At 37.9% G+C, this 144,179-nt stretch overlaps 6 protein-coding genes and 1 long non-coding RNA gene across 14 annotated transcripts in view; 4 read left to right on the forward strand and 3 right to left on the reverse strand.

Moving 5' to 3' along the window:
• The first annotated feature begins 1,516 nt into the window (after window positions 1-1,516).
• On the forward strand, window positions 1,517-15,876 carry hsd17b7 (hydroxysteroid (17-beta) dehydrogenase 7). 3 transcript variants are annotated; one of them, XM_061896877.1, is made up of 9 exons: window positions 1,517-1,695; window positions 6,975-7,178; window positions 7,250-7,342; window positions 7,401-7,515; window positions 10,368-10,562; window positions 10,790-10,894; window positions 13,110-13,166; window positions 13,245-13,343; window positions 15,104-15,876. In XM_061896877.1, exons 1-9 carry the CDS (start codon window positions 1,661-1,663, stop codon window positions 15,185-15,187), a joined length of 987 nt encoding a protein of 328 aa, XP_061752861.1. In that variant the 5' UTR covers window positions 1,517-1,660; the 3' UTR covers window positions 15,188-15,876. The 3 variants fall into 3 exon arrangements, 2 of the variants coding, with proteins under 2 accessions (XP_061752861.1, XP_061752862.1); XR_009806381.1 differs by lacking the exons at window positions 13,110-13,166; window positions 13,245-13,343; window positions 15,104-15,876 and having other exon boundaries at window positions 10,368-10,666; XM_061896878.1 differs by lacking the exons at window positions 10,368-10,562; window positions 10,790-10,894; window positions 13,110-13,166; window positions 13,245-13,343; window positions 15,104-15,876 and adding an exon at window positions 8,633-10,361.
• A 15,845-nt stretch (window positions 15,877-31,721) lies between these two features.
• LOC133550821 (SERPINE1 mRNA-binding protein 1-like) lies at window positions 31,722-60,320 on the forward strand. Of its 2 annotated transcripts, XR_009806382.1 has the most exons (10): window positions 31,722-32,096; window positions 32,271-32,445; window positions 45,292-45,429; window positions 45,506-45,577; window positions 49,276-49,350; window positions 49,552-49,729; window positions 55,663-55,728; window positions 55,812-55,997; window positions 58,923-59,127; window positions 59,213-60,320. XR_009806382.1 is itself a non-coding variant. In XM_061896879.1 (9 exons), the coding sequence occupies exons 1-9, from the start codon at window positions 31,844-31,846 to the stop codon at window positions 58,980-58,982; spliced, it is 1,203 nt and encodes a 400-aa protein (XP_061752863.1). In that variant the 5' UTR covers window positions 31,722-31,843; the 3' UTR covers window positions 58,983-60,320. The 2 variants fall into 2 exon arrangements, 1 of the variants encoding a protein (XP_061752863.1); XM_061896879.1 differs by having other exon boundaries at window positions 58,923-60,320.
• Window positions 60,321-62,986: 2,666 nt separating this feature from the next.
• On the forward strand, window positions 62,987-77,725 carry LOC133550823 (nucleotide sugar transporter SLC35D2-like). 3 transcript variants are annotated; one of them, XR_009806383.1, is made up of 14 exons: window positions 62,987-63,238; window positions 70,146-70,179; window positions 70,264-70,350; window positions 71,671-71,738; window positions 72,012-72,083; window positions 74,145-74,213; window positions 74,305-74,407; window positions 74,780-74,872; window positions 74,963-75,030; window positions 75,098-75,176; window positions 75,243-75,325; window positions 76,629-76,678; window positions 76,794-76,927; window positions 77,447-77,725. XR_009806383.1 is itself a non-coding variant. In XM_061896885.1 (13 exons), the coding sequence occupies exons 1-13, from the start codon at window positions 63,051-63,053 to the stop codon at window positions 76,802-76,804; spliced, it is 1,005 nt and encodes a 334-aa protein (XP_061752869.1). In that variant the 5' UTR covers window positions 62,987-63,050; the 3' UTR covers window positions 76,805-77,725. The 3 variants fall into 3 exon arrangements, 2 of the variants coding, with proteins under 2 accessions (XP_061752869.1, XP_061752868.1); XM_061896885.1 differs by having other exon boundaries at window positions 76,794-77,725; XM_061896884.1 differs by having other exon boundaries at window positions 62,988-63,238; window positions 76,629-77,725.
• Window positions 76,780-117,814, reverse strand: LOC133550822 (mesoderm induction early response protein 1-like). Of its 3 annotated transcripts, none has more exons than XM_061896882.1 (13): window positions 117,740-117,814; window positions 117,087-117,111; window positions 108,849-108,997; window positions 107,736-107,906; window positions 107,491-107,620; window positions 107,337-107,404; window positions 102,698-102,770; window positions 102,468-102,619; window positions 100,355-100,436; window positions 100,184-100,278; window positions 96,651-96,697; window positions 79,566-79,693; window positions 76,780-77,605 (listed from the first exon to the last, which is right to left on the reverse strand). In XM_061896882.1, the coding sequence occupies exons 1-13, from the start codon at window positions 117,746-117,748 to the stop codon at window positions 77,283-77,285; spliced, it is 1,452 nt and encodes a 483-aa protein (XP_061752866.1). In that variant the 5' UTR covers window positions 117,749-117,814; the 3' UTR covers window positions 76,780-77,282. The 3 variants fall into 3 exon arrangements, with proteins under 3 accessions (XP_061752866.1, XP_061752865.1, XP_061752867.1); XM_061896881.1 differs by having other exon boundaries at window positions 96,651-96,778; XM_061896883.1 differs by lacking the exon at window positions 108,849-108,997 and having other exon boundaries at window positions 96,651-96,778; window positions 117,740-117,785.
• A 1,437-nt stretch (window positions 117,815-119,251) lies between these two features.
• On the reverse strand, window positions 119,252-126,186 carry dynlt5 (dynein light chain Tctex-type family member 5). Its single transcript, XM_061896886.1, has 4 exons — window positions 125,045-126,186; window positions 124,782-124,867; window positions 122,467-122,591; window positions 119,252-122,388 (listed from the first exon to the last, which is right to left on the reverse strand). The coding sequence occupies exons 1-4, from the start codon at window positions 125,155-125,157 to the stop codon at window positions 122,185-122,187; spliced, it is 528 nt and encodes a 175-aa protein (XP_061752870.1). The 5' UTR covers window positions 125,158-126,186; the 3' UTR covers window positions 119,252-122,184.
• Window positions 126,187-134,447: 8,261 nt separating this feature from the next.
• Window positions 134,448-144,179, reverse strand: part of sgip1b (SH3GL interacting endocytic adaptor 1b) — a 67,909-nt gene continuing 58,177 nt past the window's right edge. The window contains 4 exon segments of the mRNA XM_061896887.1: window positions 134,448-134,745; window positions 134,817-134,981; window positions 135,054-135,118; window positions 142,743-142,945. Of these exon segments, the coding sequence (XP_061752871.1) occupies window positions 134,723-134,745; window positions 134,817-134,981; window positions 135,054-135,118; window positions 142,743-142,945 (456 nt within the window). The 3' untranslated portion in view covers window positions 134,448-134,722.
• Window positions 142,757-144,179, forward strand: part of LOC133550826 (uncharacterized) — a 2,896-nt gene continuing 1,473 nt past the window's right edge. Inside the window, exon 1 of the long non-coding RNA XR_009806384.1 lies at window positions 142,757-143,003. This is a non-coding gene — a long non-coding RNA (uncharacterized LOC133550826). The remainder of the gene's footprint in view (window positions 143,004-144,179) is intronic.

Raw genomic sequence — 144,179 nt, forward strand, 5'->3', positions numbered from 1 at the left:
GTTTAAATAACTTACATATTGAGCGTGACAGTTATACTGTCATTATGACTATAACCTCATTTTTGTATTTGCAAATTTTACAAAAGATTAGTTTTCTAAAAAAAAAAAAAAGGGAAAAGATAAATAAATAAAAATAAAGCAAAAATATATTAGTTTTCTAGTAAAACGCACAAAGATACATTTCTCCAGGCATTATTAGACATTTTGCATGTTTTGTTTCGGAGTTATGTTTAAATGACTGTCATATTATACTGTCATTATCAGTAAAACCTCATTTTTGTATTTGCAAACCTTACAAAAGATTAGTTACTTAAAATAAAATAAATAAAAAATAAAACAAACAAAATATTAGTTTTCTAGTAAATCTCACAAAGATAAATCGCCACCTCATCGCAGAGGAACAAAAAAATAAATAATAAAAACCGGTAAATATTAGTTTTCTAGTAAAACTCACAAAGATACATTGTTTTGGGCATTATTAGACATTTTGCATGTTTGGTTTAGGAGTTATGTTTAAATAACTGTCATATTGAGTGTGACAGTTATACTGTCATTATGACTATAACCTCATTTTTGTATTTGCAAACTTTACAAAAGATTAGTTTTCTAAAAAAAAGAAAAAAGGGAAAAGATAAATAAATAAAAATAAAGCAAAAATATATTAGTTTTCTAGTAAAACTCACAAAGATACATTTCTCCAGGCATTATTAGACATTTTGCATGTTTTGTTTCGGAGTTACGTTTAAATAACTGTCATTATCAGTAAAACCTCATTTTTGTATTTGCAAACCTTACAAAAGATTAGTTACTTAAAAATAAAAATAAAATAAATAAAAAATAAAACAAACAAAATATTAGTTTTCTAGTAAAACTCACAAAGATAAATCGCCACCTCATCGCAGAGGAACAAAAAAAAAATAATAATAATAAAAACCGGTAAATATTAGTTTTCTAGTAAAACTCACAAAGATACTTTTCTCCAGGCATTATTAGACATTTTGCATGTTTGGTTTAGGAGTTATGTTTCAATAACTGTCATATTGAGTGTGACAGTTATACTGTCATTATGAATAAAACCTCATTTGTAAACCTTACAAAACACCTGACTAGTAAAACTCTTATAGATACAATATTATGGGCATTTTTAGACATATTGCATGTTTGGTTTTGGAGATATGTCTATATAACTTTCATATATATATATATATATATTTACCCCTCATGAAACAGTTCTGTAGAGATGAAGTAGTCTTGTGATTTTTCCCACATATATATATATATATATATATATATATATATATATATATATATATATACACAAAACAAAGATGGCACCATCTTTCATGCAAATGAATTGGCAAATACAAGTAATAAAAATAAAGTGTTTTATATTACCGTAAGTCATTTTAAATACCGTAATATTCTTATAAAATACCGTATAAACTTTGCGCTGCGCGACCACTCTTGTCTCTCGTCGCTTGCCGTCGTCGAAGCTGATTGGCCAGGCCATCACACCACGTCTCCGCTCGAGCACGTTGATTGGCTGATGGCTTCACACCGGAATCGAACCATGGGGTCGCCTATGTCCACTTTTCACCCGTCCCAGCTCTCATTTCACCGAGTTGTCCTCCGTCAAGGTGGACTAAAGTGACGGCCAGAGATGCAGAAAGTTGTCATTGTAACGGGCGCCAACAGGTATGTGGTGTAGCGTTAGCGTGTTAGCACATGTTAGCGTTACGTCGACGCAACTACTTATCAATGTTCATGTTGAGTCACGGGATGAAACATATTGAATCTTTCATTTAAGTCTGCTAAACATCCCCACGCCGGCTAATAAATATCATGTGGAAATTGAGACCATCATTCTTATGGAAGGAACACCGTTTGTTTAGAGCCGCAGTGCTTTCTGGGTAATGTAGTAAGCAGTAAATACTCATGTCTTTACTGGCTTCCGGTTTACTGCATGTATTGTGTGTCTATATTATCTATATATATTGTGTGTGTGTATGTATTATCTATATATTGTGTTTATATATTATCTATATATTGTGTGTCTATATTATCTATATATATTGTGTGTGTATGTATTATCTATATATTGTGTGTCTATATTATCTATATATATATATTGTGTGTATGTATTATCTATATATTGTGTTTGTATATTATCTATATATATTGTGTGTATGTAATATCTATATATTGTGTGTATGGATTATCTATATATATTGTGTGTATGTAATATCTATATATTGTGTGTATGTATTTATATATTGTGTGTATATAATATCTATATATTGTGTGTATATATTCTCTATATATTGTGTGTCTATATTATCTATATATATTGTGTGTATGTATTGTCTATATATTGTGTGTACTTGTACCTATATATTGTGATTATATATTATCTATATATTGTGTATATATAACATCTATAGATAGTGTGTGTATATATTCTGTATATATTGTGTGTGTATATTATCTATATATATTGTGTGTATGTATTGTCTATATATTGTGTGTACTTGTACCTATATATTGTGAGTATATATTATCTATATATTGTGTGTATATAAAATCTATAGATAGTGTGTGTATATATTCTCTATATATTGTGTGTCTATTATCTATATATATATTGTGTGTATGTATTGTCTATATAGTGTGTGTACTTGTACCTATATATTGTGAGTATATATTATCTATATATTGTGTGTATATATTCTCTATATATTGTGTGTCTATATTATCTATATATATTGTGTGTATGTATTGTCTATATATTGTGTGTACTTGTACCTATATATTGTGAGTATATATTATCTATATATTGTGTGTATATAACATCTATAGATAGTGTGTGTCTATATTCTCTATAAATTGTGTGTATATATTATCTATATATTGTGTGTCTTAATTATCTATATATATTGTGTGTATGTATTATCTATATATTGTGTGTACATAATATCTATATAGTGTGTCTATATTGTCTATATATTGTGTGTATATATTATCTATATATTGTGTGTACATTATCTATATATATTGTGTGTATATATTCTCTATATATTGTGTGTATATTATCTATATATTGTGTGTATGTATTATTTATATATTGTGTTTATATTATCTATATATATTGTGTGTGTATATAATATCTATATATTGTGTGTACTTGTACCTATATATTGTGAGTATATATTATCTATATACTGTGTGTATATATATATACATATTATTTAAATATTGTGTGTACTTGTATCTATATATTGTGTGTAAATATTATCTATATATATTGTGTACATATATTATCTATATATTGTGTATACATTTACTATACATAGTATGTGTATACTTAATGTATGTATTTAGTTAGTGTATATATTATATACATATAGTCTGTACATTTACTATATATGGTATGTGTATATTTAGTATATGTAGTGTATCTATTATGTATATATTTAGGGAGTGTATATATTATCTATATATTTAGTGTATGTATTGTGTATACATTTAGTGTATATATTATCTATATATTTAGTATATATATTATTTATATGTTTAGTGTATGTATTTAGTATATATGTGTATATTTAGTTAGTGTATATTTCATCTATATATTTAGTATAAATATATTGTCTATAGATTTAGTGTATATATTACGTATTTATACATTTAATGTATATGTTGTGTATGTATTAACCATATATTTAGTGTATATATTATGTGTATATTTAGTATAAATGTGTATATCTAGTGTATGTATATGTTTAGTGTATATATTATCTATACATTTAGTGTATAGATTATGTATGTATTAACCATATATTTAGTGTATATATTGTGTATGTATTAAGTATACACGTGTATATTTAGTGTATGTATTAAGTATACACGTGTATATTTAGTGTATGTATTTTGTATGTATTTAGTTAGTGTATATATTATCTATAAATTTTGTGTATATGTGTTGTATACATTTAGTGTATATATTGTGTATGAATTGTGTGTATATTGTATATATTATTGATATATTTAGATTATACATTGTGTATACATTTAGTGTATTTTTTACTTATATATTTAGTGTATATATTGTGTATGTGTTATCTTTATATGTAGTGTATATATTGTGTATACATTTAGTGTGTATAGTATGTGTATATTTAGTGTATGCATGTGTATACTTAGTTTATATATTATCTATACATTTAGTGCATATAGCATGTGTATATTTAGTGCATGCATATATTGAGTTAGTGTATATATTATGCCTTTAGCTGGGATAGGTTCCATCTTGCAGTGACCTTGAAGTGGAGAAGGTGTAGTTTGACCCGGGTGTAGTTCCTCCATGTCAGTGCATTATTGATGACAGCGGCTGGTGTTGGATTTAGGGCTATATAAATAAACATTGATTGATTGATTGTGCTTTTGTGCGGGCAGACAGGCAGGAAGTAGTCCAGGAGAGCAAGAATATTCATTCACAGTACAAGTGATTTCAACATGAATACTAGAAGTCAGTGAACTTTTGGACTTTTATTTTGGTATTTGTAGGAAACCAGTAGTGACATCATGTTTTATATTTAGCAGCAAAAGACGACAAACTCAAGTCTATTTTAAGTTTCCCCAAAGATTTCGCCAATTTCTAATGGACTGAGTGCGTGATGATGTCATGTCATCCCTGGGAAAATACAGTTTTACACACAATGAATTGCTTACAGCCCCAGAGGAAGAAGCGATAGAAAATGGATGGATGGATGGGCGAGACAGGACACATTAATCACTGTTCTGTTGGAATTCTTACAAATGTTGATGCCGTACTTGATATTATTTATTTTAGTTTGACTACTCATGGATTGTTTTGTGTCATGTTTGTGTGTCCTCTCAATTACTCCACTGTCAATGTTGCTGGGCCGGCTTTAGATTTGGAATTGGAATAATTAAAAATAATTAAAAAAAGGAAGGAGGGATTTAAAATAAATAACAAAATATTTTAAATGTATTTTTTACTTTGGACTATTGTATATTATTTTGTTGGATGATGAATAAAAACAAAAACAAAGGTCAGATAAAAAAAATAAATACATCAAAAATAAACATACATATATATTTATTTATTTATTTTATCCATCCATCCATTTTGTTCCGCTTATTCCCTTTTGGGGTCGCGGGGGGCGCTGGCGCCTATCTCAGCTACAATCAGGCGGAAGGCGGGGTACACCCTGGACAAGTCGCCAGCTCATCACAGGGCCAACACAGATAGACAGACAACATTCACACTCACATTCACACACTAGGGACCATTTAGTGTTGCCAATCAACCTATCCCCAGGTGCATGTTTTTGGAGGTGGGAGGGGCCTATCCCCAGGTGCATGTCTTTGGCGGTGGGAGGAAGCCGGAGTACCCGGAAGGAACCCACGCATTCACGGGGAGAACATGCAAACACCACACAGAAAGATCCCCAGCCTGGGATTAAATCCAGGACTGCAGGACCTTTGTATTGTGAGGCAGACGCACTAACCCCTCTTCCACCGTGAAGCCCTATTTATTTATTTATTTTATTTATTTATTTATTTATTGCAGTAAAAAAGGAAGCACAGATTAAAAAAGGCAGTATGAGGCCCTCTGGCCATAGTTTGGGGACCATTGATGTAGATGATCTATATTTGCTGTACAGGGTTCAAATTTAAGCGCGATAAAGTGCCGAGACCAGACCGCCCATTGTGACTTGTTGTAATGCCTTAAAGAATTGACCAGCATGTCATGACCGCCCTTGACTTTTTACTTATCAATGGACATATGTAACGTAATTGTTTCGTCAAATAAATTAATAAAAACTCCCCAAGATTACTTTTTTTTCTTACATTTTCAACTGTTTAATAATTAATGTTAATCGGTACAAACAACATGGGAGTAAGGGGACACTAAGCTTTTTTTTTTTCAGATAAATGTTAATGAATACATATATTTATGTATGTATGTATGTACATATGTATATATATATATATATGTGTGTGTGTGTGTGTGTATACATATATATATGTTTGTATATACTGTATGTATATATATATATATATACATACACACACACATATATATATATACATATATGTATATATGTGTGTGTGTATACATATATATGTGTGTATATAGTATATATATACAAATATATGCACATGTGTATATATATATGTTTATATACATATATATGCATACATATATGTGTGTGTGTATATATATATATATATATATATATATATATATATATATATATATGTGTGTGTATGTACAGTATATGTGTATATATATATATGTACTTATGTGTATATATACATATATATATATAAAAGTATGTATGTATATGTATTTATGTGTATATATGTATGTATGTATATGTGTATATATATGTGTATATACTGTATACATATATATATATGTATGTATGTATATGTGTATATATATATATATATATATATGTGTGTGTATATATATATATATATATATATACATATATATATATATATATATATATATATATATATATATATATATATACACACACACACTGCTTTAAGGCAACACTTGCCTTGCCCTTAAAAAGTAAAACTTGGAGGCCTGCATTTACTTTGGAAAAGAGAAGTGTTGGATACTTCTCTTTTTACCTTTATTAAATATTTTCTTTTAAGTAATATCAACATTTATCAGAGCTGTTTATCTATTTTATGGAAGAATGTATTTAATCATAGCACTGTCGTCCAATGCTATTAAAAATGTATTGTTTTAGAATCGAGGATTGTTTTGAATCAATAATCCATTCTGAATGTGTGGTGCCAAAGATTCAAAGTCCTAGATGTTATGACTCTCAACTTGACTATTAATATGTGCAATAGTAAATAACCCTTTGGTAAGTGTGTATATTTGACATATCTGTGGTCATCCGCCACATTTGCTCTCCTTGCTTCAGTGGCATCGGGCTGGCCCTGTGTGAAAGGCTCCTGACTGAGGACCCCCAGCTCCTCCTGTGCCTGGCATGCAGGAACATGCAGAAGGCCCAGGCTGCCCGCCGCGCCCTGCTCACCTCCCACGCCCACGCCCGCCTGGACCTCCTGCACCTGGACGTGGCCTCTGTGCAGTCCGTGCTGGCGGCGGCCCGGGAGCTTCGGGCCAGGTGGACACTCTGAAGGTCTGTGACACCACGTACTGGATCTCACACATGGTTCTCCCCCCCTCCCCCCGCAGGTACAACAGAGTGGACTTTCTGTACCTGAATGCAGGAATCATGCCCAATCCACAAGTGGACCTCAAGGCTTTTGTCAAGGGTCTGTTCTCCAGGTATGTGACTTGTGGAAAGACCCGCTGTCAGTCCAGCATGTCATAGTCCTCTCTGCAGGAACGTGGTCAACATGTTTGCCACCGCAGAGGGTCTCCTCACCCAGCAAGACCGCCTCAACGCTGACGGTCTGCAGGAGGTCTTTGCTACCAACCTCTTTGGTCACTTTCTCCTGGTAAACACCTCCTTTCTTTCCACTTTGACACACACACACTCGTGTGGTCCCCACACACACTCGTATGTACATACTTTTATGAAAAAAGGGGGCCCCAAAAATGGCTTTACTGTAACAACAAATGTTAGTGTACATGAAACATATGTTTATTATTGTCATTTAGTCCTTCAATAAAATAGACAACTTCTCTTTTAGTAGTAAGTAAACAAACAAAGACTCCTAATAAGTCTGCAGTAACATATTGTTTCATTTTTACACCTATAATTTTGTACACATTCTGAGGGACAAACTGTAAAAAAGTATGATTCATCCACTTGTTCATTTACTGTTAATATCTGCTTATTTTCTCTTTCAACATGTTCTATCTACACTTCTGTTCAAATGTAATAATCACTTATTCTTCTCTTCTGTCATACTTTACATTAGTTTTGGATGTTACCACACATTTAGATATGCATCCGATACCAAGTAGTTAAAGGATCGTACAATAAAATATAATGCCAGATAAACCAATAATAATATGGTTAAGAAATTCCGATGTAAAGGGTAGGTGTCACGCTGTTTTGTCTTTTAACATGTTCTATCTACACTTCTGTTCAAATGTAATAATCACTTATTCTTCTCTTCTTTCATACTTTACATTAGTTTTGGATGTTACCACACATTTAGGTATCCATCCGATACCAAGTAGTTAAAGGATCGTACAATAAAATATAATGCCAGATAAACCAATAATAATATGGTTAAGAAATTCTGATGTAAAGGGTAGGTGTCGCGCTGTTTTGTCTTTTAACATGTTCTATCTACACTTCTGTTCAAATGTAATAATCACTTATTTTTCTGTTCTTTGATACTTGACATTAGTTTTGGATGATACAATAAATGTAGGTATCGATCCGATACCGAGCAGTTACAGGACCATAAAATATAATACGGTTAGGAAATACAGACGTAAAGGTTAGGTGTTGCGCTGTAAGGAGCATGAACGGAAAAGTCCTCATGTGTCCAGGGACGTATTTACTGACTTTATAAACACAATGTGAATTTTTTTTTAAGGAAAAAAGTATGATAATACTAGTATCAACTACATGCACTCTTGTACTTGGTATCATTACAGTGGATGTCCGGTGTAGGTCCACCCTGCCTCCTCCATTTTGAAAACGATGACAGGTGAAGTGTCACTGGTGACGTGACGAGTATGACCCGGCGGAAATTCCAGGCAGGCGCATACTATATACCCGGCGGCAATTCAAGGAAATACAGTATATACATATACACATTAGGGATGTCCCGATCCAGGTTTTTGCACTTCCGATCCGATACCGATACTGGCCGATACTGGCCTATCCGAGCATGTATTAAAGTTTAAAGTTATTTAGCCTACTTAGTTGTCAGATTCATGCTGAAAAGGATTTTAGTACTCTTGATAACAACTAGCCAGCTGATTTAGGTGAGTTTGAATAATACACAATAGTTGGTATTCAAGGATAAACACAAAATATCAAAAATAATACATGACAAACAGAAATGGCATCATTAAACACAAAAAAGTGAACAGTATAAAGTGCAAATAATGCTGTAAACATTATTAAAAAAAAGCAAAACACACAAACAACCTGAGTGGGATAAAATGTCTATAACTCAGCATCAATACTTGCTCTTGAACAAGAGTAAATTAAAAAAAAAATATATATATATATACACAATTGTTTGCCCCAGTCAGGGGGGGGCAAACAATTGAAGTCCAAGCATAATGGGGAGATTCTTTCTCACAAAGACGAGCACTTCAAGATACTCAGGTGTCAGCCTGCTCCTGTCTTCATCTATGATGAGTGCTAAAAAGCCTCTCACTCGCAAGAGTCATTAAAATGTCTTACAACTTCACCACCACGCTTGACTTTATTGTGGCATGTTTTGCACTCCACCTCTTCATCTTTTTCATTTTGTAGGATAAAATAATCCCACACAGCTGACACTTTTACCGTAACTTTTAATTCACACGGCCGTCTGAACGGTTACAACGCAGACCTGTGGATGTTTTGAAGGTGTTCTGGAAAATGCGGAACGGAGTTTAGGGAGCAGCAGAGGAGTGGAAAGAATTATTTAAATCGGTGTGTTGGAAAACATGGACCAGAGTTTTTTTTTTAAACTAGATCTGGATCGGCATTTTCCCATGCCTTGCCGATACGCATTTTTTGGCAAATATCGGCGGCCGATCCGATCCAGATATCGGATCGGGACAATTCTAATACACATATAACATTATTGCGCATTATAGTCCGAAAAAAAATAAAAAGAGATGTCACATGAGGATATGATGGACGTATAAGTCGTTAAAATACTGCGGATGGACGTTAGCCGCTGGCGAGCTGGCCATGTTTTAACGCAGCTCTTCCTGTTTCAGTGTTATAACTCCACCTTTATCTTGACTTTTTACGCCAAAATGCGTCCGTTCTCCCTTTTCTGTCCACACACTGTGTCTGCTTGCAAGTACTCGGTGTGTGTGCACTGCCCAACATGCTCCTCTGCTCCTAAAACCAGCAATGTCACCACGTGAGGCGGTATAGTACCGAAAATTTTTCATTAGTATCACGGTACGATACTAGTATTAGATTATTTACCTGACATGCTTGCACTGTCAGAATGGTCACCTGACTGACCGCCGTGGCGTGTTGACTATCAGCTGTTCTTCTGGGCGTGGCCAAGCAGACACACCTGGTAGGTTGATGAGTCCCAGGTATGTGAAAAGAACACTGCAGATGACACAAATGTGAATAAGAAGACAGAATGAACAGTCCCTTCCAGTCTTTGTCTGGAGCGTTCCGGGACCGACAGCCGTGTTGATGTTGCAGGTGAGAGAGCTGGAGCCTCTGCTGTGTCAGCAGCCTCACACGTCTCGTCTGGTGTGGACCTCCTCCAGCAACGCCCGCCGCAGCGCCTTCAGCGTGGAAGACATCCAGCACAGCACGGGCTCGGAGCCCTACAGCTCCTCCAAGTACGCCTGCGACATGCTGAGTGTGGCCCTCAACACGCACAAGAACAGCCAGGTAGGCCTGTGACATGCTGAGTGTGGCCCTCAACACGCACAAGAACAGCCAGGTAGGCCTGTGACATGCTGAGTGTGGCCCTCAACACGCACAAGAACAGCCAGGTAGGCCTGGCACACCTTCATAGTCCACCTGTAACAACAACACATGAAGAGTGCAGCTGGAAAAGAATGAATTTGGGCTTTTGTTGGGACCCAAAAAAAGAGTTTCCCTCCTATTTTGTCCAGGGGCTGTACTCCTCGGTGATATGTCCAGGACTGGTGATGACCAACCTAACTTACGGGATCCTGCCATCCTTCCTTTGGACTCTCATCATGCCAATCATGTGGCTGGTGAGTGCCATTGTCTCATTTCTGTCCTCATATGTCTTCACATCTTCTACAGCAGGGGGCACCAACGCGGGCATCAGGTCCTCTGTCAGCGATCCTGTTCTGTCACCCTGTAATGTTTGTCTGATCTTGAATGGGATTGTGCTGAAAATTGTAATTTTCCTGAAGGAACTCTCCTGACGGAATAAATAAAGTACTATCTAATCTAATCTAATCTATCTAAGGTCGCCCGTAAGGACCAGATGAGTCGCCCGCTGGCCTGTTCTAAAAATAGCTCAAATAGCAGCACTTACCAGTGAGCTGCCTCTATTTTTTAAATTGTATTTATTTACTAGCAAGCTGGTCTCGCTTTGCTCGACATTTTCAATTCTAAGAGAGACAAAACTCAAATAGAATTTGAGCTGTAATTTGACCCCCTTAAAATGCTTAAAAAATAACCAAACAGGACACACACATAAGGACTGGTGAAAATTGCAATCAAATAAAAATACCAAACCCCAAAACTCAAAATTGCGCTCTAGCGCCCCCTAGGAATAAAACACAGACAAAACTGCTCCTAGGAAGAAAACACAGAAGAAACTGCTTGTAACTTCCGGTAGGAATGTCATAGAGACATGAAACAAAAACCTCTATGTAGGTCTCCCTTAGACCTACATTTCATTAGTTGATATCCTTCAGCAAAAATCAACAGGAAGTTTGCAATCACCCCTTCAAACAAAGGTTTTGTAAAAACCTGTCACCTTTTTTTCAAACATTATCTCCTCTGAGCGCGTTTGTTGTGTCGGCTTCAAACTCGCACAGGAAAGAGATTGAACCCTTCTGATTGAAAGTTGCGCAAATAGTTTTTCTAACTGCTCCGGTTTGGATTTTACGAGCCTTCAAAGAACTGCTGCGCTGCTGCCGTCTCAAGATGGCCGCTTAAAAGCAGGAAGCACCAGCGTGACCACACAATGCAGAGAAGGTAGGTACTGTGCGGGTAAAAATATGTTGACTGGGTGAAAGAAGGAGGCACCAGTTTGACACCAGAATACAGAGAAGGTAGGTAATGTGCAAGTAAAGATATGTTGTCTGGGTGATGGCAGTAAGCACCGGCATGTATGGGTGACAGAAAAAAGCACCAGTGTGACCCCAGGATGCAGGGAAGGTAGGTAATGTGCAGGTAAAGATATGTTGAATGGGTGAAAGAAGGAGGCACCAGTTTGACACCAGGATACAGAGAAGGTAGGTAATGTACAGGTAAAGATATGTTGCCTGGGTGATGACAGGAAAACAAAAGTCGGTCCCGTCCATCGCTGCTTGCAGTTTTAAGTTTTAGTGTGTTTTTTCCCTTAAAATTGTAGTCTGGCAACAAAGTGAGTTCCGGTGTATAATGCATCCAATATTATGTTCTTTGGTCTGGACCCCGGGAAGCAGAAAAATGGAATGCACAGTGAAGGTAAATGCCCTTCTTATCAGGGCAGAATGATCCATGGAAAACAGGTGTGAAAGTGAAGGAGTGAGGAACCTAACAGGATGTCTTGATCCACGTCTTGGATCATGGCATATTCTGGTTTTGGTTCTGTTTGTTATCACATTATGTCTAGTATTTGTCTTCCTCAGTTCTTTGTGGCCCTTCCTGGTTTTGTCCCGTTGTCATAGTTACCCATTTAGTGTCACCTGTTTCTCCTTTGATCGCACGCACCTGCTTTGGTTAGTTATCTCCCTATTTAAGACCGCCTTTGACATTCTTTCTTGGACTCTTGTTCGCTTCATGCTACAGTTGACGTCGCTCTTTCCAGCCTTGTGGTAACTACCTTCGTGTACATTAGCTTACATGCTATTTCAGTTGTTTGTCCCAAGCTCATGCCAGCGCTTTCTGTTTTGTGTGTAGTGCCTTCGAGCAAGTGTTTTTGGTTCTTAGACTGTTTTAGTTAGTATAAATAAATGATTGTTCCTACCTCACGCTGTGTCCATCTTTGCTGCACCCACGAGAGAACAACTCGTCACCACAATGCCACCAAGACGTCACACAGGAAGTAGAACCAAAATAAGAGCACCAGGACAGGAAATGATAGAAAACCCAGGAAAAAAAATGTCACAAGCTGCACACTGACTACTCTAAAATATGTACAATACAGCCAAGTTTTATTTCAATAGCATTGAAAAGGTTGCTGACGTGTGTTGACGATACTTGAAGTTCCTGTGGCATCCTCATGTCCTCGTGTTGTGTGTTGAGCAGATCCGGATCTTCACCCACACCTTCACTCTCACACCCTACAACGGAGCGGGCTCTCTGGTACGTCACCGCCACAAAATACCCGACAGAAGCGTGAATGTTGTGACCCAACAAGAGAATTGTCTGGACCTTCCGCAGCACTGGCTGTTCCTCCAAAGCCCCGAGTCTCTGGACCCTCGGGCAAAGTATCACAGCTTGACGTCGGGACTCGGGACAAACTACACGGAACCGCGGCAGGTAAGTGTCTCTCTCCGTTAGGTACACCTGATGGTGTTTTTAAATGCATTATGGTACCTCTTTTTCTGTAGTATGCAGGCAAAGACCCAATTATACCCACATGTTTGTCCTGTTCATCCAATCAGTCTGTTGCAGCCACCAGAAATAGGAACAAAAACACATTTTAGAGAGAATAGTTGTAGTTTTACATGCAAAAAAGTATGAAATAAATAGAAATGGCAAATGAACATTTACATCACTTAAAGGGGAAGTACACCTTTTTGGAGGGAATATTGCCTATTGTTCACAATCAATATGGGCGACATGGCGACAGGATTTTTTTTTTTAATGCATTTTAGATTGTAAATAAATGCGATCAAAAGTCCCCTCACACTGTAACATTCATAATAACATGTAATATATACATGATGTAAGTATATATGTAGTATCTAGTAACATTCATAATAACATATAATATATACATGATGTAAGTATATATGTCATGTAGTAACATTCATAATAACATGTACTATATACATGATGTAAGTAGATACGTGGTATCTAGTAACATTCATAATAACATGTAATATATACATGATGTAAGTATATATGTAGTAACTAGTAACATTCATAATATGTAATATATACATGATGTAAGTAGATATGTATCTAGTAACATTCATAATAACATGTAATATATACATGATGTAAGTATATATGTCATGTAGTAACATTCATAACAACATGTAATATATACATGATGTAAGTGTATATGTCATGTTGTAACATTCATAATAACATGTAATATATACATGATGTAAGTATATATGTAGTATCTAGTAACATTCATAATAACATGTAATATATACATGATGTAAGTATATATGTCATGTTGTAACATTCATAATAACATGTAATATATACATGATGTAAGTATATATGTAGTATCTCGTAACATTCATAATAACATGTAATATATACATGATGTAAGTATATATGTAGTATCTAGTAACATTCATAATATGTAATATATACATGATGTAAGTAGATATGTAGTATCTAGTAACATTCATAATAACATGTACTATATACATGATGTATGTATATATGTCATGTAGTAACATTCATAATAACATGTAATATATACATGATGTAAGTATATATGTAGTATCTAGTAACATTCATAATAACATGTAATATATACATGATGTAAGTATATATGTCATGTAGTAACATTCATAATAACATGTAATATATACATGATGTAAGTATATATGTAGTATCTAGTAACATTCATAATAACATGTAATATATACATGATGTAAGTATACATGTCATGTAGTAACATTCATTGCTTCATTCATTCCAAGTAGGTATTAGTTATCTCATGCCACAGTTTCATGAGGTTCATGTCTACAGTTCCATGTTCTAAGTTTCTTGCCTCAGCTTCTGCATCCGATAGGCACTTGCCTTCGGGTTGTTTCCCGTTTTTGTACCTTTCTGTACATATATTAATAATAAATACGTTCCTACCTCCTACCTTTTGTCCGGAAAAGTTCGATTGCATCCTGGGAGAAGAATTTTCGCAATCATGACAGACCTTTATTTAAGTGGACTTTTATTTACATTTATTTGCAGCTTAGAATGTATTTGTTTAAGAACCATGCGTGTCCATGTATGTCATAATGATGGTGCAGGTCCTTGATGACTCCATTGGAGCCTGAGTGGTTCTTTGACTCGTCATTCCACCTTTTAACCAGCTGCTTTTTGTCTTCTGTCAGATGGACGTTGACGACAGCACATGCCAACTGCTTTATGAGGAGCTTCTTCAGCTGGAGAAGGAAGTCAGGAGAAGATATTCTTAGACAAGAGTTAATACAAACCCTGTTTCCATATGAGTTGGGAAATTGTGTTAGATGTAAATATAAACAGAATACAATGATTTGCAAATCCTTTTCAACCCATATTCAGTTGAATATGCTACAAAGACAACATATTTGATGTTCAAACTCATAAACTTTTTTTTTTTTTGCAAATAATCATTAACTTAGAATTTCATGGCTGCAACACATGCCAAAGTAGATGGGAAAGGGCATGTTCACCACTGTGTTACATCCATCCATCCATCCATCCATCCATTTCCTACCGCTTATTCCTTTTCGGGGTCGCGGGGGGCGCTGGCGCCTATCTCAGCTACAATCGGGCGGAGGCGGGGTACACCCTGGACAAGTCGCCACCTCATCGCAGGGCCAACACAGATAGACAACATTCACACTCACATTCATACACTAGGGCCAATTTTAGTGTCGCCAATCAACCTATCCCCAGGTGCATGTCTTTGGAAGTGGGAGGAAGCCGGAGTACCCGGAGGGAACCCACGCATTCACGGGGAGAACATGCAAACTCCACACAGAAAGATCCCGAGCCTGGATTTGAACCCAGGACTGCAGGACCTTCGTATTGTGAGGCAGACGCACTAACCCCTCTGCCACCGTGAAGCATCACCTTTTCTTTTAACAACACTCAATAAACGTTTGGGAACTGAGGAAACTAATTGTTAAAGCTTTGAAAGTGGAATTCTTTCCCATTCTTGTTTTATGTAGAGCTTCAGTCCTTCAACAGTCCGGGGTCTCCGCTGTCGTATTTTACGCTTCATAATGCGCCACGACTGCAGGCGGGCCAGGAAAGTACCCGCACTCTTTTTGTTACGAAGCCACGCTGTCGTAACACATCCTGAATGTGGCTTGGCATTGTCTTGCTGAAATAAGCAGGGGCGTCCATGAAAAAGACGGCGCTTTGATGGCAGCATATGTTGTTCCAAAACCTGTATGGACCTTTCAGCATTAGATGAAGTGAAGTGAAGTGAATTATATTTATATAGCGCTTTTCTCTAGTGACTCAAAGCACTTTACATAGTGAAACCCAATATCTAAGTTACATTTAAACCAGTGTGGGTGGCACTGGGAGCAGGTGGGTAAAGTGTCTTGCCCAAGGACACAACGGCAGTGACTAGGATGGCGGAAGCGGGAATCGAACCTGCAACCCTCAAGTTGCTGGCACGGCCGCTCTACCAACCGAGCTATGCCGCCCCCTAAAAAAATAAAGAGAAAGTAGATCCATCGCCCCCTGTTATGTCAGTCTGCTACAACGTGTACAAACCTTCACTAAAATATGGACTTGTGTCAAGGCTCGAACCCATTATTCATATTTACATTGTGTTTTATGGAGAAATTTGCTTCATTATACAAACGTTTTGATTTATAAAACTTAAGTTTGTAAATTGAGGTTTCTACCAACCGAGCTATGCCGCCCCAATGTAAAAGATGCATAAGTTACCCATGCCTTGGGCACTAATACACCCCCATACCATCACACATGCTGGCTTTTCAACTTTGCGTCGATAACAGTCTGGATGGTTCGCTTCCCCTTTGGTCCAGATGACACCATGTGGAATATTTCCAAAAACAATTGGAAATGTGGACTCGTCAAACCACTTTGCATCAGTCCATCTTAGGTGATCTCGGGCCTGGATGTTGTTGATAAATCAATCAATCAATCAATGTTTATTTATATAGCCCCAAATCACAAATGTCTCAAAGGACTGCACAAATCATTACGACTACAACATCCTCGGAAGAACCCACAAAAGGGCAAGGAAAACTCACACCCAGTGGGCAGAGAGAATTCACATCCAGTGGGACGCCAGTGACAATGCTGACTATGAGAAACCTTGGAGAGGACCTCAGATGTGGGCAACCCCCCCCCCTCTAGGGGACCGAAAGCAATGGATGTGGAGCGGGTCTAACATGATACTGTGAAAGTTCAATCCATAGTGGCTCCAACACAGCCGCGAGAGTTCAGTTCAAGCGGATCCAAGACAGCAGCGAGAGTCCCGTCCACAGGAAACCATCTCAAGCGGATCAGCAGCGTAGAGACGTCCCCAACCGATACAGGCGAGCGGTCCATCCTGGGTCCCGACGAGCGGTCCATCCTGGGTCTCGACTCTGAACAGCCAGTACTTCATCCATGGTCATCGGACCGGACCCCCTCCACAAGGGAGGGGGGGACATAGGAGAAAGAAAAGAAGCGGCAGATCAACTGGCTTTTGCTTTGCATAGTAGAGCTTTAACTTGCACTTACAGATGTAGCGACAAACTGTATTTAGTGACAGTGGTTTTCTGAAGTGTTCCTGAGCGCATGTGGTGATATCCTTTCGATATTGATGTCGGTTTTTGATACAGTGGAAGGTCACGGTCATTCAATGTTGGTTTCCGGCCATGCCGCTTACGTGGAGTGATTTCCCCAGATTCTCTGAACCTTTTGATGATATTATGGAGCGTTGATGTTGAAATCACTAAATTTCTTGCAATTGCACTTTGAGAAAGGTTGTTCTTAAACTGTTTGACTATTTGCTCACGCAGTTGTGGACAAAGGGGTGTACCTCGCCCCATTCTTTTCTTGTGAAAGACTGAGCATTTTTTGGGAAGCTGTTTTTATACCTAATCATGGCACCCACCTGTTCCCAATTAGCCTGCACACCTGTGGGATGTTCCAAATAAGTGTTTGATGAGCATTCCTCAACTTTATCAGTATTTATCGCCACCTTTCCCAACTTCTTTGTCACGTGTTGCTGGCATCAAATTCTAAAGTTAATGATTGTTTACACCAAAAAAAATGTTTATGAGTTTGAACATCAAATATGTTGTCTTTGTAGCATATTCAACTGAATATGGCTTGAAAAGGATTCGCAAATTATTGTATTCCGTTTATATTTACATCTAACACCATTTCCCAACTCATATGGAAACGGGGTTTGTAGTCCAAATTAAAAACCATGTATTTACCTTCACGCCAGTTCACTTGCATCTCGGGGAAACAATCCACGCAGAAAGCTGCACCGTAGTCCAAGTTCTGACAATTCTTATTGATCTATTTCTTGGACAGGGACGGTACAAGGAATGGTTCACGTGGACTCCGACTTAAACAAGTTGAAAAACTTATTGGGGTGTTACCATTTAGTGGTCAATTGTACGGAATATGTACTGTACTGTGCTATCTACTAATAAAAGTCTCAGGCAATCAATCAAAGTAAACATTGCTACATAGGTAAGCCATGTCCAAGTACTAGAGACTTCTAGCCCTTGTCCCTGGTTAGGCTTTGAAAGAAAAGTGTCAAACACGTACAAAAAGATTAAGACAAGTACAAAATAAGAACTAATTCAAAAATAATCGACCCCTTTTGTGCGTACTACACCCAGTTCTAGTGCTCACACTTAGGACTGTGTGTGTGTGTGTGCCCATACTTGCCAACCTTGAGACCTCCCAATTCCAGGTCGAGGAGGGTCTAAATTGTAGCGTCCCAGAAGAGTTAGTGCTGCAAGTTCTGTTGTGTTATGGTGCGGATATTCTCCCGAAATGTGTTTCTCACTCTTAGGCTAGGTCTTTGTTATCATTTGTTATCAGTAGAATTATTTAAGTCTAACCTTAAAACTCATTTGTATACTCTAGCCTTTAAATAGACTCCCTTTTTAGACCAGTTGATCTGCCGCTTCTTTTCTTTTTCTCCTATGTCCCACTCTCCCTTGTGGAGGGGGGACATCCGTCCGATCCGGTGGCCATGTCCTGCTTGCCTGTGTATCGGCTGGGGACATCTCTGCGCTGCTGATCCGCCTCCGCTTGGGATGGTTTCCTGCTGGCTCCGCTGTGAACGGGACTCTCGCTGCTGTGTTGGATCCGCTTTGGACTGGACTCTCGCTACAGTGTTGGATCCATTATGGATTGAACTTTCACAGTATCATGTTAGACCCGCTCGACATCCATTGCTTTCCTCCTCTCCAAGGTTCTCATAGTCATCATTGTCACCGACGTCCCACTGGGTGTGAGTTTTCCTTGCCCTTATGTGGGCCTACCGAGGATGTCGTAGTGGTTTGTGCAGCCCTTTGAGACACTAGTGATTTAGGGCTATATAAGTAAACATTGATTGATTGACTGAAATAAATACAAGCCCAGTCTGGAGTGGGAAAAAAACGTCCCCAGCAAAGCATATAGAAATATTACAACATACATCTCCAGATATGTAGCAACAGAGGGGAGGGAGTGGGGGGCCATGGTGGCAGGCCGCAGCTCTCAGGCACTGACCATCCTTCCATCATCCCTATGGGATTTGCGTGGAGGGAGTTGGATTGGGGGTGGAGTATTTGTGTGTAGCGGATATTTTAGCGGATGCATGTGTGTGTGTGTAAGCCTGCAGTGCGGCCGATAAGTCAGTCTAAAGTCAACAACAACAACAACAGGTGTGTGTCCATGAGAAGGGAGTTTGTTGTGTCCTCCGGGAGAGTCTCCAAGCTGGGGAAACAATCCACGTTAGAATGTTTTTTTTTTTATACGAGTGGAACTAAAAATGTGCTTTTCACTCTAAATTGTTTATGACTGGTCCTCATATGTGCTTGTAAAGTCATTCCTTTACCACTTTTGAGCTGTGTTTGGGGGTCATTGTCCTGTTAGAACACCCGACCGCGCCCAAGACCCAACCTCCGGGCTGATTGGTTTTAGCTAGTCCTGAAGAATTTGGAGGTAATCCTCCTTTTTCATTGTCCCATTTAAAGCAGCAGTTCCATTGGCAGCATAAAAGGCCCAGAACATAATACTACCACCACATTACGCCTGTACTGGCTCACCTGCACTGGCTTCCTGTGCACTTAAGATGTGACTTTAAGGTTTTACTACTTACATATAAAATACTACACGGTCTAGCTCCATCCTATCTTGCCGATTGTATTGTACCATATGTCCCGGCAAGAAATCTGCCTTCAAAGGACTCCGGCTTATTAGTGATTCCCAAAGCCCAAAAAAAGTCTGCGGGCTATAGAGCTTTTTCCGTTCGGGCTCCAGTACTCTGGAATGCCCTCCCGGTAACAGTTCGAGATGCCACCACAGTAGAAGCATTTAAGTCTCACCTTAAAACTCATTTGTATACTCCAGCCTTTAAATAGACTCCCTTTTAAGACCAGTTGATCTGCCGCTTCTTTTCTTTTTCTCCCATGTCCCACTCTCCCTTGTGGAGGGGGGACATCCGTCCGATCCGGTGGCCATGTACTGCTTGCCTGTGTATCGGCTGGGGACATCTCTGCGCTGCTGATCCGCCTCCGCTTGGGATGGTTTCCTGCTGGCTCCGCTGTGAACGGGACTCTCGCTGCTGTGTTGGATCCGCTTTGGACTGGACTCTCGCTACAGTGTTGGATCCATTATGGATTGAACTTTCACAGTATTATATTAGACCCGCTCGACATCCATTGCTTTCCTCCTCTCCAAGGTTCTCATAGTCATCATTGTCACCGACGTCCCACTGGGTCATTATTGTCACCGATGTCCCACTGGGTGTGAGTTTTCCTTGCCCTTATGTTGGCCTACCGAGGATGTCGTAGTGGTTTGTGCAGCCCTTTGAGACACTAGTGATTTAGGGCTATATAGGTAAACATTGATTGATTGATTGACCACCATGCTTGACGGTAGGTATGGTACTCCTGGGAGTAAAGGCCTCACCTTTTCTCCTGCAAACACATTGCCGGGTATTGTGGCCAAACAGCTCCGTTTTTTGTTCCATCTGACCACAGAACTTTCCTCCAGAAGGTCTTCCCTTTGTCCGTGTGACGCTGGTCTCTCTGATATCTGATATGGTTACTGTGACGGACTCCTGCCGTCGTCGTGCGGGTTCCACGGACCATCAAGGAAGGACATTGCTGAGCAAGTTTGACTCGTTTATTTTTTCATATAACACAAGCTTTGTCTTGGGGTCGGGATGCTTTTCAGCTCCTTCTCTCCTGCTCGCTTTTAGCCCGCCGCGTCGGCGCTGTCTTCGTCTGCGGCTCGTTCTCTGTTGCTCTTGGTTCCTCGTTGCAGGCTCTCCAACTCCTGCCATGATCCTTCCTCCTTCTCCCTTTTTATACAGCCAGAGGATATAAGATGATTGTGTGTCGGTGTGCAAGCCACACACCTGATATCCGCTCAGCCGCATTCTCCGCCTCCTTACCGCCATCTTGGGCAGGGCTCCAGCGTGCCCCGCCCACCGTCAGCTGCATCTCTCCACAGTTACTCTGAAGACTGTGACACAAGTCAAGTGTCATTCAGGACTTACACCTCAATCATATCTACATGAACTTTCCTAAAGCCACTTTTTCAGTTTTGTGGAGAAAAGTTTAACTGTGACTTTAACTCCAGTGGCAAAGAGTTCCACAGATGTGAGACCTTCGCTGAGAACGCAGGCTGACCCAGAGTGGTCCACAGCTTTTTCAGTCTACACCTCCTACCCACTTCACACCTTTGTTCTTGACCTTGGACACTGCAGGTAATAAAACAGGATTACTAATTTGAAGTTACTAGAATAATTTTCAGAATGCAATCACAAAGTACTGCTTGGGGTTTGTTCAATTAAATCAGGGGTCGGCAACCCAAAATGTTGAAAGAGCCATGTTGGACCAAAAATACAAAAACAAATCCGTCTGGAGCCGCAAAAAATTAAAATCCATATTACATACAGATGGTGTGTCATGAGATATAAATTGAATTAAGAGGACTTAAATGAAACTAAATGAGTTCAAATATAGCTACAAATGAGGCATAATGATGCAATATGTACATACAGCTAGCCTAAATAGCATGTTAGCATCGATTAGCTTGCAGTCATGCAGGGACCAAATATGTCTGATTAGCACTCCACACAAGTCAATAACATCAACAAAACTCACCTTTGTGCATTCATGCACAACATTAAAAGTGTGGTGGACAAAATGAGACAGAAAAAGAAGCACGTCCTAGAAAGTCGGAGAAAGTTATACATGTAAACAAACTATGGTGAGTTCAATGACCGCCAAAACTATTAGGACAAAACAGCGCTCGCCAAATACTGGAACCAGTGAAGCATGTTTAATACAAACAGTGTGCTTTATAGCAATTAGGGAGGTTTGTGTCATGTTTGATCCTCCTGCAGAAACCATATTAAAACAAAAAATAGGTTTTTTCCCCTCATCATTTCCATTTTTCATATATTTTTTGAAAAAAGCTCCAGAGAGCCACTAGGGCGGTGCTAAAGAGCCCTGAATTAAATGAACCTACTTAAAGCTTGCATGCGTTCTGACGGACATGTCATTGTTTGGTTTTGGCTAAAGAAAATAGTCCGGGACGTTTTTTTTTAAAAAGCGTTTTCTTTTCCAAACAAGAGGGGATTAAAATATCAAGCGAGGCCCATTAGTGTCCTCAACCTAAATAGCACGAGGAGGATCTGATTCCACTCTTCAAATGTCCAACTCTCATTTAATCCGGCAGCAGATGCTGCTTTTTCAGAGTCAGCTTACTTCTTGTTTACAAATGTTAAGAGCCTGTAAGTATTTCTTGACCATTGTTGGTTCGCAAACGCCCCCTAGAGCGCTGCCAGAAATATGTCTCTCAGCTGTTGTAATACACTTTTCCACCACTTGTGGCAGTAATGACAACACAAGTCTTAAACGCAAAAATTATGACCAAAGTGGTGAACGTAATTGCGTGTAAATTTATTTTTTGTCAGTTATTTATTAGTCCCTTCTTAGGTATTATCTTCAAATGGTAATACCGTATTTCCTTGAATTGCTGCCGGGGCACTAATTATTTCAAAACCTCACTCTGGCGTTTACCAAAGGCATGCGGTAAATTTAGGCCTGCGCTTATGAATTTGAGTGTGATGTAAGGATAACATCATGAAAAGCACATTTAATAAAAAAAACGTTATTATGGTCTTACCTTTACTTATAAATGAAGTCCATGCGCAGCTCCTTCTGATCAAAAGCATCGATAACTTGTTTATAGAAGTCTTCCTTATCTTTCTTCAGTTTTAAAAGTCTCTCTGTCTCAATGGAGATCTTCCTTTATTACCTCCTGCTTCGATTGAAAGTCCAGTTTAGAAAACTGTTTTATTTTAGATATGTAATCCTCCATGTTAAAAGTGCAAGCGAGAGGAAAAAAATAAAGGATCACTGCTCACTCTTGCTGCTTGTTGTCACTTCTTCTGCAGCCGAGTAGTCGCAAGAAGGATCACTAGCACCCTCTACCACCAGGAGGCGGGAGTCATTTAATGACTCATATTTGACACCCGCAGCTACGGTATATTAATAAAACATAGCTGCTTACTGTTCTTTTTAGCATATTCAATAGCTTTGACCTTAAATCCTACTGAATAGCTCTTAATCTTCTTCCCTTTAATGCGATTTCAAATGATTGAAATCAGCCTCCTCTATTTTGAAAATGATGACAGGTGAAGTGTCACTCGTGACGTGACGAGTTTGACCCGGTGGAAATTCTAGACATATGCCAATTTTTTGGGCGAAACAAGTTTGGCCCGGCGGAAATTCTTGACATGCACTAATGAAAATAATATTTTTAGGCAGGCGCATACAATTCAAGGAAATACGGTGTTTTTTTCTAATAATTGAATATCTATTCATGTAACATATGTGTTACATAATTAGATATTAAATATGACTCAAACCAAGAGTAAGATTACTCATTCAGTGTTAATATTTGAGTGGGCTCCTCTGTAAAAAAAGTTAATAGAGGGCAGATATTAGAGGTATTCTACTATTTAGATCAGGCGTGTCTAACTTGTTTTCTTAAGGGCCACTTTGCAGTTATGGTGGCCCCCCAGAGGGCCGCATGTAACAGTGAATAATATATGAATATAAATGTAAAAGATCTTACATTATTTCCTATGCATTTATTTTGATTTTTTAACGTCCATCCATCCATCAATTTTCTCCCGCTTTTTCCTTTTGGGGTCGCTGGTGCCTATCTCAGCTACAATTGGACGTAAGGCGGAGTACACTCTAGACAAGTCACCACCTCATCGCAGATCTTTTTTTTTAACGTAAGCTGTAAAAAAAAAAAAAATCAAGGAGAACCTGCCAGCTCAGTCACTGGAATTTTATCGTAAAATTTCCAGTGTTATTTACTGCATATTACTGTGAAAGGACCAGTTTTTTTATGGTAAAAATTCATGCAACTTGTTTATTTTACAGCATTATTCACATGTGAATAACATAAATACAGTCTATTATACAGCATTATTCACATGTGTTTGATATAAATAGTCTATTATACAGCATTATTCACATGTGAATAATATAAATACAGTCTATTATACAGCATTATTCACATGTGAATAATATAAATAGTTATTATACAACATTAATCACACGTGAATAATATAAATACAGTCTATTATACAGCATTATTCACATGTGAATAATATAAATACAGTCTATTATACAGCATTATTCACATGTGTTTAATATAAATACAGTCTATTATACAACATTATTCACATGTGAATAATATAAATACAGTCTATTATACAGCATTATTCACATGTGAATAATATAAATACAGTCTATTATACAGCATTATTCACATGTGTTTAATATAAATACAGTCTATTATACAGCATTATTCACATGTGAATAATATAAATACAGTCTATTATACAGCATTATTCACATATGAAAAGCATAAATACAGTCTTTTATACAGCATTATTTACATATGAATACTATAAATACGGTCTATTATATAGCATTATTCACATGTGAATAATATAAATACAGTCTATTTTACAGCATTATTTACACGTGAATAATATAAATACAGTCTATTATACAGCATTATTCACATGTGAATAATATAAATAGTTATTATACAGCATTAATCAAACGTGAATAATATAAATACAGTCTATTATACAGCATTATTCACATGTGAATAATATAAATACAGTCTATTATACAGCATTATTCACATGTGTTTAATATAAATACAGTCTATTATACAGCATTATTCACATGTGAATAATATAAATACAGTCTATTATACAGCATTATTCACATGTGAATAATATAAATAGTTATTATACAACATTAATCACACGTGAATAATATAAATACAGTCTATTATACAGCATTATTCACATGTGAATAATATAAATACAGTCTATTATACAGCATTATTCACATGTGTTTAATATAAATACAGTCTATTATACAACATTATTCACATGTGAATAATATAAATACAGTTTATTATACAGCATTATTCACATGTGAATAATATAAATACAGTTTATTATACAGCATTATTCACATGTGTTTAATATAAATACAGTCTATTATACAGCATTATTCACATGTGAATAATATAAATACAGTCTATTATACAGCATTATTCACATATGAAAAGCATAAATACAGTCTATACAGCATTATTTACATATGAATACTATAAATACGGTCTATTATATAGCATTATTCACATGTGAATAATATAAATACAGTCTATTATACAGCATTATTCACGTGTATAATATAAATACAGTCTATTATACATCATTATTCACATGTGTATAATATAAATACAGTCTATTTTACAGCATTATTTACACGTGAATAATATAAATACAGTCTATTATACAGCATTATTCACATGTGAATAATATAAATAGTTATTCTACAGCATTAATCAAACGTGAATAATATAAATACAGTCTATTATACAGCATTATTCACATGTGAATAATATAAATACAGTCTATTATACAGCATTATTCACATGTGTTTAATATAAATACAGTCTATTATACAGCATTATTCACATGTGAATAATATAAATACAGTCTATTATACAGCATTATTCACATGTGAATAATATAAATAGTTATTATACAACATTAATCACACGTGAATAATATAAATACAGTCTATTATACAGCATTATTCACATGTGAATAATATAAATACAGTCTATTATACAGCATTATTCACATGTGTTTAATATAAATACAGTCTATTATACAACATTATTCACATGTGAATAATATAAATACAGTCTATTATACAGCATTATTCACATGTGAATAATATAAATACAGTTTATTATACAGCATTATTCACATGTGTTTAATATAAATACAGTCTATTATACAGCATTATTCACATGTGAATAATATAAATACAGTCTATTATACAGCATTATTCACATATGAAAAGCATAAATACAGTCTTTTATACAGCATTATTTACATATGAATACTATAAATACGGTCTATTATATAGCATTATTCACATGTGAATAATATAAATACAGTCTATTATACAGCATTATTCACGTGTATAATATAAATACAGTCTATTATACGTCATTATTCACATGTGTATAATATAAATACAGTCTATTTTACAGCATTATTTACACGTGAATAATATAAATACAGTCTATTATACAGCATTATTCACATGTGAATAATATAAATAGTTATTATACAGCATTAATCAAACGTGAATAATATAAATACAGTCTATTATACAGCATTATTCACATGTGAATAATATAAATACAGTCTATTATACAGCATTATTCACATGTGTTTAATATAAATACAGTCTATTATACAGCATTATTCACATGTGAATAATATAAATACAGTCTATTATACAGCATTATTCACATGTGTATAATATAAATACAGTCTATTTTACAGCATTATTTACACGTGAATAATATAAATACAGTCTATTTTACAGCATTATTTACACGTGAATAATACAAATACAGTCTATTATACAGCATTATTCACATGTATATAATATAAATACAGTCTATTATACAGCAATATTCACATGTGTATAATATAAATACAGTCTATTATACAGCATTATTCACATGTGTTTAGTATAAATACAGTCTATTATACAGCAGTATTCACATGTGTATAATATAAATACAGTCTATTTTACAGCATTATTTACACGTGAACAATATAAATACAGTCTATTTTACAGCATTATTCACGTGTATAATATAAATACAGTCTATTATACAGCATTATTCACATGTGTATAATATAAATACAGTCTATTTTACAGCATTATTTACACGTGAATAATATAAATACAGTCTATTATACAGCATTATTCACATGTGAATAATATAAATACAGTCTGTTATACAGAATTATTCACATGTGAATAATATAAATACAGTCTATTATACAGCATTATTCACATGTGAATAATATAAATAGTTATTATACAGCATTAATCAAACGTGAATAATATAAATACAGTCTATTATACAGCATTATTCACATGTGAATAATATAAATACAGTCTATTATACAGCATTATTCACATGTGTTTAATATAAATACAGTCTATTATACAGCATTATTCACATGTGAATAATATAAATACAGTCTATTATACAGCATTATTCACATGTGAATAATATAAATAGTTATTATACAACATTAATCACACGTGAATAATATAAATACAGTCTATTATACAGCATTATTCACATGTGAATAATATAAATACAGTCTATTATACAGCATTATTCACATGTGTTTAATATAAATACAGTCTATTATACAACATTATTCACATGTGAATAATATAAATACAGTCTATTATACAGCATTATTCACATGTGAATAATATAAATACAGTTTATTATACAGCATTATTCACATGTGTTTAATATAAATACAGTCTATTATACAGCATTATTCACATGTGAATAATATAAATACAGTCTATTATACAGCATTATTCACATATGAAAAGCATAAATACAGTCTTTTATACAGCATTATTTACATATGAATACTATAAATACGGTCTATTATATAGCATTATTCACATGTGAATAATATAAATACAGTCTATTATACAGCATTATTCACGTGTATAATATAAATACAGTCTATTATACGTCATTATTCACATGTGTATAATATAAATACAGTCTATTTTACAGCATTATTTACACGTGAATAATATAAATACAGTCTATTATACAGCATTATTCACATGTGAATAATATAAATAGTTATTATACAGCATTAATCAAACGTGAATAATATAAATACAGTCTATTATACAGCATTATTCACATGTGAATAATATAAATACAGTCTATTATACAGCATTATTCACATGTGTTTAATATAAATACAGTCTATTATACAGCATTATTCACATGTGAATAATATAAATACAGTCTATTATACAGCATTATTCACATGTGTATAATATAAATACAGTCTATTTTACAGCATTATTTACACGTGAATAATATAAATACAGTCTATTTTACAGCATTATTTACACGTGAATAATACAAATACAGTCTATTATACAGCATTATTCACATGTATATAATATAAATACAGTCTATTATACAGCAATATTCACATGTGTATAATATAAATACAGTCTATTATACAGCATTATTCACATGTGTTTAGTATAAATACAGTCTATTATACAGCAGTATTCACATGTGTATAATATAAATACAGTCTATTTTACAGCATTATTTACACGTGAACAATATAAATACAGTCTATTTTACAGCATTATTCACGTGTATAATATAAATACAGTCTATTATACAGCATTATTCACATGTGTATAATATAAATACAGTCTATTTTACAGCATTATTTACACGTGAATAATATAAATACAGTCTATTATACAGCATTATTCACATGTGAATAATATAAATACAGTCTGTTATACAGAATTATTCACATGTGAATAATATAAATACAGTCTATTATACAGCATTATTCACATGTGAATAATATAAATAGTTATTATACAGCATTAATCAAACGTGAATAATATAAATACAGTCTATTATACAGCATTATTCACATGTGAATAATATAAATACAGTCTATTATACAGCATTATTCACATGTGTTTAATATAAATACAGTCTATTATACAGCATTATTCACATGTGAATAATATAAATACAGTCTATTATACAGCATTATTCACATGTGTATAATATAAATACAGTCTATTTTACAGCATTATTTACACGTGAATAACATAAATACAGTCTATTTTACAGCATTATTTACACGTGAATAATACAAATACAGTCTATTATACAGCATTATTCACATGTATATAATATAAATACAGTCTATTATACAGCAATATTCACATGTGAATAATATAAATACAGTCTATTATACAGCATTATTCACATGTGAATAATATAAATACAGTCTATTATACAGAATTATTCACATGTGAATAATATAAATAAAGTCTATTGTACACCATTATTCACATGTGAATAATATAAATACAGTCTATTATACAGCATTATTCACATGTGAATAACATAAATACAGTCTATTATACATTTAAGTCAGGTCAAAAAGTAACACATGCATTATACAGTCTGATGGCTGTCGATATGAATATTAGTAGATATCACATTTTAAACGATATGCAGTGAATGTCTTTTCAATGTCAAAATGTAAAGAACAAATACATCTAGTAAGACATTATTAACGTTTATTATCCAGGCTTTCACGGGCCACACCTTGAGGTGGTGGGCCAGATCTGGCCCCCGAGCCTTGGATTTGACACCAAATTTGTTTTTTGTTTCTTTTAAGTGCAGTGGAAGTTATGCCGATTAAAGTATTTGGGGACATCTTTGAGGAAAAGCCGATTATTCTCCCGAGGACATGAGTGCAGGTCATTACATAATGTCAGTGAAAACATTAAAGTCCTACTGAAAGCCACTACTTCGCAGTCTGATAGTTTATATATCAATGATGAAATATTAACATTGCAACACATGCCAATACGGCCGCTTTACTTAAATTACAATTTTAAATTTCACGCGGAGTTTCCTATTGGAAACGTCGCGGAATGATGGCGCATGTTTGTGACGTTATTGGTTGGAGGGGACATATTAGCCCAGCACCACACACGGCTAAAAGTCATCTCTTTTCATCGCATAATTACACAGTAATTTGGACATTTGTGTTGCTGAATATTTTGCAATTTGTTCAATTAATAATGGAGACGTCAAAGAAGAATGCTGTTGGTTGAAAGCGGTGGATTGCAGCTGCCTTTAGCACCGCGAAGCTTTAACACAGAGCGGTCAAGCGAATATGTTTCTCTACGTCAACCAGCAAGTTTTTGGATGGGAAAATTGTGATATTAAGTCGGCTTTTACCGGAGACTTGAGTGGATTACGCAACCTCATCCTGCAGCTCCTCTTCCCGGGGGATCCCGAGGCGTTCCCAGGCCAGCCGGGAGACATAGTTTTCCCAACGTGTCCTGGGTCTTCCCCGTTGCCTCCTACCAGCTGGACGTGCCCTAAACACCTCCCTAGGGAGGCGTTCGGGTGGCATCCTGACCAGATGCCCGAACCACCTCATCTGGCTCCTCTCGATGTGGAGGAGCAGCGGCTTTACTTTGAGTTCCTCCCGGATGGCAGAGCTTCTCACCCTATCTCTAAGGGAGAGACCTGGAAACTCATTTGGGCCGCTTGTACCCGTGATCTTATCCTTTTGGTCATGACCCAAAGCTCATAACCATAGGTGAGGATGGGAACGTAGATCGACCGGTAAATTGAGAGCTTTGCCTTCCGGCTCAGCTCCTTCTTCACCACAACGGATCGGTACAACGTCCGCATTACTGAAGACGCCGCACCGATCCGCCTGTCGATCTCACGATCCACTCTTCCCCCACTCGTGAACAAGACTCCTAGGTACTTGAACTCCTCCACTTGGGGCAGGGTCTCCTCCCCAACCCGGAGATGGCACTCCCCCGGGAAGAGCTAGACGAAGTTGCTGGAGAGAGGGAAGTCCGGGCTTCCCTACTTAGGCTGCTGCCCCCGCGACCTGACCTCGGATAAGCGGAAGATGATGGATGGATGGATGGATCCTGCAGCTCAAAAAGGCAGCTGTGATCTTGGCTCCTCGGCTTCTCTCAGAGACACTGGCGTTCACCGCAGCCATCCGACTGTCAGGTATGACTTCATAATCTCACTAAAATACTATTAACACAATAAGCAGATAAGGAATTTTCCAGAATTATCCTAGTAAATGTGTGTAATAACATCTGAAACTCTCCCACTGCCGTTGCCTGGAGCCGTTGCCTTTTCTTTTTTTAGTGCTTCACTCTAACTTTCCTCATCCACATATCTTTCATCCTCGCTCAAATTAATGGGGAAATCGTCACTTTCTCGGTCCGAATCACTCTTGCTCCCGGTGGCCAGGATTGTAAACAATGTTCAGATGTGAGGAGCTCCACAACTCGTGACGTCACGCGCACATTGTCTGCTACTTCCGGTACAGGCAAGGCTTTTTTTTATTAGCGACCAAAAGTTGCGAACTTTATCGTGGATGTTCTCTACTAAATCCTTTCAGCAAAAATATGGCAATATCGCGAAATGATGAAGTATGACACATAGAATTGGAGCTGCTATTCCCGTTTAAATAAGAACATCTCATTCCAGTAGACCTTTCAAGCTCAGCTTGCCGCGCGGCTCCCCATGTCCCGGATGTTGCCTTCCACCGGAAGAGAAGGGGCTGCTCTCCCCGCCATCTTGTGGCGGCATCCAGCGAACACTTCGCATCGCGCCTCGCCGACTCGGAGCTGCTATCCAGCTGAAGGGGCGCCATCATGCCCGGGCACCTGCAAGAAGGCTTCGGCTGCGTGATCACCAACCGCTTCGACCAGTTACCGGACGACGAGTCCGACCCGTCCGAGATCCTAAAAGCTGCCGAAAACAAGAAGAAGGAGGCGGCCGCTGCCGGCGCCAAGACCGCCGCTCAAGCCGCCAAGCAGCCCAGGAAGGAGTCGCAGAAGGACAGGAAGAACCCGGCGCCCGACAAGAAGGAGGAGTCCCAGCCTGCGGTGCCGCTGAAGAAAGAAGGTAAACACTCTTTCATTTCAGCCCCGATGATGCTAGCTTCTAGCGGCCGCGGGAAGGCGTCACTTGGCGGGAGGTCAGCGTGGACCTTCTCGCTGCTTTTAGAGGACGTCTGGAGGTTGAGGCGCCGATTAATTGTCGGCGACTGAGCGTCCACCTGCCGCTGTGCTCCCTCAGGTGTCCGGAGAGTGGGGCGGAGGCCCGAGCAGCAGTGCCCACAACACCCGGGGAGCCAAGGTGACGGGCGGCCGGCAGACAGGAGGCCGGACCGGAGACCTCCTCGGGAGCGCCGCTTCGAGAAGCCCGCGGAGGAGAAGCCCGAAGGAAGTACTATGGACTTCTCTACTGACAAGTGAGGGGCGATGGCTCATATTAGGATGTACTTCTACTTATTGTGGTCTACACCACTATTAGGATGTACTTCTACTTATTGTGGTCCACACCACTATTAGGATGTACTTCTACTTTTTATTTACAACACTTTATTGTGGTCTACACCACTATTAGGATGTACTTCCACTTTTTAATTACAACACTTTATTGTGGTCTACACCACTATTAGGATGTACTTCTACTTATTGTGGTCTACACCACTATTAGGATGTACTTCTACTTTTTATTTACAACACTTTATTGTGGTCTACACCACTATTAGGATGTACTTCCACGTTTTAATTACAACACTTTATTGTGGTCTACACCACTATTAGGATGTACTTCCACTTTTTATTTACAACACTTTATTGTGGTCTACACCACTATTAGGATGTACTTCTACTTTTTATTTACAACACTTTATTGTGGTCTACACCACTATTAGGATGTACTTCCACTTTTTATTTACAACACTTTATTGTGGTCTACACCACTATTAGGATGTACTTCCACTTTTTATTTACAACACTATTGTGGTCTACACCACTATTAGGATGTACTTCTACTTTTTATTTACAACACTATTGTGTTCTACACCACTATTCGGATGTACTTCTACTTTTTACAACAATTTATTGTGGTCTACACCACTATTAGGATGATGTACTTCTACTTTTTACAACACTTTCTTGTGGTCCACACCACTATTAGGATGTACTTCCACTTTTTATTTACAACACTTTATTGTGGTCTACACCACTATTAGGATGTACTTCTACTTTTTATTTACAACACTTTATTGTGGTCTACACCACTATTAGGATGTACTTCCACTTTTTATTTACAACACTTTATTGTGGTCTACACCACTATTAGGATGTACTTCTACTTTTTATTTACAACACTATTGTGTTCTACACCACTATTCGGATGTACTTCTACTTTTTACAACACTTTATTGTGGTCTACACCACTATTAGGATGATGTACTTCTACTTTTTACAACACTTTCTTGTGGTCCACACCACTATTAGGATGTACTTCCACTTTTTATTTACAACACTTTATTGTGGTCTACACCACTATTAGGATGTACTTCTACTTTTTATTCACAACACTATTGTGTTCTACACCACTATTCGGATGTACTTCTACTTTTTACAACAATTTATTGTGGTCTACACCACTATTAGGATGTACTTCCACTTTTTATTTACAACACTTTATTGTGGTCTACACCACTATTAGGATGTACTTCTACTTTTTATTTACAACACTATTGCGTTCTACACCACTATTAGGATGATGTACTTCTACTTTTTACAACAATTTATTGTGGTCCACACCACTATTAGGATGTACTTCCACTTTTTATTTACAACACTTTATTGTGGTCTACACCACTATTAGGATGTACTTCTACTTTTTATTTACAACACTTTATTGTGGTCTACACCACTATTAGGATGTACTTCCACTTTTTATTTACAACACTATTGTGGTCTACACCACTATTAGGATGTACTTCTACTTTTTATTTACAACACTATTGTGTTCTACACCACTATTCGGATGTACTTCTACTTTTTACAACAATTTATTGTGGTCTACACCACTATTAGGATGATGTACTTCTACTTTTTAAAACACTTTCTTGTGGTCCACACCACTATTAGGATGTACTTCCACTTTTTATTTACAACACTATTGCGTGCTACACCACTATTAGGATGTACTTCTACTTTTTACAACAATTTATTGTGGTCTACACCACTATTAGGATGTACTTCCACTTTTTATTTACAACACTTTATTGTGGTCTACACCACTTTTAGGATGATGTACTTCTACTTTTTATTTACAACACTTTATTGTGGTCTACACCACTATTAGGATGTACTTCTACTTTTTATTTACAACACTTTATTGTGGTCTACACCACTTTTAGGATGATGTACTTCTACTTTTTACAACACTTTATTGTAGTCCACACCACTATTAGGATGTACTTCTACTTTTGATTTACAACACTTTATTGTGGTCTACACCACTATTAGGATGTACTTCTACTTTTTATTTACAACACTATTGCGTTCTACACCACTATTAGGATGATGTACTTCTACTTTTTACAACAATTTATTGTGGTCTACACCACTATTAGGATGTACTTCCACTTTTTATTTACAACACTTTATTGTGGTCTACACCACTTTTAGGATGATGTACTTCTACTTTTTATTTACAACACTTTATTGTGGTCCACACCACTATTAGGATGTACTTCCACTTTTTATTTACAACACTTTATTGTGGTCTACACCACTTTTAGGATGATGTACTTCTACTTTTTATTTACAACACTTTATTGTGGTCTACACCACTATTAGGATGTACTTCTACTTTTTATTTACAACACTTTATTGTGGTCTACACCACTTTTAGGATGATGTACTTCTACTTTTTACAACACTTTATTGTAGTCCACACCACTATTAGGATGTACTTCTACTTTTGATTTACAACACTTTATTGTGGTCTACACCACTATTAGGATGTACTTCTACTTTTTATTTACAACACTATTGCGTTCTACACCACTATTAGGATGATGTACTTCTACTTTTTACAACAATTTATTGTGGTCTACACCACTATTAGGATGTACTTCCACTTTTTATTTACAACACTTTATTGTGGTCTACACCACTTTTAGGATGATGTACTTCTACTTTTTATTTACAACAATTTATTGTGGTCTACACCACTATTAGGATGTACTTCCACTTTTTATTTACAAAACTTTATTGTGGTCTACACCACTTTTAGGATGATGTACTTCTACTTTTTATTTACAACACTTTATTGTGGTCTACACCACTATTAGGATGTACTTCTACTTTTTATTTACAACACTTTATTGTGGTCTACACCACTTTTAGGATGATGTACTTCTACTTTTTACAACACTTTATTGTAGTCCACACCACTATTAGGATGTACTTCTACTTTTGATTTACAACACTTTATTGTGGTCTACACCACTATTAGGATGTACTTCTACTTTTTATTTACAACACTTTATTGTGGTCCACACCACTATTAGGATGTACTTCTACTTTTTATTTACAACACTTTATTGTGGTCTACACCACTATTAGGATGTACTTCTACTTTTTATTTACAACACTTTATTGTGGTCTACACCACTTTTAGGATGATGTATTTCTACATTTTATTTACAACACTTTATTGTGGTCTACACCACTATTAGGATGTACTTCTACTTTTTATTTACAACACTTTATTGTGGTCTACACCACTATTAGGATGATGTACTTCTACTTTTTACAACACTTTATTGTGTTCTACACCACTATTAGGATGTTGTTCTACTTTTTATTTACAACACTATTGCGTTCTACACCACTATTAGGATGTACTTCTACTTTTTACAACAATTTATTGTGGTCTACACGACTATTAGGATGATGTTCTTCTACTTTTTACAACACTTTATTGTGGTCCACACCACTATTAGGATGTACTTCTACTTTTTATTTACAACACTTTATTGTGGTCTACACCACTATTAGGATGATGTACTTCTACTTTTTATTTACAACACTTTATTGTGGTCTACACCACTATTAGGATGATGTACTTCTACTTTTTATTTACAACACTTTATTGTGGTCTACACCACTATTAGGATGATGTACTTCTACTTTTTACTTACAACACTTTATTGTGGTCTACACCACTATTAGGATGATGTACTTCTACTTTTTATTTACAACACTTTATTGTGGTCTACACCACTATTAGGATGATGTACTTCTACTTTTTACAACACTTTATTGTGGTCTACACCACTATTAGGATGTACTTCTACTTTTTATTTACAACACTTTATTGTGGTCTACACCACTATTAGGATGTACTTCTACTTTTTATTTACAACACTTTATTGTGGTCTACACCACTTTTAGGATGATGTACTTCTACTTTTTATTTACAACACTTTATTGTGGTCTACACCACTATTAGGATGTACTTCTACTTTTTATTTACAACACTTTATTGTGGTCTACACCACTATTAGGATGATGTACTTCTACTTTTTACAACACTTTATTGTGTTCTACACCACTATTAGGATGTTCTTCTACTTTTTATTTACAACACTATTGCGTTCTACACCACTATTAGGATGATGTACTTCTACTTTTTATTTACAACACTTTATTGTGGTCTACACCACTATTAGGATGTACTTCTACTTTTTATTTACAACACTTTATTGTGGTCTACACCACTATTAGGATGTACTTCTACTTTTTATTTACAACACTTTATTGTGGTCTACACCACTTTTAGGATGATGTACTTCTACTTTTTATTTACAACACTTTATTGTGGTCTACACCACTATTAGGATGTACTTCTACTTTTTATTTACAACACTTTATTGTGGTCTACACCACTATTAGGATGATGTACTTCTACTTTTTACAACACTTTATTGTGTTCTACACCACTATTAGGATGTTCTTCTACTTTTTATTTACAACACTATTGCGTTCTACACCACTATTAGGATGATGTACTTCTACTTTTTATTTACAACACTTTATTGTGGTCTACACCACTATTAGGATGTACTTCTACTTTTTATTTACAACACTTTATTGTGGTCTACACCACTATTAGGATGTACTTCTACTTTTACAACCCTTTATTGTGGTCCACACCACTATTAGGATGATGTACTTCTACTTTTTACAAGACTTTATTGTGGTCTACACCACTATTAGGATGTACTTCTACTTTTTACAACACTTTATTGTGGTCTACACCACTATTAGGATGTACTTCTACTTTTACAACACTTTATTGTGGTCTACACCACTATTAGGATGTACTTCTACTTTTACAACACTTTATTGTGGTCCACACCACTATTAGGATGATGTACTTCTACTTTTTACAACACTTCCTTGTGGTCTACACCACTATTAGGATAAATGGATGATGTACTTCTACTTTTTACAACACTTTATTGTGGTCTACACCACTATTAGGATTTATTTTCTACAAACCCTGTTTCCATATGAGTTGGGAAATTGTGTTAGATGTAAATATAAACGGAATACAATGATTTGCAAATCCTTTTTTTTTTTTTAATAATAATTAACTCAGAATTTCATGGCTGCAACACGTGCCAAAGTAGTTGGGAAAGGGCATGTTCACCACTGTGTTACATCACCTTTTCTTTTAACAACACTCAATAAACGTTTGGGAACTGAGGAAACTAATTGTTGAAGCTCTGAAAGTGGAATTCTTTACCATTCTTCCTTGATGTACAGTTTAAGTTGTTCAACAGTTGTCCCGTTTTACGCATCATAATGCGCCACACATTTTCGATGGGAGACATGTCTGGACTGCAAGCGGGCCAGGAAAGTACACGCACTCTTTTACTACGAAGCCACGCTGTTCTGACACGTGGCTTGGCATTGTTTTGCTGAAATAAGCAGGGGCGTCCATGATAACGTTGCTTGGATGACAACATATGTTGCTCCAAAACCTGTATGGACCATTCAGCATTTAAGGTGCCTTCACAGATGTGTAAGTTACCCATGCCTTGGGCACTAATACACCCCCATACCATCACACATGCTGGCTTTTGAGCTTTGCGTCGATAACAGTCTGGGTGGTTATTTTGCTCTTTGTTCCAAAGGACACAACATCCACAGTTTCCAAATATAATTGGAAATGTGGACTCGTCAGACCACAGAACACTTTCCCACTTTGCATCAGTCCATCTTAGAGGATCTCGGGCACAGCGTTCCTCTGTGTTGTTGATAAATTCACTTTGCATAGTAGTTTTAACTTGCACTTACAGATGTAGCGACCAACTGTAGTTACTGACAGTAGTTTTATGAAGTGTTCCTGAACCCATGTGGTGATATCCTTTACACACCAATGTCGGTTTTTGATGGAGTACCGCCTGAGGGCTCAAAGGTCCGTAATATCATTGCTTAAGTGCGGTGATTTCTCCAGTACTCTGAACCTTTTGATGATTTTACAGACCGTAGATGGTAAAATCCCTAAATTCCTTGCAATAGCTCCTTGAGAAATGTTGTTCTAAAACTGTTCGACAATTTGCTTACAAATTGGTGACCCTCACCCCATCCTTGTTTGTGAATTACTTAGCATTTCATAGAAGCAGCTTTAATACCCAATCATGGCACCCACCTGTTCCCAATTAGCCTGCACACCTGTGGGATGTTCCAAATAAGTGTTTGATGAGCCTTCCTCAACTTTATCAGTATTTATTGCCACCTTTCCTGACTTCTTTGTCACGTGTTGCTGGCATCAAATTTTAAAGTTAATGATTATTTGCACAAAAAAATTTTTTATGAGTTTGAACATCAAATATGTTGTCTTTGTAGCATATTCAACTGAATATGGCTTGAAAAGGATTTGCAAATCATTGTATTCCGTTTATATTTACATCTAACACAATTTCCCAACTCTTATGGAAAAAGGGTTTGTACTTTTTAGAACACTTCCTCGTGGTCTACACCACTATTAGGATTTACTTCCACTTTTAGAACACTTCCCTGTGGTCTACACCAGGGTTTTTAACCCTTTTTGAGCCAAGGCACATGTTTTTGCGTTGAGAAAATGCGGAGGCACACCACCAACAGAAATCATTAAATTACGAAACCCGGTTAACAGTAAAAAGTCGTTGTAGAAATTGTTGGATATGACTTTAAAGGCCTACTGAAATGAGATGTTCTTATTCAAACGGGGATAGCAGGTCCATTCTATGTGTCATACTTGATAATTTCGCGATATTGCCATATTTTTGCTGAAAGGATTTAGTAGAGAACATCCACGATAAAGTTTGCTACTTTTGGTCGCTATTAAAAAAGCCTTGCCTGTACCGGAAGTATCAGACGATGTGCGCGTGACGTCACGGGTTGTGGAGCTCCTCGCACCTGAACATTGTTTACAATCATGGCTACCAGAAGCGAGAGCGATTCGGACCGAGAAAGCGACGATTTCCCCATTAATTTGAGCGAGGATGAAAGATTCGTTGATGAGGAAATTTAGAGTGAAGCACTAGAAAGGAAAAAAAAAAAGGCGACCGCAGTGGGAGCGATTCAGATGTTATTAGACACATTTACTAGGATAATTCTGGAAAATCCCTTATCTGCTTATTGTGTTACTAGTGTTTTAGTGAGATTATAAAGTCATACCTGAAAGTCGGAGGGCTGCGGTGACCGCCAATGTCTCTAAGGGAAGCCATATGGAGGAGCCAAGAAAGTCACAGCTGCTGCAGGAGGACGCAAACTCCGCTCAAGTCTCCGGTAAGAGCCGACTTAATATCACAATTTTCTCATCCAAAAACTTGCTGGTTGACATGTGGTAGAGAACCATGTTCGCTTGACAGCTCTGTTCCATAATAAAGCTTCACATCAATCAAAGAAACACCGGCTGTGTTTGTGTTGCCAAAGGCAGCTGCAATCCACCGCTTTCCACCAACAGCATTCTTCTTTGACGTCTCCATTATTAATTGAACAAATTGCAAAAGATTCAGCAACACAGATGTCCAAAATACTGTGTAATTATGCGATGAAAAGAGACGACTTTTAGCCGTGTGTGGTGCTGGGCTAATATGTCCCCTCCAACCAATAACCTCACAAACTTGCGTCATCATTCTGCGACGTTTTCAACAGGATACGTCGCAGGAAATTTAAAATTGCAATTTAGTAAAAGTAAAAAGGTATTAGCATGTGTTGCAATGTTAATATTTCATCATTGATATATAAACTATCAGACTGCGTGGTCGCTAGTAGTGGCTTTCAGTAGGCCTTTAAGATTTACTTCCACTTTTAGAAGACTTCCTTGTGGTCTACACCAATATCATGATTTATTTCTACTTTTTATAAGACTTCCTTGTGGTCTACACCAGTGTTTTTCAACCTTTTTTGAGCCAAGGCACATTTTTTTGCGTTGAAAAAATGCGGAGGACCACCACCAACAGAAATCGTTAAAAAGCTAAACTCTGTTAACTGTAAAAAAGTCGTTGTCACAATTGTTGGATATGACTTTAAAGCAGGGGTCGGGAACCTTTTTGGCTGAGAGAGCCAAGAATCCAAATATTTCAAAATGTATTTCCGTAAGAGCCATATCATTTTTTTTTCAACACTGAACGCAACTAAACGCGTGCATTTTTAAGTAAGACCACCATTACTAGAGTATAATAGGTCTTGTATTCTTTGTAATAACGTTGATATTCTGAAACTAACTGTGGAGGGGCGTGGCCTGCGGGCCTGCAGCAAAGCTGGGTGTGCCAGGTCCGGCCTCGAAATCAGTGACAGGTGCGTAGATGGCCCACTTGGGCCTTGTTATCTAATCACCTGTCGCTCTGTTATAAGCAGCAGCTGGGAGGAGAGACAGGGTTGGAGCTGGAGCCAGAGCGCGAGCGAGAACGAAAGAGAAAAACACAATTGCTGGAAAGAAACTGAGAGACTTATTGAAAAATAAATAAAATATCGTAACCCTGAAAAAGGCTTTCATGTCGGTGTTTGGTGGTCTGAAAAACCCCCAGGAGGGCAAGTCCGGAAAAAACTATGATAAATAAATCATGCAATTTCTTGAACAAGTGCGGTAGAAAAAAGGATGGATGGATTCAAATGCATGAGCATGTTTTAATATTTTGAACATTATTTTTAACATTTTGATTACAAGTGGAATTAGTCATTACTTATCGTGTTAAGCAGTGTCAGCTCAGATTTATCCAAGGGCCACATCTGGCTCTAGAGCCATAGGTTCCCTACCCCTGCTTTAAAGCATAACCAAGCATGCATCACTACAGCTCTTGTCTCAAAGTAGGTGTACTGTCACCACCTGTCACATCACTCCCTGACTTATTTGGACTTTTTTGCTGTTTTCCTGTGTGTAGTGTTTTGGTTATTGTCTTGCGCTCCTATTTTGGTGGCTTTTTCTCTTTTTGGGGTATTTTCCTGTAGCAGTTTCATGTCTTCCTTTGAGCGATATTCCCCGCAGCTACTTTGTTTTAGTAAATAGGAATATTTCAGTTGTTTTTATCCTTCTTTCTGAGGACATTGTTGATTGTCAAGTCATGTTCAGATGTACTTTGTCGTTTTGCTCCACAGTAAGTCTTTGCTGTCGTCCAGCATTCTGTTTTTGTATACTTTGCAGCCAGTTCAGTTTTAGTTTGGTTCTGCATAGCCTTCCCTAAGCTTCAATGCCTTTTTCTTCTTTTTGGTTCAAGCATTAGACACCTTTTTACCTGCACCCTGCCTCCCGCTGTTTCCGTCATCTACAAAGCTATTAGCACCGGACTGCCACCTACTGATATGGAAGAGTATTACACGGTTAGTCTGCCGAGCTCTAGACAACACTGACATTCAACAACAACACATCATTTGCAGACTATAATTACTGGTTTGCAAAAAATATTTTCAACCCCTGTGACTGCATCACAGTGGTTGAAAAACACTGGTCTACACCCAAGAAATATTTTTCGCAAATCAATAATTATAATCCGCAAATGTGCCGCTGCTTAGTGTCTGTGTTGTGTAGAACTGGGCAGGGTAACCACGTAATACTCCATGTCAGCAGGTGGTAGCAGATAGTTAATTGCTTTGTAAAAAAAGTCGAAATGTGTCGGGTGAGACGAGTACGGTTTGTTGTGATCCCAATATGCAGACCACAGCGTACAGGTAAAAAAGGTATGTAACGCTCAAACCAAAAATGAACAAAAGGGGAAGGAAAAGGTACACAAAACAAAAGTAAAACTGAACTGGCTACCAAGTAAACAGAGACAGAATGCTGGACGACAGCAAAAACTTACGGCGTCCGCAAAGTAAATCCGCACGTGGCGTGAAAATCAACAATGTCCACATAAAGAAAGGTAGCGACAACGTAAATAGCCTTGCTTGCTAACACAAAGCAGGTGCGGGGGAATAGCGCTCAAAGGAAGACATGAAACTGCTACAGGAAGTCACCAACAAAACAGGATAAAGCCACCAAAATAACAGCGCTAGACAATAACTAAAGTACAGGAAAACAAACACCAACAAACTCAAAATAAGGCTCGACGACCTTCTATTTTACTGTTTTAATTGAGGGCTTCACGGTGGCAGAGGGGTTAGTGCGTCTGCCTCACAATACGAAGTTCCTGCAGTCCTGGGTTCAAATCCAGGCTCGGGATCTTTCTGTGTGGAGTTTGCATGTTCTCCCCGTGAATGCGTGGGTTCCCTCCGGGTACTCCGGCTTCCTCCCACTTCCAAAGACATGCACCTGGGGATAGGTTGATTGGCAACACTAAATTGGCCCTAGTGTGTGAATGTGAGTGTGAATGTTGTCTGTCTATCTGTGTTGGCCCTGCGATGAGGTGGCGACTTGTCCAGGGTGTACCCTGCCTTCCGCCCGATTGTAGCTGAGATAGGCGCCAGCGCCCCCCGCGACCCCGAAAGGGAATAAGCGGTAGAAAATGGAAAATGGACCTTGTGGTGTATAATTTTTTTAATGTTTTCTGCTGGTCTGCAGCTGTATTCTTTAATAAAATAAAAAACGTGCCTTGCCTCAAAAAAGGTTGAAAAACTCTGGTCTACACCACTATTAGGATTTACTTCTACTTTAAAGGCCTACTGAAAGCCACTACTAGCGACCACGCAGTCTGATAGTTTATATATCAATTATGAAATCTAAACATTGCAACACATGCCAATACGGCCTTTTTAGTTTTACTAAATTGCTATTTTAAATTTCGCGCCGAAATATCCTGCTGAAACGTCTCGGTATGATGACGCATGTGTGTGTGACGTCACACATTGTACAGGACATTTTGTTCCAGCTATAAGTCGTCGTTTTCATCGCATAATTCCACGGTGTTCTGGACATCTGTGTTGCAGAATCTTTTGCAATTTGTTCAATGCACAATGGAGACATCAAAGAAGAAAGCTGTAGGCGGGAAGCGGTGTATTGCGGGCGCCTTTAGCAACACAAACACAGCCGGTGTTTCCTTGTTTACATTCCCAAAAGATGACGGTGAAGCTTTACTATGGAACAGAGCGGTCAAGATTGGACCACACACATAAAGTACAGTGTATTATGCAGCGATCATTTCGAAAGATCGTGTTTCGAAAAGGGTCCCTTGCGAAGGGCAGAGATGGGCATCGCCTTCACTCGTCGACTGGTGCTGAATAAAGGTGCGGGGCCGACCTTCAGGTTGTACCTGTACGACCATATAATCTTACTAAAACACTAGTAACACAATAAGCAGATAAGGCATTTCCCAGAATTATCCTATTAAATTTGTCTAACATCTGAATCGCTCCGACTGTATAGTCTTTTTTTTTTTTTTTTTATAGTCCTTCACTCTCACTTTCCTCATCCACGAATCTTTCATCCTCGCTCAAATTAATGGGGAAATCGTCCCTTTCTCGGTTCGAATCGCTCTCTCTGCTGGTGGCCATGATTGTAAACAATGTTCAGATGTGAGGAGCTCCACAACCCGTGACATCACGCGCACATCGTCTGCTACTTCCGGTACAGGCAAGGCTTTTTTTTATCAGCAGCAAAAGTTGCGAACTTTATCGTGGATGTTCTCTACTAAATCCTTAAGTATGACACATAGAATGGACCTGCTATCCCCGTTTGAATATGAACATCTCATTTCAGTAGGCCTTTAAGAACACTTCCTTGTGGTCTACATACACCAACCCTTTTTGAGCCGAGGCACATTATTTATCTTTAAAAAAATACCACCACTAGCAGAAAAGGTTTAGAAAAAATGAAACTCCACCAGGTTTTCATGCTTTATTTTGAGTTTGTTGTTGCTTTAGTTCTTGTCTCGCGCAGTTATTTTGGTGACGCTTCCTGTTTTGTTGGTGGTTTTCCTGTAGCAGCTTCACGCCTTCCTTTGAGTGCTAATGCCTGACCTGCTTTCTATTGGCCCAGAAGACTGTTTCAGTTGTGCGTGCCCGCAACTTGAGGGTTCCAGGTTCAAGTCCCACTTTCGCCATCCTCGTCACATCCACCCACACCGGTTTAAATGTAACTTAGATATTGGCTTTCACTATGTAAAGCGCTTCGAGTCACTAGAAAAAAGTGCTACATAAATATCATTCACTTCACTTCCTTCTTTGTGGGGACATTGTTGATTGCCATGTCAATCAATCAATCAATGGGATGCCCTAAATCACAAGTGTCTCAAAGGGCTGCAAACTTTTACTTTGTGCTTTTTTTGCTGTTGTTAAATATTGAAGGGTGTGTTCTTGTAACCTGCTGGGTCGTCAATGTAACGCTTTATTGACGTTTTCATTTTGAAATGATTGCACAACATCAATCAATCAATGTGATGCCCTAAATCACAAGTGTCTCAAAGGGCTGCAAACTTTTACTTTTGTTTGTGCTTTTTTTACTGTTGTTAAATATTGAAGGCTGTGTTCTTTAACCTGCTGGGTCGTCAATGTAACGCTTTATTGACGTTTTTATTTTGGAATGATTGCGCAACATTTTCACAGCTTTCGTCTTCTTTGGGCCCTTTTGCTCTTTTTCTCCTTTGAGCCGAGTGCAGTGCTACATACATCTCCGTCGGTGCTTGATTGGAGCAGTTTTGTGAAGACATTGGCTTTTATAATGTTTATTGAACATTATAAATCTATTAATATTTTAATCTATCACATATTTTCCTTAACTGATGATTATTTGCAGTCCTGAAAAAACTACTGTCTCCAAGTGCGAGATTTGAGCTCCTCTTGTCGCTCCTGCTCCTCAGGCCTTCTGGCGAGCGGCCTCCAAGAGGACGCGGCGGCCGAGGTGGTCGCGGCGGACGAGGGCGGGGCATGGGAAGAGGTGACGGCTTCGACTCCCGCGGCAAACGAGACTTTGACCGACACAGCAGCGGTGACAAATCGTGAGTGTGTGTGTGTGGTGTCTTTGGCTCACAGAGAGAGAGTGTGTCACTTAACCGGTGTTGTGGTTGGCTCCAGGAATCCTAGAAATGAGGAGAAGCGCGGCGGCAGCGGCTCACACAACTGGGGCAACGTGAAAGAGGAAGCCAGGTGAGAAGGATCCCGCACCATTATGACTGCAAACATACACCAGAAGTGTAACTCCACCATACTGGTCCATATCAACCATCAGTCAAATGTTTTACCACCTATTTATGGTTTCAAATGTACCTTTCCTCTGGTTCTAATCCCCTCAGAGAGTAAATATCATGTCAACACAACTGTAAAATCACTTGAAAATAACCTTATAAAGCAGGCCTGGGCCATTATTTTGACTCAGAGGCCAAATTTAGAGGAAAAAAAGTGCCTGGGGACTAGGAACACTAATACAAAATCTCACAATAATGTCTGATTGAAAGCTAAAAACGTTTCAGGTTCAAACACCAAACTATTAAACAAGACAATAAGAAGGAATCAAGCCGAGTCAGAGGTGAATTTTGCTAATGAGGAGAGACGTATTGGGCTGCACACTCAGTTACAGTTTTTCCCTACGCTCTAAGGTACAGTCCCACTGGCTCCTCTATTTATGCGGGAGGTCCCTGGTTTAACATCACTGAGGCTGCTTCTTCAGAATGAAAATGTACTTACACCCGTGATTTCGCCCGGTCTCTGTTTTGTCTGCGTTGAGAGACTCTGTCTGTCGTTGACTGTCAGCAGGCAGGGTCTGGAAACAAACGGCTGACACGAGACAACTCACAAAGCAAGATTACAAGTTGTGCCTTTGCATAGATAGAAAAGTAGAACTTCAGCACAATTGATAATAACTACAGTAACGGCCCTTAAGCATAAGAGTTGTGTGATGACTTATACATAATTATTTCAACAAAACGTTATGACAGACCGCCTTAAAAAGGGAATATAATATTACAGTTTTTACTGACTGAAACACCTAGAATGTAGATGAAAATAAAGAATGTTACAATATTAACTATGAAGGATAAAACCCTGAATATTGACCACATATGAACGTCACACCCCGACTCCATCCACATATTTTACAAGCGAATCAACAAAAATGCAACAAACACAGCAAAATATTAACATGAAGGGTAAAAAAAACAAAAAACATCTACTATCTGATATATGTGATATATCACTAAGCTTTACAACTTTGTCATAGAAATCTCCTTCCACGTCTGTCTCTGACACCCACATTTTACACGCTGGAAACACTGCTTGGTGCCTCGTCTGACTTAGATGACCGTAGTAACTAATTAGATGACCGTAGTAACTAAGTAGATGACCATAGTAACTAAGTAGATGACCTTAGTAATAATAAAATAATAATGAAAAAAATCAGCCTCCCCCCATAGTAACTCATGCAAAACACAGATTCCAACAAGTGAAATACTCTGTGTAGTTGAAGACGACAGCTACACTTTCCATCTTAAAGATCTAAAAAAAAATGTTGGAAATGTTCGGCTTCACTACACACGGCGTCACAATGTAAACAAATGCCATGGGTGGATCTACACCTGACATCCACTGTAATGATACCAGGTACAAGAGCGTATCTAGTCGATTCCACTATGATTACATCCATATTTCTAGCCTCACAAAACCTTTTTCCTTTTTTTAAAATGCATATTATGTTTATAAAGTCAGTAAATATGTCCCTGGACACATGAGGACTTTGAATATGACCAATGTATGATCCTGTATCGGATCCATACCTAAATGTATGGTATCATCCAAAGCTAATGTCAAATATCAAAGAAGTTATGACACCCCTTCTTAACTGTCTATGTGACGTCAAGGCTTGGTTAGCCCAGAATTTTTTAATAATGAATGAGGGAAAAACGGAAATTTTAGTTTTTGGTCCGGCCCTCACTGACTTGGGACCATTACAAAATGATGTGCGTCCCAAAGTCACCAGCCTTGGCGTCACTATAGACAGCCATTTTAAACTAGACAAACAAGTCAATGGCGTTTTAAAATCGTGTTTTTATCACCTTCGTCTTTTAGTAAAGGTTAAACCCTTTTTATCTTTTAACCTTTTTGAACAAGTCGTGCATGCTTTTATTTCAAGTGGCCTGGACTACTGCCATGCACTTTATGCTGGCATTAGCCAAAAAGCTCTCTCCCGGTTGCAGTTAGTCCAGAACGCGGCAGCAGGACTTTTAACAGGGGCCAGGAAACGCCAGCATAGAACCCCAATTCTTCAGAGTTTGCACTGGCTCCCTGTTCATTTTAGAATTGATTTCAAAACATTGCTGTTTGTTTTTAAATCTTTACATGGACTGGCACCTCAATATATCTCGGACCTCATCCAAATTTACATTCCTGCGCGCGCTCTGAGGTCCGAGAGCCAGTTCTAGCTCGTAGTGCCCAAGACCAGACTTAAGACCAGGGGAGACAGGGCTTTCTCTGTGGTCGGCCCTAAGCTCTGGAACACTCTGCCCCTCCATGTTCAAACTGCTTCCACAGTGGAGTGTTTTAAGTCTCGTCTTAAGACCCACTTTTATTCTTTGGCTTTTAACACTACGTGAGTTGTGTGCTCCTCTGTTCTCTGTTGTACTCTGTGTTTTTTATACACTTTGATTTCTATTTTACTGTTTTAATTGAGGGCTTCACGGTGGCAGAGGGGTTAGTGCGTCTGCCTCACAATACGAAGTTCCTGCAGTCCTGGGTTCAAATCCAGGCTCGGGATCTTTCTGTGTGGAGTTTGCATGTTCTCCCCGTGAATGCGTGGGTTCCCTCCGGGTACTCCGGCTTCCTCCCACTTCCAAAGACATGCACCTGGGGATAGGTTGATTGGCAACACTAAATTGGCCCTAGTGTGTGAATGTGAGTGTGAATGTTGTCCGTCTATCTGTGTTGGCCTTGCGAGGAGTTGGCGACTTGTCCAGGGTGTACCCCGCCTTCCGCCCGATTGTAGCTGAGATAGGCGCCAGCGCCCCCCGCGACCCTTAAAAGGGAATAAGCGGTAGAAAATGGATGGATGTTTTAATTGATTTTACCCTTTAAAGTAGTTTTTAATCATATTTGTTTTTATTGGTTTTATATTTATTTCTTTTTTGTTTTTATTCAGTCATTGGTGGAGCATAATATATATATGTATATACTTTTTTTTAAATTTAATTTTATTTATTTATTTTTTTTTTACAATTGTTTTTAACATGGCTGTGCAGCACTTTGGAAACGTTATTGTTGTTTAAATGTGCTATATAAATAAAGTGGATTGGATTGGATTGAAGACCAGAATAAGTTATGACATTTGAACAGAAGTGTAGATAGAACATGTTAAAAGAGAAAATAAGCAGATATTAACAGTAAATGAACAAGTGGATTAATAATGCATTTTTACAGTTTGTCCCTTGTAATGTGTAGTAAATAATAGGTGTATAAATGACACAATATGTTACCGCAGACTAATTAGGAGTCTTTGTTTACTTCCTACTAAAAGACAAGTTGTCTAGTATATTCAACATTTTATTTAAGGACTAAATTGCAGTAATGTGCCCTAAGATGTTTTGTTCAAATAATGACATTTGTGTGGTCCTTTTTATTTAAAAAAGTATGTAAAACATACAAAACATTGGTATGGGGACAGCCCTCCTCTGAACTCGTTAGTGTTGTTAGGGTACCTGTGAGTGTGGTGGTGCTGCGTGCTGATTGGTCAACAGTGACTTGGATGCAGTGTAAGAGTGTTTGTGATTGGTGCCTTGCTATGATTCTACACCCTGCTGACAGTGAAATGCCACGGATGCCGGTGTAGTGTGGTATATAAGAGATGTTTGTGTCTTCAGTGAGGCTGAGCAGGCTCCTGCTGTTGAGGCCACCCCCGAAGGAGAGGAGGCTGCACCTGCCGGCTCTGAGAACAAGTAAGTGTGCACTTCCTGTCCAGCCAGAGAAGCTCAGGGTGTTTGATTGACGTTCCCCACGTTGTAGTGGTCCTAAATCGTAAAGGGGTCTCTCCCACTACTGCTGTCTTGTGTACTTCCGGCCGCCAAGGTTAGGGAGCATGTAGAAAACCTCCGCGGTTTGACGCGTCCGTGGCCTAACCCGCCGTGTCGGCTCCGCAGGGAGAACGAGGTGGAGGAGGTGAAGAGCGAGGGCCCCCGGGAGATGACGCTGGACGAATGGAAGGCCATGCAGGACAAGGAGCGCACCAAGGTGGAGTTCAACATCCGCAAGCCCAACGAGGGCGCCGACAGCCAGTGGAAGAAAGGATACGTGCTGCACAAGTCCAAGAGTGAGGATGTGAGTACGGACACACTGTTAACTACAAATAGGATTGGTTGTAAGTTGATGAGTCATGCTTGAAGGAAATAAGACAAGATACATGTGTAAGACTTAGTTAAAGTGGGTGTAGTTGGGGCGGCATAGCTCGGTTGGTAGAGTGGCCGTGCCAGCAATTTGAGGGTTGCAGGTTCGATTCCCGCTTGTGCCATCCTAGTTACTGCCGTTGTGTCCTTGGGCAAGACACTTTACCCACCTGCTCCCCGTGCCACCCACACTGGTTTAAATGTAACTTAGGTATTGGGTGTCACTATGTAAAGCACTTTGAGTCACTTGAGAAAAGCGCTATATAAAATATAATTCACAATTCACTAGTTGAATGCATGCATGCAAAGTATTCCAAACTGTGTCATGATCGCCTAATGCACGATATTTAACTGCACTTTTTAATTTGGTCAATTGTGTAAGACAAGAACACTTAATTATTATTTTTTTTATGCATTCTAACTCTTAACACCCCTAATATATATGTATTTGCATTCTGAAGAAATGGCCATTGTTGAGTTGAAAAAAAGCTAACTCCTCTCATTATGTTAAAAGAGAAAATAAGCAGATATTAACAGTAAATGAACAAGTACATTAATAATGCATTTTTACAGTTTGTCCCTCAGAATGTGTACCCAATAATATAAATGACACAATATGTTACTGCAGACTTATTAGGAGTCTTTGTTTGTTTACTTACCGTATTTTCCGCGCTATAAGCCGCCCTGTGTTATAAGCCGCACCTTTAATGAATGACATATTTTAAAACTTTGTAAACCTATTAGCCGCACTGGGTCATAAGCCGCGCCTACGCTGCGCTAAATGGAATGTCAAAAAAACAGTCAGATAGGTCAGTCAAACTTTAATAATACAAACCAGTGTGCAAATGTGCAATTACAACAATAGTAACACTCAAAATATAATGTGCAAATGTGCAATCACAATAGTAACGCTCAAAATATAATGTGCAAATGTGCAATCACAATAGTAACACTCAAAATATTGCAGAGCAATAGCAACATCAATAACTCAACGTTGCTCGAACGTTAAGGTCACAGCACACAAAATAAACATTTAAAACTCACTTTCAGAAGTTATTCCTCATCAATAAATCCCTCGAATTCTTCTTCTTCGGTGTCTGAATTAAAAAGTTGGGCGAATACGGCATCCAAAATGGCGGGCTCCGTCTCGTCGAAGTCATCAGAGTCAGTGTCGCTGTTGTTGTCCGGCAGTTCCATGAATCCTGCCTTCCGGAAAGCTCGGACCACAGTTGAGACCGATATATCTGCCCAGGCATTTACAATCCACTGGCAGATGTTGGCGTATGTCGTCCGGCGCTGTCTCCCTGTTTTAGTGAAGGTGTGTTCGCCTTCGGTCATCCATTGTTCCCACACCGTTCGCAGTCGAGCCTTGAATGCCCTGTTGACACCAATATCCAGTGGTTGGAGTTCTTTGGTTAATCCACCCGGAATGACGGCGAGTGTTGTATTAGTGGGTTTTACTTGTTTCTTGACACCATCTGTGATGTGGGCACGCATGGAGTCGTAAATCAACAGGGACGGAGCTGCGTGAAAAAAGCCACCCGGTCTCTTCACGTAAACTTCTTTCAACCACTCGCTCATCTTTTCTTCATCCATCCATCCCTTCGAGTTAGCTTTTATGATGACGCCGGCTGGAAAGTTTTCTTTTGGCAAGGTCTTCCTTTTAAATATCACCATGGGTGGAAGTTTCTGCCCATTAGCATGGCAAGCTAGAACCACAGTGAAGGACGACTTCTCATTCCCTGTGGTGCGAATATTTACCGTGCGTGCTCCCATTTTATCCACAGTGCGGTTCACAGGAATATCAAAAGTCAGTGGAACCTCGTCAATGTTGATAATGTGCTCTGGCCGGATCTTTTTTTCAGCTATCTTGTTTTTACAGTATGCGCGGAAAGTAGCCAGCTTTTCTTTAAAGTCTTTTGGCAGTTGCTGTGAAATAGTAGTCCGTGTGCGGATGGAGAGATCGCGTCTTTTCATGAAGCGGAAACACCAAGAAGCACCACCTTTAAAATCATCCAAGTGAAGTTCGCTTGCTAGCGCTGTTGCCTTCATTGGAATAGTGATGGTACTGACACTTCTGCTTGCTGCTCTCTGCTCAACAACCCACTGTTCGAGTTTGTCCTCCAACTGTTGCCATCTTGCTTTGTTCCCTCGGAAACTCTGTGTTGTCTTCTTTACTTGGCGCAGGTTGTTGCTTCCTCCACCTACGCACCATTGACTCATTTATGTCGAATTCTCTCGCTGCTGCTCTATTTCCGTGTTCTTCTGCGTGACTTATTGCCTTGAGTTTGAATTCTGCGTTGTACGCGTGTCTCTTAATAGGCGCCATTTTGTGGTCGTCTTTACAGAAACACACAAATGAAATGATTCGAATTAGCCGCGCGCTTCTTCTTCTACGGGGGCGGGTGCTTACCTTGGCGGTTGCGTACCGTAGAAGAAGAAGCGCTTCCTCTTTCCAGGTGGGCGGGTGCTTACCTTGGCGGTTGCTTACCATAGAGGAAGAAGCGCTTCCTCTTCTACGGGGAAAAAAGATGGCGGCTGTTTACCGTAGTCGCGAGACCTAAACTTTATGAAAATAAATATTTATATTAATACATATATAAGGCGCACCGGGTTATAAGCCGCACTGTCAGCTTTTGAGAAAATTTGTGGTTTTTAGGTGCGGCTTATAGCGCGGAAAATACGGTACTACTATTACGTGGCGCAGTGGAAGAGTGGCCGTGCGCAACCCCAGGGTCCCTGGTTCAATTCCCACCTAGTACCAACCTCGTCACGTCCGTTGTGTCCTGAGCAAGACACTTCACCCTTGCTCCTGATGGGTGCTGGTTGGCGCCTTGCATGGCAGCTCCCTCCATCAGTGTGTGAATGTGTGTGTGAATGGGTAAATGTGGAATTAGTGTCAAAGCGCTTTGAGTACCTTGAAGGTAGAAAAGCGCTAAACAAGTACAACCCATTTATTTATTTATTTATTTATTTACTACTGAAAGACAAGTTGTCTTGTATGTTCAACATTTTATTGAAGGACTAAATGACAATAATAAACTATGTACACTAACATTTTTGTTACAGTAAAGCCATTTTGGCCTGTCCCCTCTATTTGGAAAAGTATGGAAATAGATTTTGGTAGCTAAATATTGGTAAGGGGCCAACCTTAGTCACTCTCGGGCAAAACGCTGAGATGAGGTGTGCAGTGTACCGGGGCCAGGGATTGTGAGTGATAAGCCTTTAAAGCATGGGTGTCAAACACTGGCCACGTCATTTCATTTGGCCCTTGAGGCAATATCAAATTAACATTAGAGCTGAGCCGCCGGTATTAGACTCAGACTTAGACAAACTTTAATGATCCACAAGGGAAATTGTTCAACACAGTAGCTTAGTTACAATGATGGAGAGTTTAAAGGACAATGCAGGTATAAATAGACTAGGTATAGCAATGTAAAATATAACATATCTGCGAATATATACTTATCATGTGTACAGTATATTATATATACGGATATAACATGTCTATAATATATAGAGCAGGGGTGCCCATTACGTCGATCGCGATCGACTGGTCGATCTCAGAGGGTGTGTCAGTCGATCTCAAGCCAGGCATTAAAAAATAGACATAAAAATGAGCAATCATCAATCATACCAAGACTTCACTTCCGTCAGTTGTTTGACATTCTCGGCACCCGAGGATCTTGTGAGATGACGCTGGCTGCTGCAAGCTCATATTTAAGAAAAAAATCACTAACAGGGCGGACGCAGAGAAACACATTTTATTTCTAGAGACTCCGTACCTACTGTCAAAACTATAAAGACCGACTGCACAGTTCCTGTCTTCACCATAAAAGACCTGTTTCATCCTGCCTGTGCTAACAAAATAAGAGTCTCAGAAAGCTAGCGTGCACAAGCTAGCAAGCTCCGGAGTTTGATGCCAATGTATTTCTCCCCCGCCCTCAGCGACCGCTTTCTCACTTGCTTGCCCACCCGCACAGTCACTGACGTCACTCACCTGCTGCCAGACATTAAAGGGCCACACACATATGCTACTTTCATAACAAAGTGTTTAAAAAACAGTATGCAAGTTGGACAAATGAGATGCCAAATCCAACCACTTTCATGTGGTATTGGACAGAAAGGAGGACTTTTTTTTTTCCTCCATTTGAAAATGCGGACGTTATCAGCACCACTGTCTAATTCCAATCAATGCAAGTCATCAGAATCAGGTAATACACCAACTTATATTCTTGTCTTCATGAAAGAAAGGAATCTATGTGTGTTAAACATGCTTGTATTATCATTAAACACCATTAACTTGTTAACAAAAATGTCTCTTTCATAAATAAATACATATAAATTATAAATAGGAATGAGGTAGATCTCCTCGACTTGGTCAATTGAAAAGTAGCTCACCTGCAGAAAAAGTGTGAGTGCCCCTGATATAGACATTATACAGTGGCGGTGCTGATGTAACACCGCTAACACTCATACTAACCAACCCTCTTGATTTTCCAGGGAGACTTGCAAATTTCAGTGCCCCACCAGTAAATCTCCCAGGGCAACCATTCCCCCAAATATCTCCCGATTTCCACCCGGAGGACAATATCGGGGGCGTGCCTTATCGGCACTGCCTCTAGCGTCCTCTACAACCTGTCGTCACATCCACTTTTCCGACATATAATCAGCATATATGTGGCTTTTACACACACAGGTGAATGCAAGCATATTTGGTCAACAGCCATACAGGTCACACTGAGGGTGGCCGTATGCTCAACTTTAACACTGTTACAAATATGCGCCACACTGTGAACCCACACCAAACAAGAATGACAACCCCATTTTGGGAGAACATCCGCACCGTAACACAACATAAAGCCAACAGAACAATTACCCAGAATCCCTTTGCAGCACTAACTCTTCCCGGACGCTACTATATACCGCTCCCAACCCCGCCCACCTCGTTGTAATTTTATTTTTAAATTTATTAGCCTGTGGAAAAAGTTAATGTTTAAATTGTATATAATATACAATTGATACGTTTGTTTTTTGAAAGTTGATTTTGCACTATTAAGTTATATAAGGGTTGCTTGTTCCATATTCAGTGTTAAAGTAAATAATTGTAGCAAACTGAGCAATAATGAAGGTTTTATTCATGCACTTTATCTCGCTACTTCAAGACTTGAATGTTTGATTCATTCATTCATTGTTATTTTGTTTTCAAATGCATTATTAGCCTGTGGAAAAAGTTTATTTGGATTTTTACCTCAGAAGGCTGCAAATAGAAAAGAGGCAATACATTTTTTATTTACGTTTTATTTAATATGCCATTGATATTTTTAAATTATTTTTATTAGAAACTGGATTTTGCATGTCACTTTGAAGTTATATAAGCCTTTCTTGTTCAATAGTCAATGTAAAACTTGTTTGGGTCCCTATTAAAAGGTAAATTTGTTCAACCTTTGCCCGCGGCTTTGTTTAATTTTACATTTCGGCCCAGTCTGTATTTTGAGTTTGACACACTTGCTCTAAAGGTAGGTTGGATTGGTGCTGGAGAGGAAGGCATTTATAAAATGATTATTATCCGAACATCTTTCCATTATTACTCCTTCAGTTGAGAAAGAATGATGTCCTTACAACAATGTGATGTGTGTCATGTCCAGAAAGAATGATGTCCTCACAACAATGTGATGTGTGTCATGTCCAGAAAGAATGATGTCCTCACAACAATGTGATGTGTGTCATGTCCAGAAAGAATGATGTCCTCACAACAATGTGATGTGTGTCATGTCCAGAAAGAATGATGTCTTTACAACAATGTGATGTGTGTCATGTCCAGAAAGAATGATGTCTTTACAACAATGTGATGTGTGTCATGTCCAGAGGCCCGTGGGAGCTCTGATAGACGCCACAGAGACGGAAGTAGAAGCTCCACCTCTCTTCCACAAGGTGCCTGCAGCCTCACCTTTTCAAAGTCCATCACTTCATCCCAGGAATGTTAAAGCGTGTCAACCTCTCCCCCGCCCCCCTAGGGCAACCTGGACGAGTCCGCCGACCACCACTTCCGCAAACCGGCCAATGACATCACGTCCCAGCTGGAGATCAACTTCGGAGACCTGGGCCGCCCGGGCCGTGGACGCGGGGGCTCCCGTGGGGGGAGGGGAGGCCGCGGCGGGGGCGGCAGCAGGCCGGCGCGTGGCGGCGGGCGCTCTGAAAAGGTAGCGGCCCACACAAAGGTGCAAATGTGCTCACACCAGTGGAATGACAAACGCAGTGGTGTGGAAAAGCTGCTGTGGGACACCCGGAGGCCCACCCTGCTTGTGCCGTTTATAGAAATAGTCTCATTTCAAAATCATTACTACTTCATTCTAGTTGTGTGCAAACAACTATTCATGTTATTGCTTGTAAGGAATTGTTTTACATACTAGCCAATTATTTTACATAACAATTAACATATTAGTCAATTATTTTACATAAAAACTGACATATTAGACAATTGTTTTAAAAAACTGACATAACATTAGTCAATTATATTTAAAAAATAACTGACACATTAACCAATTTTACATAATTGACATATTAGTCAATTATTTGACATAAGGGACATATTAGTCAATTATTTGACATAATAAGGGACACATTGTTCACTTATTTGACATAAGTGACATATTAGTCAATTATTTGACATAAGGGACATATTAGTCAATTATTTGACATAATAAGGGACATATTAGTCAATTATTTGACGTAATAAGGGACATAGTCAATTATTTGACATAATATGGGACATATTGGTCACTTATTTGACATAAGTGACATAGTCAATTATTTGACATAATAAGGGACATATTAGTCAATTATTTGACATAAGTGACATAGTCAATTATTTGACATAATAAGGGACATATTAGTCACTTATTTGACATAAGGGACTTATTAGTCAATTATTGACATAATAAGGGACATATTAGTCAATTATTTGACATAAGGGACATATTGGTCACCTATTTGACATAAGGGACATATTAGTCAATTATTTGACATAAGGGACATATTGATCACCTATTTGACATAAGGGACATATTAGTCAATTATTTGAGATAATAAGGGACATATTAGTCAATTATTTGACATAAGGGACTTATTAGTCAATTATTGACATAATAAGGGACATAGTCAATTATTTGACATAAGGGACATATTGATCACCTATTTGACATAATAAGGGACATATTAGTCAATTATTTGACATAATAAGGGACATATTAGTCAATTATTTGACATAATAAGGGACATATTAGTCAATTATTTGACATAATAAGGGACATATTAGTCAATTATTTGACATAAGGGACATATTAGTCAATTATTTGACATAAGGGACATATTGGTCACTTATTTGACATAATAAGGGACATATTAGTAAATTATTTGACATAAGGGACATATTGGTCACTCATTTGACATAAGTGACATATTAGTCAATTATTTGACATAAGGGACATATTAGTCAATTATTTGACATAATAAGGGACATATTGGTCACTTATTTGACATAAGTGACATAGTCAATTATTTGAAATAAGCGACATATTAGTCAATTATTTGACATAAGGGACATATTAATCAATTATTTGACATAATATGGGACATATTATTCAATTATTTGACATAAGTGACATAGTCAATTATTTGACATAATAAGGGACATAGTCAATTATTTGACATAAGGGACATATTGATCACCTATTTGACATAAGGGACATATTAGTCAATTATTTGAGATAATAAGGGACATATTAGTCAATTATTTGACATAAGGGACTTATTAGTCAATTATTGACATAATAAGGGACATAGTCAATTATTTGACATAAGGGACATATTGATCACCTATTTGACATAATAAGGGACATATTAGTCAATTATTTGACATAATAAGGGACATATTAGTCAATTATTTGACATAATAAGGGACATATTAGTCAATTATTTGACATAATAAGGGACATATTAGTCAATTATTTGACATAAGGGACATATTAGTCAATTATTTGACATAAGGGACATATTGGTCACTTATTTGACATAATAAGGGACATATTAGTAAATTATTTGACATAAGGGACATATTGGTCACTCATTTGACATAAGTGACATATTAGTCAATTATTTGACATAAGGGACATATTAGTCAATTATTTGACATAAGGGACATATTAATCAATTATTTGACATAATATGGGACATATTATTCAATTATTTGACATAAGTGACATAGTCAATTATTTGACATAATAAGGGACATAGTCAATTATTTGACATAAGGGACATATTGATCACCTATTTGACATAAGGGACATATTAGTCAATTATTTGAGATAATAAGGGACATATTAGTCAATTATTTGACATAAGGGACTTATTAGTCAATTATTGACATAATAAGGGACATAGTCAATTATTTGACATAAGGGACATATTGATCACCTATTTGACATAATAAGGGACATATTAGTCAATTATTTGACATAATAAGGGACATATTAGTCAATTATTTGACATAATAAGGGACATATTAGTCAATTATTTGACATAATAAGGGACATATTAGTCAATTATTTGACATAAGGGACATATTAGTCAATTATTTGACATAAGGGACATATTGGTCACTTATTTGACATAATAAGGGACATATTAGTAAATTATTTGACATAAGGGACATATTGGTCACTCATTTGACATAAGTGACATATTAGTCAATTATTTGACATAAGGGACATATTAGTCAATTATTTGACATAATAAGGGACATATTGGTCACTTATTTGACATAAGTGACATAGTCAATTATTTGAAATAAGCGACATATTAGTCAATTATTTGACATAAGGGACATATTAATCAATTATTTGACATAATATGGGACATATTATTCAATTATTTGACATAAGTGACATAGTCAATTATTTGACATAATAAGGGACATAGTCAATTATTTGACATAAGGGACATATTAGTCAATTATTTGACATAATAAGGGACATATTAGTCAATTATTTGACATAATGAGTGACATAATGTGATTTGTGGACTCAGCAAAAAGCGATCTTGACTGCATCTCCATGTTGTTCCACCAGGTGGGCGGCGTGTCCGTCCCCAACGTGGACGACCCCGAGGCCTTCCCTGCCCTGGCCTAAACCCCCCCCCGCCCCTCCTTCACGAGGCCTGTGCATGCGTTCTACTTTGTCCAATATTCCAGAACATCCCACAAAAAGAAAGATTTTTCCCCGACAGAAGCCAGGACTCATCCCAAAAGCGACAAAGACTCACATTTGACCTGAGGTGGGGAAGGACTTCTTGTTACTGACCTTTTTTTTTCTATTTTGGACCATGGAAGCAGGGATGTTTTCATTGTGCTGCTTTTCAGTTTCAGGCCAATCTCTTCCTACAGCTCAGTATTACGGCGCCCGGGAAGCTTCTCGCTAGCACCACACTACATATGGAAGATGTTTTTGACCATGATTATGTTTGAGAGGCACACGGCGCCATCCTACTTCAAACACACACAAAAGCTTGGTATTTTTCTGCTTGTTGTGCAGTGAAAGTAAACGCCTCTTTTCATTTTTTTTTTTTTTTTTTGGGAGGGTTGGGGGGGGGTTTAGTTTGCCTTTTTTGGTGGACCAGTGGTTTTAGTAATGCTTTGTATTCCCTGATGGAGGTCTGCGGGGTGTGTATCTTTAGGCTGGTCCTTTTAACGCTAACAGACTACTTCTGGACCACTGAAGACATGTGTTGAGAGAGAGTGTGTGTGCGTGTGTGTGTGTGTGTGTGTGTGTGTGTGTGTGTGTGTGTGTGTGTGTGTTAGAAGACTGTCTGCTAAACACTCCCAAGTGGCAGATGAAGTAATTGAAAGCATTTTTTGAGATGTACTTGTGGCATATCCCGTGTAAGGTCCAGCACATCTCAAAGATCATCCTGCTCCACAGTCATTTCTCATATTTGCTGTGTCTTTTTTTGTATTTTTTGCAGCATAAGGTGTTTTAAAAAAAAAAAAAAAAAAAAAAAAAACATCTGCCAACGGAGCAATGGAGAGCTACGGAATCCAGTTTTAATGAAGCCGGGAGTCGACTGTAGCAAAGTTAAGTACCAAGTTACAAGTACAAAGTTAAGAGTACTTTTTAAAGCTTTAAAAAGGTGCAGATTTTCCTCCTCGGGTCGTTGGAGGCCCCTGATGATAAAACTCTGCAAACATCCCTGTTCTAATAAATTTGCTTTAGAGGTGTTCCGTGTACTCTCGAATGGTCAAAAGTCCTCGATGCAGTAAGAGAAGACTTCCTGCTGTGTTGTTATATATTAAAGGTCAAATATGACACTACTTTTAGACTTCTCATTTTAAACTGCAATAAGAACGCACAATCTCTTGAAGTAAACATTTCAAGAAGTTGTATTATTAAAGTGTGTGTTACTGATGTGGCGTGTTAAGCAGGTTCAAAAACATGTAAAAGATTAAACAGCATTATTATAAAACTACACAAGTATGTTTATTTTCATATATATTTATTGTATTGTATATTATATGTATATGTGTGTGTGTGTATATATATATACATCCAAATTAGTGTATGTAGTGACTTGATTAAATTTAGGATAAATACATGAGTAAAAAAATGTGTTTTTCTTAATTTACTGATACCCTATTTTTATTTTATTTTAGTTGTTGTACTAAAATGTTATAAGGTTGATAAGTAGATGCAGGTTAAAATTATTTACATACAATGAAAACATGTAAAAGATTAAAAAGCGTCAAACTATAGGTTTTTATTTTCATATATATGGAATTTACTTTCAATAAAAACGTGCAAAAGATTAAAAAAACTATATATGTATGTTTATTTACATATATATCGTATTGTATATATATAAAATAAATCCAAAATACTGTATGTAGTGACTTCATTAAATTTAGAATAAATGCTTGAGTAAAGAACGGTGAAAAAAAATGTTTTATTTTTTTTATTTACTGATATTTTATTTTAGTTTTTGTACTAAAATGTTAAGTTTGATAAGTAGATGCAGGTTAAAGTTATTTACATACAATGAAAACATGTAAAAGATTAAAAAGCGTCAAACTTTTTATTTTCATATATATGGAATTTACTTTCAATAAAAACGTGCAAAAGATTAAACAAACTATCATTAAAAACTATATATGTATGTTTATACTGATATTTTATTTTAGTTTTTGTACTAAAATGTTAAGTTTGATAAGTAGATGCAGGTTAAATAAATGTATGTACAATGAAAACGTAAAAGATTAAACAGAGCATTGTTGTAAAAGTATATGTATGTTTATTTTCATATATAAATCAATCAATGATTATTTATATAGCCCTAAATCACTAGTGTCTCAAAGGGCTGCACAAACCACAACAACATCCTCGGTAGAGCCCATGTATTGTTGTATATATATATGTATATATGAAATAAATCCAAAATACTGTATGTAGTGACTTCATTAAATTTAGAATAAATGCATGAATAAAAAACGGTGAAAAAAAATGTTTTTATTTACTGATATCGTATTTTATTTTAGTTCAGTTTTTGTACTTAAATGTTATAAGGTTGATAAGTAGATGCAGGTTAAAATCATTAAACTACAATAAAATCATGTAAAAGATTAAAAAGCGTCATAAAACTATATGTATGTTTAATTTCATATATATTTAATTCACTTAAAATAAAAACATGCAAAAGATTAAACAGCATCATTATAAAACTATTTACGGTATGTATGTCTATTTACGTATATATTTATTGTATTGTTGTATGTATGTGTGTATATATATATATGTATGTATATATTTATATATATATAAAATCCAAAATACTGTATGTAGTGACTTCATTAAATTTAGAATAAATTCATTAATAAAAAACGGTGAAAAAAAAATGTGTTTTTCTTCATTTAGTGATACCTTATTTTTATTTAATTTTAGTTTTTGTACTAAAATGTTATGAGGTTAAGTAGATGCAGGTTCAAATCATTTACATACAATAAAATTGTGTAAAAGATTAAACAGCATCTGTGTAAAACTATGTATGTTTATTTTCATATATATGTATTTATTGTATTGTTGTATATTATATATAAAATAAATCTAAAATACTGAATGTAGTGATTTGATTAAATTTAGAATAAATACATGAGTAAAAAATGGTGGAAAAAAGTTTTTATTTACTGATATTTTAGTTTAGTTTTTGTACTAAATTGTTATAACGTTGATAAATAGATGCAGGTTAAATCTTTTAAATACAATAAAAACATGTAAAAGATTAAATAGCATCATTATAAAACTATATATGTATGTTTATTTACATATTTAATTTTTTTATATTGTATATAAAATAAATTTAAAAAATTATGTACTGACTTAATCAAATTTAGAATAAATTCATGAGTAAGATGCGGTGAAAAAAGTTTTTTGTATTTATTTTTATTGTATTGTTTGTTCTAAAATGTTATCACATTGATAAACAGATGCATATTAAAATCATTTACATACAATAAAACAATTTTAAAGATTAAAAAGCATCATTATAAAACTAGATTTATGTGTATCTACATATATTTATTATATTTTTGTATAATATGTATATATATATATATATATAAATCCAAAATACTGTATGTACTGACTTAATTAAATTTAGAATAAATTAATAAAAATCGATCCCAAAAAGGACAAGCGGTAGAAATGGATGGATGGAGTAAAAAGTGGTGAAATTGTTTGTTTTTATTTACTGATATTGTATTTTCTTATTTTCCTATCTGTATTAAAATGTTTTAACGTTGCTGAATGATAAATTAAAAAAAAAAATAAACAGGATAATCCATTTTGTCTAACATTGACAAATGTTTTGTCAATTCGCATTTTTGGTAGAAATCATTCCCGTCCTACCATTTCCGGTTTCGTCAGCGACCACCGCCAGCCTCAACTAGAGAAGAGTAAACACCGACATCCTCTTTTGAAAAGTAAATACTGTACAAATACATATTCAATTAAACATAGTCTTATTTAAAGAAATTGCATTTTTAATTTGTTTTCGTAGTATAAAGTTGCTCCCTGAACCCTCGAAATAAAATCAAAGATGAAAGTCCATCAAGTCTTTAGTCGATTCACATGTTGGCAAGATGACTCCTCTCCCGTCATTTCCGGTTTCGACGACGAACACTGGCGCACTTCCTGTCCGAGCCGACACCTGAGATGACGGACGCGTACAAACGTCGCGGCGCCACAAACACTTCGCCTGAAAGAGGAGCGTCCCTAGGAGCCAAAAATGAAACTTCTAGCGACCAGTCGACGGCGTTTCACAAGCTGCTGGCGGCCGCTTTTTACGGCCTTAGTTCCTTCCTCATCGTCGTTGTCAACAAAAGTGTCCTCAGCAGCTACAGGTGAGAGGACAAAGTCCAAGTATTGTACGTAATATGATACAATATGAAAGTCCAAGGCAACTTTTCCCACTTTTTCAGGGTCCGCTTCAGTAATTTAGCTCCCGTTTGCGAAATGAAATCACTCGCTAATTATTTATTGATGAAATACAGCTGAGGCAAAGTGGACGTGCAGTACTGGTGGCGGCCAGGGGGGGGCGCTGGTCACGCGGCCTCGCTCAGGCTGCTTTCCGAAGAAGAACAGTTTGTTTTGTCACTAAAACATACATCATTTATTCTTTTTGAACCTGTAATTTTGTCACAAAATTAAGGAAACATCACTAGAGTTCTATACAATAACCTACACACAAAAAGGATGTCTAACATATTGTTTTGATTGATTGATTTTATTAGTATATTGCACAGTACAATACATATTCCTCACAATAAGTTTTTCAACTTGTTTAAAGGCCTACTGAAAGCCACTACTTGGCAGTCTGATAGTTTATATATCAATGATGAAATATTAACATTGCAACACATGCCAATTGTAATTTACTAAATTACAATTTTAAATTTCCCACGGAGTTGCTTGTTAAAAATGTCGCGGAATGTTTGTGACGTTATATTTTTTTGCAAACCAGTAATTATAGTCTCCAAATGATGTGTTGTTGTTGAATGTCAGTGTTGTCTAGAGCTCGGCAGACTAACCGTGTAATACTCTTCCATATCAGTAGGTGGCAGTCCGGCGCTAATAGCTTTGTAGATGACGGAAACAGCGGGAGGCAGTGTGCAGGTAAAAGTGTGTCTAATGCTTAAACCAAAAAGAAGAAAAGGCATTGGAGCTTAGGGAAGGCTATGCAGAACCAAACTAAAACTGAACTGGCTACAAAGTATACAAAAACAGAATGCTGGACGACAGCAAAGACTTACTGTGGAGCAAAAAGACAAAGTACATCTGAACTTGACTTGACAATCAACAATATCCTCAGAAAGAAGGATAAAAAACAACTGAAATATTCTTATTTACTAAAACAAAGTAGCTGTGAGGAATATCGCTCAAAGGAAGACATGAAACTGCTACAGGAAAATACCCAAAAAAGAGAAAAAGCCACCAAAACAGGAGCGCAAGACAAGAACCAAAACACTACACACAGGAAAACAGCAAAAAAGTCCAAATAAGTCAGGTAGTGATGTGACAGGTGGTGACAGTACACCTACTTTGAGACAAGAGCTGGAGTGATGCATGCTTGGTTATGGTTTAAAGCAGGGGTAGGGAACCGATGGCTCTAGAGCCAGATGTGGCTCTTTTGATGACTGCATCTGGCTCTCGGATAAATCTGAGCTGACACTGCTTAACACGATAAGTAACGACTAATTCCACTTGTAATCAAAATGTTAAAAATAACGTTCAAAATATTAAAACATGATCATGCATTTGAATCCATCCATCCTTTTTCCTACCGCACTTGTTCAAGAAATTGCATGCTTTATTTATCATTGTTTTTTCCGGGCTTGCCCTCCTGGGGGTTCTTCAGACCACCAAGCACCGACATGAAAGCCTTTTTCAGGGTTACGATATTTTATTTATTTTTCAATAAGTCTCTCAGTTGCTTTCCAGCAATTGTGTTTTTCTCTTTCGTTCTCGCTCGCGCTCTGGCTCCAGCTCCAACCCTGTCTCTCCTCCCAGCTGCTGCTTATAACAGAGCGACAGGTGATTAGATAACAAGGCCCAAGTGGGCCATCTACGCACCTGTCGCTGATTTCGAGGCCGGACCTGGCACACCCATCTTTGCTGCAGGCCCGCAGGCCACGCCCCTCCACAGTTAGTTTCAGAATATCAACGTTATTACAAAGAATACAAGACCTATTATACTCTAGTAATGATGGTCTTACTTAAAAATGCACGCGTTTAGTTGCGTTCAGTGTTGAAAAAAAAATGATATGGCTCTTACGGAAATACATTTTAAAATATTTGGATTCTTGGCTCTCTCAGCCAAAAAGGTTCCCGACCCCTGCTTTAAAGTCATATCCAACAATTGCGACAACAACTTTTTTACAGTTAACAGAGTTTAGCTTTTTAACGATTTCTGTTGGTGGTGGTCCTCCGCATTTGTTCAACGCAAAAAAATGTGCCTTGGCTCAAAAAAGGTTGAAAAACACTGGTGTAGACCACAAGGAAGTCTTATAAAAAGTAGAAATAAATCATGATGTTGGTGTAGACCACAAAGAAGTCTTCTAAAAGTGGAAGTAAATCTTAAAGTCCTACTGAAAGCCACTACTAGCGACCACGCAGTCTGATAGTTTATATATCAATGATGAAATATTTATTGTTGTATTTTTATGTTTATTGTTGTAGTTTAACATTTATTGTTGTAATATTGTGTTAATTGTTGTACTTTTATGTTTACTGTTTTAATTGTATGGATATTGTTGTAATTGTACGTTTATTGGTGTAGTTTTATGTTTATTGTTGTAATATTTTGTTAATTGTTGTGGAGTTAGTTATGTCTATTGTTGTAAATTTGTTTATTGTTGTGGTTTTATGTTTATTGTCGTGGTTTTGTTTATTGTTGTAATATTGTGTTAATTGTTGTGGAGTTAGTTATGTTTATTATTGTACTTTTATATTTTAAATTTTATGGTTATTGTAATTTTATGTTTATTGTTGTACTTTTATGTTTGTTGTTGTATTTTTATGGTTATTGTTGTAATATTGTGTTAATTGTTGTGCTTTTATGTTTGTTTTAATTGTATGTTATTGTTGTAATTTTATGTTAATTGTTGTAATATTGTGTCAATTGTTGTGGAGTTAGTTACGATTATTGTTGTAATTTATTGTTTGTTGTTGTGGTTTTATGTTTATTGTTGTAATATTGTGTTAATTGTTGTGAAATTATGTTTATTGTTGTACTTTTATGTTTTCATTTTTACGTTTATCGTTGTATTTATATGTTTATTGTTGTAGATTAACATTTATTGTTGTAATATTGTGTTAATTGTTGTACTTTTATGTTCACTGTTTTAATTGTATGGTTATTGTTGTAATTGTACGTTTATTGGTGTAGTTTTATGTTTATTGTTGTAATATTGTGTTAATTGTTGTGGAGTTAGTTATGTTTATTATTGTACTTTTATATTTTAAATTTTATGGTTATTGTTGTAATTTTATGTTTATTGTTGTACTTTTATGTTTGTTGTTGTATTTTTATGGTTATTGTTGTAATATTGTGTTAATTGTTGTGCTTTTATGTTTGTTTTAATTGTATGTTATTGTTGTAATTTTATGTTAATTGTTGTAATATTGTGTCAATTGTTGTGGAGTTAGTTACGATTATTGTTGTAATTTATTGTTTGTTGTTGTGGTTTTATGTTTATTGTTGTAATATTGTGTCAATTGTTGTGGAGTTAGTTACGATTATTGTTGTAATTTATTGTTTGTTGTTGTGGTTTTATGTTTATTGTTGTAATATTGTGTTAATTGTTGTGAAATTATGTTTATTGTTGTACTTTTATGTTTTCATTTTTACGTTTATCGTTGTATTTATATGTTTATTGTTGTAGATTAACATTTATTGTTGTAATATTGTGTTAATTGTTGTACTTTTATGTTCACTGTTTTAATTGTATGGTTATTGTTGTAATTGTACGTTTATTGGTGTAGTTTTATGTTTATTGTTGTAATATTGTGTTAATTGTTGTGGAGTTAGTTATGTCTATTGTTGTAAATTTGTTTATTGTTGTGGTTTTATGTTTATTGTCGTGGTTTTGTTTATTGTTGTAATATTGTGTTAATTGTTGTGGAGTTAGTTATGTTTATTATTGTACTTTTGTTTTTTTTATTTTATGGTTATTGTTGTAATTTTATGTTTATTGTTGTACTTTTATGTTTGTTGTTGTACTTTTGTGGTTATTGTTGTAATATTGTGTTAATTGTTGCACTTTTATGTTTGTTTTAACTGTATGTTATTGTTGTAATTTTATGTTAATTGTTGTAATATCGTGTCAATTGTTGTGGAGTTAGTTACGATTATTGTTGTAATTGTTTGTTGTTGTGGTTTTATGTTTATTGTTGTAATATTGTGTTAATTGTTGTGAAATTATGTTTATGGTTGTACTTTTATGTTTTCATTTTTATGTTTATTGTTGTATTTATGTTTATTGTTGTAGTTTAACATTTATTGTTGTAATATTGTGTTAATTGTTGTACTTTTATGTTCACTGTTTTAATTGTATGGTTATTGTTTTAATTGTACGTTTATTGGTGTAGCTTTATGTTTTTTGTTGTGGTTTTATGTTTATTGTTGTAGTTTTATGTTTATTGTTGTAATATTGTGTTAATTGTTGTGGAGTTAGTTAAGTCTATTGTTGTAAATGTGTTTATTGTTGTGGTTTTATGTTTATTGTTGTGGTTTTATGTTCATTGTTGTAATGTGAAGTGTGAAGTGAATTATATTTATATAGCGCTTTTCTCTAGTGACTCAAAGCGCTTTACATAGTGAAACCCAATATCCAGAGGTGGGTAGAGTAGCCAGAAATTGTACTCAAGTAAGAGTACAGTTACTTTAGAGATTTATTACTCAAGTAAAAGTAAGGAGTAGTCACCCAAATATTTACTTGAGTAAAAGTAAAAAGTATGTTGTGAAAAAACTACTCAAGTACTGAGTAACTGATGAGTAACCTGATTACGGCAACAAATAATGCACAAAAACATAAAAATAGCAATGAGCAATTTCAGAGCCAGGAATATCTCTTAAGTAACTAAAACAATATTATATATCAAATAATAATACATTAAAATAAAAAATAAGGCAAATTGAGCCACAATAACTTAACAGCACCATAGGCTCAGTAAGCATTCATTGATTGATTGATACTTTTATTAGTAGAGTTCACAGTACAGTACATATTCCCTACAATTGACCACTAAATAGTAACACCCCAGTACGTTTTTCAACGTTTATCAATTACTTAGTAAATGACCAAGTCGAGGTGATCTACCTCATATATACATACACACACATATCATATATATGTATATACATATATATATATGTATATATATACATACACACACATACCTTTATATATACAGTATATACTTTATATGTATTTATTTTGCCGTTTTTGTTCACATGTTAAAGGTGTTTTAATGAATATACATGCATGTTTAACATATAGATTCCTATCTTTCATGAAGACAAGAATATAAGTTGGTGTATTACCTGATTCTGATGACTCGCATTGATTGGAATCAGACAGTAGTGCTGATAACGTCCTTGTTTTCAAATGGAGGAGAAAAAAAGTTCCTCCTTCCTGTCTAATACCACATGAAAGTCGTTGGTTTTTGGCATCTTATTTGTCCAGCTTCCATATTCGTTTTTATACACTCTACAAGAAATACATTGGCGGCAAACTCCGTAGTTTGCTAGCTTGTTTGCGCTGGCTTTCGGAGACTCTTATTTTGTTAGCGCAGGCGTGATGGAGCGGCACTTTTATTGTGAAGACAGGAACTGTGCGATCAGTCTTTAGGCTTTTGACGGGAAGTACGGTTGAAATAAAAAGTGTCTTTTTTCCTTTACACTTTTGATTGATTGGTTGATTGATTGAGACTTTTATTAGTAGATTGCACAGTACAGTACATATTCCGTACAATTGACCACTAAATGGTAACACCCCTATAAGTTTTGCAACATGGCGGGTTCTACGTGTGACAGTCACGTGACCACCTGGCTCTGTTTGATTGGTCCAACGTCACCAGTGACTGCATTTGATTGGTGAAACGCAGGCATGAGTAGTCCATCCATCCATTTTCTACCGCTTATTCCCTTTCGGGGTCGCGGGGGGCGCTGGCGCCTATCTGTGCTACAATCGGGCGGAAGGCGGGGTACACCCTGGACAAGTCGCCACCTCATCGCAGGGCCAACACCGATAGACAGACAACATTCACACTCACATTCACACACTAGGGCCAATTTAGTGTTGCCAATCAACCTATCCCCAGGTGCATGTCTTTGGAGGTGGGAGGAAGCCGGAGTACCCGGAGGGAACCCACGCATTCACGGGGAGAACATGCAAACTCCACACAGAAAGATCCCGAGCCTGGATTTGAACCCAGGACTGCAGGACCTTCGTATTGTGAGGCAGACGCACTAACCCCTCTGCCACCGTGAAGCCTGAGTATGAAGCCTGAGTATGAAGCCTGAGTATGAAGCCTGAGGCATGAGTAGTTCCTACTTTAAATGCGCGTCTGACAAAATCAAAACAAACAAAGCCTGCATTAACTGATCGATTAAAAAAAAGTAGCGAGTAGCGACCTGATTGCAGATAAATGGAGCGGAGTAAAAGTATTGTTTCTTTTCTATAAATATACTCAAGTAAAAGTAAAAGTATGTTGCATAAAAACTACTCTTAGAAGTACAATCTATCCCAAAAGTTACTCAAGTAGATGTAACGGAGTCAATGTAGCGCGTTAATACCCACCTCTGCCAATATCTACGTTACATTTAAACCAGTGTGGGTGGCACTGGGAGCAGGTGGGTAAAGTGCCTGGCCCAAGGACACAACGGCAGTGACTAGAATGGCGGAAGCGGGAATTGAACCTGCAACCCTCGAGTTGCTGGCACAGCCACTCCACCAACCGAGCTATGCCGCCACGTAATATTGTGTTAATTGTTAGTTGTGTTTATTATTTTACTTTTATGTTTTAATTGTATTGTTATTGTTGTAATTTTGTTTATTGTTGTACTTTTATGGTTATTGTTTGAATTTCCCCACAGTGGAAGCCTAGAATATGCGAATAATTCCTGACATGTAATTTGCTTCATTGTTTTGTTGTGAGCAGTGACACTAGTAGAATATAAAATGGCATGAAATATAAAATAAAGATTGTTTGGACGTTAGACATGCTGACCATGGGTGTTCTCTGCAGGTTCCCCTCGTCCATGTGTCTGGGACTGGGCCAGGTGAGTCCTGCTCCTCTCCTCAACCAGGTGGGGGTCATGTGACCTCCAGTGTGGTCATGTGACCTCCAGTGTGGTGTTGTGCAGATGGTGGCCACTGTGCTGGTGCTGAGGACCAGCAAAATGCTGGGAGTCATCTCCTTTCCTGACATGGACATGACTATTCCACGCAAGGTACACTCATCTTCATCATTTTGGAGTAATAATACTAACAGAGTAATATAATAATGGAGTAATAGCACTGACAATGATAATGTGGTAATAATACTAACAGAATAAGAATAATAATGAAGTAATAACACTGATGATGACGGGAGTAAGACTAATAATGTAGTATTAATAATAGTGATGATGGGAGTGGGCAGTACGGTGGAAGAGGGGTTAGTGCGTCTGCCTCACAATACGAAGGTCCTGCAGTCCTGGGTTCAATCCCGTGCTCTGGTCCTTTCTGTGTGGAGTTTGCATGTTCTCCCCGTGACTGCGTGGGTTCCACTCCGGCTTCCTCCCACCTCCAAAGACATGCACCTGGGGATAGGGGCGGCGTGGCGCAGTGGGGGAGGGACCGTGCGTAACCCGAGGGTGCCTGGTTCAATCCCCACCTAGTACCAACCTCGTTGTGTCCTGAGCTAGACACTTCACCCTTGCTCCTGATGGGTGCTGGTTGGCGCCTTGCATGGCAGCTCCCTCCATCAGTGTGTGAATGTGGAAGTAGTGTCAAAGCGCTTTGAGTACCTTGAAGGTAGAAAAAAGCGCTATACAAGTACAACCCATTTATTTATTTTTAGGCCCCTCCCACCACCAAAGACATGCACCTGGGGATAGGCCCCTCCCACCTCCACAGACATGCACCTGGGGATAGGTTGATTGGCAACACTAAATGGTCCCTAGCGTGTCTGTGTTGGCCCTACAATGAGGTGGCGACTTGTCCAGGGTGTAAACCCGCCTCCCGCCCGAATGCAGCTGAGATAGGCACAAGCGCCCCCTCACGACTCCAAAGGGAGTAAGTGGTAGAAAAAGGATGGATGGATGGATAATGGGAGTAAGACTAATAATGTAGTAGTAATAATAATAATAATCATTTAGTAGTAATAATAGTGTAGCAGTAGTAACAATAATGTAGTGGTAATAATAGTGTAGTAGTAGTAATAATAATGTAATATTAGTAATGTAGTAGTGACAACAATATAGATTTAATGTAGTAGTAGTAGTAGTAATAGTAATAAAGGAGTAAGACCAATAATGTAGTAGTAACAATGTAGTAGCAGTGGTAGTAGTAATAGTGATAAAGGAGTAATAACAATGTAGTAGTAATAATGTAGTAGTAGTGGTGGTAGTAATAATAATAGTGTAGTAGTAACAATAATAATGTAGTAGTAATTATAATGTTGTAGTAACAATAATAATGTAGTAGTAATAATAGTGATAAAGGCGTAACAATAATAATGTAGTAGTAGTAGTAAAAGAGTGTGTGTTTGTGTGTGTGTGCGCGCGCAGGTGTTTCCAGTGCCACTGCTGCATGTTGCCAATCAGATGTCTGGACTCTTGGGGACACAACGTCTCAAGTAACTACACACCTGCTGCTGTGTAGTCTGCATGTCCACACCTATATATGTGTGTGTGTGTGTGTATATATATATATGTGTATGTGTATGTATGTATGTATATATATATATATATAGTCACACTTTCACACCTGTCACTCATCAACTCTTTACGCTCTGTGTGTGTGTGTGTGTGTGTGTGTGTGTGTGTGTGTGTGTGTGTGTGTGTGTGTGTGTGTGTGTGTGTGTGTGTGTGTGTGTGTGTGTGTGTGTGTGTGTGTGTGTGTGTGTCAGCTTACCTATGTTCACAGTCCTGCGCAGGTTCAGCATCTTGTTGACCATGGTGTTTGAAGTCATCCTGCTCAGGTAACTACACTCACTGGTGGAGTAATAATACTCACTATAATACGCATAATGATGATGGAGTAATAATACTTACTAGAATACTCATAATACAAATGATGGAGTAATGATAATAAAGTAATACTTTAATTGAGTTATAGAATAATAGTAATGGTATAATAAGTAATAATAATGGAGTAGTAAAATGAAAGTAATAATGGAGTCATAATACTGGGGCGGTATAGCTCGGTTGGTAGAGCGGCCGTGCCAGCAACTTGAGGGTTGCAGGTTCGATTCCCGCTTCCGCCATCCTAGTCACTGCCGTTGTGTCCTTGGGCAAGACACTTTACCCACCTGCTCCCAGTGCCACCCACACTGCTTTAAATGTAACTTAGATATTGGTTTTCACTATGTAAAGCGCTTTGAGTCACTAGAGAAAAGCGCTATATAAATATAATTCACTTCACTGATACAAATGGAGTAATAATGCTGAGTCATCAGAAAGTGTCATCTCCAACAGGAAGTGGTACGTACAGTGCATCAACAATGGATATCAAAGTAATAATAATAGTGCAGTAATGCTAGTATTCATGGAATAATACTAGTACTAATGGAGTAATAATGATAATGGAGTAATAGTAATAACAGTGAGTCATCAGGTTGTCACCCCCAACAGGAAGTGGTACTATGGAGTAATAATAATAATGGAGTAATACCAATACTAATGGAGCAATAACATCAAAGTAATAATAATGGAGTAATGCTAGTACTAATGGAGTGATAATATTAAGGTAATGTAGTAGTAACACGAGTACTAATGGAGTAATAACGCTGAGTCATCAGAAGGTGTCATCTCCAACAGGAAGTGGTACTCACAGTGCATCAACAATGGATATCAAAGTAATAATAATGATAATAATAATGCAGTAATGTCAGTACTAATGGAATAATAATTATATAAATGGAGCAATAGTTGTACTAATGGAGTAATATTAATGAGTCCTCTGGTTGTCACCTCCAACAGGAAGTGGTACTCGCGGTACATCAACAATGGAGTTATAATAATGATGATAATAATAATGGATTAATACTAGTACCAATGGAGAAATAATAATGGAGTAATACTAGCACGGATGGAGTAATACTTTTAATAATGGAGTAATACTAGTACTGATGGAGTAATAATTTTAATAATGGAGTAATACTGGTACCGATGGAGTGATAATTTTAATAATGGAGTAATACTTGTACCAATGGAGTGATAATATCGAAGTAATTATGGAGTAATACCAGTACCGATGGAGTAATAATTATAACGGAGTAATACTAGTACCGATGGAGTAATAAGAATGGAGTAATACTAGTGCTGATGTAGTAATAGTAACAACAATGGAGTAATACCAGTACCGATGGAGTAATAGTAATAACGATGGGGTTATCCTAGTACTGATGGAGTAATAACAATAATAATAAAGGAGTAATACTAGTACTGATGGAGTAATAATAATGTAGGAGTGATACTAGTACTGATGGAGCAATAATACAGCACCAATGGATAAATAATACTAGTACCGATGGAGTAATAATACTAGTACTGATGGAGTAATAATACTAGTAGTGATGGAGTGATAATATCAAAATAATAATGGAGTGATTCTAGTACTGATGGAGCAATATTAATAATAATGGAGTAATACTAGCACGGATGGAGTAATAACAATAATAAAGGAGTAATACTAGTACCGATACAACGGCAGTGACTAGGATGGCGGAAGCGGGAATCAAACCTGCAACCCTCAAGTTGCTGGCACGGCCGCTCTACCAACCGAGGTATCCCGCCCCAGTATTATGACTCCATTATTAGATATTGGGTTTCACTATGTAAAGCGCTTTGAGTCACTAGAGAAAAGCGCTATATAAATATGATTCACATCACTGATAGAGTAATAGTAGTAATGACGGAGTTATCTAGTACTGATGGAGTAATAATAATGATGATGGAGTTATAATAATGGAATAATACTAGTACCGATGTAGTAATAGTAATAATAATAGTGAGTCATGAGGTTGTGTCACCTCCAACAGGAAGTGGTACTCGGGGTACGTCCAAGTCAGTGTGGTGACCATGATGCTGGGAGCTGTGATTGCTGCCAGGTGAGTCAACCTCACCTGTCTGTCATGTCATGTGATTGCATCATCATCATCATCATCATGTCCCGCCCTCACCTGCTGGGTGTGTGTGCAGCACCGACCTGACCTTTGACCCTCAAGGATACACCTTCATCATGATCAACAACCTGCTGACTGCAGCCTCCTCTGTTTATCTCAAGAAGAAACTCAACTCACAGGTGAGCACACCTGCAGGAGTCACTCACAGGTGAGCACACCTGCAGGAGTCACTCACAGGTGAGCACACCTGCAGGAGTCACTCACAGGTGAGCACACCTGCGCGAGTCACTCACAGGTGAGCACACCTGCGCGAGTCACTCACAGGTGAGCACACCTGCAGGAGTCACTCACAGGTGAGCACACCTGCGCGAGTCACTCACAGGTGAGCACACCTGCGCGAGTCACTCACAGGTGAGCACACCTGCGCGAGTCACTCACAGGTGAGCACACCTGCGCGAGTCACTCACAGGTGAGCACACCTGCGCGAGTCACTCACAGGTGAGCACACCTGCAGGAGTCACCCCTGCTAAAGTCCTGTGCTGCTCTCCCAGGACTTGAACACCTTTGGACTGCTGTACTACAACGCTGTCACCATGGTCCTGCCCACGCTGCTCTACTGTTGGTACACAGGAGACCTGGCCAAGGTTTACAACACAGTGTTACTCTTCAAACTACATCACTGATGATCATGCTTCACTGCAGTCTGTGTGCTAATAAAGGTGTGGTGTGTCCAGGGCGTGTACTTCCCCGGATGGTGTGACTGGATGTTTGCCACACAGTTCTTGCTGTCGTGTGTCCTGGGGTAAGTCCTGGTCTAGTCTCCTCAGTGTCAGCAGCCAACAGTCCTCTGCCTGCCTGCCTGCCTGCAGGTTTGTGTTGATGCTGTCTGTGATGACGTGCACGCACCACAACTCTGCCCTCACCACCTCCATCGTGGGCTGCGTCAAGGTGAGGCGTTGACTCCGCCCCCCCTCCAGTCCCGCCTCTGACCGCAGGTTCACTCACCTCTTGCAGAATGTGCTGGTCACCTACGTGGGCGTGGTCCTGGGTGGGGACTACATCTTCTCCTGGACTAACTTCCTGGGTTTGAACGTGAGGTAGGACACAGCACACCTCATCACAGACAACCACCTCACACTTGATCAAAATCAACACATGCCTCATTGACGGGAGTTTAACAACCACAGTGGTGGTTTAATGGCGATGGTAGTTTAATAATGACGTCATAGTTTAAAGAACATTTAATGACGATGGTAGTATAAAAATGACGTCATAGTTTAATGACATTTTAATAATGATGTCATAGTTCAACAAACGGTTTAACAATGACATTTTAATAATGATGTCATAGTTTAATGACAACGGTACTTTAATAATGACATCATAGTTTATTGACGATATTTTAATAATGACGTCATAGTTCAAAGAACATTTAATGGTGATGGTAGTTTAATAATGACATCATAGTTTAATGATGATGCCGTAGTTTAATGATGATGGTAGTTAATATTGACAGCATAGTTTAATGACAGTTTAATAATGATAGTTTAATGACAGTAGTTTAATGACAGTTTGATAATGACATATTTTAATAATGTCATAGTTTAATGACAATGTTAGTTTAATGACATCCTAGTTTAATGATGATGGTAGTTTAATAATGACGCCGTAGTTTAATGGCCATGGTATTTTAATGACGTCATAGTTTAAAGAACATTTAATGACGATGGAAGTTTAATAATGACGTCATAGTTTAATGGCAGTTTAATAATGACGTCATAGTTTAATAATGATGTCATAGTTTGACAATAGTAGTTAAATGACATTTAATGACAATGGTAGTTTAATAATAATGTCATAGTTTTATAATGGTAGTTTAATGACAATAGTCTAACACTGGTAGTTTAATAATGGCGTCATAGTTTAATGACGATGGTAGTTTAATAGTGATGTCATAGTTTACTGACAGTTTAATATTGGTGGTATGTAAATAATGTCACCACTTCATCACTTCTTGTCACCACTTAGTCATCACTTCATGTCACCACCACTTCATCACTTCTTGTCACCACTTAGTCATCACTTCATGTCACCATTTCATTTATGTCACCACCACTTCATCACTTCTTGTCACCACTTCATGTCACCACCACTTAATCACTTCTGTCATCACTTCATGTCACCACTTCATTTCATCACTTCATGTCACCATTTCATTCATGTCACCACTTCATTTCATCACTTCATGTCCACTCAAGGAAGAGTGAGCATACAAGTTAAAAAGTACTAACACTTTGCTCTTTTTCATTTGTTTACTTACCAGAGTGTCAACATGCAGTAATGACATTTGTCATGTGTGTGTGTGTGTGTGTGTGTGTGTGTGTGTGTGTGTGTGCGCAGCATCGCAGGGAGTCTGTTGTATTGTCAGCTCACCTTCACTCAGCAGCACAGTAAGAACATGTGATGATGATGATGATGATGATGATGCAGAGGTGGTGACTTGGGAGAGCCGGTGTCCATCTTGTTTGTGTGGAATAATTAAATGTTTGCCTTTTCAACTCTCAGTGGTTTATTGAGGAGTCATACTGGCGGCTTTGAAGATCACAACTAAACATTCTGGATGGAGGGCGCCAAAGGAAAAGTTTCCTTTTCAAAGCGCACGTCCGCCAAGGAGAAGAAAAATAGATCCTTTGTGGAAGGTAAGAAAGTCAGACAAACATTCAGTCTGGTGGAAGTGAGGAGGCAGGAAGTACCGCCATCTTGGACGTGCCATACGGTGATGACATCACTGATGTCAGCTGCTCCTCACACAAACCTGACTCGGTTCATTTCACCTTCAAAGTGCGTGTGTGTGTGCGTGTGTGTGTGTGTGTGTGTGTGTGTGTGTGTGTGTGTGTGTGTGTGTGTGTGCGCGCGCGCACGACAGATGTCCTTTTGGTTAAAAATATAAATATCTGGAGTAGAAAAATAAGTGTCTACAAAGGCGGGCTCAGAAGCTTCTTCTGGTCCTCCCAGTCTGCTTGCTTGCTTCCCAATTAGGCTGAAATCCAGCCTTCAGTTCTGCTGTGTTCTGGAAAGTTCCACTTGGGACAAAGGCTCCGCCTCCATCTTCAACCTCTTGGCCGGCCTGTCGTGGTCCACGTCTCTGAGGTCCACCACTCGGTGGTCCGTGCCTCTGTGGTCCAGCTCTGTGTAGTCCAAGTCCTTGTGGTCCACAGGTCTTTCTGGGGAAACATGATGCTGGCAGCCGTTGGAGGCGTGGTCTGAGGCGGGAGGCGGGGCGTCGCCCGAAGGTCCGTTAGACTGTGGCGGTTCAGGTCTAGCTTGGTGGGGCGGGACCAGATGTAGACCATCTCCAACATGGACACAACTGACACCTGGACAGGAAGGATAAGAACCCTTAGGCGACCACAGATATCCACTTTATCATCATCCATTATACTGTATCATCATCAAACTACCACCACTAAACCATTATTAAACTCATTTAACTACAATTATTGAACTACATTCTTATTAAACTACATCACTATTAAATTACCACCACTGTCTTTAAACACCCATCATTAAGTGATCACTATGAAACTACATCATTAAAACTAAGTCGTTATTAAACTACCATTACTGAGCAATAAGTAGTATTTATTAGTGAGCAGAATGTAGTATTTATTGGTGAGCAACATGTAGTAGTATATGTATATGCTTACATACATGTATGTGTAAACATATATGTATACATGTACATACATCCATAAATATGTATCTACGTACGTACTAGTACGTAGTTAGTACGTACGTACTTACCTAGTACGTACGTACCTACTATGTACTTACTAATATGTACTAGGTACATACGTATGTACGTACTAGTACGTATGGACTAGTACGTACGTACTAGTACGTACATACTAGTACGTACCTGATACGTACGTACCTAGAACATATTAGTAAGTACATAGTAGGTACTAGGTACGTACAAGTACGTACTCGTACATACACGTACGTACTTGTACGTACCTAGTACATATTAGTAAGTACATAGTAGGTACTAGGTACGTACTCTATGTACGAGTACGTACTCGCACATACTCGTACGTACGTACTAGTACGTATCTAGTAAGTACGTACGTAAGTACTTACTAGGTACGTACTAGTACGTAGGTATTAGGTATGTACCTAGTACGTACGTACTTACTAGTACGTAGGTATTAGGTATGTACCTAGGTAAGTACGTACTAGACAATATAAATATAATAGTAAATATAAACTAACGACAATGATTTGCAAATCCTTTTCAAGCCATATTCAGTTGAATATGCTACAATGACAACATATTTGATGTTCAAACTGATAAACATTTTTTTTTTGTTGCAAATAATCATTAACTTTAGAATTTGATGCCAGCAACACATGACAAAGAAGTTGTGGCAATAACTCAGTGAGAGCTTTGAATGGTTGACCAAATACTTATTTTCCACCATAATTTACAAATAAATTCTTTAAAATATTTACAATGTGATTTCCTGGATTTTTTTTCTTTACATTGTCTCTCACAGTTGAAGTGTACCTATGATGAAAATTACAGACCTCTGTCATCATTTTAAGTGGGAGAACTTGCACAATCGCTGGCTGACTAAATACTATTTTGCCCCACTGTACATATACATATATATATATATATATACATACACACATATATATACACACATATATATATGTGTATATATATGTATATATATATATATATGAATACGTCTTTCCTTGAATTGCCGCAGGGCATATAGTATGCGCCTGCCTTGAATTACTGCCGGGTCAAACTCGCTTCGAAAAGTAATTAGCGCATGCTTAGTATTACCGCCGGGTCAAACTGGTGACGCCATGAGTCACACTTCCCCTGTCCATTTCAAAATGGAGGAGGCTGATTTCAATACCGGTAATTTGACACCGCATAAAGGGAAGAAGATTAAGATCTATTCAGTAGGATTTAAGGTCCAACCTTACATCACACTCAAATTTTTACTGCATGCCTCTGGTAAGTGCCGGAGTGAGAAGAGGTCTTAAAATAATTAGCGCATGCTTACTTTTACCGCATGCCTTTGGTAAGTGCAGGAGTGAGAAGAGGTTTTAAATTAATTAGCACCCTCGCGGCAATTTAAGGAAATACGGTATATATATATATATATATATATATATATACATATATGAATACATACTTTATATAGATCTTTATATATATAAATATGTATATTGTGGGAAAAAAGACAAAAGGTAAGCTAGAGAGTTTGAGGATGTGCACTAGAAGTGTGGGGTGTGATGATGGTGTGATGGTGGACTCACCATTGTGACCGCTGCTGTCCTCCTTCTCCGAGTGGCTGGCGCTGCTGCTAGACGTGGTGGGAGGAGGCGACGCCGCCCTGCTTGAGGCGGCGCTCTCCGTCTCGTCCAGTAACCTATCCATGTAGTCTCTGATGGCACAATACACAACCTTACTTTCACTTTCTCACACACTCTTTGCAACATCCATCTTTCTGAAAGGCTACCCAGAAATAGGGGCGTCCCACACAGATACCGATATAGAGATCTGCTTGCATGTAAACTCTCCGATACAAGTGCTCCTGCAGCATGTTTAATTTAATAAATAGTGTTTTGTTGTGTGTGATATCATGTACGATACAAGCGCTCCTGCAGCGTGTTTAATTGGATTAATAGTGTTGTGTGTGATATCATGTGCGATACAAGCGCTCCTGCAGCGTGTTTAATTGAATAAATAGTGTTTACTTGTGTGTGATATCATGTACGATACAAGCGCTCCTGCAGCATGTTTAATTGAATAGTGTTTACTTGTGTGTGATATCATGTGCGATACAAGCGCTCCTGCAGCGTGTTTAATTGGATTAATAGTGTTGTGTGTGATATCATGTGCGATACAAGCGCTCCTGCAGCGTGTTTAATTGAATAAATAGTGTTTACTTGTGTGTGATATCATGTACGATACAAGCGCTCCTGCAGCATGTTTAATTGAATAGTGTTTACTTGTGTGTGATATCATGTGCGATACAAGCGCTCCTGCAGCGTGTTTAATTGAATAAATAGTGTTTACTTGTGTGTGATATCATGTACGATACAAGCGCTCCTGCAGCATGTTTAATTGAATAGTGTTTACTTGTGTGTGATATCATGTACGATACAAGCGCTCCTGCAGCATGTTTAATTGGATTAATAGTGTTGTGTGTGATATCATGTGCAATACAAGCGCTCCTGCAGCGTGTTTAATTGAATAGTGTTTACTTGTGTGTGATATCATGTGCGATACAAGCGCTCCTGCAGCATGTTTAATTGAATAGTGTTTACTTGTGTGTGATATCATGTACGATACAAGCGCTCCTGCAGCGTGTATAATTGGATTAATAGTGTTGTGTGTGATATCATGTGCAATACAAGCGCTCCTGCAGCGTGTTTAATTGAATAGTGTTTACTTGTGTGTGATATCATGTGCGATACAAGCGCTCCTGCAGCGTGTTTAATTTAATAAATAGTGTTTTGTTGTGTGTGATATCATGTGCGATACAAGCGCTCCTGCAGCATGTTTAATTGAATAGTGTTTACTTGTGTGTGATATCATGTACGATACAAGCGCTCCTGCAGCGTGTTTAATTGGATTAATAGTGTTGTGTGTGATATCATGTGCAATACAAGCGCTCCTGCAGCGTGTTTAATTGAATAGTGTTTACTTGTGTGTGATATCATGTGCGATACAAGCGCTCCTGCAGCGTGTTTAATTTAATAAATAGTGTTTTGTTGTGTGTGATATCATGTACGATACAAGCGCTCCTGCAGCGTGTTTAATTGGATTAATAGTGTTGTGTGTGATATCATGTGCGATACAAGCGCTCCTGCAGCGTGTTTAATTGAATAAATAGTGTTTACTTGTGTGTGATATCATGTACGATACAAGCGCTCCTGCAGCATGTTTAATTGAATAGTGTTTACTTGTGTGTGATATCATGTGCGATACAAGCGCTCCTGCAGCGTGTTTAATTGAATAAATAGTGTTTACTTGTGTGTGATATCATGTACGATACAAGCGCTCCTGCAGCATGTTTAATTGAATAGTGTTTACTTGTGTGTGATATCATGTACGATACAAGCGCTCCTGCAGCGTGTTTAATTGGATTAATAGTGTTGTGTGTGATATCATGTGCAATACAAGCGCTCCTGCAGCGTGTTTAATTGAATAGTGTTTACTTGTGTGTGATATCATGTGCGATACAAGCGCTCCTGCAGCATGTTTAATTGAATAGTGTTTACTTGTGTGTGATATCATGTACGATACAAGCGCTCCTGCAGCATGTTTAATTGAATAGTGTTTACTTGTGTGTGATATCATGTGCGATACAAGCGCTCCTGCAGCGTGTTTAATTTAATAAATAGTGTTTTGTTGTGTGTGATATCATGTGCGATACAAGCGCTCCTGCAGCATGTTTAATTGAATAGTGTTTACTTGTGTGTGATATCATGTACGATACAAGCGCTCCTGCAGCGTGTTTAATTGGATTAATAGTGTTGTGTGTGATATCATGTGCAATACAAGCGCTCCTGCAGCGTGTTTAATTGAATAGTGTTTACTTGTGTGTGATATCATGTGCGATACAAGCGCTCCTGCTGCGTGTTTAATTTAATAAATAGTGTTTTGTTGTGTGTGATATCATGTACGATACAAGCGCTCCTGCAGCGTGTTTAATTGGATTAATAGTGTTGTGTGTGATATCATGTGCGATACAAGCGCTCCTGCAGCGTGTTTAATTGAATAAATAGTGTTTACTTGTGTGTGATATCATGTACGATACAAGCGCTCCTGCAGCATGTTTAATTGAATAGTGTTTACTTGTGTGTGATATCATGTGCGATACAAGCGCTCCTGCAGCGTGTTTAATTGAATAAATAGTGTTTACTTGTGTGTGATATCATGTACGATACAAGCGCTCCTGCAGCATGTTTAATTGAATAGTGTTTACTTGTGTGTGATATCATGTACGATACAAGCGCTCCTGCAGCGTGTTTAATTGGATTAATAGTGTTGTGTGTGATATCATGTGCAATACAAGCGCTCCTGCAGCGTGTTTAATTGAATAGTGTTTACTTGTGTGTGATATCATGTGCGATACAAGCGCTCCTGCAGCATGTTTAATTGAATAGTGTTTACTTGTGTGTGATATCATGTACGATACAAGCGCTCCTGCAGCATGTTTAATTGAATAGTGTTTACTTGTGTGTGATATCATGTACGATACAAGCGCTCCTGCAGCGTGTTTAATTGGATTAATAGTGTTGTGTGTGATATCATGTGCGATACAAGCGCTCCTGCAGCGTGTTTAATTGAATAAATAGTGTTTACTTGTGTGTGATATCATGTACGATACAAGCGCTCCTGCAGCATGTTTAATTGAATAGTGTTTACTTGTGTGTGATATCATGTGCGATACAAGCGCTCCTGCAGCGTGTTTAATTGGATTAATAGTGTTGTGTGTGATATCATGTGCGATACAAGCGCTCCTGCAGCGTGTTTAATTGAATAAATAGTGTTTACTTGTGTGTGATATCATGTACGATACAAGCGCTCCTGCAGCATGTTTAATTGAATAGTGTTTACTTGTGTGTGATATCATGTGCGATACAAGCGCTCCTGCAGCGTGTTTAATTGAATAAATAGTGTTTACTTGTGTGTGATATCATGTACGATACAAGCGCTCCTGCAGCATGTTTAATTGAATAGTGTTTACTTGTGTGTGATATCATGTGCGATACAAGCGCTCCTGCAGCGTGTTTAATTGAATAAATAGTGTTTACTAGTGTGCGATATCATGTACGATACAAGCGCTCCTGCAGCGTGTTTAATTGGATTAATAGTGTTGTGTGTGATATCATGTGCAATACAAGCGCTCCTGCAGCGTGTTTAATTGAATAGTGTTTACTTGTGTGTGATATCATGTGCGATACAAGCGCTCCTGCAGCATGTTTAATTGAATAGTGTTTACTTGTGTGTGATATCATGTACGATACAAGCGCTCCTGCAGCATGTTTAATTGAATAGTGTTTACTTGTGTGTGATATCATGTGCGATACAAGCGCTCCTGCAGCATGTTTAATTGAATAGTGTTTACTTGTGTGTGATATCATGTGCGATACAAGCGCTCCTGCAGCGTGTTTAATTGGATTAATAGTGTTGTGTGTGATATCATGTGCAATACAAGCGCTCCTGCAGCGTGTTTAATTGGATTAATAGTGTTGTGTGTGATATCATGTGCGATACAAGCGCTCCTGCAGCGTGTTTAATTGAATAAATAGTGTTTACTAGTGTGCGATATCATGTACGATACAAGCGCTCCTGCAGCGTGTTTAATTGAATAGTGTTTACTTGTGTGTGATATCATGTGCGATACAAGCGCTCCTGCAGCGTGTTTAATTGAATAAATAGTGTTTACTTGTGTGTGATATCATGTACGATACAAGCGCTCCTGCAGCATGTTTAATTGAATAGTGTTTACTTGTGTGTGATATCATGTGCGATACAAGCGCTCCTGCAGCGTGTTTAATTGAATAAATAGTGTTTACTAGTGTGCGATATCATGTACGATACAAGCGCTCCTGCAGCGTGTTTAATTGGATTAATAGTGTTGTGTGTGATATCATGTGCAATACAAGCGCTCCTGCAGCGTGTTTAATTGAATAGTGTTTACTTGTGTGTGATATCATGTGCGATACAAGCGCTCCTGCAGCATGTTTAATTGAATAGTGTTTACTTGTGTGTGATATCATGTACGATACAAGCGCTCCTGCAGCATGTTTAATTGAATAGTGTTTACTTGTGTGTGATATCATGTGCGATACAAGCGCTCCTGCAGCATGTTTAATTGAATAGTGTTTACTTGTGTGTGATATCATGTGCGATACAAGCGCTCCTGCAGCGTGTTTAATTGGATTAATAGTGTTGTGTGTGATATCATGTGCAATACAAGCGCTCCTGCAGCGTGTTTAATTGGATTAATAGTGTTGTGTGTGATATCATGTGCGATACAAGCGCTCCTGCAGCGTGTTTAATTGAATAAATAGTGTTTACTAGTGTGCGATATCATGTACGATACAAGCGCTCCTGCAGCGTGTTTAATTGGATTAATAGTGTTGTGTGTGATATCATGTGCAATACAAGCGCTCCTGCAGCGTGTTTAATTGGATTAATAGTGTTGTGTGTGATATCATGTGCGATACAAGCGCTCCTGCAGCGTGTTTAATTGAATAAATAGTGTTTACTAGTGTGCGATATCATGTACGATACAAGCGCTCCTGCAGCGTGTTTAATTGGATTAATAGTGTTGTGTGTGATATCATGTGCAATACAAGCGCTCCTGCAGCGTGTTTAATTGGATTAATAGTGTTGTGTGTGATATCATGTGCGATACAAGCGCTCCTGCAGCGTGTTTAATTGAATAAATAGTGTTTACTTGTGTGTGATATCATGTGCGATACAAGCGCTCCTGCAGCGTGTTTAATTGGATTAATAGTGTTGTGTGTGATATCATGTGCAATACAAGCGCTCCTGCAGCGTGTTTAATTGGATTAATAGTGTTGTGTGTGATATCATGTGCGATACAAGCGCTCCTGCAGCGTGTTTAATTGAATAAATAGTGTTTACTAGTGTGCGATATCATGTACGATACAAGCGCTCCTGCAGCGTGTTTAATTGGATTAATAGTGTTGTGTGTGATATCATGTGCAATACAAGCGCTCCTGGAGCGTGTTTAATTGAATAAATAGTGGTAACTTGTGTGTGATATCATGTACGATACAAGCGCTCCTGCAGCATGTTTAATTGAATAGTGTTTACTTGTGTGTGATATCATGTGCGATACAAGCGCTCCTGCAGCATGTTTAATTGAATAGTGTTTACTTGTGTGTGATATCATGTACGATACAAGCGCTCCTGCAGCATGTTTAATTGAATAGTGTTTACTTGTGTGTGATATCATGTGCGATACAAGCGCTCCTGCAGCGTGTTTAATTGGATTAATAGTGTTGTGTGTGATATCATGTGCGATACAAGCGCTCCTGCAGCATGTTTAATTGAATAGTGTTTACTTGTGTGTGATATCATGTACGATACAAGCGCTCCTGCAGCGTGTTTAATTGGATTAATAGTGTTGTGTGTGATATCATGTGCGATACAAGCGCTCCTGCAGCGTGTTTAATTGGATTAATAGTGTTGTGTGTGATATCATGTGCGATACAAGCGCTCCTGCAGCGTGTTTAATTGAATAAATAGTGTTTACTTGTGTGTGATATCATGTACGATACAAGCGCTCCTGCAGCATGTTTAATTGAATAGTGTTTACTTGTGTGTGATATCATGTGCGATACAAGCGCTCCTGCAGCATGTTTAATTGAATAGTGTTTACTTGTGTGTGATATCATGTACGATACAAGCGCTCCTGCAGCGTGTTTAATTGGATTAATAGTGTTGTGTGTGATATCATGTGCGATACAAGCGCTCCTGCAGCGTGTTTAATTGAATAAATAGTGTTTACTTGTGTGTGATATCATGTACGATACAAGCGCTCCTGCAGCATGTTTAATTGAATAGTGTTTACTTGTGTGTGATATCATGTGCGATACAAGCGCTCCTGCAGCGTGTTTAATTGGATTAATAGTGTTGTGTGTGATATCATGTGCGATACAAGCGCTCCTGCAGCGTGTTTAATTGAATAAATAGTGTTTACTTGTGTGTGATATCATGTACGATACAAGCGCTCCTGCAGCATGTTTAATTGAATAGTGTTTACTTGTGTGTGATATCATGTGCGATACAAGCGCTCCTGCAGCGTGTTTAATTGAATAAATAGTGTTTACTTGTGTGTGATATCATGTACGATACAAGCGCTCCTGCAGCATGTTTAATTGAATAGTGTTTACTTGTGTGTGATATCATGTGCGATACAAGCGCTCCTGCAGCGTGTTTAATTGAATAAATAGTGTTTACTAGTGTGCGATATCATGTACGATACAAGCGCTCCTGCAGCGTGTTTAATTGGATTAATAGTGTTGTGTGTGATATCATGTGCAATACAAGCGCTCCTGGAGCGTGTTTAATTGAATAAATAGTGGTAACTTGTGTGTGATATCATGTACGATACAAGCGCTCCTGCAGCATGTTTAATTGAATAGTGTTTACTTGTGTGTGATATCATGTGCGATACAAGCGCTCCTGCAGCATGTTTAATTGAATAGTGTTTACTTGTGTGTGATATCATGTACGATACAAGCGCTCCTGCAGCATGTTTAATTGAATAGTGTTTACTTGTGTGTGATATCATGTGCGATACAAGCGCTCCTGCAGCGTGTTTAATTGGATTAATAGTGTTGTGTGTGATATCATGTGCGATACAAGCGCTCCTGCAGCATGTTTAATTGAATAGTGTTTACTTGTGTGTGATATCATGTACGATACAAGCGCTCCTGCAGCGTGTTTAATTGGATTAATAGTGTTGTGTGTGATATCATGTGCGATACAAGCGCTCCTGCAGCGTGTTTAATTGGATTAATAGTGTTGTGTGTGATATCATGTGCGATACAAGCGCTCCTGCAGCGTGTTTAATTGAATAAATAGTGTTTACTTGTGTGTGATATCATGTACGATACAAGCGCTCCTGCAGCATGTTTAATTGAATAGTGTTTACTTGTGTGTGATATCATGTGCGATACAAGCGCTCCTGCAGCATGTTTAATTGAATAGTGTTTACTTGTGTGTGATATCATGTACGATACAAGCGCTCCTGCAGCGTGTTTAATTGGATTAATAGTGTTGTGTGTGATATCATGTGCGATACAAGCGCTCCTACAGCGTGTTTAATTGAATAAATAGTGTTTACTTGTGTGTGATATCATGTACGATACAAGCGCTCCTGCAGCATGTTTAATTGAATAGTGTTTACTTGTGTGTGATATCATGTGCGATACAAGCGCTCCTGCAGCGTGTTTAATTGGATTAATAGTGTTGTGTGTGATATCATGTGCGATACAAGCGCTCCTGCAGCGTGTTTAATTGAATAAATAGTGTTTACTTGTGTGTGATATCATGTACGATACAAGCGCTCCTGCAGCATGTTTAATTGAATAGTGTTTACTTGTGTGTGATATCATGTGCGATACAAGCGCTCCTGCAGCATGTTTAATTGAATAGTGTTTACTTGTGTGTGATATCATGTGCGATACAAGCGCTCCTGCAGCGTGTTTAATTGAATAAATAGTGTTTACTAGTGTGCGATATCATGTACGATACAAGCGCTCCTGCAGCGTGTTTAATTGGATTAATAGTGTTGTGTGTGATATCATGTGCGATACAAGCGCTCCTGCAGCGTGTTTAATTGAATAAATAGTGTTTACTAGTGTGCGATATCATGTACGATACAAGCGCTCCTGCAGCGTGTTTAATTGGATTAATAGTGTTGTGTGTGATATCATGTGCAATACAAGCGCTCCTGCAGCGTGTTTAATTGAATAGTGTTTACTTGTGTGTGATATCATGTACGATACAAGCGCTCCTGCAGCATGTTTAATTGAATAGTGTTTACTTGTGTGTGATATCATGTGCGATACAAGCGCTCCTGCAGCGTGTTTAATTGGATTAATAGTGTTGTGTGTGATATCATGTGCGATACAAGCGCTCCTGCAGCGTGTTTAATTGGATTAATAGTGTTGTGTGTGATATCATGTGCGATACAAGCGCTCCTGCAGCGTGTTTAATTGAATAAATAGTGTTTACTAGTGTGCGATATCATGTACGATACAAGCGCTCCTGCAGCGTGTTTAATTGGATTAATAGTGTTGTGTGTGATATCATGTGCAATACAAGCGCTCCTGGAGCGTGTTTAATTGAATAAATAGTGGTAACTTGTGTGTGATATCATGTACGATACAAGCGCTCCTGCAGCATGTTTAATTGAATAGTGTTTACTTGTGTGTGATATCATGTGCGATACAAGCGCTCCTGCAGCATGTTTAATTGAATAGTGTTTACTTGTGTGTGATATCATGTACGATACAAGCGCTCCTGCAGCATGTTTAATTGAATAGTGTTTACTTGTGTGTGATATCATGTGCGATACAAGCGCTCCTGCAGCGTGTTTAATTGGATTAATAGTGTTGTGTGTGATATCATGTGCGATACAAGCGCTCCTGCAGCATGTTTAATTGAATAGTGTTTACTTGTGTGTGATATCATGTACGATACAAGCGCTCCTGCAGCATGTTTAATTGAATAGTGTTTACTTGTGTGTGATATCATGTGCGATACAAGCGCTCCTGCAGCGTGTTTAATTGGATTAATAGTGTTGTGTGTGATATCATGTGCGATACAAGCGCTCCTGCAGCGTGTTTAATTGAATAAATAGTGTTTACTTGTGTGTGATATCATGTACGATACAAGCGCTCCTGCAGCATGTTTAATTGAATAGTGTTTACTTGTGTGTGATATCATGTGCGATACAAGCGCTCCTGCAGCGTGTTTAATTGGATTAATAGTGTTGTGTGTGATATCATGTGCGATACAAGCGCTCCTGCAGCGTGTTTAATTGAATAAATAGTGTTTACTTGTGTGTGATATCATGTACGATACAAGCGCTCCTGCAGCATGTTTAATTGAATAGTGTTTACTTGTGTGTGATATCATGTGCGATACAAGCGCTCCTGCAGCGTGTTTAATTGAATAAATAGTGTTTACTTGTGTGTGATATCATGTACGATACAAGCGCTCCTGCAGCATGTTTAATTGAATAGTGTTTACTTGTGTGTGATATCATGTGCGATACAAGCGCTCCTGCAGCGTGTTTAATTGAATAAATAGTGTTTACTAGTGTGCGATATCATGTACGATACAAGCGCTCCTGCAGCGTGTTTAATTGGATTAATAGTGTTGTGTGTGATATCATGTGCAATACAAGCGCTCCTGGAGCGTGTTTAATTGAATAAATAGTGGTAACTTGTGTGTGATATCATGTACGATACAAGCGCTCCTGCAGCATGTTTAATTGAATAGTGTTTACTTGTGTGTGATATCATGTGCGATACAAGCGCTCCTGCAGCATGTTTAATTGAATAGTGTTTACTTGTGTGTGATATCATGTACGATACAAGCGCTCCTGCAGCATGTTTAATTGAATAGTGTTTACTTGTGTGTGATATCATGTGCGATACAAGCGCTCCTGCAGCGTGTTTAATTGGATTAATAGTGTTGTGTGTGATATCATGTGCGATACAAGCGCTCCTGCAGCATGTTTAATTGAATAGTGTTTACTTGTGTGTGATATCATGTACGATACAAGCGCTCCTGCAGCGTGTTTAATTGGATTAATAGTGTTGTGTGTGATATCATGTGCGATACAAGCGCTCCTGCAGCGTGTTTAATTGGATTAATAGTGTTGTGTGTGATATCATGTGCGATACAAGCGCTCCTGCAGCGTGTTTAATTGAATAAATAGTGTTTACTTGTGTGTGATATCATGTACGATACAAGCGCTCCTGCAGCATGTTTAATTGAATAGTGTTTACTTGTGTGTGATATCATGTGCGATACAAGCGCTCCTGCAGCATGTTTAATTGAATAGTGTTTACTTGTGTGTGATATCATGTACGATACAAGCGCTCCTGCAGCGTGTTTAATTGGATTAATAGTGTTGTGTGTGATATCATGTGCGATACAAGCGCTCCTGCAGCGTGTTTAATTGAATAAATAGTGTTTACTTGTGTGTGATATCATGTACGATACAAGCGCTCCTGCAGCATGTTTAATTGAATAGTGTTTACTTGTGTGTGATATCATGTGCGATACAAGCGCTCCTGCAGCGTGTTTAATTGGATTAATAGTGTTGTGTGTGATATCATGTGCGATACAAGCGCTCCTGCAGCGTGTTTAATTGAATAAATAGTGTTTACTTGTGTGTGATATCATGTACGATACAAGCGCTCCTGCAGCATGTTTAATTGAATAGTGTTTACTTGTGTGTGATATCATGTGCGATACAAGCGCTCCTGCAGCATGTTTAATTGAATAGTGTTTACTTGTGTGTGATATCATGTGCGATACAAGCGCTCCTGCAGCGTGTTTAATTGAATAAATAGTGTTTACTAGTGTGCGATATCATGTACGATACAAGCGCTCCTGCAGCGTGTTTAATTGGATTAATAGTGTTGTGTGTGATATCATGTGCGATACAAGCGCTCCTGCAGCGTGTTTAATTGAATAAATAGTGTTTACTAGTGTGCGATATCATGTACGATACAAGCGCTCCTGCAGCGTGTTTAATTGGATTAATAGTGTTGTGTGTGATATCATGTGCAATACAAGCGCTCCTGCAGCGTGTTTAATTGAATAGTGTTTACTTGTGTGTGATATCATGTACGATACAAGCGCTCCTGCAGCATGTTTAATTGAATAGTGTTTACTTGTGTGTGATATCATGTGCGATACAAGCGCTCCTGCAGCGTGTTTAATTGGATTAATAGTGTTGTGTGTGATATCATGTGCGATACAAGCGCTCCTGCAGCGTGTTTAATTGGATTAATAGTGTTGTGTGTGATATCATGTGCGATACAAGCGCTCCTGCAGCGTGTTTAATTGAATAAATAGTGTTTACTAGTGTGCGATATCATGTACGATACAAGCGCTCCTGCAGCGTGTTTAATTGGATTAATAGTGTTGTGTGTGATATCATGTGCAATACAAGCGCTCCTGGAGCGTGTTTAATTGAATAAATAGTGGTAACTTGTGTGTGATATCATGTACGATACAAGCGCTCCTGCAGCATGTTTAATTGAATAGTGTTTACTTGTGTGTGATATCATGTGCGATACAAGCGCTCCTGCAGCATGTTTAATTGAATAGTGTTTACTTGTGTGTGATATCATGTACGATACAAGCGCTCCTGCAGCATGTTTAATTGAATAGTGTTTACTTGTGTGTGATATCATGTGCGATACAAGCGCTCCTGCAGCGTGTTTAATTGGATTAATAGTGTTGTGTGTGATATCATGTGCGATACAAGCGCTCCTGCAGCATGTTTAATTGAATAGTGTTTACTTGTGTGTGATATCATGTACGATACAAGCGCTCCTGCAGCGTGTTTAATTGGATTAATAGTGTTGTGTGTGATATCATGTGCGATACAAGCGCTCCTGCAGCGTGTTTAATTGGATTAATAGTGTTGTGTGTGATATCATGTGCGATACAAGCGCTCCTGCAGCGTGTTTAATTGAATAAATAGTGTTTACTTGTGTGTGATATCATGTACGATACAAGCGCTCCTGCAGCATGTTTAATTGAATAGTGTTTACTTGTGTGTGATATCATGTGCGATACAAGCGCTCCTGCAGCGTGTTTAATTGAATAAATAGTGTTTACTTGTGTGTGATATCATGTACGATACAAGCGCTCCTGCAGCATGTTTAATTGAATAGTGTTTACTTGTGTGTGATATCATGTACGATACAAGCGCTCCTGCAGCGTGTTTAATTGAATAAATAGTGTTTACTTGTGTGTGATATCATGTACGATACAAGCGCTCCTGCAGCATGTTTAATTGAATAGTGTTTACTTGTGTGTGATATCATGTGCAATACAAGCGCTCCTGCAGCGTGTTTAATTGAATAGTGTTTACTTGTGTGTGATATCATGTGCGATACAAGCGCTCCTGCAGCATGTTTAATTGAATAGTGTTTACTTGTGTGTGATATCATGTACGATACAAGCGCTCCTGCAGCATGTTTAATTGAATAGTGTTTACTTGTGTGTGATATCATGTGCGATACAAGCGCTCCTGCAGCGTGTTTAATTGGATTAATAGTGTTGTGTGTGATATCATGTGCGATACAAGCGCTCCTGCAGCGTGTTTAATTGAATAGTGTTTACTTGTGTGTGATATCATGTGCGATACAAGCGCTCCTGCAGCGTGTTTAATTGAATAAATAGTATTTACTAGTGTGCGATATCATGTACGATACAAGCGCTCCTGCAGCGTGTTTAATTGGATTAATAGTGTTGTGTGTGATATCATGTGCAATACAAGCGCTCCTGCAGCGTGTTTAATTGAATAGTGTTTACTTGTGTGTGATATCATGTACGATACAAGCGCTCCTGCAGCATGTTTAATTGAATAGTGTTTACTTGTGTGTGATATCATGTGCGATACAAGCGCTCCTGCAGCGTGTTTAATTGGATTAATAGTGTTGTGTGTGATATCATGTGCGATACAAGCGCTCCTGCAGCGTGTTTAATTGGATTAATAGTGTTGTGTGTGATATCATGTGCGATACAAGCGCTCCTGCAGCGTGTTTAATTGAATAAATAGTGTTTACTAGTGTGCGATATCATGTACGATACAAGCGCTCCTGCAGCGGGTTTAATTGGATTAATAGTGTTGTGTGTGATATCATGTGCAATACAAGCGCTCCTGGAGCGTGTTTAATTGAATAAATAGTGGTAACTTGTGTGTGATATCATGTACGATACAAGCGCTCCTGCAGCATGTTTAATTGAATAGTGTTTACTTGTGTGTGATATCATGTGCGATACAAGCGCTCCTGCAGCATGTTTAATTGAATAGTGTTTACTTGTGTGTGATATCATGTACGATACAAGCGCTCCTGCAGCATGTTTAATTGAATAGTGTTTACTTGTGTGTGATATCATGTGCGATACAAGCGCTCCTGCAGCGTGTTTAATTGGATTAATAGTGTTGTGTGTGATATCATGTGCGATACAAGCGCTCCTGCAGCGTGTTTAATTGAATAGTGTTTACTTGTGTGTGATATCATGTGCGATACAAGCGCTCCTGCAGCGTGTTTAATTGAATAAATAGTGTTTACCAGTGTGCGATATCATGTACGATACAAGCGCTCCTGCAGCGTGTTTAATTGGATTAATAGTGTTGTGTGTGATATCATGTGCAATACAAGCGCTCCTGGAGCGTGTTTAATTGAATAAATAGTGTTTACTTGTGTGTGATATCATGTACGATAAGCGGTCCTGCAGTGTGTTAATTGGATAAATAGTGTTTACTTGTGTGTGATATCATGTACGATAAGCGGTCCTGCAGTGTGTTTACTTGTGTGTAATAATATCTGCGATACAAGCAGTCCTGCATCATGTTTACTTGTGTGATATCATGTGCGATACAAGCAGTCCTGCAGCATGTTTACTTATGTAATGTCATGTGGGAAACAAGCGGGCCATGCATCGTGTTTACTTGTGAGGATCATGTGAGATACAAGCAGTTCTGTAGCATGTTTACTTGTGTGTAATATCATATGCGATACAAACAGTCCTACAGACTGTTAACTTGTGTGTGATATCATTCGCAATACAAACAACCCTACAGCCTGTTTACTTGTGTGTGACATCATGTGCGATATAAGCAGTCCTGCAACGTGTTTACTTGTGTCTGATATCATGTGCGATACAAACAGTCCTACAGCCTGTATACTTGTATGTGATATCATGTACAATATAAACGGTCCTGCAGCGTGTTGTGATATCATGTGCGATACAAACAGTCCTGCAGCCTGTATACTTGTGCAAAGCTGCACAGTCAGTTAACATTTAAATGTCCTCTTGTAATTTTAGTAGTCATCTACCAAAGGTAAACATGGTCAGCTATGATGTAGGCACTAGGACCCAGCAGCTACTGCTAATTTCAATGAACTAATAATGGAACGCATATTCAGTTTAAAACACAGTAATTGTCCATATCAACAAATAATTATATTTGCATATTACTTACACATAAGATGTCTTCGATGCATTACAAAGTAACTCGTAACAAACGTGTCCGCATCATTCAACTTGAGTTCATGAGGTGTTGCCCAAAAAACTAATGCCCACTACACTTCAAAGGCAAATATCTGTGTGAAGGTTAGCGTTGTTTTCTGATGATTTCCACACTACAAAACTATACAAGTATGTACTATCATTTGTGCCGATATTGTAACAGTGTAACTTGGGTATCGGACAGTACTGTCGGTATCGTATTAATACAGAAACAGTTGGGACACCCCTATCAAAGGTTGTCAGCTAACTAAAGGATGTGAACCTTTGACAAGGAAGGAAGCTCTTTACTGAACATGTTGAAAAGATGTATAAACGCTTGAATAATTCGAAGACTTGGTAACAAAACTTTGAGGACTTAGTAACAATACTTTGACGACTTAGTAACAATACTTCAAGGGCTCAGCAACAATACTTTGAGGACTTAGTAACAATACTTCGAGGACCTAGTAACAATACTTTGAGGACTTAGCAACAATATTTTGAGGACTTAGTAACAATACTTTGACGACTTAGTAACAATACTTTGAGGACTTAGTAACAATACTCTGAGGACTTAGTAACAATACTTTGAGGACCTAGTAACAATACTTCGAGGACTTAGTAACACTACTTTGAGGACTTAGTAAGAATACTTTGAGGACTTAGTAAGAATACTTTGAGGACTTAGTAAGAATACTTTGAGGACTTAGTAACAATACTTTGAGGACCCAGTAACAATATTTCGAGGACTTAGTAACAATACTTTGAGGACCTAGTAACACTACTTTGAGGACTTAGCAACAATATTTTGAGGACTTAGTAACAATACTTTGAGGACTTAGTAACAATACTTCGAGGACTTAGTAACAATACTTCAAGGGCTCAGCAAAAATACTTTGAGGACTTAGTAACAATACTTCGAGGACTTAGTAACACTACTTTGAGGACTTAGTAACAATACTTTGAGGACTTAGCAACAATACTTTGAGGACTTGGTAAGAATACTTTGAGGACCTAGTAACAATACTTTGAGGACCCAGTAACAATATTTCGAGGACTTAGTAACAATACTTTGAGGACCTAGTAACACTACTTTGAGGACTTAGCAACAATATTTTGAGGACTTAGTAACAATACTTTGAGGACTTAGTAACAATACTTCGAGGACTTAGTAACAATACTTCAAGGGCTCAGCAACAATACTTTGAGGACTTAGTAACAATACTTCGAGGACTTAGTAACACTACTTTGAGGACCTAGTAACAATACTTTGAGGACTTAGTAACAATACTTTGAGGACTTGGTAAGAATACTTTGAGGACTTAGTAACAATACTTTGAGGACCCAGTAACAATATTTCGAGGACTCAGTAACAATACTTTGAGGACCTAGTAACACTACTTTGAGGACTTAGCAACAATATTTTGAGGACTTAGTAACAATACTTTGAGGACTTAGTAACAATACTTCGAGGACTTAGTAACAATACTTCAAGGGCTCAGCAACAATACTTTGAGGACATAGTAACAATACTTCGAGGACTTAGTAACACTACTTTGAGGACTTAGTAACAATACTTTGAGGACTTAGTAAGAATACTTTGAGGACTTAGTAAGAATACTTTGAGGACTTAGTAACAATACTTTGAGGACCCAGTAACAATATTTCGAGGACTTAGTAACAATACTTTGAGGACCTAGTAACACTACTTTGAGGACTTAGCAACAATATTTTGAGGACTTAGTAACAATACTTTGAGGACTTAGTAACAATACTTCGAGGACTTAGTAACAATAATTCAAGGGCTCAGCAACAATACTTTGAGGACTTAGTAACAATACTTCGAGGACCCAGTAAAAATATCTCGAGGACCTAGTAACAATACTTTGAGGACTTAGTAACAATACTTTGAGGACTTAGTAAAAATACTCTGAGGACCTAGTAACACTACTTTGAGGACTTAGCAACAATATTTTGAGGACTTAGTAACAATATTTCGAGGACTTAGTAACAATACTTTGAGGACTTAGTAACAATACTTCGAGGGCTTAGCAACAATACTTTGAGGACTTAGTAACAATACTTCGAGGACCCAGTAAAAATATTTCGAGGACTTAGTAACAATACTTCGAGGACCCGGTAACAATACTTCGAGGACTTAGTAACAATACTTCGAGGGCTTAGCCACAATACTCCGAGGACCTAGTAGCAATACTTCGAGGACTCAGTAGCAATACTTTGAGGACCTAGTAACAATACTTTGAGGACTTAGTGACATTACTTTGATGACTTAGTAACAATACTTTGATGACTCAGTAACAATACTTCGAGGACTTAGTAGAAATACTTTGAGGACTTAGTAACAATACTTCGAGGACTTTGTAGCAATACTTTGGGGGCTTAGTAACAATACTTTGAGGACTTAGTAGCAATACTTTGAGGACTTAGTAGCAATACTTTGAGGACTTAGTAACAATACTTCGAGGACTTTGTAACAACACTTCGAGGACTTAGTAGCAATACTTTGAGGACTTAGTAACAATACTTTGAGGACTTAGTAACAAGAGCCTTACGTGACACCAGGGTGAAGGTTGTATTTCCTTTTTCCAAGTCTGGTTTGCTGTGCAAAGAAATCATAACGCTCAGACTTCTTCCACATGTAATAAAAGGCCACACATTCTCCTACAGACCTAGTTCTCACCTGCAAAATGTAATTCAGCAGACATGAAATGAGCGTTATTACGAGTGTTTTGGAGACAGATCAGAGTCAGCATGCAACAACATCCAACACTTGAAAGGTGACATCCATGTCATGCTGGTGCATCTGCAAACTATTCACAGCGCTTCACTTCTGTCCTACATTTGATTTTACTGCCACATTCCAGAATGGAATAAATTCATTATTTCTCCTCAAAATTCTAAACACAATACCCCATAACAATGTAAAACTCTTTCTTTTTTTTTTAAAAAACGTATTAAAAATAAAAAGCTAAGAAATCACATGTCAAGAATTCACAAACTTATTGATGCACCTTTGGCAGGAAGTCCACTATCCAGTCTTGTGGAATACAACGCCACAAGCTTGGCACACCTATCTTTGGGCACTTTCTCTCATTCTTCTTTGCAGCCCCTCTCCAGCTCCACCAGTTTGGTGCACAGCCATTTTCAGATCTCCCCGGAGATGTTCAATAAGATTCAGGTCTGGACTCCGACTAAAGGCATTCTTTTGATATCTTAGCTGTGCGCTTAGGGTCTTTGTCCTGCCGGAATATGAACCGTCGTCGCCCCAGTCTAAGTTCAAGAGCGCTCTTGAGCAGGTTTTCATCCAGGATGTCTCTGTACATTGCTGCATTCATATTTCCCTCTATCCTGACTATGTAGTTTGTCCGTTCAGGCCGCTGAAAGCCACTCCACAGCATAATGCTGCCACCAGCCTGCTTCACTGTAGGGACAGTATTGGCCTGGTTTCCTCCAAACATTCACGCCAAAGACCTAAATCTTTGTCTCACAAGACCAGAGAATGTACTTTCTCATAGTCTGAGAGTCCTTCGGGTGCATTTTGGCAAACTTTTGACAAAGAAATGTCTTCCGTCTGGCCTGATTGGTGGATTGTCCTTCTGGAAGGTTCTCCGCTCTCCACAGAGGAACACTGTAGTTCTGACGGAGTGACCATGGTCTTGGTCCTTCTCCCCCGATCGCTCAGCTCGAGGAAGAGTCCCGGTGGTTCCAAACTTCTTCCATTTACAAATGGAGCCCACTGTCCTCTTTGGGACCTTCAAGGCAGCAGATATTTTCTGTCCCCTTCCCCAGACTTGAGCCTGGAGACAGTCCTGTCTCTGAGGTCTACAGAGAACTCCTTGGACTTCATTCTAATGTTTGCTTCATGCACTGTCAGGTGTGGACCGTATATATAGACAGGAACCATGTCCAAACAACTGGATTTAGCACAGGTGGACTCCACTGAAGCTGTAGGAACATCTGAAGGAGGATGAGTTGAAACAGGATGCACCTGAGCTCACTTTTGATCTTCATGGCACAGGTTGTCAATACATCTGTGTTTCTTTGTTTTTTATAGTTAATTCATTTGGGAAAAAGTCCCCCCAAAAAAACCTTTCACGTTGTCATTATGGGGTATTGTGGGTAGAATTTTCAGGACAGAGAAGATTTTTATACCATTTGAAATGAGGCTGTAACATAACAAAATTTGGAAAAAGGTAAGTGCTGTGAATACTTTCCGGATACACCCAAGTTCACTCTTTTTAGTAGGGCTGTCTTCAAAAAGTTGACGAGTTGATTCAGACGTTATTAAAGCCATCCTCCCCCCCCCCCCCCCCCCCCCCATTGATTGTGTTCATCATGTTGTCTTTAAATATTACTCAAATATTCTTGTGTGCAGACTAGGCTTGTGCTAGTATAGTACCGCCATACCAATGTATCATATTCAGTACTATACCGCCTCTAAAAAGTACCCCCAACGGGCATGATGGTGTGTCGTCACGCGGTGACGTTGCCGGTTTCATGTTGCGGGAGCATGTTAGGCAGCGCACACACACAGAGTACTTACAAGCAAACACAGTGTGTAGACACAAAAGGGAGAATGGACGCATTTTGGTGTAAAAAGTCAAGATAAAGGTGAAGTTATAACATTGAAACACCCTCAGGAAGAGCTGCTTTAAGACATGGCTAGCTAGCTAGCAGCTAACATCCATTTTTTATTTAAATTAATAAAAGCTCAGCCATTAAAACTGATGAAATACAAAGATTGAAAAGTAGTGCAAAATAGTGGCGTTTCTAACATGTTTTTAAATCATTTACATTTAAAACAATAAAAGCGCAGCCATTAAAACTGATAAAATACTAAGAGTAAAAAAAATAGCGCAAAATATCAGCAAAAATAGTGGATTTTCTAGCATTTCTTTTAATCATTTACATTTGAAACAATAAAAGCTCAGCCATTAAAACTAATAAATACTAAGATTAAAAAAATTGTGCAAAATAGTGGCATTTCTAACATGTTTTAAATTATTATTTACATTTAAAACAATAAAAGCTCAGCCATTAAAATTTATAAAATACTAAGATTAAAATGATCGAGCAAAATAGCGGCTTTTCTAACATTTTTAAAAATAATTTACATTTAAAACAATAAAAGCTCAGCCATTAAAACTAATGAAATACTATAATTAAAAAGATAGTGCAAAATAGTGGCTTTTCTAACATTTTTCAAAATCATTTACAATTAAAACAATAAAAGCTCAGCTATTAAAACTGATAAAATACTAAGATTAAAAAATAGTGCAAAATAGCAGCAAAATAGTGGCATTTCTAACATGTTTTTAAATTATTTACATTTAAAACAATAAATGCTCAGCCATTAAAACTAATACAATACTATAATTAAAAATAGTGCAAAATAGCAGCAAAATAGTCGCTTTTCTAACATTTTTAACAATGATTTACATTTAAAACAAAAGCTCAGCCGTTTAAACGGATAAAACACCAAGTTTAAAAACAATAAATCAAAATAGCAGCTAAATAGTGGCGTTTCTAACATTTTGTAAATGCTTACTTACATTTAAAACAATAAAAGCTCAGCCATTAAAACTGATAAAATATTAAGATTAAAAAAGTTATGCAAAATATCAGCAAAATAGTGGCTTTTCTAAAATTTTTAAAAACTATTTACATTCAAAACAATAAATGCTCAGCCATTAAAACTGATAAAATACTAAGATTAAAAAATAGTGCAAAATAGCAGCAAAATAGTGACTTTTTTAACATTTTTAAAAACTATTTACATTTAAAACAATAAAAGCTCAGGCATTAAAACTGATAAAATACTAAGATTAAAAAATAGAACAAAATAGTGGCTTTTTCTATTTTTAAAAAATGATTTACATTTATTTATTTAAATGACTTGGTTAAAAGATGTCAGCGTGTGTATGGTTACAATCCTACTTTTAAATGTATTCCTATCATGTCTTTGCCCTACACAGCTGGTGAACAGTCACTATCATACATGGTGGAGGATGGACCAAATGTAAAGAATGAGTGGAAGACAGCCCTACTTTCTGGCAACAGGTCAAATGGCCATCATGTGTCTTACCTTGTTGGCCTGTATCAAATGAAAATCTTTCCCATAGGATTTAAGTCCTTGTTCAAAATTTCTACATTCCTCCTCAGTCCAGACAGAAAGTTCCTCTGCAATGACCACACCACATTAACACTCACTCATAGCAGGTGGACATGTGACTATATTTGTCAGGTGTGTGCTTACCCCTGGCTGCCTTTACGTTAAACCTTAGTCTCCTTAAAGCTTCTTCTGCGTCAAAGTCACATTTCACCAGCTCATATAGTGCCTGCGGGGTAACAGCTTTTTAACTCTCATTCTGCAACAGTCATAGTCAAGGGTGGTTTTAAAGGAGCCATATGTAATAATGTCATGTCAATTCTTTAAATGGTATGTCAAAAGTCATCAATAAATCATCTTCTTTTCCAATACCTCTCCAACTGATAACAGTAGTTTGGCCAGGATATGCTCATGCAAAATTACATTTACAGCCCCGAAATATTGTTATTGTTTTCATTTCCATGCCCCGCCCTCCACCGGTTGACCAATTAGAAAGTCTGAGTGTGTCACATCCAGGTTGCCACTGGTAAAGTTACTAAACATGTCAGACTTAGTCCATCTAAAAGCTACCATTCTCAACTTATTCCTGACAAAACCAGGATTTATACCGGGGATGCCTTTGAAAGATTTTTTTCATCCATCGCCAAACTTACTCATTTCCTCCTTGATAAGTAAGTCAGGCATTTACACTTTCTAAAGACTTGTTGTAGGAGCCTAAATGCTGTTTAAGTTAATTTACATTTTATGGAAGGTGCTTTATGTTTATTCAGCCAAAAGGGGACTATTTACTTTATTTGCATGATAAGAAAATGTATATATTGAATGCTTAGAGTAATTATATAAAGCTCACTTTAGTTGTAATTATTACATTTGTCAAAATGATTTGATGACGTAACTGTTTTGAGTGCATATATGGCGGAAGGATCTGTGTGGTAAGGTGGTTTTTGGACGCATGGTGTTATGGGTAATTGCTGTCAGGTGCGGTGGAATCGAGCCACACAGTTTTTTGACCTCACTCATACTTTTTCTCATTCATACTTTTTCTAACTAGTACTGCAACAAACTCTCTTTATTTTGTCATTCATTTGTTCCCACATCGTGACTGTTTTATGTTTTGAATTATTAAGATCACAAGTAAACCATACAAACCAAGAAGAACGTCAGGAGTTTTGTTTTGTTGTTGCCGCAGCAAGCGGAGTGAATGGGATAGTAGAGGAGCGTCAAGCTTAAGGCTACTTTAGGAATCTACACTTGTAATAAATGGGAATGGACATTTGGTGTGTAAACTATATTGTCCAATACAGTCTATGATCTTGCCTAACAAAGCTAATATCTTCCTGCAAACAATTCTGTACTCTGGTTATACTTATGTAGCGCTTTTCTACCTTTTTTTAAGGAACTCAAAGCGCTTTGACACTAGGGCTGGGCGATATGGCCTTTTTTAATATCTCGATATTTTTAGGCCATATCGCGATACACGATATATATCTCGATATTTTGTCTTAGCCTTGAACGAACACTTGACACATATAATCACAGCAGCATGATGATTATATGTGTCTACATTCAAATATTCTTCTTCATACTGCATTAATATATGCTCAACAATGTTGGTTAGCATGCTAGCCCGGTCAATGACACATGGACATACAGGCTAACGTATGCTAGTTAGCCTGTATGTCCTTGTGTCATCTGACTGACAGGGCAAATATATATTTTGGAAGCTATGTGGATATGGGGAGTGTCAGTGCCTATTTCCTTCTCAATATGCTGATACGCTGAGGAAATCACCGTGGCAATGTGAAAGCTATGGAGAAAGCCAAGTCACATGATCAAATAATTCCTCCTTTGTAGTTTTGGCTGTACTTTGGGCTGCCAAGCATGCTCGACTTACTTTCACCAGTATAACTAATGCTAGCCTTGGTTGTAGTTGGTTTTAGTCTTTGTTTTCTGATAGTACTGACAATAACCTTATAATTGTTGTCATATTGTACTTACTTTTTCCTGAAAATAGCCTCATTTCTGTGTCAAATGTGTTGGTTAGAGATGTTTTATTGGAAGTTTGAAGTTCCTTGAGCTGCGTATCTGGCAACCTCAGTCAGGGAGAGAGGGAGGGGACTACAGAATTGTGACCCTGATGGCAGTACCATTTCTGGCAACATTATTACATATGGCTCCTTTAAATGAACAATCTTCTAGATGAATTTGTAGCATGTAGAAATATGTAGTGAATGTGCTGTAAGCCAGGTGCAGGTCTCACCTGTTCGTTGTCTTTGATGTGGGACCCTTCTGGGATGGCGTCTACTCCCTTCTCTTCACCCGTTCGCTTGGATGCTTCTGTTAGGAACTCCACCACTTTGTTTTCAGGTAGACATTCAGGGTTCCACAACAACTGGTCGTCATTTTCATAAACTGAAAGAACCCCCCAAAAACTTAATGAGTATATTACTGTCCCCTCAACATTCATCGATCTTTTTTTTGTTGTCCTACCTTTTTCATTGTCTTTATATTTACATAGACCAGCAGGGGTTTCTGCTTGATACATGGACCCCACCATTATCTCCTGTTGGAACAGGTTTCAAACAACTTTACAATGAATCGTTGGACAAGCAGCTTTGTATGTTTTTCCCCAACATAAACCTGACTTCAACTATGTGCACGTTTGGCTTTTCTTTTATTTTTGTGACACTTTTCTCCTATTATGCAAAATGGACTGTTAGAATACTTGTATCTAAGTTATCACAAAACTTTGAGTTTCCATGAGTTCCCAGCAAGAAGACAAAAGCTGTCTTTGATCATACCAATCAAAAGGCTTTTAAGACTCCACCGTGTAGGATGGGAAGCAACATGAAGGTGTCAATTTCTTTGATCTATTGTAATCCAAGAGATCTACAAATCAGAGAGGAAGCAGGACCTAACCCCCCTCCAGGCACCTTTCTTTGAACTGTTTTGTAAGCAAAGGCAACAGCTGTTTACGACCCTCCCCTCCTTTAGAAACAGCTTTTGCCATGTAATCAGGGAAAGTCCAAATAAAAGAGGAGGCGTGCGACCTTTCGTCAGAACGTGGTGGAAGACTGTACAAAGAGTACAGCCCAGATGTTTCTCCTCAATGAAGTAAATTGAATTCTGTCTGTTTTATTCCTTGCTTCTGGTCTGTTTAATAGCTGTCATCAGTGTTTGAACCTGACACAGACTTTTAATGATACCAAAAATGTGAGTCTATACATCTCGTTTATGACCACCAAAAATGAATATATTCATCTCTCTCACTTGTTTGTTCCACAGCTTTGATGTTCTTTTATAAGGTTATACACAAAAACCCTTCGTCGTGACATAAAATCACCGCTGATCTGCCGCTAGCTAAGAGGTCCCCCTGGGTGCAGATGGTCCTCAGGTAGGGCAGGGCTGGACAATAATCCCATTTTAATCTCAATTTTGGTTTCTCATGGACATAAAAATATTACAATCGGAAAAAGGATTAGGCGCAATGTGCATGAAAATTCTTGAGCTTTTAACAGTGAAACGATGAGTGAGTGAGTGAGTGAAAAAAATACTGGATTAATAGAAACTGATCCTTGAGAATCAAACAACCATTTACCCATCTGTGTTTTCGTACTGTCTTTTTATCCTTGTGCTATGTATGTGTGCACCTAGGGAGCTCATCATACGCTGTATAACGACAATAAAGTCTTTCTATTGTATTCTAAACTCCACAAAAAAAGTAAGGAATGTGATTGCCATGTTAACGTAACCACAGACCAAATCACAGAACCGGCCAGCAAAACGGAATCTGGTATTAAACGTGGAATACCAGGGAATTGACATCAATGTGAGTGAACTGTTGTCATTGGGAGTAGAAGCAACATTTGTTTGTAAAAATAATATGTCCAAGACTGCTCAGCCACTGCTGTCCTGAACTAAACAACGTCGAGACGGGAACTTGAATTCCAGACTAAACTAGGAAGCTGAAGCTAGCAAGAACAATCCATTCACCCTAAACTTATCTCATCGGCTTGTGTTGTTGTACAAACAGCAGTTACAACCTGAGAAACGATCTTATTTTACAGCCTCTAGTCGTCTCCTTTCTCAGAACAACACCACACTTTCCTCCTTCACAATAAAAATGCTATGCGCAACATCCGGTCTGACTGCTAACAAAATAAAGTTCTCAAAAAAGTACCTAACACCGACATGATGCACTTTAAGCATCTATTAATGCATTTACAAAATGATTATGCTTTGACTTAAAATACTGCTTAAAATTGCATTTTATTAACATTCATTCATGACACAAAAAGCAGAATCTCTATGGTGGTAAAATAAGTATACAAAGTAAAACATACTAAAGAAATATTACAGTTTTTTCATACTGCCGTTGTCATTTAAATGAAATGATGACTTGTTACGTGTTTATTAGTTAATAATTTATATACAGTTTTTACAAATTATATTCATAGTTGAGTTTTGGTGGTACAATAAATTTTTTATCAAATTAATGAAAAACCTTGTTATTAATATCAGTCAAACTAATCATGATTAATATTTTATTCCATAATAGTCTAGCTCTATCCTCAGGTTACAAATAGATAACTTCCCCAGACAGTGATGTAAGTCGGATCCTGTAGCTATATTAACGCTTAAGTCCCTCACACTGAACACAGAACCCATGAAGACAAAAAAATGATGTCATAAAAAGATGAAAATTATATGAAACAGTTAATACAAAAACTCCTTCCTTTTATACTGTAAATTTATTTCACATACTTAGTGTGGCAGCCTCCAACTGCCCTTTTTATTCTCCTTGTCTTTGGGCAAAAGTTAATACAGAAAAGTTCATTAGGATAAAACTGAAACAAAATTTTAAAAAAAGCTTTGCTGTAGATCTTATAAAAAAGCATTGAATCCCTGCCAACTATCAGTCAGTGATATACATTTATTTTCAGCAAATAAGCTGATTTATAGCATGATGATCTGTTAAAATGTGACTGTAATGTTAACATTTGTGTCTTGCACTGGACAAAGACAGCAGAGTCTACCAAGTAAAATTCCTTGTGTGTTAATAAACACACTTACTTGGCAAATAAAGCTTATTTTAGCTCACATAGCATAGTCCTCTACTTCTTAAAGTTACGTCCTGTTGGATAGATTGTATTTACTGCGTTGGACAAGTGGAGAGTTCCAGTGTATGCTTAAAGACATGAGCGAACACAACTCGTTAGCATTAATGCTACACACACTCAAAACGGTTGGTTCCGCAGTAAGCTTTCCTACAAGCACTTTGAACTTTAAATTCAAGCTCTGGAGGTAACAACATACGGTTTTAATAATAATTGCTGCAAAACTCCTGAGGGTTAGTATAACTGTTAACAAAGTGACTGGCACGAGCTTGTTAGCTTTAATGCTAACATGTGATTATATACGCTTAGATATATATATATATATATATATATATATATATATATATATATATATATATATGCTAAAACATATATAATCCCACTGTTGTGTGATTAACTAAAATATTCAATTGGTCACAAGGAAACCGCACTGGGAAAGGATACGAGGCGTTCAATTACAGGATTTATTTGTTAGGCATTTAAATACATTTTAAAGTGGTACTCAGTGCAAGACAGTATTTGCAACAATAAAAGCTTAGTCATTAAGAGATGAAATACTAAGACTAAAACATTATCAGTGAAGCATTAGCAGCACAACCTATTTGAGATATTTTCCTTCTTAGAATAAATTTGTGAAAAGATTTGAGTGTCTACTCGCTCTTTGTGAGCACATTCAATAACACCGCCATACTGCTGCTAGCCGTGATCATTTTAATCGCGATAACCGTGATAGGATAGGATCATTTCGTTACATCCAGGCTCGGGCGATATAGTATTGTTTTTATCGATAAATTAGCGTTTTTTTGTTGCAGGAGAATTAAAAAATACCAAATACCAAAAAAATTGTCTAAAACCAATTTTCCCTCCAATTTTTTCATATGTGTGAGCAAACGCCAAAACTCCTTGAGCATTCAGTGGCGCACATGTGAGCTACGGTGAGGACGCGTGAGCAATGTGCATTTGCACACCTTAAAGGCGATAACGTCCGCAGGAAGCTACCACATAGCAAAGGACATACACTATTTGATTCCCTATTATGCAGCTAATTATTAGGGCTGGGCGATATATCGCGGGTTTGTCTCTGTGCGATATAGAAAATGACTATATGGTGATATTGGAGTATAGCTTCTCATGCAGTTGCTTTTAGCTGCGGGCATTACACTACATGCATTTCTTCCTCTTTCTTGTCTCTCCTTCACACAGAAACTTAAAACAAGCGCACCTTCTTATATACGTCACGCATGCAACGTCACACGCCCTCCCCGAGCAGAGAGGTAGCAGCATGGGTAACATTAGCTGTGATGCTAACAGTGTGTTGCGACGGGTAATACAAGAGAGAGAGAGAAGGTGCGAATCTGGTAACAAATGAAGGAAGAATCAATTCCCAAGAAAAACAGCAAGGGGCCCATCATCTGGCAGTGGTTTGGCTTCAAGCAGGAACATGTCGGAACATTTATGCGGCAGAAGCGTTGCTACCAAAAGTAGCAGCACTGCTAATTTGTAGCATCATTTGAAAAGTCACCCTCTAGGGAACGAAGAGTGCTTGAAACTGCATGTCAACATCTCTGTTCGGTGCCACACCCACAAAAGGCCAAAGCAACAATTTACACATCAACACTGTAGGACATATACCATGCAGCTCATTTTTATCTGACACCTATTGAAATATCTTGTGTGACATCATGCACAAAAGTGCACTTAATTTGTTTTAAACTATTGTAGTGGCGTTCTGTACAAAAAGTGCACTTTAATGTAGTGTTGTTTTGATATGTCATCTTAGTGACATCATGCACAAAAGTGCACTTTATTTGTTTTAAACTGTTGTAGTGGTGTTCTGTACAAAAAGTGCCCTTTAATGTAGTGTTGTTTTGGTTTTGTCATCTTAATGACATCATGCACAAAGGTGCACTCACAGCTTGTTTTAAAATGTCTCTGACAATCTGACCGCACAGATTAAACCATTTCCTGTGTTGACAATTTGTACCAAAGCGTTAAGAAAGAATATGAAATACCTTTTTCCAATCTTCAGATGGAACATAGTCCTCGTCTTCATCTGACTCTTCCTCTGCATCGTTATTACCTAAGCGTACACAACATGTACGTTAATGGAGAAGATGGAATAAAAAGAGCACCAGCGAGTCATTTGGAGAAAGGGATGCTGCCTACTTTCAAAGTACTTGAGTTTCTGTGAACGGATCAGTTCCACAGTGCCGAGGGTCCGAACAGAACGTGTGCGCCCCTCAGCAGGTGCCGGGGCCTCGTCCACCAACGCCGTAGAGTTCTGGACTCGTTCCTCCTGAGAAGGACACAGGAGTCCACTATCGATGGCAAAGCAAGCTGACAGCATGGCGAGTGAATTCGCTTTTAGAGCCCTAAGCACTCGTGGAGGAACCCATGAAACATGAACACACCTCGTTTCTTTTCAGCTGGTCAATGCCCTTGGTGCTTTCTTCGTTGTCCAGTTCATCCTCTTCATCCTCCTCTTCGTCCTCTTCCTCGTCCTCCTCCTCATCCTCTTCCGCCGGTGACGCGCTCCCGTAGCCGTACAGATTGAGGAGTTCATGGATGGGCATGTCTCCTTCCTGGGCAGGCGACAACAAAGGCGGGTGAGATAAATGTGAAATACCATATTTCCCTGAATTGCCGCCGGGTATATAGTATGCGCCTGCCTAGAATTACTGCCGGGTCCAACTCGTTTCGCAAAATAATTAGCGCATGCTTAGCATTACCGCCGGGTCAAACTCGTCACGTCACGAGTGACACTTCAACTGCCATCATTTTCAAAATGGAGGAGGCTGATTTCAATCATTTGAAATCGCATAAAGGGAAGACGATTAAGAGCTATTCAGTAGGATTTAAGGTCCAAGCTATTGAATATGCTAAAAAGAACAGTAAGCAGCTATGTTTTATTAATATACCGTAACTGCGTGTGTCAAATATGAGTCATTAAACGAGTCCCGCCTCCTGGTGGTAGAGGGCGCCAGTGATCCTTCTTGCAACTACTCGGCTGCAGAAGAAGTGACAACAAGCAGCAAGAGTGAGCGGCGATCGTTTATTTTTTCCTCTCGCTTGCACTTTTAACATGGAGGATTACATATTTAAAATAAAACAGTTTTCTAAACTGGACTTTCCATCGAATCAGGGGGTAATAAAGGAAGATCTACATCGAGACAGAGAGACATTTAAAACTGAAGAAAGATAAGGAAGACTTCCATTGACCAGTTATCGATGCTTTTGATCAGAAGGAGCTGCGCATGGACTTCATTTATAAGTACAAGCAAGACCATAATAACGTTTTTTTTTAATCAAATGTGCTTTTCATGATGGTATCCTTACATCACATTCAAATTTATTAACCGAGGCCTAAATTTACCGCATGCCTTTGGTAAACGCCGGAGTGAGAAGCGGTTTTAAATTAATTAGCGCAAGCTTGCCTTTACCGCATGCCTTTGGTAAACGCCGGATTAGCGCCCCGGCGGCAATTGAAGGAAATACGGTAGCCTGCAGACATCTTGAAGACCTACACGAGCAAGATCTGCAATCTCGTTGACGTTGGTCTCATCCGTCGCCTCTAACATTTCCTCTTCTTCTAGCGTGCGTTCGTCGTCAAAGTCATGGACGAGCATGTCTGCTGATGGGTCGAAGTCATGGTCATCGGAACCTGCTGAACCCCCTGAGAAGACATGATGGTGGCTTTAGGTGGAAAACCAGCAGGAGAATATCATCCTTACTTTGCACTGTTCCTCACGAATGCTCTCATCGTAAAATGTAAAACAAAACTAGGAAAGTTGTGTTTAAGTGGCATGAAATAAACAAAAACACTACATTCTCACTAACTTTTTCATTCCTACTAGGGTTGTAGGGTATAGCGCAGGGGTGCCCATTACGTCGATCGCGAGTTACCAGTCGACCGCGGGGGGTGTGTCTCCAGCCAGGCTTTTAAAAAAAATAAACCTAAAAATTAGTGATCATCAATCTTCACCAAGACGTCACTTAAATGACATTCACGGTACCGGAGGGTCTTGTGAGATGACGCTGGCTGCTGCAAGATCATTATTATGAAAATATGACCGAGAGAAAGGCGAGAAACACTTTTTATTTCAACAGACTCTCGCGCCGTACCTTCCGTCAAAACTCTAGAGGCCGACTGCACATTTCCTATCTTCACAATAAAAGCCCTGCTTCATGCTGCCTGCGCTAACAAAATAAGAGTCTCGGAAAGCTGGCGTGCACAAGCGATCCCCCAGAAAGCTGGCGTGCACATCACATGTACTGCTTCATGCGCAGGCAGCATGAAGCAGGGCTTTTATTGTGAAGATAGGAAATGTGCAGTCGGCCTCTAGAGTTTTGACGGAAGGTACGGCGCGAGAGTCTGTTGAAATAAAAAGTGTTTCTCGCCTTCCTCTCGGTCATTTTTTCATAATAATGAACTAGCAGCGGCCAGCGTCATCTCACAAGACCCTCGGGTGCCGTGAATGTCAATCAAGCAAGCTACGGAATTTGCCGCCAATGTTTTTCTTGTAAAGTGTATGGAAGCTGGATGAATTAGATGCCAAAAACCAACCACTTTCATGTGGAATTGTACAGAAAGGACAACTTTTTTTCTCCTCCATTTGAAAATGTGGGCGTTATCATCATTATTGTCTGATTCCAATCAATGCAAGTCATCAGAATCAGGTAATACACCAACTTATATTCTTGTCTTTGTGAAAGAAAGACATCTATATGTGTTACACATGCTTGTATTATCATTAAACACATTTAACTTGTTTACAAAAATGTCTCTTTCATAAATAAATAAATATAAATTATATATATAAATGAGGTAGATCCCCTTGAGATGGTCAATTGAAAAGTAGCTCGCCTGCAGAAAAAGTGTGGGCACCCCTGGTATAGCGGTATTAGTATAGTATTGCGGTACTGATGGATCAATAACGGTACTGTACTCTGAAAAGTACTGGTTCCCATTTATTTGATTTTTTTTAACAGGCATGATGGCGGGCCGTCATGTCGTGACATTGCTGGTTTTAGGAGCAGAGGAGCATGTTGGGCAGCGCACACACACCGAGTACTTACAAGCAGACACAGTGTGTAGACAGAAAAGGGAGAATGGACGCATTTTGGTGTAAAAAGTCAAGATAAAGATGAAGTTATAACACTGAAACACCTTCAGGAATAGCTGCTTTAACACATGGCTAGCGAGCCAGTGTTTTAGCTACTTGTAAATCACTAATCCTGGTCTCTGGTGACAAATAAAGTATGTTTCTTACAAGTAGCATTATCACTGCAGGACGAGGAATAGCTAAACATGCTTCACTACACACCGTAGGAAGATACAATAACTCACCGGCGTCACAATGTAAACCAACACCATGGGTGGATCTACACCCGACATCCACTGTAATGATACCAAGTACAATAGCGTATATCTAGTCGATACTACTATGATTACATAGATATTTTTTATCGTCAACAAAAAATATTTTTATTTCATATTATGTTTATAAAGTCAGTAAATACGTCCCTGGACACATGAGGAACATGATTATGACCGTTGTATGATCCTGTAAGTACTTGGTATCAGATCCATACCTAAATGTGTGGTATCATCCAAAACTAATGTAAAGTATCAAAGAAGAGAAGAATAAGTGATTATTACATTTGAACAGAAGTGTAGATAGAACATGTTGAAACGGGAAAAAGCGCGACACCTACCCTTTACATCAGTATTTCTTAACCACATTATTATTGGTTTATCTGGTATTATATTTTATTGTACGATCCTGTAACTACTTGGTATCCGACCCATACCTAAATAGATAGAACATGTTAAAACAGAAAATAAGCAGATATTAACAGTAAACGAACAAGTCGATTAATAATCAATTTTTACAGTTTGTCCTTTATAATGTGTACAAAATAATAGGTGTAAAAATGACACAATATGTTACTGCAGACTAATTAGGAGGGTTTGTTTGTTTACTTACTACTAAAAGACAAGTTGTCTAGTATGTTCAACATTTTATTTAAAGACTAAATGACAATAATAAACACGTGTATCATGTACACCAACATTTTTTGTTACAATAAAGACAACGATGACTTTTTTTGTGGTCCCCTCTATTTAGAAAAGTATTGACATACATTTTGGTACCAGTACCAGCTTGTGAGGAGCTGGATACACAGTGGTGGTCAAAAGTTTACATACACATGTAAAGAACATGGTGTCATGGCTGTCTTAAGTTTACAATCATTTCTACAGGTCTTTTTTTTTTTGTGATGTAGTGATTGGAGCACATACTTGTTGCTCACAGAAAACATTCATGAAGTTTGCTTCTTTTATGAATTTATTATGGCTCTACTGAAAATGTCAGCACATCTGCTGGGTGCTCCAACCAATACATCACAAAAAAATAAGAGTTGTAGAAATGCTTGGAAAGTCAAGACAGCCATGACATCATGTTCTTTACAAGTGTATGTACACTTTTGACCACCAGTGTACATCCTATATTGTGTAAAATGCAGTGGCGAGTTAGCGCCCTCTAGGGACCTGTAAAAATGTTGCAAACAGCCCTTTGAAGAAACAACCCCAATATTTGTACACAAATGCAATTTAATGGTCAGGATGTCACCCAGGAATGTTTTTAAAACATTTATTGAATAGATGTCATTTGTTTGCGCAAAACTCGGAAACAATCTTACCTAAAGTTCTTTCAGATGTATTGGTATTGATATATTGTTATTTACAGAATATGATTTCCACACTTCTATTAGCCCCGGAGATCTTATATGTGGTAGAAATGTGTTTGGTGTGTGGTCATTAAATATGTATTCTGATATATGTTCTTCACAGAAAATGAGGCAAAGTCAGTGAGTCTCAGTCGGACAAATTAATAAATTGTATCATTTTTCTTTTCAAAGAAAATGAAAACGGGCTCCACCGACCCGAACTCCACGCAAGGGTTTTAATAGTGCTTACAAAGTACAAAGAAGAATGATGAAAAATACTTTCAACATTTTTGACAATAAAATTCTTAATCTCAGTATGTTAATAATGACTGACTTCATTATATACCACAAAACTGTTGTATTACTCATTCACAGATGTCATTTTACTATAAAAAAGTCAGTAATTGAATGTATTTTTCAGACTATAAATGGCAGTTTTTTTTCATAGATTGGCCCGGGGTGCGACATATATTCCAGAGCGACTTATGTGTGAAATTATTAACACATTACCGTAAAATATCAGATAATATTATTCATCTTATTCGCTGAAGAGACGAAGAAAATGTCAGCAATCGTCACACACACGTCAACCAATAAGAATTTGGCGGGGGAGGGTCATGGGATGCTAACTGCTATATGCTACTGCTGTAGCTACTACAATGGGTCATTTCAACGTTGGCGGTAATTTATAAAAAGCGAGAAGGGCTGAACAAAAATGGCGTTGAAAAGGAAATCATGTACTGCAGATTACAAACTGGACGTAGTGAAATAACCAGCAGAAAAGGACAAGAGGAAGCGGTGCGTAACTTTGGAGTTGGCAGAGTTGTTTGGAAGCCACATCGAGGAAGAAGATTTCATGGGATTTATGGATTAGGAGTGAGAGATAGTTTGGTAAAGGTATAGCATGTTCTATCTGTTATAGTTATTTGAATGACTCTTACCATAATATGTTAGGTTGCTTATTTATGCCTCATATAACCTACACTTGTTCAGCCTGTTGTTCACTATTCTTTATTTATTTGTAATTACCTTTCAAATGTCTATTCTTGGTGTTGGCTTTCATCAAATCAATTTCCCCCAAAATGCGATTTATACTCCAGTGCGATTTATATATGTTTTTTTCCTTCTTTATTATGCATTTTCAGCTGGTGCGATTTATACTCCGGAGCGATTTATAATCCGAAAAATACGGTATGTATTTGTAAATGCTCTGAAGTGGGAAAGGGGTAGGATTAAATAAGATTTGCTTCTTCCTAGGGCCGGGCGATACATCGACACACTCGATATATCGCAGGTTTGTCTCTGTGCGATATAGAAAATGACTATATAGTGATATTGGAGTATATCTTCTCACACAGTTGTTTTTAGCTGCTGGCATTACACTACTCTCACTCTTTCTTGTCTCTCCTTCTCACAGACAGCAAGTTCACCTTCTTACACAACTCACATACTGTCACCTCATACGTCACATACTGTCACCTCACACGTCACATACTGTCACCTCATACGTCACATACTGTCACCTCACACGTCACATACTGTCACCTCATACCTCACATACTGTCCCCTCATACCTCACATACTGTCACCTCATACGTCACATACTGTCACCTCATACCTCACATACGGTCACCTCATACCTCACATACTGTCACCTCATACGTCACATACTGTCACCTCATACGTCACATACTGTCACCTCATACGTCACATACTGTCACCTCATACGTCACATACTGTCACCTCATACGTCACATACTGTCACCTCATAGGTCACATACTGTCACCTCATACGCCACATACTGTCACCTCATACGTCACATACTGTCACCTCATACGTCACATACTGTCACTTCATACCTCACATACTGTCACCTCATACGCCACATACTGTCACCTCATACCTCACATACTGTCACCTCATACCTCACATACTGTCACCTCACACGTCACATACTGTCACCTCACACGTCACATACTGTCACCTCACATGTCACATACTGTCACCTCAATCGTCACATACTGTCACCTCATACGTCACATACTGTCACCTCATACGTCACATACTGTCACTTCATACGTCACATACTGTGTCACCTCATACCTCACATACTGTCACCTCATACGTCACATACTGTCACCTCATACGTCATATACTGTCACCTCATATGTCACATACTGTCACCTCGTACGTCACATACTGTCACATCATACGTCACATACTGTCACCTCATACGTCATATACTGTCACCTTATACGTCACATACTGTCACCTCATACGTCACATACTGTCACCTCATACGTCACATACTGTCACCTCATACCTCACATACTGTCACCTTATACGTCACATACTGTCACCTCATACCTCACATACGTATACGCCCTCGCGGACCAGAGAGGTAGAAGACTGGGTAACGTTAGCGAGTGGTAATACGAGAGAAAGAAGGTGCGAATGAAGGAAAACTTAATTCCCGAGAAAAACAGCAGGGGGTCTATCGTTTGGCGGTGGTTCGCTTCAAGCGGGAATATGTCGAATAGACAACTTTAATTTGTCAAGTGTGGGGCACAAGCGTTGCTAACAATAGTAGCATTACTGCTAATATGTAGCATCATTTGAAAAATCTCCTGCTAGTAACTGTTTAATAAATACAGTTTTGGTCAATTGACTTACCGTATTTCCTTGAATTGCCGCCGGGTATATAGTATGCACCTGCCTAGAATTTCCGCCGGGTCATACTCATTTCACACAATAATTAGCGCATGCTTAGCATTACTGCCGGCTCAGGATTAACGCTGGGTCAAACTTGTTTCGCCAAATATTATTTTTATTAGCGCATGTTTAGAATTTCCGCCGTTTCAAACTCGTCACGTCACGTATGACACTTCACCTGTCATCATTTTCAAAATGGAGGAGGCTGATTTCAATCATTTGAAATCGCATAAAGGGAAGAAGATTAAGAGCTATTCAGTAGGATTTAAGGTCCAAGCTATTGAATGTGCTAAAAAGAACAATAAGCAGCTATGTTTTATTAATACACCATAGCTGCGTGTGTCAAATATGAGTCATTAAATGATTCCCGCCTCCTGGTGGTAGAGGGCGCTAGTGATCCTTCTTGCGACTACTCGGCTGCAGAAGAAGTGACAACAAGCAGCAATCGTTTATTTTTTCCTCTCGCTTGCACTTTTAACATGGAGGATTACATATCTAAAATAAAACAGTTTTCTAAACTGGACTTTCAATCGAAGCAGGAGGTAATAAAGGAAGATCTCCATCGAGACAGAGCGACTTTTAAAACTGAAGAAAGATAAGAAGGACTTCTATAAACAAGTTATCGATGCTTTTGATCAGAAGGAGCTGCGCATGGACTTCATTTATAAGTAAAGGTAAGACCATAATAACATTTTTTTAGTAAAATGTGCTTTTCATGATGGTATCCTTACATCACACTCAAATTTATAAGCGCAGGCCTAAATTTACCGCATGCCTTTGGTAAACGCCGGAGTGAGAAGAGGTTTTAAATTAATTAGCGCCCCGGCGGCAATTCAAGGAAATACAGTAGTTTTGATTTTCTTCTCTGCATGAAAGTTGAAAAGTAGCACATATGAATGCAGTATGAAGAACAATGTTTGAATGTAGACACATAGAATCATCATACTGCTGTCATTATATGTATCAAGTGTTCATTCAAGGCTAAGGCAAAATATCAACATATATATCGTGTATCGCGATATGGTCTAAAAACAGGGGTCACCAAACTTTTTAAAACCAAGAGCTACTTCTTGGGTACTGATTAATGCGAAGGGCTACCAGTTTGATACACACTTAAATAAATTGCCAGAAATAGCCAATTTGATCAATTTACCTTTAATAAATAAATCTGTATATATAAAAAAATTGGTATTTCTATTTGTCATTCCATCGTACATTTTTTTTCCTTTTATGGAAGGTTTTTTGTAGAGAATAAATGATGAAAAAACACTTAATTGAACGGTTTAAAAGAGGAGAAAACATGAAAAAAGTGAAAATTATTTTTTTAAACATAGTTTATCTTCAATTTCGACTCTTTAAAATTCAAAAATCAAACGAAAAAAATTAAGAGAAAAACTAACTAATTCGATTTTTTTTCTAAAAACTAAAATAAGAATTTTTGGAACATCCTTAGTAATTTTTCCTGATTAATTTGAGAATTTTGATGACATGTTTTAAATAGGTTGAAATCCAATCTGCACTTTGTTAGAATATATAACAAATTGGACCAAGCTATCTTTCTAACAAATACAAATCATTATTTCTTCTACATTTTCCAGAACAAAAATTATAAAATAAATTCTAAAGACTTTAAAATAAGATTTAAATTACATTCCACAGATTTTCTAGATTTGCCAGAATATATTTTTTTAATTTTAATCATAATAAGTTATAAGAAATATTTCACAAATATTTTTCGTCTGAGAAACAGAAGCTAAAATGAAGAATTAAATTAAAATCTATTTATTATTCTTTACAATAAAAAAAAAAAATACTTGAACATTGATTTAAATTGTCAGGAAAGAAGAGGAAGGAATCCTAAAATCATTTTTAAAATTGTATTTTCTCCTTAAAATTTTCTTACTGAAAGTTATAAGAAACAAAGTAAGAAAATAAATGCATTTATTTAAACAAGTGGAGACCAAGTCTTTAAAATACTTTCTTGGATTTTCAAATTCTATTTGAGTTTTGTCTCTCTTAGAATTAAAAACGTCGAGCAAAGCGAGACCAGCTTGGTAGTAAATAAATACAATTCAAAAAATAGAGGCAGCTCACTGGTAAGTGCTGCTATTTGAGCTATTTTTAGAACAGGCCAGCGGCCGACTCATCTGGTCCTTACGGGCGACCTGGTGCCCGCGGGCACCATGTTGGTGACCCCTGTTCTAAAAATATCGAGATATTACAAAAAAGGCCGTATTGCCCAGCCTTATTTCACAATATGGTCAGCCTAATATAATTTTCTTAACTTTGCCCAAAACGGCCATAAATGAAGGTTACATACCTGGGCTGGGATTCCCAAGGGAGGACTGTGAAGAAAAACAAGAAGGCAGTGAGCATCTTTACAGGGGAAATATCAACAAGGAACAAGCGGTAGGAAAATGGATGGATATCAACAAGGAACAAGGGAGCACAGAAAAAGCGCGCCTACACGAATGTTACTCTTTCTTTCCCGCTGGCTGTCGTTGGGATATATTAAGTGGAGAGGGCGCCATGCTTTGTTAGAAAAGTGGCAATTAAGCGCGTTGTTTGGAAGAAAAGAAGAAAAGCCGAGCTGCTTAAGGAGCGGATTGGAAGTTGAAGCTAATTCTGCTTCAAGGCTGACTTTCCACCAACACGGGCGGAGAAAAGCGCATATAGGTATATTTATATGTATATTTGTATATATCGCAGTCATTCACACGGCACGGCGGTGGAAAATGTGAACAAAATAGGTTGAGCGGGAAAATAAATGTTTTTAAAGAAAAGCGCGAGCTAATGCTAACGCTAGCCAGATCCCAACTTTACTAAACATGCTAATAAAAGACACATTTGAACTATCCAAGCGCGCTTGAACGTGTTTGAATCGACGACATTAACCACGCGTGTTTTTGTATTTACATAAAAATATATTTATTTATTTTTTTATTTTTCCGATTATTTACTTCACTTTCTTACCTCCGCCATGTTTGCGATCCTGCGGGGGTCACGTGAGGGGTCGGCGACGGAACCCGGATGTAGAGCCCCGCCCACCCGAGCTGCGGAGGAAGACTCTCCCCAACGCACCCCCGGCGGACTCGCAGTGCACGCGAAGCGCGCGTCATTTTCCCCGTCATAAAAAGAAACAAAGACAGTCGTTTAAAACTGCAAAGATAACCATCTGGGACAACATATTTGTAACCTATTTTTATGGACTTTCCTCTTTGTGATGTTAAGTTCCTGTTATAAGCGTAAATGCTTTGAGCTCTTATTTTGAAGGCGCTAAGAGCGGAAGTGGTGACACGCTGTGTTGGAGCGGAGTTTTTAAATGTAACATATTTTTATGGACTTGTACAAATATGTTACATGAATGTAACCTATTTTTTATGGACTTGCCTCTTTGTGTTAAGTTCCTGATATAAGCCGTTTTACAGTATAGCCTTGAGCTCTTATTTTTGAAGGCGCAAAGAGCGGAAGTGGTAAAACGTTGTGGCAGAGCGCACTTTTTTTGAAAACAAACGAGATAAAGTAGGTCCTCTTGTAAAACTGGAGCCTCCGTGTTTATTGTTGTGTAGTTTTTTAAACAGGATAGGCGACATATATCAACATACGAACCCACGTAATCGAAATGCCCATCCGCCACAACGCGTCACCACTTCCGCTCTTAGCGCCTTCAAAATAAGAGCTCAAAGTGTATACTGTATAACAGCTTATAACAGGAAGTTTACATCACAAAGAGGCAAGTCCATAAAAACAGGTTACAATATTAACAATCAAACGATGGGAAAATGCTGCAAATATATCTAAAAACACGTGAAAATGCCGCAAAGGCGGGAAAAAAAAAGTGCATGAGAGAAATGCAAATTCACACGGCAAACCGGAAGTGCAAAACCTACACAATGCTAACATTAGCTATGTGTGGCGACGGCGTGGCTCTTATGGTAGTGACTGTTGTTGTGCCTTTGGGCAAGACGCATCACCCACCCTGCTCCCAGTGCCGCACAGTAGCGTAGTAGGCATAAGCATTCATTAAAAACAAGGCAGGGGGGTTTTAATTTAACGAGTGTTTATTATTTTTTGGGCCACTGTAAAATTACACATTTTGAACGGTAACACTGAGTATTTAATCGCGTGATTCTTTGGCGTACCACTTGCAGTACACTTACCGCAGTTTGAGAATCCGTCATCAATCATACGGTTCTAACGTGTCAGCAGGAGACAACGTCCTGAGGTTCTCAGAGCCTGAGATGGTTCATATGGTTCTAACATAAAAATAATAATAGATCGTATTTGTAAAAGCACTTTACATTGAACAAACAACCTCAAAGTGCTACAGTGCATTTAAAAAAAAAAACGCTAGAACCACAAATAGCTGCCCCCAACAAGTAAAAACTAGAACAGTTAATAGCTAGAACTAGCACACATATATCTTTAAAAAAGGCTTTTTTAAAAGCATCCACAGTCTGTGGTACCATCAGGTGGTCAGGGAGAGCGTTATACAGACTGTGAGCAGAAAGCCCTGTCTCCCATAGTTCGGAGATTTGTCCCTGGAGGTTGGAGGAGACCACTTCCTGGGGTGGAGATGGTTCTAGCATGTCAGCAGGAGACAACTTCCTGAGGTTCTCAGAGCTGGAGATGGTTCATACAGTTTTAACATGTCAGAGATGTACTTTGGAACAAGACCAGGAGAAGACTTGTCCACAAGGAGAGATGTTTAAAGTCTATTCTCTGAGCAACAGGAAGTCAGTGCAGTGACCTAAGCACTGGACTAATATGGTCATATTTCCTGGTTCTAGTCAGGACTCGAGCAGCAGCATTGTGGATGTTCTGCAGCTGCTTCACAGCAGGTTTAGAGTACAGTGAGAAGAGCAGGACAGTAGTCTAACCCGGTGTCTCTTCACACATTGTTGGCCAGCGAGGGCCCTCAATAGGGGCCCCAAAACTATGTTTGTCAGGTGTAATACACTCCTCCACCACATGGGGCAGTAATGACAACATCACATACACAGAAGAAGAAGTCTGGTTTCTTAGCTGCAAAAATGTGACTTAAGGGGTGAAGCTGTCATTTCAGTTCTAAATAATAATACTAAATATTTAGTATTATTATTTAGTTAGTTTATTTGTGCATTTTGTCCAAAAAAACAAACATGATATACAAACAAATATTTGTTGCAATCAGCCTTGATAAACATCTGTGTCATGATCACTTCTAAAGTGTGAGTAAATATTGAATAGGATTAAAAATCAAGAGTAAGATTACTCATTTAGTGTTAATATTCGAGGGGGCTCCTGGGCCCCTGTGCAGTGGAAAAGTTGGGCCCCCCAAGGACAAACATGTTATGTCTAATCTGCTGGAGACAAAGGCATGGATTAGTCTCAGTCCGCTTAAACCTTAGTCTTGATTTTAAAATGTGATAAAAAGCTTTTCAGCAGTTTGCACTTCTGGGGTTTAGCAGCATTTTTACACCAGTCAGCGCATTTTAACTAGATTTTAACTGCATTTTAGTTAAATTTTAACTAGATTTTAACTAAATTTTTGTTACATTTGAACTCCAATTTAATTACATTTTAACTCCATTGTATTTACATCTTAACTCAATTTGAATTATATTTTAACTCCATTTTAATTACATTTGAAGTAGATTTTAACTCCATTTTAATCAAATTGTATCTACATTTGAAGTAGATTTTAACTCCATTTTAATTGAATTTAAACTCACTATATTTTAACTCAATTGGAACTAGATTTTGATTCCATTTTAGTTACATTTTAACACCGATTTAGTTTCATCTTAACTCCATTTTAACTAGATTTTAACTCCATTTAGTTACATTTTAACTCCATATTAGTTACATTTTAACTAGGTTTTAACTCAATTTTAATTACGTTTAAACTCCATCTTATCTAGATTTTAACTCCATTTAGTTACATTTTAACTCCATATTAGTTACATTTTAACTAGGGTTTGACTCAATTTTAATTACGTTTAAACTCCATCTTATCTAGATTTTAACTCCAATTTAATTATCAATCAATCAATCAATGTTTGCTTATATAGCCCTAAATCACTAGTGTCTCAAAGGGCTGCACAAACCACCACAACATCCTCGGTAGGCCCACATAATTAATTACATTTTAACTCTATTTAACACTATTTTAACTCCATTTTAATTACATTTGAAATCCATTTGAACTAGATTTTAACTCCATTTTAATTTCAAATTAAGTAGATTTTAACTTTATTTTAACTCCATTCGAACTACATTTTAACTCCATTTTAATTACAATTCAACTCCATTTTAACTAGATTTTAACTCCATTTTAATTACATTTGAACTCCATTTGAACTAGATTTTAACTCCATTTTAATTACATTTTAATTTCAAATTAACTAGATTTGAACTTCAAATTAACTAGATTTGAACTTTATTTTAACTCCATTCGAACTACATTTTAATTACAGTTTAACTCCATTTTAACTAGATTTTAACTCCGTTTTAATTACATTTGAACTCCATTTGAACTAGATTTTAACTCCATTTTAATTACATTTTAATTTGAAATTAACTAGATTTTAACATCAAATTAACTAGATTTTGACTTTATTTTAACTCCATTTGAACTACATTTTAACTCCATTTTAATTACAGTTTAACTCCATTTTAACTAGATTTTAACACCTTTTAAACTAGATTTGAACTCCATTTTAACTAGACTCATGCCTGCAAGTGACCGACCATGTTTATGACTGAAAAGGTAATTATAGTTACTCGTTCCTTCATCCAAAAAGTAATTAAGTTCCGGAAAAAAATGACTCCGAAGTAAATGTCATTAATTACTAAGTAAAGTAGTTAAATGTGTTGCAGAAAATATCTGGCATTTGCAGTTGGAAGACAATTCCTACAGAGCAGAGTGCGGAGTCTGTGCTTATAAAAGGCGGGGCTTGTTGCCTGGCGACGTGTGACGTCATCAAGGGTCTCGCCGCAAGCTGCGTTTGTTAGCTTTAGCAGTTAGCAGCGGCAATATGCCTGCTCTTAAGAATCTTCTCAGTGAATTGTGTTACCTCTGCTCAATAAAGACATCGCATGTGCGTCGTATCTTCTTGTCAACAAACGGGGTATTGTTTGGATGGCGAGTTTGTCCTTTTCTTGATTTGTTGTTCAATATTCTTCTCACCGGATTGTGTTACTCGTGCTTATTAAAGAGAAGGCGTGTGCTCCCATGGCTGTCATCTCTTCTTGTCAACAAACGGGCTATTGTTTGGATGGTCCATTACAGGGTACATCAAGTGTAATGGAGCTAAAAGTAAGTAGATTACTTTATGCTGGCCTGGTGGTTGACTGCTTGGGACTGTCCCAACAAGGTGGCGACACCAGACCAGGACCAAGGAGCAGGCTGAGAAGACTAAAGAGTAGGTGTTTTGTCACTCGTAGTAGAGGGCGTAGACGGAGGCCACGCCGTACAGGGAGCTGTTTTTGATGGACCAGGTGGCGAAGGTGTCGAAGGCGGCGTCCCACAGACAGCGGCTGCTGATCTGCATGCTCTGTCCGGCCAGCTGACCGATGTGGACCAGGACCACCAGCTTGTACCTGCGGATCATCAGCTCCTTCACGCGGGCCCGGACCACCTGAGGGCGGACACCTGAGGCCGTCAGCTGCGAGGCGTGGGAGGGGGAGGACCCCTGGGTCTCTGGCGGGGTTTTTACCTCACATATGGTTTTGGTCATCTGTCGAGACCAGTCCACCTCGTACTTCTCCTCCTGCAAGTAACTCCTCAGCACGTCCTTCAGGATGTCCAAGGCAGCGTGGGCCGGGAAGCGTCTGCGAGGTGCTGAGGGCCAAGAAAGGACACAACTAGTCTGCTGGATCCATCACACATCCATCCTGACATCCGTACTTTAGGCCACCCTCGCCAAACTATGGCAACATCCAACCTGACATTGCCACCCTCAGGCCTGCCGGACATCCCAAACTAAATGGAACATAGATGGATGGATGGATGGACATCTATATCTATATATATATAGATACATATATATATATTTTTAATTTAAGTTACAATGTATATTATACAAAATATATATATTATACATGAATCATATATACATAAATATATATGTGTATATATATATATATATACATATGTACATATATACACATTTATATATATATATATTTATATATATATATATAATGAGCCGGAAGGCAAAGCTCTCAATTTACCGGTCGATCTACGTTCCCATCCTCACCTATGGTCATGAGCTTTGGGTCATGACCGAAAGGATAAGATCACGGGTACAAGCGGCCCAAATGAGTTTCCAGGTCTCTCCCTTAGAGATAGGGTGAGAAGCTCTGCCATCCAGGAGGAGCTCAAAGTAAAGCCGCTGCTCCTTCACATGGAGAGGAGCCAGATGAGGTGGTTCGGGCATCTGGTCAGGATGCCACCCAAACACCTCCCTAGGGAGGTGTTTAGGGCACGTCCAACCGGTAGGAGGCCACGGGGAAGACCCAGGACACGTTGGGAAGACTATGTCTCCCGGCTGGCCTGGGAACGCCTCGGGATCCCCCGGGAAGAGCTAGACGAAGTGGCTGGGGAGAGGGAAGTCCGGGTTTCCCTGCTTAGGCTGTTGCCCCCGCGACCCAACCTCGGATAAGCGGAAGATGATGGATGGATGGATGGATTTATATATATATACACACACCTATATATACACATATATGCATGTATATATATACACACATACATACATACATACACACATATATTTATATATATATACACACACATATATATACACATATATGTATGTATATATATATATGCATATATAAACACATACATACATACATACACACATATATATTTATATATATATACACACACATATATGTATGTATATATATGCATATATACACACATATATACACATACACATATATATACATACACATATATATTTATATATATATACACACACATATATGTATGTATATATATGCATATATACACACATATATACACATACACATATATATACATACACACACACACACACATATATATATACATATATATATACACATGCATACATATATATGTTTTGATATTTTCTTATATTTTTTATTGTTTTATTTTTCTGTTTTATTTACTGCTATTATTACTACTATTATTGTCTTAGTTCTATTCTATTATTAATGTATTAATTATATTATATATGTGTATATATATATATATATATGTACAAATATTTATGTATATATATGTTTTGATATCTTCTTATATTTTAATGGTTTTATTTTCTATTTTATTTACTACTATTATTCTCTTAGTGATATTTTATTATTAATGTATTAATTATATTATATATATGTATATATATATATTTATACATATATATACACGCATATATATATGTTTTGATATTTTCTTATATTTTTATTGTTTTATTTTCTATTTTATTTACTATTATTACTATTATTCCCTCAGTGTTATTATATTTTTTATGTATTATTTATATTACATATATATATATATATATATATATATACAAATATATATATATATATATACACACACACATATATATTTATATATACAGTACATATACATATATTTTGATATTTTCTTATATTGTTATTGTTTTATTTTCTATTGTATTTACTGCTATTATTACTACTAATATTCTCTCAGCGTTATTTTATCATTAATGTAGCATTGATATTTTTTTCACGACATAAATGTTATAACATGTTTCAAAAGTGCTACAGATTGAAGTGTTTTGCGTTAAGAGCTCCAATTCCAATATATATATATATATATATATAAAACTTGCTTTAAAATCATAAATAGTTGACAAGCAGATATTTAACTTTTTGTTTTTATCCCACAACAATAGCTTTGCAATGGAGTATATGACAATGTAACTGGTGTAATCAGATAATATCAAAGTTTAAAATATGCTTCTTTTTTTTTTCTGTCCAAATTAAAAGAAGCAAGGTGACCCGGGTACGGAGGACTCACCCATGTGGTAGGTGTTCTCCAGCGTGACCGCCATGCGCGTGTTTTCATCGTGGTGCTCGTCGATGCAGGACACGTTGCTTAGGGAGCTACCGAGCAGGGAGTGAAAGTGACACAAATAAGGATTGACAGATGAATAATCAAATAAAAGATTATGTCTGGCCCGGGAACGCCTCGGGATCCCCCAGGAGGCTTCCCTGCTTAGGCTGCTGCCCCCGCGACCCCACCTCGGATATGCGGAAGAAGGAGGAATAATAAGAACTCACTCCTTGGTCTTGCCAACGGTGTCTTTGCCTTTTATTCCATGGCTTCCCTCCGAAGGCACCTTGCTGGTCCTCTTGTCTCTTTTCACCGACTTATCTTGACGTACTTCCGACATGGCGACTCCTTCTTCTCACAATAATGGCGTTAAGAGGCAACAATGAATAATAATCTCCCTTAAAACTTTCTATATTTCACCAGAAAATGTCATTTAGTCCAGTGATAGGGAGCGTTTTTAGCGTCTAATCAACTCGCAGCCGTTGTCAAGACAACTGTAACCGAGTGGGCGGGGCTTATTTACCGGAAGTCAGCCCCCCCCATTCGGTTGTGTCCAAAATAAAGTTGGAGATGTTCCTCATTTGGCTTATCGTAGAAATGCTGATTAATGTTATTATGCTGCAAACTAAACATTTCTATACATAAATTACGAAAATAAAACCTACATTGGCTTACTAGTTCAAATTACAATTTACATTTATAAAAGTAGTTAAAAGTAGAAAAGGCCTTAAACTGGTATCTGGTTTATATTAGCACTATTTATAATTTTATCAAATTTATTATTATTTTTGAATAATCTATTTGTATAGTCTTTTATTTTTCTTTCCTTGACATGTTGTGTTCAACAATTATTTTATGTTTGCGTGTACAAGTGTTCAATAAAAAAAAATAACGAAGCATAAAGTGACACAAATGTAACCGAGAGTTTATTAAATATGATGTTTAATAGATTGTTATTAAATATTTTATTTTTGCTCTCAGCCGAGAGAAAAGACGGCGCTTTTTTCTTGTTGCCAACCGTCACGTCTCTTGTGAGCACACAGCTCAAGTCAAGATTACTTCCGGCTTCACAATAAAAGCGCGGAGTTTTATCCGGTCCAACTGCGCTAACAAAGTGAAAACTGTCTTAAATAATTATAAATAAATATGTATTTCATTTTTTTTGCATGAGCACATTTATATGGCTTACAGACATTTATGACGTAACGACATAGGCAAAAATAAGGCGATAAACCCATGCTTTTGTTTGGAAAGTGGGCGCGGCTTTGATCAAGTCCACATGATTGCATCCTTACCGTAATGCTTCCTGACGCAGGGCAGCGACAATCCACGTCAGTAGTTGAGCTTTCACCGTAATACCATCGCTGCACCACTTTCACAAAATGAAGACGAATGAAAAATTAGACTTTGACACCAAAAAAAAGGACGTTTTCTTGTAAGTTTATGAGCTGGAGCAGGTTTAAAACTATTATTTTGGTTGATTTCATCACGGAAACTAGTGTTAGAAGGACTGCAAATGCATGCTTACGGGCATTGGTAGCAAAGATGGCGCCTCTCCTTTCGGTGTGAAGAATTGGGAAATGGGAGATCATGAGGGTTTTTAGCTCGTCGGCCATATACCCGTGCACTCTAACCGCACTTCTTTATCAACAGTCATGCTTTATTTTGGAACATTTGATGTTTTAAATGTCGTCTAGACCAGGGGCGCTCACACTTTTTCTGCAGGCGAGCTACTTTTCAATTGACCAAGTCGAGGAGATCTACCTCATTCCTATTTATACTTTATATTTATTTATTTATGAAAGAGACATTTTTGTTAACAAGTTAATGGTGTTTAATGATAATACAAGCATGTTTAAATAAATAAATAATAAATGGGTTGTACTTGTATAGCGCTTTTCTACCTTCAAGGTACTCAAGGCGCTTTGACACTACTTCCACATTTACCCATTCACACACACATTCACACACTGATGGAGGGAGCTGCCATGCAAGGCGCTAACCAGCACCCATCAGGAGCAAGGGTGAAGTGTCTTGCTCAAAGACACAACGGACGTGACGAGGTTGGTACTAGGTGGGAATTGAACCAGGGACCCCCGGGTTGCGCACAGCCACTCTCCCACTGCGCCATGCCTTCCCCATTTGAGCTCATTTAATATCTTTTACTTTTATAGTCTGTAAATAATTTAGTTTTGCATGTCTGATGACACATTTCAGATAGTTGTTTGTGTGTCGTGTTGTTCCAGACCACAGCAAACATTACCTAGCCTGCTAAAGATTGTAATAAATCTATCAAAAGAAGACAGCCTGCCGTTTCCTTAAACTTGGACACACACATCTATAACTTTGGCCATTTAAAGCCAGTAACTTCCAGGAGTTATCGCACATTCTGAGTAGCCTCTGATTTACTAATGGTTTCTAATGTTGTAAAAACGTGGAGAATACATTTAATTTCAACATTTCTGTCAATGAAGATTTGCTTCAGCCTGCGACACAGTCATTTTGATAGTGGGCTAATACAGCTAATATTACACACTTCATGTGTTGCCTTCATTATAATGCTTATATACGGCTTTTCATTTTTTGCAGCTCCAGGCAGATTTGTTTTTTGTATTTTTGGTCCAATGTCTTTCAATGTTTTGGGTTGCCGACCCCTGGGCTAGAAGAACAACAAGCGCCTGCGGCAGAGGTGAGCGTTTAAAATGTTTTGTTTAGATTGTATTTTTATTGATACTTCATTGAAAAAAGAAACGCAGAAATGATATTCTGATGCGGAAATTAACATTTAAAACCGCAAAATTCCATGTTTTCGCGAACATTTAACATGCCTGTGGTCAAAATACACAAACAAACAATACTTTAAGCAGCTCCATTACTTTAACACACATAGATTCCTTTCTTTCATGAAGACAAGAATACAAGTTAGTGTATTACCTGATTCTGATGACTTGCATTGATTGGAATTAGACAGTGGTGCTGATAACGTCCGCATTTTCAAATGGAGGAAAAAAAAAGTCCTCCTTTCCGTCTAATACCACATGAAAGTGGTTGGATTTGGCATCTCATTTGTCCAACTTGCATACTCGTTTTTAAACACTTTGTAATGAGAGTAGCATATGTGTGTGGCCCTTTAATGTCTGGCAGCAGGTGAGTGACATCAGTGAGTGTGCGGGTGGGCAAGCAAGTGAGAAAGCGGTCGCTGAGGGCGGGGGAGAAATACATTGGCATCAAACTCCGTAGCTTGCTAGCTTGTGCACGCTAGCTTTCTGAGACTCTTATTTTGTTAGCACAGGCAGGATGAAACAGGTCTTTTATGGTGAAGACAGGAACTGTGCAGTCGGTCTTTAGAGTTTTGACAGTAGGTACGGAGTCTCTAGAAATAAAACGTGTTTCTCTGCGTCCGCCCTGTTAGTGATTTTTTTCTTAAATATGAGCTCGCAGCAGCCAGCGTCATCTCACAAGATCCTCGGGTGCCGAGAATGTCAAACAACTGACGGAAGTGAAGTCTTGGTATGATTGATGATTGCTCATTTTTATGTCTATTTTTTAATGCCTGGCTTGAGATCGACTGACACACCCTCCGAGATCGACCAGTCGATCGCGATCGACGTAATGCCCACCCCTGGTCTAGACAATATCGTTAAAGGCGAAAACATGTAACACAACCATGAGGACAGTCTCCACAATGAATTTAATCGTGCACATGATTGGTAGCAAAGATGGCGCCTCTCGTTTAGGTGTGCAATTGCGAAATGGGAGATGATGAGGGTTTTTAGCTCGTTGGCCATATATCCGTGCGCCCCAACCGCACTTCTTTATTTAACTCTTTAGCACAGGCATGTTTTCTTTTGTGACATTTAATGTTTTTAAATGTCGTCGTCTGGACTATTTCGTTAAGGGCGAAAACATGTTACACAGCCAGGAGGACAGTCTCCACAATTATTATAATCATGCACATCATTGGTAGCAAATATGGCACCACTTGTTTACTTGTGTTTAGGTGTGAAGAAATAGGAGATAAGGAGGGTTTTTAGCTCGTTGGCCATACACTCCAACCACAATTTATACAATCCGCACAGTCACGTTTTCTTTGTGACATTTGATGTTTTTAAACGTCGTCGTCTGGACAATATCGTTAAGGACAAAAACATGTTACACAGCCTAGGAGGACAGTCTCTAAAATCATTTCTTATTTTGACACTCATGCAAGAGTAGTTGGAAAGTAGGGTTTGGTGTTGCAAACTTCTTTATTAGCAAGTAAAACAGGTGTGACGTACAACTGACCTTTTCCACGTATCGACTCTCCCAGTCTTTGGATGGGGAATGTACATCAAAGTTTGCATATTCTGTCTTCAATACAGTAAAAAAACAAACATCAATAAGACAAACAATATGGAAACGATTTGAATTGCTTTCATAGCTCCGCACTAACAGAGAACCTGATCAACTTGGGATGATTCACATCAGGGGTGTCCAAAGTGCGGCCCCGAGTTCATTTTTTAACATCCTATTTCAAAATACTGTTACAAGAACAAAGTAAAAGTAATGTGAGGAGAAAATGTTGCAATATTTGCAACAAGATATGAAATAAAATAAAAGAACACAAGCTCCCATGCAGGCAGTTTTTTACTCTTTCACTTACTGCTGAAAAGATAATAAACACTTGTAATTGACGGATAAATCAGGAGTTGGTCTAGAGCACAGTTTCCTAACCTTTCTGCCTTGGGGGCCCAACTTTTCCACTCAAATATTAACTCTCAGTTAGTAATATAAACTTTTGTGTTTAACCGTATTCAATTTACACTGCTGAAATATACACAAAAAATATAAATACATTAACTATATGAAATACACATCTGAACTGAATTTAATGTTAGTTAAATAAAATTGAAGTGCACATTAAAATACAGCTTCCCCACTTTAGTCATCATTTTTGCGCCGTAGAAACTACTTTGTGGCTTTTTCCTGTTTGTTTGGTTATTGTCATTACTGCCCCAAGTGGTGGAAAAGTGCATTACAACCGAGTACCGCTGTAGCCCGTACAGACCACAACACCGGCCCTATGGTTAGGAAACACTGATCTAGACACTTCAAAATAATGGGACTTTTTTTTTGACACTTTTGTGCAATGGCTCTTAACACATTGTTGATTTTACTGACACACTGGCACTGTTCAACTAATAATGTTGTAAATTATTGACCTATATAAGGTTCCAAATGTTCCATTTGGAAAAATGTTTGAGAGAAAATTCTCCATGTTTTGAAGTTTTGCCATAAAAAACTAGGTTTTCTTCAAAAAAAAAGGCAATAAACTAATAAATAACTAAACTGTGGCAACGGATAGATGTGAAATTGATATCTAAGTGTTGAATGTAAACAAATATATTAATACAAGACTTACTTTTAAATCTTTATTGACTGAGACCTGTTTGGGACCTTGAACAGTCAAGGAAACTGAACGGACCCCTAATGGTTTTGAAAGTGACAACTATGAAAATGGCTCCGCATGCTTTTAGTTTGGAGAGCCTGACTGACAGGAAACAATGAAATGATGGTTTGGTAGAAGGGGGAACATATCTGACTGACAGGAAACAAGTGTTTGGTAGAAGTGGGGACATATCTGACTGACAGGAAACAAGTGTTTGGTAGAAGGGGGAACATATCTGACTGACAGGAAACAAGTGTTTGGTAGAAGTGGGGACATATCTGACTGACAGGAAACAAGTGTTTGGTAGAAGTGGGGAACATATCTGACTGACAGGAAACAAGTGTTTGGTAGAAGTGGGGAACATATCTGACTGACAGGAAACAAGTGTTTGGTAGAAGTGGGGTACATATCTGACTGACAGGAAACAAGTGTTTGGTAGAAGTGGGGACATATCTGACTGACTGGAAACAAGTGTTTGGTAGAAGTGGGGACATATCTGACTGACTGGAAACAAGTGTTTGGTAGAAGTGGGGAACATATCTGACTGACAGGAAACAAGTGTTTGGTAGAAGTGGGAACATATCTGACTGACAGGAAACAAGTGTTTGGTAGAAGTGGGAACATATCTGACTGACAGGAAACAAGTGTTTGGTAGAAGTGGGGACATATCTGACTGACATGAAACAAGTGTTTGGTAGAAGTGGGAACATATCTGACTGACAGGAAACAAGTGTTTGGTAGAAGTGGGGACATATCTGACTGACAGGAAACAAGTGTTTGGTAGAAGTGGGGACATATCTGACTGACAGGAAACAAGTGTTTGGTAGAAGTGGGTACATATCTGACTGACAGGAAACAAGTGTTTGGTAGAAGTGGGGACATATCTGACTGACTGGAAACAAGTGTTTGGTAGAAGTGGGGACATATCTGACTGACTGGAAACAAGTGTTTGGTAGAAGTGGGGAACATATCTGACTGACAGGAAACAAGTGTTTGGTAGAAGTGGGAACATATCTGACTGACAGGAAACAAGTGTTTGGTAGAAGTGGGAACATATCTGACTGACAGGAAACAAGTGTTTGGTAGAAGTGGGGACATATCTGACTGACATGAAACAAGTGTTTGGTAGAAGTGGGAACATATCTGACTGACAGGAAACAAGTGTTTGGTAGAAGTGGGGACATATCTGACTGACAGGAAACAAGTGTTTGGTAGAAGTGGGAACATATCAGACTTACAGGAAACAAGTGTTTGGTAGAAGTGGGGACATATCTGACTGACAGGAAACAAGTGTTTGGTAGAAGTGGGGACATATCTGACTGACAGGAAACAAGTGTTTGGTAGAAGTGGGAACATATCAGACTTACAGGAAACAAGTGTTTGGTAGAAGTGGGGACATATCTGACTGACTGGAAACAAGTGTTTGGTAGAAGTGGGAACATATCTGACTGACAGGAAACAAGTGTTTGGTAGAAGTGGGGACATATCTGACTGACAGGAAACAAATGTTTGGTAGAAGTGGGAACATATCAGACTGACAGGAAACAAGTGTTTGGTAGAAGTGGGGACATATCTGACTGACAGGAAACAAGTGTTTGGTAGAAGTGGGGATATATCTGACTGACAGGAAACAAGTGTTTGGTAGAAGTGCGGACATATCTGACTGACAGGAAACAAGTGTTTGGTAGAAGGGGGAACATATCTGACTGACAGGAAACAAGTGTTTGGTAGAAGTGGGGACATATCTGACTGACAGGAAACAAGTGTTAGGTAGAAGTGGGGAACATATCTGACTGACAGGAAACAAGTGTTTGGTAGAAGTGGGGACATATCTGACTGACTGGAAACAAGTGTTTGGTAGAAGTGGGGAACATATCTGACTGACAGGAAACAAGTGTTTGGTTGAAGTGGGAACATATCTGACTGACAGGAAACAAGTGTTTGGTAGAAGTGGCGACATATCTGACTGACCGGAAACAAGTGTTTGGTAGAAGTGGGGACATATCTGACTGATAGGAAACAAGTGTTTGGTAGAAGTGGGAACATATCTGACTGACAGGAAACAAGTGTTTGGTAGAAGTGGGAACATATCAGACTGACAGGAAACAAGTGTTTGGTAGAAGTGGGGAACATATCTGACTGACAGGAAACAAGTGTTTGGTAGAAGTGGGGAACATATCTGACTGACAGGAAACAAGTGTTTGGTAGAAGTGGGGACATATCTGACTGACAGGAAACAAGTGTTTGGTAGAAGTGGGGACATATCTGACTGACAGGAAACAAGTGTTTTGTAGAAGTGGGGAACATATCTGACTGACCGGAAACAAGTGTTTGGTAGAAGTGGGGACATATCTGACTGACATGAAACAAGTGTTTGGTAGAAGTGGGAACATATCTGACTGACAGGAAACAAGTGTTTGGTAGAAGTGGGAACATATCTGACTGACAGGAAACAAGTGTTTGGTAGAAGTGGGGACATATCTGACTGACATGAAACAAGTGTTTGGTAGAAGTGGGAACATATCTGACTGACAGGAAACAAGTGTTTGGTAGAAGTGGGGACATATCTGACTGACAGGAAACAAGTGTTTGGTAGAAGTGGGAACATATCAGACTTACAGGAAACAAGTGTTTGGTAGAAGTGGGGACATATCTGACTGACAGGAAACAAGTGTTTGGTAGAAGTGGGGACATATCTGACTGACAGGAAACAAGTGTTTGGTAGAAGTGGGGACATATCTGACTGACAGGAAACAAGTGTTTGGTAGAAGTGGGGAACATATCTGACTGACAGGAAACAAGTGTTTGGTAGAAGTGGGGAACATATCTGACTGACAGGAAACAAGTGTTTGGTAGAAGTGGGAACATATCTGACTGAAGGCCGTTCCAAGGACAACAGAGTTCTAGAGGTGGGACCAGGCATGAGGACCTTGCTGCAATGCAGAGTTCATGCAGCACCAACAGTAACAAGGATGAGAGATGCTCCAACAAGTCTTATGTTGGATGACAACAACAACAGCAAACAAACAAACACAAACATCTATCATAGAAGTGTTTTAAAACATAACTCTTTATCTACACTTTGTACAACTACTTCTTCATATATTGCTAGTAGAAAAGCATGGCATCAACAGTGTGGACATGAAAGGAAATCAAACACTTGTCATCACTTTTTGATATCAGTCCAAATAGACCTCATTATTAAGGCTCATTTACACATATTTATTGGCAGACACAAATATATATATGTACGCACATATATATATATATATATATATATATACACATACATATACAAATGCATACATACATATACATGTGTGTTTATATATATACTGTATAGACACATATATATAGATATATAAATACACACATATATACAAACATATGTACGTACTGTATATACATATATGCCTAACTATACATATGTAACTATTTATATACATAACTATACATATATACATAACTATATACACACACATACACACACATACATATATGGTTATACATACATATATATATATATATATATACACATATAGACATTTGTGTGTGTTTGTGTGTATACATGTGTATGTATGTAAATACACATGTGTAAATATATATAGATATAGATACATATATACATAATTATATATGCATACAAACATATATACATACCTAAATATATATATGTTTATACATATATAAATTAATATATATATGTATATGAATATATATGTATATAAATATATACATAAATATGTATATACATGTATGTATGTGTGTGTATACATGTACATATATATTCACATATATAGATATACATACATATATATACAGTATGTATATATATGTGTATACATATATAGTCACATATATATATATATATATATATATACACAGTACGTATGTAATATATATATATATATATATATATATATATATATATATATATATATATATATATGTATATATATATATATACATGTATACAATACACACACACACAGAGGGAGAGATTTTTTTCCCTGTTTGTTTTCAAAGGATTTCAGCCTTTGTCCGCAGTTTTAGAACACATTAACAAAAAACTTTTGAACATTTGTACTCTGAATCATGATCATCGCACATAAGTCTAACGTCATATATGTATACATATATATAAAAACACATATATATATATATATATATATATATATATATATATATATATATATATATATATATATATATATATAATAGGAATCAAATTTGTGCTGCAAAAACATTTTAAGTCTTCACAATGTTGCATTTTCACGGCTTAAAAAAAAGAAAAGAAAGAAAGAAAGCTGAGCAGACAAGAAGAAAGAGGAAGCGTGGGTAAGTCAGCCCGCATATCCGACCCCTTACAGGACAACAGTCTGGAAGGACGAATCACTAGGAAGTTGAAAGTTGCCATTTCCCTCGTTGAAGGTGTAGAAATGTTATGAAATTGCATAAACGCAGCAGCAGTCACAGTCTAATTGTCTGCCAAATATTTCCCTGCGGAGCAGAGAGCATGGTGGCTAGGTAAGAAGACGGGCAGCCAGGTGAACAAAGCATCTAGGACTGACCTGCAGAGAACCTCTTCTTGATCAGGGACAGCCGGTAGCCGCTCCCCAGCAGCTGCACCTGGCAGCCCGACAAGGTGCTGCCCTCGCTGCTGAAGTCCACCGCCAGCTGGGAGCCCGCGCTCCCGCCCTCCGTCACCTGGAAGCGGCCCAGGAGAGCCCCCACCCCTGTAGCACACCCACGTCAAACCTGATTCGTGCTCCCCATAAACTGAAAGTGAGAGTGAAAGTGAAACTTGCCTCCATTCTCCGACCTACTAGAAAGGCTGGGGATCTTCCACTCTATGGTCTGCTGCTCTGCGTCCCTGTGGGCAAAACACAGCATTCACATGGCCCCGTTTACCTGACACATGGAACGTGACAACATTGGGCAGGCGCAACACACTGCTTTGGAGTGGTGAATATTCAAAATGTGTTTTGTGGCTTCCCGGTAAGGTTTATTCAGGTGTACTGGAGAGGAGGCTACGCCGGATAGTCCAACCTCGGATTCAGGAGGAACAGTGTGGTTTTCGTCCTGGTCGTGGAACTGTGGACCAGCTCTATACTCTCGGCAGGGTTCTTGAGGGTGCATGGGAGTTTGCCCAACCAGTCTACATGTGCTTTGTGGACTTGGAGAAGGCATTGGACCGTGTCCCTCGGGAAGTCCTGTGGGGAGTGCTCAGAGAGTATGGGGTATGGGACTGTCTTATTGTGGCGGTCCGCTCCCTGTATGATCAGTGCCAGAGCTTGGTCCGCAGTGCTGGCAGTAAGTCGGACACGTTTCCAGTGAGGGTTGGACCCCGCCAAGGCTGCCCATTGTGTTCATAACTTTTATGGACAGAATTTCTGGGCGCAGTCAAGGCGTTGAGGGGTTCCGGTTTGGTGGCTGCAAGATTAGGTCTCTGATTTTTGCAGATGATGTGGTCCTGATGGCTTCATCTGGGCAGGATTTTGAGCTCTCTCTGAATCGGTTCGCAGCAGAGTGTGAAGCGACCGGAATGAAAATCAGCACCTCCAAGTCCGAGTCCATGGTTGTCGCCCGGACAAGGGTGGAGTGCCATCTCCGGGTTGGGGAGGAGACTCTGCCCCAGGTGGAGGAGTTCAAGTACCTAAGAGTCTTGTTCACGAGTGGGGGAAGAGTGGATCGTGAGATCGACAGGCGGATCGGTGCGGCGTCTTCAGTAATGCGGACGCTGTATCGATCCATTGTGGTGAAGAAGGAGCTGAGCCGGAAGGCAAAGCTCTCAATTTACCGGTCGATCTACGTTCCCATCCTCACCTATGGTCATGAGCTTTGGGTCATGACCGAAAAGACAAGATCACGGGAACAAGCGGCCCAAATGTGTTTCCTCCGCCAGGTGGTGGGTCTCTCCCTTAGAGATAGGGAGAGAAGCTCTGCCATCCGGGAGGAGCTCAAAGTAAAGCCGCTGCTCCTCCACATGGAGAGGAGCCAGATGAGGTGGTTCGGGCATCTGGTCAGGATGCCACCCGAACGCCTCCCTAGGAAGGTCTTTAGGGCACGTCCATCCGGTAGGAGGCCACGGGGAAGACCCAGGACACGTTGGGAAGACTATGTCTCCCGACTGGCCTGGGAACGCCTCGGGATCCCCTAGGAAGAGCTAGACGAAGTGGCTGGGGAGAGGGAAGTCTGGGCTTCCCTGCTTAGGCTGCTGCCCCCGCGACCAGACCTCGGATAAGCGGAAGAAGATGGATGAATGTTTTGTGGCAGTTCCAACTTTGACCGCCACGTTAAAGTAGCAATGATTGTCACACACACACTAGGTGTGGTGAAATTATTCTCTGCATTTGACCCATCCCCTTTGATCATCCTTTGGGAGGTGAGGGGAGCAGTGAGCAGCAGCAGTGGCCGCGCCCAGGAATCATTTTTTGGTGATTTAACCCCCAATTCTAAGCCTTGATGCTGAGTGCCAAGCAGGGAGTTAATGGCTCCCATTTTTATAGTCTTTAGTATGACTCGGCTGGGGTTGAGTGGCGCTTTCCATCATTTCCAGCAGACTGCATGATGAGATCCAGCCATGCCTTCCCTACCGCAGGTGCAATTCAATGCTGCATACATCACTGTTTCTCATTGCAGTTTTTTGGGGGTTCGTAGGCTTTTTGTGGCCCCTAACCAGCCCTAGATTGCTATCTAATATCAATAAAGGTATCATTCTGGAATTATTCCGCGACCTTCCCGTCATAACGTTACCGCCTCACATTGCACTTCATTAATTATTGATTATTGTGAGCTTTTGAAAATATTTGAGGTTTTTGCACACAACTTTTTGTATGATTTTGTAGGAAAAAAACATATATTACCACATATTTAGATATGCCTATTAACAATAACACATGTCCATACAGTAGATGGCGCACTCCACCATCAAAGCCCCCAATATTGACATTTTTATGTCTTTAATCAATAATTTATTTTTTAAAGTATTGTTTTTGTTTAGTTTTTTAACCAAATGTATTAAGTAGCCAAATATGAGAGTTTTAAGCATGATGTAACTTGTCATTGACTTCATACTGTTTATAAATGTGTCAAATGTTATGTTACTTCATAGAGATGAGTTGATTTATTTTTTTTTATCATCCCTTTCCTTTTTCAAGTTCAGAAAAAATCCAGGAATACCCAATTTTCCAAAGCCTTATTTTCACCTCTTCCTGGAAAGTTTTCACAGTCCACATTTTCCAACCGTTTTTGACCATTCCACCGTCAAAGCATTCATTAGTTGGGACAACATTTTTCTTTTTGTACAAATTCCTGTTTTTCCTGAAATTCCAGGAATTCCAAAATACCCATTTAAATTCAAAACTGTTACTCCCTTAACATTTTTCAACCATTTTGAAAAATTCCAACACCAACCCATTTACATGATCTGGGACAATTGTGGTATTACCTATATTTGCAAAAAAAATCCAGTTTTTCCCGAAATCCCCAAATTTCCGGGAAATCCCCATTCAAAAGAATGAAGGTATTCATAGTTATACAATGTCCTAAATTCTCTAAATTGTGCACCATATTTTACCCTCCAACCCACACTACTCTTCACATACATCGGAAAAAAAAAACATGTTGTCCTTTTCCCATAATTACCAGTTTTCCCAGAATTTACGGTAATTTCCTCCAAATTACATAAATGAATGAGCAATATACAAAGCACATTTCTCACCTGATTAGAACACTTGCAACATCCACTCACCTTGGACAATCAAACTACCATTTTTCAAGTCCAGAAAAATTCCAGGAATTCCCAATTTTCCAAAGCCTTATTTTCACCTCTACCTGGAAATTTTGCATAGTCCACAATTTCCAACCGTTTTTGACCATTCCACCTTCAAAACATTCCTTAGTTGGGAGAACAAAACTAGCATCTTTCCTTTCGTACAAATTCCCCTTTTTCCCGAAATTCCAGGAATTCCTAAATATCCATTTATATTCAAACTGTTCCTATGTCAACATTTTTCAACCATTTTGAAAAATTTCAACACCAACCCATTCATATCATCTGGGACAATTTTGGTATTACCTATATTTTTTAAATTCCCGTTTTTCCCGAAATTGCAAAATTTCCAGGAACATATTCATAGTTATACAATGTGCTAAATTCTCTAAATTGTGCGCCATATTTTAACCTCCAACCTCCAACCCACACTACTCTTCCCATATATCGAAAAAAAAACATGTTGTCTCTTTCCCCAAATTACCAGTTTTCCCAGAATTTCTGGTAATTTCCTCCCAAAATGAATCAGCAAAGCACATTTCTCACCTGATTAGAACACTTGCAACATCCACTCACCTTGGACAATCAAACTACCATTTTTTCAAGTCCAGAAAAATTCCAGGAATTCCACATTTCCCAAAGCCTTATTTTCATCTCTACCTGGAAAGTTTGCATTGTCCACATTTTCCAACCGTTTTTGACCATTCCACCTTCAAAACATTCCTTAGTTGGGACAACAAAACTAGCATTTTTCCTTTCGTACAAACTCCCCTTTTTCCCGAAATTCCAGGAATTCCTAAATATCCATTTATATTCAAACTATTCCTACGTCAACATTTTTCAACCATTTGGAAAAATTTCAACACCAACCCATTCATATCATCTGGGACAATTTTGGTATTACCTATATTTTTTAAATTCCCGTTTTTCCCGAAATTGGAAAATTTCCAGGAACGTATTCATAGTTATATAATGTCCTAAATTCTCTAAATTGTGCGCCATATTTTATCCTCTAACCTCCAACCCACACTACTCTTCCCATATATCGAAAAAAAAAACATGTTGTCTCTTTCCCCAAATTACCAGTTTTCCCAGAATTTCTGGTAATTTCCTCCCAGTTACATAAATTAATGGGCAATATACAAAGCACATTTCTCACCTGATTAGAACATTTGCAACATCCACTCACCTTGCACAATCAAACTACCATTTTTCAAGTCCACAATTTCTAGGAATTCCCAATTTTCCAAAACCTTTATTTCACCTCTTCTTGGAAAGTTTTCACAGTCCACGTTTTCCAACCGTTTTTGACCATTCCACCGTCAAAACATTCCTTAGTTGGGACAACAAAACTAGCACATTTCCTTTCGTACAAATTCCCCCTTTTCCCAAAATTCCAGGAATTCCTAAATATCCATTTATATTCAAACTGTTCCTACGTCAACATTTTTCAACCATTTTGAAAAATTTCAACACCAACCCATTCATATCATCTGGGACAATTTTGGTATTACCTATATTTTTTAAATTCCCGTTTTTCCCGAAATTGCAAAATTTCCAGGAACATATTTATACTTAAACAATGCAGCAAATTCTCTAAATTGTGCGCCATATTTTATCCTCTAACCTCCAACCCACACTACTCTTCCCATATATCGAAAAAAAAATCATGTTGTCCCTTTCCCAAAATTACCAGTTTTCCCAGAATTTCCGGTAATTTCCTCCAAATTACATAAATGAATGAGCAATATACAAAGCACATTTCTCAGCTGATTAGAACACTTGCAACATCCACTCACCTTGGACAATCAAACTAACATTTTTTCAAGTCCAGAAAAACTCCAGGAATTCCCAATTTTCCAAAGCCTTATTTTCACCTCTACCTGGAAATTTTTGCATAGTCCACATTTTACAACCGTTTTTGAACATTCCACCTTCAAAAACTAGCATTTTTCCTTTCGTACAAACTCCCCTTTTTCCCGAAATTCCAGGAAATCCTAAATATCCATTTATATTCAAACTGTTCCTACGTCAACATTTTTCAACCATTTTGAAAAATTTCAACACCAACCCATTCATATCATCTGGGACAATTTTGGTATTACCTATATTTTTTAAATTCCCGTTTTTCCCGAAATTGCAAAATTTCCAGGAACTTATTCATAGTTATACAATGTCCTAAATTCTCTAAATTGTGCGCCATATTTTAACCTCTAACCTCCAACCCACACTACTCTTCCCATATATCGAAAAAAAAAACATGTCTCTTTCCCCAAATTACCAGTTTTCCCAGAATTTCCAGTAATTTCCTCCCAATTACATAAATGAATGAGCAATATACAAAGCACATTTCTCAGCTGATTAGAACACTTGCAACATCCACTCACCTTGCACAATCAAACTACCATTTTTTAAGTCCAGAAAAATTCCAGGAATTCCCAATTTTCCAAAGTCTTATTTTCACCTCTACCTGGAAATTTTGCATAGTCCACATTTTACCACCGTTTTTGACCATTCCACCTTCAAAACATTCCTTAGTTGGGACAACAAAACTAGCACATTTCCTTTCGTACAAACTCCCCTTTTTCCCGAAATTCCAGGAATTCCTAAATATCCATTTATATTCAAACTGTTCCTACGTCAACATTTTTCAACCATTTTGAAAAATTTCAACACCAACCCATTCATATCATCTGGGACAATTGTGGTATTACCTATATTTTTTTAAATTCCCGTTTTTCCCGAAATTGCAAAATTTCCAGGAACGTATTCATAGTTATACAATGTCCTAAATTCTCTAAATTGTGCGCCATATTTTAACCTCCAACCCCCAACCCACACTACTCTTCCCATATATCGAAAAATTCCCATATACAGAAAAATTCCAGGAATTCCCAATTTTCCAAAACCTTTATTTCACCTCTTCTTGGAAAGTTTTCACAGTCCACATTTTCCAACCGTTTTTGACCATTCCACCTTCAAAACATTCCTTAGTTGGGACAACAAAACTAGCATTTTTCCTTTCTTACAAATTCTCTTATTCCCCAAAATTCCATGAATTTCTAAATATCCATTTATATTCAAACTGTTCCTACGTCAACATTTTTCAACCATTTTGAAAAAATTCAACACCAACCCATTCATATCATCTGGGAAAATTGTGGTATTACCTATATTTGAAAAAATTCCTGTTTTTCCCGAAAACGCAACATTTCCAGGAACGTATTCATAGTTAAACAATGCCCTAAATTCTCAAAATTGTGCGCCATATTTTATCCTCCAACCTCCAACCCACACTACTCTTCCCATGTATCAAAAAAAAAATCATGTTGTCCCTTTCCCAAAATTACCAGTTTTCCCAGAATTTCCGGTAATTTTCTCCCAATTACAAATGAATGAGCAATATACGAAGGAAATTTCTCACCTGATTAGAACACTTGCAACATCCACTCACCTTGGACAATCAAACTACCATTTTTCAAGTCCAGAAAAATTCCAGGAATTCCCAATTTTCCAAAACCTTTATTTCACCTCTTCTTGAAAAGTTTTCACAGTCCACATTTTCCAACCGTTTTTGACCATTCCACTGTCAAAACATTTCTTAGTTGGGACAACAAAACTAGCATTTTTCCTTTCTTACAAATTCTTCTTTTCCCCGAAATTCCAGGAATTCCTAAATATCCATTTATATTCAAACTGTTCCTACCTCAACATTTTTCAACCATTTTGAAAAATTTCAACACCAACCCATTCATATCATCTGGGACAATTGTGGTATTACCTATATTTGAAAAAATTCCCGTTTTTTCCCAAATCACAACATTTCCAGGAACGTATTCATAGTTATACAATGTCCTAAATTCTCTAAATTGTGCGCCATATTTTATCCTCTAACCTCCAACCCACACTACTCTTCCCATATATCGAAAAAAAATCATGTTGTCCCTTTCCCCAAATTACCAGTTTTCCCAGAATTTCTGGTAATTTCCTCCCAATTACATAAATGAATCAGCATTATACAAAGCACATTTCTCACCTGATTAGAACACTTGCAACATCCACTCACCTTGGAAAATCAAACTACTATTTTTTCAAGTCCAGAAAAATTCCAGGAATTCCCAATTTTCCAAAACCTTTATTTCACCTCTTCTTGGAAAGTTTTCACAGTCCATGTTTTCCAACCGTTTTTGACCATTCCACCTTCAAAACATTCCTTAGTTGGGACAACAAAACTAGCATTTTTCCTTTCGTACAAATTCCCCTTTTTCCAGGAATTCCGAATTACCCATTCAAATTCAAACTGTTTCGACGTCAACATTTTTCAACCATTTTGAAAAACTCCAACACCAAGCCATTCATATCCTCTGGGACAAATGTGATATTACCTACATTTGAAAAAATTACAGTTTTTCCCGAAATCCCCAAATTTCCAGGAAATCCCTATTCAAATGAATGAACATATTCATAATCATACAGTGCCCTAAATTCTCTAAATTTTGCGGCATATTTTACCCTCCAACCCACACTACTCTTCCCATATATCGAAAAAAAAAAACCCCATGTTATCCCTTTCCCAAAATGACCAGTTTTCCCAGAATTTTCTCCCAATTTTGACCATTCCACCTTTAAAACATTCCTCTCAATTGAACACCAAAACTACCATTGTTCTGTTGATCATTTCAGACATATTTGCTCTTGGTTGGTCATGACAAACATTTCTCACCAGGTGGCAGGTGGGACCATGGCCTGGAGTCTAGCCACGCCCCCCTCCACAGGTACCAGGAAGTGGACGTTGTGCAGCGGCACGGGGTGCGCCATGGCCTGGGCGTTGTATTTGTAGTCTATTCGCAGGTCTGTGCTGTCGGCGTCGCCACGCCAACTCACGGCCAGGTTGAGAGGAGTGGATTGGATGCCGTCCGCCGACACCTGAGAGGCAGCGGACCGAGGATTAGGATTAGAAGGAGTCATACAAAACCATATATAGGTATTACACCTATTGTGTCACCTCAAATATAAATATAAAGTTGTCTTCAGTTCTTTTCCCGTGTTTTTGCATCGTTTCCTGTCCTGGTGCTCCTATTTTGGTACTTTGTTTTGTTGCACTTTCACTTTCTGTTTGGTTTCCTCCTGTCTATTTGTAATCAGGTCTATTCATGTTCCCGTGATGCTCCCTGCCAGCGCTGGAGTCACGCCAGTCGAGTTTTAGCCTTTTCTTTTTGCTTTTTGTTCTTTGACTAGCACGTCGCCGTCCATCTCTGCAACCTGGGGTCACTCCACAGATAGTTTATTACAGGGGTCACCAACCGTTTTGAAAGCAAGAGCAGTTTGATACACACTTAAATAAATTGTATTTCTGTCTGTCATTCCGTCGTACATTTTTTTTCATTTTACGGAAGGTTTTTGGTAGAGAATAAATGATGAAAAAAACACTTAATTGAACGGTTTAAAGGAGGAGAAACACGAAAAAAAATAAAATAAAATTTTGAAACATTGTTTATCTTCAATTTCGACTCTTTAAAATTCAAAATTCAACCGAAAAAAATGAAGAGAAAAACTAGCTAATTCGAATCTTTTTGAAGAAAAGAATTTATGGAACATCATTAGTAATTTTTCCTGATTAAGATTAATTTTAGAATTTTGATGACATGTTTTAAATAGGTTAAAATCCAATCTGCACTTTGTTAGAATATATAACAAATTGGACCAAGCTATATTTCTAACAAAGACAAATCTTTATTTCTTTTAGATTTTACAGAACAAAAATTTTAAACAAAAATTCAAAAGACTGTGAGATAAGTTTTAAATTTGATTCTACAGATTTTCTAGATTTGACAGAATAATTTTTTTGAATTTTAATCATAACGCGTTGAAATAAATATTTCACAAAATTCTTCGTCAAAAAGACAGAAGCTAAAATAAAGAATTAAATTAAAATGTATTTATTATTCTTTACAATTAAAAAAAAATACTTGCACAAGAAGAGTAAGGAATTTAAAAGGTAAAAAGGTATATGTTTTTAAAAATCCTAAAATAATTTTTAAGGTTGTTTTTTTTCTCTGAAATTCTCTTTCTGAAAGTTACAAGAATCAAAGTAAAAAAAAAAAAAGTAATGAATTTATTTAAACAAGTGAAGACCAAGTCTTTAAAATATTTTCTTGGA

Source organism: Nerophis ophidion, linkage group LG04, assembly GCF_033978795.1.
Source record: "Nerophis ophidion isolate RoL-2023_Sa linkage group LG04, RoL_Noph_v1.0, whole genome shotgun sequence".
Taxonomy (NCBI): domain Eukaryota; kingdom Metazoa; phylum Chordata; class Actinopteri; order Syngnathiformes; family Syngnathidae; genus Nerophis; species Nerophis ophidion.

Coding starts and splice junctions, on each gene's coding strand:
- hsd17b7 (XM_061896877.1), top strand. CDS start 1,661: ATGCAGAAAGTTGTCATTGTAACGGGCGCCAACAG. Junction 7,516..10,367: donor TCTTTGGTCACTTTCTCCTG/GTAAACACCTCC, acceptor TTGATGTTGCAG/GTGAGAGAGCTGGAGCCTCT. Junction 13,344..15,103: donor ACTACACGGAACCGCGGCAG/GTAAGTGTCTCT, acceptor GTCTTCTGTCAG/ATGGACGTTGACGACAGCAC.
- LOC133550821 (XM_061896879.1), top strand. CDS start 31,844: ATGCCCGGGCACCTGCAAGAAGGCTTCGGCTGCGTGATCACCAACCGC. Junction 32,097..32,270: donor GGTGCCGCTGAAGAAAGAAG/GTAAACACTCTT, acceptor GTGCTCCCTCAG/GTGTCCGGAGAGTGGGGCGG. Junction 49,351..49,551: donor CCTGCCGGCTCTGAGAACAA/GTAAGTGTGCAC, acceptor TCGGCTCCGCAG/GGAGAACGAGGTGGAGGAGG.
- LOC133550823 (XM_061896884.1), top strand. CDS start 63,051: ATGACGGACGCGTACAAACGTCGCGGCGCCACAAACACTTCGCCTGAA. Junction 74,408..74,779: donor AGAAGAAACTCAACTCACAG/GTGAGCACACCT, acceptor CTGCTCTCCCAG/GACTTGAACACCTTTGGACT. Junction 75,031..75,097: donor TTGCTGTCGTGTGTCCTGGG/GTAAGTCCTGGT, acceptor GCCTGCCTGCAG/GTTTGTGTTGATGCTGTCTG.
- LOC133550822 (XM_061896881.1), bottom strand. Junction 107,621..107,735: donor ACCAGCTGAAAAGAAACGAG/GTGTGTTCATGT, acceptor TGTCCTTCTCAG/GAGGAACGAGTCCAGAACTC. Junction 100,437..102,467: donor ACATCAAAGACAACGAACAG/GTGAGACCTGCA, acceptor GTTACCCCGCAG/GCACTATATGAGCTGGTGAA.
- dynlt5 (XM_061896886.1), bottom strand. CDS start 125,157: ATGTCGGAAGTACGTCAAGATAAGTCGGTGAAAAGAGACAAGAGGACC. Junction 124,868..125,044: donor ACCGTTGGCAAGACCAAGGA/GTGAGTTCTTAT, acceptor CCTGCTCGGTAG/CTCCCTAAGCAACGTGTCCT. Junction 122,592..124,781: donor GGAGAACACCTACCACATGG/GTGAGTCCTCCG, acceptor CTTGGCCCTCAG/CACCTCGCAGACGCTTCCCG.